Source organism: Ictalurus punctatus, chromosome 11, assembly GCF_001660625.3.
Source record: "Ictalurus punctatus breed USDA103 chromosome 11, Coco_2.0, whole genome shotgun sequence".
NCBI lineage: Eukaryota > Metazoa > Chordata > Actinopteri > Siluriformes > Ictaluridae > Ictalurus > Ictalurus punctatus.
Genome location: NC_030426.2, coordinates 18,999,454 through 19,143,632, shown reverse-complemented (window position 1 = coordinate 19,143,632; position 144,179 = coordinate 18,999,454). Strand labels below are relative to the sequence as shown.

The window sequence follows — 144,179 nt, the reverse complement described above, 5'->3', positions numbered from 1 at the left end:
CTTTTATATGACTCGGGAATAACATGTTGTCTCCGAGTGCGATTTGTTCATTTTGTCTTGGCCATACATATGCAAAAATCCTTTTGTTCATTTATAATGTGAAAACGTGATCATGTAAACGTATAGGCTCTGTACAGGAAGTACAAATGATTAGTTCACCCCTTGAGTCATTCCTTCTTTTGTTATATGACAGTGGCATAGGTTATGCACAGGAAACAGAAATGATTAGTTCACCTCCTGAGCTCCTACTCAAGCTAACATGAAGTGTCTAAAAATGACAAATTTCATGAGTCATACGATTATTTACACATGAAGTTCATTTGACTCTTCTGTTAGAGTGTAAATGCAAGCTATTTATTAGCAATCCTAACTGAGAGGCAAATCGATGTCAAATAGGCAATAGTCTACACTTATATAGTGCTTTTATCCAAAGTGCTTTACACTGTGTCTCATTCACCCATTCACACACACACTCATACACCAATGGTAGCAGAGGTGCCATGCAAGACGCTAACTTGCCATCACATGAAGTGAAAGAATGTCTGGTGTGTGTATATATATATATATATATATATATATATATATATATATATATATATATATATATATAAAAAAGAAAATGAATGAGTTGTAATGAGTAACAGGTGAGTCATTCAATATGCAGGAAATTGGGAATGTGCCAATGTCAGAACTGGTTTGGATTGTTGATTCCAGGATTACTGCTGCATTTGGAAATGGGGAAATGGCACATTGCTGTTAGAGAGCTGTTAGATTTGTCGCACTATCTGGTATTGCCCAGAAGATCACGGGCCCCCTTCATGAGAGTCTAGTTCCTCTCAAGATTTCTTTTTTATATTGTCTTGGCAAGTTTTTTCTTATCACCTAGATTTACAACCAGAGCTTGGAAAAGCTGCTCTGTGATGCAACCTGACCGTGCTATCTGGATGGTATTTACCCCCTGCTTGTTGATCTGAAAAATACTGGCCAATAAAGAGTGTCTGTGAGATCATGCATATAAAAGAGGGCAGACAGTGCTTCTCTCTAAGAGTGTTCAGGGAATGTGTGTACTGTCTGATCCGTTTTCATGGCTGTTCCAAGAAACATTGAATTTTACAAATCTGTGAGTTCAGGGTTCTTTTACTATGACTGACACTGATATATTGAAATCGTCTCTGTAAAGGCAAAAAACAAAACAAAAAAAACATCCATTTAGAATTGCATTTAAAGTTGTGGAACCTCAGGGAATTTTTTAAATTGTCATCAATAACATTTAGAGCACTTGTACCCTGACTAAACAGATTTGAGAATTCAACAGTGCTATTGTGTGGTATAAAAATATTTATAATGTCACATTTCCAGAACTTCGTCAGGAACTTGTGTACAACAAGCCCCATGTGTTCTGTGTCTTTCTGTTCCTAGGGAGTAGATGATATCAGTGGAGAGCCACTGATTCAACATGAAGATGATAAACCAGAGGCTCTGGTTGCCAGATTGAGGCATTACAAAGATGTGGCAAAGCCTGTTATAGATTTATACAGGTAAGTTTATTGAGGTGTGCACTCTGTGGCAAAAGCTTATAGTTTGTGCAAACTTTCTTTGCACAAGTTATAAATTGACACCGATCATTTACAGAATCAGACCGAGGATAGGCTCTTCTCTTTTTATTAATGTGACGAGGGAGAGAACAGAGAGGCGGACGCACTTGCAGAATTTCTTTATTGAAGACAACACAGGGGACAGGCTCAAGGAAACGGACTTACGGAATAAAACACGAGGAGTAAACACACTAGGAACCAGGATTATCTGAACTAAGTAAACTAGAATGTAAACACTAAAAAAAAGCTAAATAATCAAAAACATAGTGCAAATAACAAACATAAGAAAACCAGAAACTCAAATATAACCTGACATGAGTTAATACTCCAGCAATTAAGGAAGAAACACAGGGAACTTAAATAGAGTACCAACCAATCAGGGAAACAAGTAACATAAGGTTACACAGAAAATGGAGGGGGACAACAGAGGAAGAAGTTCTACACGGGGAACAGGGGTGCCCTCTAGTGATCCGAGGTGGAATTGCCCCCAGGGGGTCATGACAATTAATGAGCAACACAAGCTTGATCAGTGTTAGAGTCACTGGTTCTTAGAGAGACTGTACATGACCAAAGGTGTGACACGATACAATAGCTGTGTTCGCTCTCCTAAGTAATTAACTAATTAATTTTTTAAATCAATTTAATTAATTAATCAATTAATTACTTTGTAATTTGAGTTACAGATCAGAAGGTTGTGTTCAAACCTCAGCACTGCCAAGCTGCCCCAGTTGGGTGCTTGAGCAAGACTCAAAATGTTCATTTGTATCCTGCCTCAATTGTAAGTCACATAATAACTATAGTGTAGTGGGTTTTATTTTATTTTATTTTATTGTATAGTGTCATTCTATACTATTTCCTGCCAGTAAATTACTGTAGAATCATCTGGAATATAGATGATTATAAAAATGTTTACATTACTATAAACATAATTACAGTAACAAATACTATAAATAGTAATTACCTGAAAATATATTACACTATATATGTTTTTCAATTACTTACTGTAAATTTACAGTACTTTCCTGGCAACTGCAGGTAAATTACTATAGTTCTTTTAAAAGTGAAAACACAAGCAACATAAAACATGGAAGTGTTAGTGAAATACTAAGACAGTAATTCAGACATTTCATTAAAAGCTGTAGCTATTTGTTGCTGTTAATATTTCCTGCTACCCCCAAAGCTGTTTTGCACGTTGTTTAAATGTCAATGAGAAATAAATTTTCTCTTCTGTGCCAATTAAAGCATTCCAGCCAAATGTGATTAAGTCTCAAGAAACCATTAAAGAAACAGTATGAGTCAGTTCAACAGTGGTTCCAGTCAGTCGAGTTTGAATGGCTAGAGCGTTTCAGGTCACGTGAGGTTTGCTAGTGAAACCAAATGGAAAGATGTGTTACATTCTAGAGAGGTGTGTGACCTGGATTTAGGCACTACAGAATACTGCTTGTTGGGGCTGAGTTAAGCTTTGTGTAATAATAATGCAACAGCAGTGTAATGAATGCAGAGTGTTGTCAGCAAGTACCAATACAGTGATACAGTGCAGCTGACATGGATTAATGGACAGAACACTAAAAATGAAAATGGTTGTCGAATGACATTTAACGAGAAGTTGCTGCTTTGTTTCAATGCTGGTGTATTTTTATTTTTATTTTTTAACTTCTGGGGTTAAATTCATGCATTTTTAGATGATGTCACTAGTATGTCACACTGAAAAATCTGCACTGTTGCACAGTTTAACTGTTGCACAGTTTCTCTCTCTCACATACACACACACACATACATATATATATATATATATATATATATATATATATATATATATATATATATATATATATATATATGTTGTGGAACATTTGCAGAACAAGTTATTCCTTATGTAATAGTAGCTATAAACAGGCGTTCCCTCATCAGCCTCTCTTTTAACTCCCTCAAATCTAATATGACAAAAAAATGCAGCTTGTCATGTTACAGAGAAACTGGTCCTTCAACGTAAAGACGATTCTGTACCAGGAAACTTAAATTTACAGCTCTTTCATAAGGCTGACACTGGAGACTCCTTCCAAAAAATATTAAATAATTCAATCTCCTCAAAATAAAACCTCAGCATACCAACATTTACACATTTCTTTAATAAATCTATATTGCACATTTACCATACAAGTACCTGTGCAAGTTGTTACTATAGAAAAGATAATATATTGGAACCAGTGCATTAATATAAATCTGTGATTTGCTGCTGTTATAGAAAAGTAACACCTTCTGACCAATCAGAATTGAGCATTCAACAGCACTCATTATAACATGTCAATCATCAGACTGCAACTGCTGCGCCCTTGAGCAAGGTCATTAACCCTAAACGTAAATCCCTCTGGATAGGGGCATCTGCCAAATGCCATAAATTTAAGTGTATACGACTGAAAAATCGAATATTTTACGTATATGCTGAGACTGATATTTAAACCTTATAAATACAAGGCAGATATTCTGAGCCACTAGTTATACACTGTATTTCTTGTTGCTGTGGTAACATCAACACTAAATGCTGCTCATCTCACGCATAGATCACATGTTATCTGAATGTAATGGAAAGAGTTGCATATAAACAGTTTATCTGAAATTCATTGATTAAAATGGTGGAAAATGTTTGCATGTAAATAGAGCATTTGTGATGATTGTGCTTAAAGTTCATTAAAGTTGTAATATGCATTTATAGGGCCAAAGGCATCCTGCACATGTTTTCGGACACAGAGACGGACCGGATCTGGCCTTACGTCAGCTCACTTCTGAGTGCTAAGATCCCGACAGACCTAGCAGACGCTCAAAGGGCCACAACCCACTAAAGAAACGGTTAACATTTGTAATGGTTAATTCTACACATTGGTATGGCAGTCATCGCTTAGAGTTTCATTACATAGTTCATTCTTTAAAAAGGCGTTAGTCAATCCTCACTTTCTTTCAAATGCAGTGAGTGTATCAAGAATGAATCATCTTACTTTTTAAGTATTATTTTAGATGCATCAAGAAACACACCAAAGCCTCTGTCTGCTTTTATCGATCATTAGCTAAATGTAAAACACCCGCTGACTAACCTGGTTATTTGTTTTTAGTGTTTGTAAGGAAACACAGCCATATATATGTACTTTAACTAGATATAAAAGTAGAATCTTCACAAATCAGTTTGGATAGACGGATGAAATGTTTGCATGTGTAATAAGTTAGTAATAATGAATATATATGGGTTTTTGGGAAGGGAAAGTTGTTATTCCAGTATTCCTGTGACTTATGTGATTAAGTCATTTCTGTAATTTTTCTGATACACTACTCAGTCTTAGTGTAACATGTGGCTATGTATTATGCTGCCTTTCTCTCTGGAATGTTCTCTCATCAATGTTCCTATATGACTAACTGTTACTGAGTGCCTGTACAGACTTAAATAATGCAGTGCTTGCAGTTTTTTCAGGCAGTTGCAATGTGTGTGTGCGCGTGTGCGTGCGTGTGTGTGTGCGTATGTGTGCGTGTGTGTGTGCGCGTGTGTGCAAGCTGGAATTTTCAAGGATAGGGACGCTGAGAAAATGTTACATGTACAGTATATCACATGTGCCATATACACTGAGAACACTGGCATGTCCATTATCAAACCCTTTCGGTAATCTAATTGGAATTTTTGCCAGCAGCAATTTACAATTAATGATGTAGTTTTGTATGAGAATACTTTTTTCTTTTCTTTTTAAGGATGGTGCTTTTTTCCAAAGCTACAAATCACCCGTCTTGATAAAAGACTGAGATAAGCTTGTGAACCAGAGTATCTGAGCTTCAGGCAGATAGAGCTGAGGAAAAATATCCTCAATATGCAAATCTAAATGATAAATAAATACTTTACCTCTGAACTACTTAACCTTTTCGCAGCATTACAATTTTCTATATCTGTTTCTCGTTCATTAGACACAATACTGTAAATGCAAGCCAAAGGTTATAAAACAAACCCCCTCACGCTCTTGTGCAATATCACACACACTGCATCCGGTTCTGAATTTGTCAATTCTAAAACAAATAAACCTTTTCGCTGGTTTCTAAAAATCAGTAGTGTGGCAGTGATTTATTTGTACCCGTTCACTGACAACATAAATAAATATATAAGTATTTGACCTTGCCATTCTCAAAGAATGTTTACAAAATAAAACTAATACTACATAAACAATACCAAGTGATAGGCCATACTGCGAATCAGAGTTACTGTTACCACGGAGAAGCTGATTTTTCCCTCTAATAGCATGTTCCAAAGTTTTTATTCCTCTTAAACTACAGCAATTTACCAACAATTAAAACCTATAACTTATTAATGAACAACACATCACACATTTAATGTTGTGGAACATCAGTGAGACAAGTTCGTTCTTGTTAATACTTAGGTATAGCAGTATAAACAGGTATAGCAGTATAAACACTACAGTATAAACAGTTTTTCCCTCATCAGTCTCTCTCTCTCTCTCTCTCTCTCTCTCTCTTTTTACTCTAACTTGAAGTTAATAAAACTTCAAATGCAGCGTATCATGTTACTGACAAACAAGAATATACAAACTACAAATTTTCCAGTATCAGAAAAGTAACTGACTGAGACTCCTTCCATAAATACTTTAAATGTCTCCTTACAGAAAACATCATCAAATCACTGATTAATCTGTTTTTTATTTGTGGAGTCCCTGTGTTACTATTTATAGTTGTTACTATAAAAATGATAGCATATTAGAATGAGCAGCTTTACACAAACATGTGATTTGCACTACTGCCAGAGCTGCCATTACAGTAAATGAATGAACACTGTCTGACCAGTTACAATAGAGAATTCCACAGTGCTGTGGTATAAGTAAAGAATAGAACACTACAATATAAACAGCATAAACAATAAAACATGCTGCTGTAGGAAAATAATCCACAACAGGGTGGCGTGAAGTTGTCAGACACAACGTGGAATTCTGTTATCAGTATATGTTCTGATAACAGCAGGTCCTGAAGTGTTTCGTTGCTCTTATACTGCCGCAATTTGTCGACGATTAATGTTTGAAAATCTGAACTGTTGATTTTACCTAAAACAGACAAATAAACAGAACAAATGATCAAATAAATAGCTAGCTAGTGAAATAAATACATTTAAATAAATAAATACATACCTACATCTTTCTATCAGAAACATGCCCAACACTAATGAGACCAATGAATGTAGATTACAGAGAACTAAATAAACCTTATAGATAGAGATACTGTAGACAGACAGACAGACAGATAGATAGATAGACAGACAGACAGATAGACTGATTAATGTTTCTATTAAGAAATGTGCCCAAAGCTAACTGACTAATGAGAGTACAGTGTAGATTACAGAGAACTAACTAAATATGATAGCTAGCTAGCTAGCTAGATATTTCTATTAAAATGTGCCCATGGCTAATGATAGTAATGAGTGTACATTAAAGAGAACTAGACAGACAGACAGACAGACAGACGGATAGATAGATAGATAGATAGATAGATAGATAGATAGATAGATGTATGAGTGCTGTTAACCGGCTGTGACATCACAGCAGCGCGCGGCATGAGAGCGGCATGCGCGTGATTCAGTGATGCAACTCCGCATCCAATCCGGTATCATGTAAAAGCGTGCATTAGACCCGGAATAAGCGTCTTGCATCCGTCCTTCACCCCAAACGCCGTGCTTTCTCGCGTCCTCTCCTCCAGCGCGGCTCCATACGTCAGGAAGCAGTGATCATCTGACCTTTGGTGATCAGCGAATGACAAATCAAAGGTCAGCGTTTGTGGCATCAGCTGGACCCGCGGCCGACTGGAGAATGCACGCGCTGAAAGGTAAAGCTGCAGTGACATTATTTATATTTACATTAAAAAAAAAAAGCACATCGGATTCTGCTGTGCAGCGTGCATAGCCAGTGTCGCGCGTTTTCACTGGAGTTAGTACTGTTACATAACGCGTCGTGCGCTCTGTGGACATGATTTGAGTCGCTGCACATGATGTAGTCTACATTATAATACGGCCAAAATAACCTCCATATGCAATCAGCATGCAATATGGCTCCATGCATTTAATGCACTGACTCGATCTGAATGGTGGAATAGCACTAACCCATGAGCAATGTTTTTGTTTTGATGCTAGGGACTTATCCCTGAGCTGAGTTCACCTCTTCACTGTAGAAACGGTTTAGCTGAAATTAACACACGGCTTAGACATAAACAGATGGTAGATCATTCATGCATTTCCTAAAAGGACAAAATGGTGACGTTATAGTGCAAAATGTGTTCTGCCTACAGACATGTAAGACATGTCTGTGAGTTCAAGAGCAAGATCATTTGAAGCTCTAGTCCGTGCAGTATTTCATCGTTTATTTTTCATTCACACGTCACTGACTGTACTGTATGATACATTGTGGCCCGAGCGGCGCGAGCTCCTCGCAAGAGGAAGTGTTAGGTACCGAATCTGTTGACGTCATCGAATCCGGAATTCCAAATCGCTCCTGACGCACTTTAAAGGTGCACTACATACGGTACGTGATGATGAGACTGGAGGACACCGTATGTAGTGTACTAGAGCCAGGATTGTGGTTCAGCCTGTGTTTCACTGAAGCTGGAATGCGGGACGCAAGATGTGAGCTTATTTTTTTTGAGAGAAAACAGTGTACATGTATAAAATAGTGTTTGCCACAACAATACGTAATTTACATATTTTCATGACGAAAAAAGCGTAGGAAAAGCTTTTAGATTGTCAATTTAGTAGAGCACCCAAAAGTATAGTATAGTAGGTTATAGTGTAGTATAGTACAGTATAGTGTAGTATAGTATAGTATAGTACAGTATAGTGTAGTGTAGTATAGTGTAGTGTAGTATAGTACAGTATAGTGTAGTATAGTACAGTGTAGTGTAGTGTAGTATAGTATAGTGTAATATAGTAGGCCAGTGGTTTTCAAAGTGGGGGCCGCCACGGGAGGGCCTCAACAATTTGGTGTGCCCATCCCTCCCACTAGTATGTTTTCTCTTTCTCACTCTCAGACAACCACACACACACACACACACACACACACACACACACAATCAATTACTAATGTAATGTAATGTAAAGATGTAAGATATAATTATTAATAAAAAAAAAAGGGGGATATATTCAGAATCTGTATTTTTAAGGTGTTTTAAAGACATCTTGCAAAAGGGGGGCCTCAGTCAAATGTTAATGCCATTTGGGGGGTCTTGCCCTGGAAAAGTTTGGGAACCCCTGTAGTAGGCTATAGTATAGTGTAGTATAGTATAGTAGGCTATAGTATGGTATAGTATAGTAGGCTATAGTATAGTATAGTGTAGTATAGTGTAGTGTAGTATAGTATAGTGTAGTATAGTAGGCTATAGTATAGTGTAGTATAGCATAGTAGGCTATAGTATAGTATAGTATAGTATAGTATAGTAGGCTATAGTATAGTATAGTACAATATAGTAGGCTATAGTATAGTATAGTATAGTAGGCTATAGTATAGTAGGCTATAGTATAGTATATTAGTATATATTGTAGTATACAATTGTACTGCTTTGACATACTGTTCTTGTTCGCAGTTTATAATAGTTATAAGTAAAAGCCTGTTTCCACAGAGATGACATCACTTTTGTCCATACAGACACTATCCCCATACGACAGAAGTTGTCTTTCCTATCCCTCTCGAGTCTTCCTAAGCATTGGTTTTCTGAGCATGCGCACGTCACCTTTGACCGCACAATTCTTAGTTTTCTGCATATATTTAAATGCTGAAGGGATTTTCTGATTGTAAGATCAGAAATAAATTATGCTGCATATAGATTCATGCTTGAAGCAGCTACAGATAAAGTCACAGTAATAATGTAAAGAAAGTAGATCATAATGCTTGTGGTAGCTATTGTTTTATAAAGACCTGTAAATGTATGCTTCTGTATTGTGGGACAGTTTGATAAGTCAGAACATATTGTCAGATGTGTTTAGTTATTTGTCCGCTTGTATTTGGGCCAAGGAATATTAGAAATGAAATATACACTAATTGCCAACTCTTTACGGGGTTACAAAATGTCGCTAGAAGTCACTAGAAGACATCATATATTTATTTACATATTCATTGACTATGTTTACATGCACATCATATTCCGTTTAAGGTCTATATGTGGGTTGCAGTCACATTCCGAATACATTGTTTATATGTGTACAGGCATCTGAACATTCTTGTATACATGTTGTAAGTTTGCCTGAGTTGCCATTCCTTAATACCTAGCCGACAGCTAAGCATCTGTTAGCACCCACAATTCCTTGTAGACTGAACATGTGCATATATCTCCTTTCAGTGGATTTTCTGAATAAGGTGTTTACAAATTTCTGATTTAAACAGTCATATTCAAGGGGTGGGAATCGGTATTTGGGGAATCTGAGTATTACCTTGATTAGAATTGGGCAATCTGATTGTGGTGTTTACATGACTCAATACTAATTAGAAATACTGCCAAATATTATTGGAATATTGATGTGCATGTAAACCTAGTTACTGATTTGTCATTGAGAAACATTGCTGATCAGTGATTGGCCATTGGTAACCAGCACATGTGAGGTGAGCGGGAGGACCGTATCAGAATATAGACAGTCACTAGTGCCTGCATAAATGCGCTGTTTTTCACCAGACACTTAAAAAAATCACTTTAAAAAGTAAAAAAACAAAACAAACAAACAAACAAACAAAGTCACTCGTCACAGTGGAAATACGTATTGATATAAATCTAGCAATTTTATATCATTAATAAAAGAACCGCCAACACAATAAAAATTGGCCCTCTAATGTAGCTCTCTATCTTTTTTAGTCTTTAAGCACATCATATTTAACCATTGGTTGGTTGATCACGTATTATCTCTAAAACCCAATTATACAACAAATTCACTAAGAACGAAAACAGAAAAAAATAGTACTATTAATTAAATTAGTAGTCTTTTTTAATCTCATATAGAAGTCCCACATGTTCATTCTATCAAATTACAAACAATAGAAACAAGCTTAGTCTTTTATACTTTAAATTCACTCAGTTAATGATTCTTGTAATGAGAGGAAATACAGAAAATCTTTTTTTCATCCATATGCACTGACAGGTTGTCCTACTTTACTCATAACTTGAGGCAGTTATAGAGAATCAGAGATCAGCATTTGCGAACTTTGATCAACAAAATTTACTGTACTATCCTTTCATGACTATCCAAGAGGTTACAAGACATTTATAAGTTAATACTATTGTAAAAGATCACAAGACCTGTGTTAAACAGCTACTTCATAGTATTATATTAACCCACACCCCAGCTGTTTTCACCCAAGTGCATGAGTGTGATAGAAGAGAAACCCAAGAACGACGATGTTTGGTTTTTACACAGCAAACCAAAGTGCAAAATTAAAAGCTTTATCACGTTTCCTACAATGCAGGAAAGGGTCAATGTTAAATTCACAACTTATGTGCAGACAGCAGCACGACTCTTTCATATACACTAAGTTCCCGGTGTCTCCGCTCTCAGTTTCCTAGACACAGTTAGTCTTAAGAGAAAGCATGCAGGCCTGGTAGCTGCCAAGTAATGCGTCCAAAGACGGAAGCTTGCAACACCAACAAGCTGACAACAAACTAAATTATTCTTCAGGAGAGACATTGCCTTGGGCTGGAGAGACTAAATTCACAAAGCCCTAAATGTTTTATCTATGTTGACTAAAAGGTTATTTTCATAATCAGTTTCTCTCTCTCTCTCTCTCTCTCTCTCTCTCTCATACACACACACACACATGGCATTAAGCAGTCTATCAGTTTTGTGAAGATGTCATGCTTGTAATAATAATAATAATAATAATAATAATAATAATAATAATAATATGTATAATGCTGGAATTTCAGCATTACAGACCTTCTCTCATTGTAATCTGGACAACCATACAGCCATATGTGAGATATTTTATTATAAAGACATCCGTCCATAGCCAGTCTTATTGCTTGAGGCACAGGTGCTTCTGACAACCTTCACATCATTTTGTTGTTTCCTTATTTAACTGAAACTAATTTGGTGCTGTAAATATTAAGTCCTCAATTAAAATGTGTTATACTGATTATAGGCTGAAGTGGAGAAACATCGCAGTCACGGTCGTGTCTTGTTGTTCCCACTCACAGTAGGTTTTCTAGCATGAAACAAGCTTTTATTAGCCCGGCACTAAATTCTTGGTCCTGGGCATACGAACAGGGACGTCTCTACAGCTAAAACAGTGGAACTGAATATCCAAGGACCCTAGATGGAGAGGGACTCAAGAGTCCTGGACGAAAACAACTACATTATTATTTATAAAAAGGTCTATTTCATTAAGAGATGACAGATTCAGAATGCTAATAAACGGCTGAATGTATCGTCTTGCACGTTAAAGGGCGTGGGGCTTGTTTTACAGCCTTTGGCTTTATTGTGTCTATTGAAAGAAAGAGGGTTTTAAAGCTGTTAAAAGGTTAAACGAATGATGAAGATGATGATGATAATAATAATAAAATAGATATTAGCTTAAGCCAAAACCAATTCTAAAACATCAACCTTTCACTATTATTATTATTATTATTATTATTATTATTATTATTATTATTATTATTATTAAACCAAAAAACAACACCCTGGGCTGTCAATAAACAAATAAAACTACCAAAAAAGTAAACAACAACAACAACAACAACAACAACAACAACAACCACTACTACTAATATAATAATAATAATAATAATAATAATAATATTTATTGTTGTTTTTATAAAATAGATAATAGCTTAAACCAAGGTCAATTCCATAACATCAACCTTTCATTATTATTATTATTATTATTATTATTATTATTATTATTATTATTATTATTATAAAATCATAAACATCGACAATACTACTACTACTCCTAATAATAATAATAATAATTTTGGTAGGATCTTTTACTCTTGTTTGTTGTTGTTTTCCTAATGGCTGTGGACGTTTAAAAGCTGAATCTATGTGCGGGGCAGACTGAACCATTTCCTCCTCTGAGAGGGGTGAGATAAAGACTTAGGAAGGTCTCAAATACTATTTACGAAGCGAAACTTCGGTCTCTCCGTCTTTTTATTCCGTATATATTTGCTTTTATTTCTGATTCTAATTATTTAGAAACCTAAAACTGCGGACCAAATTCAAAACCCTATTATTTGAATTTATGGGCTCCCCTCCTGCCAAAGGGTCATTGGGTATCCAGTTCCACAAACCCCCTCCACACTCATCTCCGGCGCTCCTGCGGCCGAGCAGCGAACTACCGGCGGTGTAAATAGTGCTGTTGGATGAAGGAGGATGGAGAAGCCGCAGTAAATGCGGCTCATGATGCCAAAACGTTCCTCCTCCGTTATTCAGGGTAGAGAGAGAGAGAGAGAGAGAGAGAGAGAGAGAGAGAGAGAGAGAGAGAGAGAGAGACGCTGCATTTTGGCATAACGGGAATGTGATGCATTAGTCGCTTCCCTTCCATCCTTCTCCTCCTCCTTTGCTGCTCCACCGCGAGGAGCCTGAAGATGCGCACACCACCACCTTGAAGCGACCTCGTTTGTACGCGATTGACGATTTGTGCTCATGAGCCTGCTCGGAGGCTACAAGAAGAGGAGCGGTTATGATGGCTATGAATCTTTGCAGCTGGTCGATAGCGGAGGAGGCGGCGGAGACTTCAGCGGCGGAGTAGGAGGAGGAGGTGGGGGAAGAGGAGGAGGAGGACTGGCGGCAGTGACCCTCGGCTCCAAGGCGCGACCGGACCACTGCAGCATCATGGATGGCTCAGGTAAGGCTTTTTACACTCGAGTACAGTACTATTTATCACTGGGCAGTGGTCGCTCAGTCGTTAAGACATTAGTTTAATGCTCAGAAGGTCATGAGTTCAAACCCCAGTGCTGCCAAGCTGCCATTGTTGGGCCCTTGGGCAAGGCCCTTAACTGCTCAGATGTATAAATGAGATAAATGTATCCTACGGTATGTCGCTCTGGAAAAGCGTGTCTGCCAAATGCCATAAATGTAATCGGTTGGTACCTTCAAGGGTACATCTTTACTGTGTGTCGATTATGTGTATGTAGTTTACCTTTAAAATAATTTCAGCTACCAAAGCCTATATAATGGACCTGAAGCACAATGCTTATACCTTTGATTCGTTTTTAGAGTAAAGGTATATTAAATCCACCTTCTGCTGCTGTTTAGACGTACTGTACACTGTGTAGCCAAAAGTAGGTGGACACGTGACCATCACACCCATATTCGCAAAACTGTTGCCACAAAGTTGGAAGCACACAATTGTATAGGATGTCTTTGTATATGCTGTGGCATTAAGATTTCCCTTCACTGGAACTAAGAGGCCCAAACGTGTTTCAGCATGACAATGCCCTTGTGTACAAAGCGAGCGCTATGAAGACGTGGTTTGGACCGGAAGAACTCGAGTGTCCTGCAGAGAGCTCTGAACACCTCAACATCACTGAACACCTTTGGGATGAACTGGAACACTGAACGCACCCCAGACCTCCTCACCAGACATCGGTGCCTGATTTCACTAATGCTCTTGTGGCTGAATGAGAACAAATCCCCACAGCCACGCTCCAAAATCTAGTGGAAAGCCTGCCCAGAAGAGTGGAGGTTATTATAACAGCATTATAAGGGGACTAAATCTGGAACGGGATGTTCGAAAAGCACATATAGGTGTGATGATCAGGTGTCCACAAACTTTTGGTCATATAGTGTATTATAGAGATGAAATTTGGGAAATGGCCCAGTCTCCTTGAGGCAGAATGATCCCGTTGCACATTGCTCACACTTGCAAACCATCCAAGGATCAGCCATATTCTCCCATATTCTCCGGATTCCTGTATTTTGTCTCATTTCCCCCATTTGAAATGTTTTCTTCTTTATCCAACACTACTAGAAGATAGCACTTTTTAATCAGTGTTAAAGTCAGCCCACTACTAGCTGACTGAGCTATTAACTAAGCTCTGCTGTTATATGCTGCCTAGACTTGGTCACTCCTCTTACCCCAAGTGTGCTTTTTATTTTATTAATTTAAAAAAAAAAAAAAAAAGATTTATGACTTTGGTGACACTTTACTCAACATGTAATATTGCTACCTCACAGCTCCTCGGTTCAATCCTAAACCCAGGTTAATGTTGGTGTGGTTTGGCATGTCCTCCCCGTGTCTGCATGGGTTTCCTCTGGGTTCTCCAGTTTCCTCCTACATCCCAAAAACATGCCAGTTTATCGGCTATACGAAATAGCCCCTAGGTGCGAATGAGTGTGGGAATGTGTACGTGTGAAAGACTGGTGTACCATCCATGGTGTGTTCCCACCTCACTCCCAGTGTTCCGGTTATAAGCAAAGGATCCATCGTGACCAGGATAAAGTGCTTACTGAAGATGTCTGAATGAATGATTTGTGATTTGCATACATAAAACTCACTAGAAGACAATACTCAAAATCTGTGAGATATTTATCAAGGACCTTCATATACATGTGCAAAATCTCCCTATTTCAAGTTTGGCAACCGTGACAAGGATCTATTTTATGTCCATAATTGTTTTTACCAGATGCATACAGTATGTGCATAAAAGTTAGCAGCAAATGGAGACCATCCTGCACAAATGCACGATACGGTGTCATGAGTCCTTCTCTTATCTGGTAGGATTTTTACAGACTACATATGGTGTGAAAGATTATTATGGATTAGACTAAAGATACAGAGCAGGGTTCTTACGGACCCTTTAAAGAAATATGGTTGATATTTGGACTAAACATTTAATAGAAATCTTATAATACTTTTGCAAGTTGTCACATTTGCATCATGTACAGTATATTGTGTGTGTGCTGAACCTGCTGTCTAGATAAGTTCTCTTGATAAAACTAAGCATAATGGTAACAGTTAGCCATTTTAATCTGGTATTAGCCCTGGATGTGAAGCATGATAACAGGTGGCAGGTTGCCGACACTGAGTATCAAATGTTTACTGCTTGCTAACATTACGCTATTTTGCCTGAATGCCAGTTCAACCCAGGTTATGTAGAAAATGAAAGTTACAGGCTGCAGGGTTACAGCGGGGATCAAAGTCATGTGAGAATGAAACTAATATCCTGACATTTATAATTAGTGCCACATAACTTTCACATTTTAGTGCTGAAACAAAATAATTACAAAACAGACAGCTAGCATAACGTTAGATAACTATCTACCTGACGTATCAGAATATTCAGGAAGTAAAGTCAGTAAACTCTTCCTATTTACTGCATTATCTTAAACTTTCCTGTTTATGAATTAGGCAGAATTTATAAGTACTAAAATAAAGAAACCAACATCTTGACATTTATCATTAGTACCAACCTGTTACAATACACAGTTAATATAGTGATATTTGGCTAGCACCAGTTTGCTACCTGGGTACAGTAATAACAAAATTGACAATTAGCATAATGTTGGCTAACTATTTAGTAGCTTATTAGCTTCCTCAGGAAGTCTTTTTATTAGTTACTGCATTTTCATTTGGTTTAAATTCTCCTGTATACAGATTCGGTACAATAGATAGTCCTGCAAGAAAGAAACCAAAATCTTAAATAAAAAAATGACACTTTTCAAATTACTTACACACAGCTAGTGTAATGTCAGCTAACTATTTAGCAGCGTATTAGCATCTTCAGGAAGTAAACTCAGTCAGCTCTTTGTGGTTACTGCATTTTTATTTTCTTTAAACTCCCCTGATTACAGATTTGGCACAATACATAGTATTGCAAGAAATAAACTAACATATTGTCATGTATAAATACACTTTTCAAATTACTTACATTCACAGCTAGCGTAATGTTAGCTAACTAACTAGCAGCCTATTAGCATCTTCAGGAAACAAAGTCACTCAACATTTTCCAGTTGCTGCATTTTTCCTCAACTCTCCCGTTTACACGTTTGGCAGAATGTTTGAATGCATAATGAAGAAACTTTTAGCAGAATGTTAAATAAACTTGGAAAATACTAGCTAAGAATCCTTCTTTTATTACATAGTCTCAAACATCATCAAATGCTCCACAACACAGCTAACCAGCCATTTTATATCGCTGTAATTGAACCGATATTTGGAGCAGATAGACTTAAATAATTATGGTGTCACTGGAAAGCCTACAGTCTTATCTTTGTAATGACAAAACAAATGTATATTTGGTGTGCACGAGTGATTTCTGACAGCAGATTGATGATTATTATAGATATCATCAAGCCTCTTGCCTCATATAACTGATCATTCTGTCAAAATTGATCAATTACAAACACCACTTCATTTATTACATTGTCCTCTCTCTCTCTCTTTCACGCACAATCTCAGTTACATGATTAGTTACACTAACATGTAGACACACACACACACACACACACACACACACACACACACACACAGAAAGCTTACACAACCTCATACACGGTCACTCAAGCATACAGACAATCCATACACAGTAAATGTGAAAAATCTTGAATTTTACATTGCTTACTATTGAAATTACACTAAAGTATGTAACACAGTTATTCAGCCAGTTACAGGAGGTTTTTTTTTCTTCCATTAAACGGAAAATAGCTTTTCTTTCACATATAATACAAACATGTTTTTCAAATGTATATAATTTTGAATAAATATAACATAGCTCTTTAGTCACATTAGAGTCTAAATGCAAAATGATGTTACACAGACACTTAAAATATGAACGAGAAGCTTGCGATTTCATGTAATAAAATCCCAAATCCAGCCAATTATACAGGTTTAGCTACAATTAGCGATATTGCAGTGTTTAATACATTGAGGAAGGCAGAAATTGTCATTACAATTAAGATATTATTAATAGGGTAGTGTTATATGTTTACATATAGTTCACAAGACACAATAATAAATGAATTTACACTAGGGATGTGACGGTGAGGAAATTTTCCCACTGGTTAAGCGACGTGTGACAAGACTGGTAATACTGGTATTACTCCGGTAATACTGGTTATTTTCACTTAGATTAAGGCACTGGTACCGTGGCTTTGTTTGGGTCACGCTCTGCCATTACCATCAAACTAACCATCAATCTCACTGTTTGCAGTTTGCCACAGTGAAGTTTAAATTTAGCACCCTAAGGTGTGTTTCGCTTGTTCTTCTGGGAGAACCCTAAAGTTTTTATGTTTAACCCTACAACCGAGGATCTCTCTCTGAGAAAATGTTTAATTTAGAATCCTTAACCATCCAAACAACCAGGAAAAGGAACCCTTTACCTTAGACAAATCAAATTGACATCCCATAGATTCACATTTTAATTTGCAATAAACTTTTTGAATTAGGAATTAAGATGAGGTGAGTCTATTTCAGTCAGATATACCATCCAATCTCCAACATTCTCACTCACTCACATTCTCTCTCTCTCTCTCTCTCTCTCTCTCTCTCTCTCTCTCTCTCTCTCTCTCTCTCTCTCTCTCACACATACACACAAAACACGCACTGTGTGTTTTACAGATGAAGTGCACTCTCAGCCTGAAATGCACACTTTCATTCCTCAACCCTGCAGTATCAATCCCATGTGGCAACGCTGCCTTTCTGCCTAGGCCTAGGGTTAAATTTGCACGCTTCTGCATGTTAGGAAGGATTACAACATCATATACAGTTGCAGTCGCAAGTTTACATAAGCCTTGCAGATCATAAAAAATAAAAATTGCATTTTTATTTATTTATTTACTACTGCCCCAAATAAGCTATTATTGTTATTTCTTTAAATATATATATTTTTCATTTAGTCCTGCCCTTCAGAAGCTACATAAGATATTTACATGTTTCCCAGAAGACAAAATAATAACAATTTACACCGATCATCCTGTTCATAAGTTTATATATCTTCGTGTTAATGTATCGTGTTTCCTTCTTGATTCATTTACATGTGATTAATTTTCATGTGATTCATTTACATGTGATTCATTTACGTATGATTCATTTACATGTGATTCATTTTCATGTGATTCATATTCAAGTAATTCATTTTCATGTGATTAATTTGCTTCTCCTTAAATCCAGTTTTAGACTGTGATATTACAAAGGTCCTTCCAGATTATTACTTGCTACACTGTATGAGATAACCCCAGTAAAATTGCCTGAATTCTATAATATAATTTGTTCACCATGTTAGGTTTAAATCCTCTAAAATCAGATTTGCAATTAAATAACATTACTCTGTACCAATTCACATCCTTCAGAGCACTGGCATGTTCTGCCTACTCTCACAATCCACCAAACTCCCACACCCAAAGTCTCCATAAACAAAGCAGTGTATCCTACAAAAACCGAACGTTGTCCACAATGTGAAAACAACTCGGAGTGTAAGCTGAACTAACCAACAAAATTACCAAGACAAAAAGTTCCAGTAAGAGAAAAAGCCCCTACCGACTTCAAGTCTGATAAACAGTCTGTGCGTAATAGCAAATATAATGTCCTTAACTTTTAAAGACTTGTAACAAATAATATAACAGTGTAGCACGTAAAGCCGAGGAGATAACACTAATAAAATTAAATAAACAGAAACTCTAACCCGGTCAGAGCATCAAAACAGAGAAGCACATTAATACAGAAGTAAATTTTAAGAGGAGTGAGTCCACAAAATCTAGGCAAAGTAATGCAACGACAATATCTTCAATAAAAATCCGAATTCTTTAGAGCTGGAAGGCCGAGTGCAAGAAAATAAAAATAAAAGAAGTGTTTCCTTCTTGAGCATCAGTGAATGTTTACACCTTATGTAATAGTTGTGTACGAGTCCCTCCGTTGTCCCCAGTGTGAAAAGATGGATCTCAACATCATATAGCCGCTGTTGGAAAGGGATCAAATATGCAGAAGGTGCTGGAAAATCAAAGAATGTGCAGGACCTGGAGGATTTGTCTGAAGAACAGTGGGCAGTTTAACTGCTCAGGACAAACAAGGGACTCATGAACAACTATCACAAAACATACAAACATTCGTTGATCATCCAGGTAACGACACACGGTATTAAGAACTAAGGGTATGTAAACTTTTGAACTGGTACATTTGTGTAAATTTAGTTATGATTGTGTCTTGTGGACTAGATGAAAACATCTGTTATGGGAAACAGCTTCTTCAGGACAGTACTAAATAAAACAAAATGCATTTTTTTATGACCCCTCTTTAAAAAAAAAATTATTAACATTTTGCAGATTCTGCCAGGGGTATGTAAATTTATGAGCACAACCGTAACATGACAAAACACTTGGAGGAAAGTGCTATCTGCTCACTTCAGCATGCATGAGCTCACAGAATGACTAGGGCTGCTGTGATTGGTAGGAGAGAGTATGCCATTGTTTTATTCCTCTTATACCACAGCAATTTGCCAACAATGTAGATAGGCAATATTTGTGCCTGCCCAAAAGGTGATCTATTGGTCAAATAGTGCTCTTGGTATATTCCACAGCATCACTATGTTATATGGTGAATAATTAGCATTATTCTACGACGCTGTTGGATTCTCGATTCTGATTGGCTGGAAGGTGTGTGTTAAAACCGTTTATACCACCGCGCTGTTGAATTCTCGATTCTGATTGGCTGACAGATGTTCTGAGATGTGCAATTATTTTTCAGTAAATGCACAGCTAAAGCAGTTCCAGGCAGGTCTTGACTGCATTACAGTTCCATATCACTTCACCAAGTGAACTGAAATAACGGAAAAGTTAGCCTACTGTCCTCCACCACAGCGCACACATCTAACAATAAACAAAATGACAGAAAATTGAGATTTTCCAGAAATAAGTAAGTAATAATTGATGACAGGTTGAATTATTTGAAAAATTATGTGTACCTGAGATGGTAATGCGGCCACGAGGCGAAGCGGAGGCTTGAGCCGTTGATATGCAGTTAATGGAGAGAGAGAGAGAGAGAGAGAGAGAGAGAGAGAGAGAGAGAGAGAGAGAGAGAGAAAGAAAGAAAGAGCACAAGCGAGCATGTGTGATTGTATCAATATTTATTTATTTATTCACTGTATTTTCTGCAGTAATAAAAAAACGAAAAACCCTGTGAACAAGTAGACCTCTTGATATTTATTTGTTCTATTTTTATATTATCAGCATGAAACGGAAATCTCTCTCTCTCTCTCTCTCTCTGCATATCAATGGTTCAAGCCTCCGTTACTAGGTCTATAATGACGTTTTGGAATTAGCAACGGAGGCTTGAGATGGAATGCGCAATTCCACACACACACACAAGAGCGGTTTAAGGACAGAAACCTGACCAATGTCTTGAAATAAAACATCTGCACAATGCCCCGAGGTGTGGTAACTGTAGTATAAGCAGAACAATTGACTCCGGTCCTTGAATTATTAGAAAATAACACACACCGAGGTGTACCCACCGCCGTCATTTATTCCTTGTGTGTGTCAGAGAGAGAGAGAGATTCTCTCTCTCTCTCTCTGACACACACACACACACACACATACTGTAAATATCAGTGTATCAGCGACAAGATCCTATTGCTACCTTAGAGTTGAATATTTTCCTAGAACAGCTCAACGCGTAGTCTTTTATTCCTCTTATACCACAGCAATTCGCCAATGATTACAAATTTTTTATTTCTCCAAGAATGACACTTCATACTTTTGAGCTGTTAATAGTTACATTTCATGTTGTGGAGGCTCCAGAAAACAGGCTCTGCTGTACAAGTCCCTGTGAATAAGCTTTTACTATAGAAATGATAACATGTTTAGATGAATGCATTAATATAAACCCGTGAGTTGCCTAGTGTCCGGCGCTACGGTCAGAGCTGCTGTTATAGAAAATGAATCAGCACCTTCTGACCAATCAGAATTGAGAATTCAGTTGTTTTTCCATCCAAGCAGTCAATATTAGAGTGTTTCCTTGGTTCCTCGGTGTTGTCTCTGAATAATGTGGTAGCTTGGTGCCTGCCTGAACATGATCTATAATTGAAGAGCTAAAGCTGGATTCAATGACAGGACTCACACACACACACACACACACACACCGACCAGCTCACACAGAGGAATTCCATGTCATCGAGAGCAGATCTAACCTGCTAGACAGTGAGAATAAAAGAAACAAGTGAGAGGCAGGCAGAGCGTTAAATAGAGAATGTGCGAGTGAGAGAGCGACACCTTTATATCTCCATCTTCACTGATATTTCCTCCCAATATGGAGCAGCCCTCCTGGGTCCTGTCTCTCTTTCTGTTTCTCTCTCCCCTCTTTTCTTTTCTCTCCTGTCTCACAAAGATGACCCCTCGCAGGATGAAAGGGACTTTAGTAGGAGTTCAGAGCTCCTGTGTTCCCTGAAAGAACAGCCCCGGACTTTGAAGTCAGCTGGGTGTCTCGGTCCGCTCCAAATAGAGCCTTTCTGTGTTTTTATGGCCAGTCAGACTGGAAGTCCACTACGTTTCATGTCCAGCCATCCTGCTTTTTACTGGCGCTGAAAGGCAAAAGGGTCAACTGAAAAAGAAAATGGGGACTGAGTGACATTTTAATTCGGCATTTTATAAAGACATCCCCAAAATTTTGTGCATGGATGAACTTGTTTGAAGGTACAGAGTATCTTTAAATAAGGAAGAAAACATGACGGGGTGTGTTGTTATAGGAAAGTAATCAATTACAGGGTAACCTTACTACCCCAACATTGATTATTTCCCAATAATGGCATGCCTTGAAGTGTTTTATTACTCGTAAACAGCAGCAGCAATTACACTGACAGTTTTATAATTTATTAACGGACATCTTGTATTTTTAATCGATTCTTAATCTTTATGCTTACAGTTTTTGTTGTAGCACAAGTTCTTGTTATCACTCACGTTATAAGAGATACGAACAGTTCCCTCACCAGCGTCTGTTTTTTTCTCTCTCATCGAATATAACGAGACAGAAAAAAAACAAAAACACAGCTTAGTATGTTAATGAAAAACCAGAATTTGCAAACTCCTCAGCCCTGAAGAACCTCATGGAGGAAAACTTTCTGAGCGTAACAGAAACGCTGATGCTGGAGACTCCTTCCATAACTGTTAAAAGTCTCCTTATAGAGACCTTAACAATTTCAGTGATTATACATTTTCTATATGAATGTTTTCTACGCTTTCTATTCTGTTTTTTCTCTGTTTCCATGTCTGTGCTATGTTTTCTTCATTAAATAACAACACTATTTTATTATTAGCGTTAGATTATGTGGAGAGTAAACCGTACATGTCCTTGTGAACTGCTATAGAAAAGATAACGTACTGTATATGAGCACAGCAATATCAACTTGGGATTCGAATTATATTCGACATTATATTCAAATATTTAAACATTCAAGATCTATCATTTGTAGATATTCACTCTGCTAGGCCTGTCACGATAATTACTGTACGTCATTGACTTATCGTACGATATACGGACATGACCTCCATCATTTTTGCCGGCCTCGATATCGCCCGTTGTTTACGTCCGTGTTTGTTTACATAAGAATGAACGTCACGAACACTTTTGCCGTTCGTGCCGCTTGTGTCCTCTCGTCTGCTCTAGGGCTGTCAAATAAGGCTTTCAATTCTTCATTAAATTACAGATAAAAACGTACAGTCGAATGCAAAACACTGTGCATTTAAGCTGTGTAGCAAGCGAACTATATTTGCACAGATTTTAATTAAAAGATACTGTTGAAAAAATGACACGCAAGATATTAACAATGCACTAATTCAATTCAATTTTCTTTGTATAGCGCTTTTAACAGTGGACATTGTCTCAAAGCAGCTTCACAGAAACATTTAAACACAGGATACAGATTTTAAGTGTGTGAATTTATCCCTATTGAGCGAGCCGGTGGCGACGGTGGCGAGGAAAAACTCCCTAAGATGATATGAGGAAGAAACTTTGAGAGAAACCAGATTCAGAAGGGAACCCGTCCTCATCTGGGTAACAACGGATAGAAAGTTCATTATGATGACTAACAATGTTTTTTGAAGAAGATAAATCTAGAAACAAAAGTTCCAGTGTTTGAAGTAATGTCGGGGATTGGGCCGCTTAAGCTGCGTGAGATGAAGCTCAAAAGGGAATGAACAGCGCTTTACTAACGGGTTAATATCTCACCCAAACACATCCTATACACATATATGAGATTAATCAGACATTTATACAACATAAGCCTAATATTACAACTCGCTTCTGCACAGAAATGACACGAATGGACAAGTGAACTTGAACCTAAGTAAGGCGCTAGGTAGAACAATAAGTCACGCTGTTTACGGTCTTTCTGTAACGACGTACTAAAACACAGACGATAAAGAACTAAAGCATAAAGAATCCGCAATATTGTATTACAATGTCTGAATATGCTTAAGAATTAAAAGTTCTTTGCGCTTTGAAAGGGTGTACTTGCATTATTATGCTGTTCTGTTATCACTATATAAGTGGTATCAAATGGTATTAAAATGACACTAATATCGTTTATGGCTGTTATTTCTGGCACAATATATTGTCCAACAAAAACAGTTATTGTGACAGGCTTATAGTCTGCAAACACTGTTGGGGAACTGTAGCTATCGCACACATGGCCTTGTAACTAGGTAACTGTCAGGCCTTCCTTATTAAATAGGTAGACTCATTGTGCAGATCAGAAACATCAGTATCTCTGTAAAGGATTTATAAATATTAATGAAATGTCCGTCTGCTCTGCTACTGTCTGCTCCAGTTTGGGAGGTTTCTCTATTTTAGACCTTTTGCTACAATGCCGAATAAAATCTCCATATTTGTCACCAGTATTTGCATGTCTGTTATAGTTACCATGACTGTTCATCAAAACTACAGCTGCACAGGCAATTCATTCATTCATTCTTTCATCTCCAGTAAGCACTTTATCTTGGTCAGGGTTGCCTGTCTCACAACACTGAGCACATAACGGGATTACACCAGGGATGGGACGCCAGTCCACCACAGGACATTACACCGAGGGACAATAGCAGCTAAATTCCACCAACTCAACTCACATGAAAGCACTGAGAATCATGAAAATGATCTTGATCTGTAGCTTACTGTACGGTATAACCACTATGCATGTATAAATGTGCTAGCAGTCTTTCAAAAATACAAAGACATCAATACACAGCTTCATTTTTGCCATCCACATCAGATTATTTGCTGTTAACAAATTTTGTCTTTGGATTTTTGTGGAATGGAGAACAACAGCACCACCAATGGTCATAAAATGATATGAACTAAGGCACGAGGCTGGAGCTGATTTCTTTCTAGTGCGTACTGTAGTGTCACGTTTCCCACGTAATAAATAGAGAGAGGCAGACAACTCCAAAACATAAGACAATAGCGGGGTCGCAAAAACAGGTAATGGGTCAGGCGATCTACAAACAGGCATTAACTAGGCAGGGCAAGAAACGAGAGAGTAACAAGAAACTAGATCAATGAACATGAATCAAAACGAGGAACAAGTTACAAACACTTTGTATGGTAATAACACTCAATACTTCGCAAAGCTATTGTGTACAAACAGCCTCTTTCCACTGTGGTGTGATTGTGTGTGAGATTGGATGCAGGTGTGCGTGATTAGAATGAATGAGTGTTCTGGGAATTGCAGTCCATGGCAGCCATGTTTGTAGGCCGCAGTGCAGGATGGGAAATGTAGTCACTGGTTTGCTGTGACATGACATGTAGATTCATACAGATTTATCGGTTGTGTTGAGCGATTACAGAGAATGACATACCCCTTAGATTTCGTGTGCATTTGGGTTGATACATGGTGCTAACACATCATCAGCAGCGAATGAGAAAGCGCATATTAAATACAGTTGCAGACGTAATGATTGCGAACGAGGTGGATTATTTATTTTGTAGGCCTTTTTTTTTTCCTTCAAAAATGCCTTTGGAGGAGAAACTAAAAGTAAGTAAGCACATATTGTCTAATCAAAGTACAATGAGATGAGAAGTGTGAGTTTAGTGTTTTGGGTTTGAATGAAAGGGTTACAGCTTGGGATTTTAGAGGAGACATAGCATGACGCCAGTAGAGCATTACAGACTTGATTGTGTGAGTGTGTGTGTAAAAAATAGTTTGCCCCACATCATTTTTATTATGCCACTGACATTGTGATATAATGCATTGCTCAGCTTTAATAGTTTTCTTGTCAAGCTAGCCCTCCCATCTCATTTTGCAAGGAGCCATCACTGACTAAGCATAAGTATACATCAAGGTCAGATTATGATTTCTTGCAGATTTTTCAAGAAAGAATAATGATGCATCTAAGAATCAGTTATGTTTCAGCATATACTGTATAATGTGTGATTTACAGCTCTTGTTTTGAATGTTTACACAGAAGAGTGGGGAATTTAATCATTGTGATGGAAGGACAGCCAGACGATCATGGCATTAATAGTGGCCTTGCTTTTATTCTGGATTTCATGCAACTAAGAAGTGGGTTGAACCCCCCCCCCCCAAAAAAAAACACCTCGATGTTCATCTTTTGTTAGCAACAAACTAACTAGCTAGATTTAGTGACGTATTTACCTCCTAAAGACAACTAAATGTGTAGTCAGTGACTACGTTTACATGGACAGCAGTAATCTAATTATTGACCTTATTCTGAATAAGACAATATTGTGATTAAGGTGTTTACATGAGTCGCTTTCAGAATATTCCTGTTCCTATACATATTCATGTTCCTGTTTTACATGTTATAGAACATAGAGCGATTAACGCCACACGTCATCATTTCATGCAATCGCAGTTCCGCCTATTCAGGTAGTTTTCCCGCAAAAAAAAAAAAGCACAAAAAAAAAACGGCCGCAGCAAAATCAAGCATTTTTGGTCGCAGCAATCACAAAAAAACTTTGCGAAATCCTGTTTGGAACGTCTATGGACTTGCCGTATGATTGCGCATACATCTACAAAGGTGAAGAAATCAGTGGAACGTCGGCTTATATCTGTCTAATAGCAACTCGGTCACTCAAAAGACATACTTAGGACTTTTACGGAATTTCAGATGTATGGAGTTGTGAAAGAAATATTTACGAAGCTATGCACCTACGGATGAGTTTGAGTCCATAAAATTGAGGTAGGATCATCCAAAGAACATGAATTTGTTCTCTTTAGAAGTGTTTTATAATTGTTTTTTTTTTTTTAGGAGAGGGGGGCATCCTCCTTTGGTATGTAGACTGTAGTATTTATTTTTTACACAGAAAAAGAATAGGCACGCTCAGTCTTGGTTACTCCTCACAGGACCAGCTGTAACACTGGAATATGTTACAGACTTGTAGCTTTGTGACAGAGCTGCATCCCACTCGAGTTCTCTGATACACTCTGACTCAGAATGCTCTTCACCTTTGCTGTGTCACTCTCTGTACAGCTCACCCAGTGACAGACTGTGTGTGTGTGTGTGGGGGTGTGTGTGTGTGTGTGGGTGTGTGGGTGTGTGGGTATGTGTGTGTGGTGTAGGCTGAATTTAACAGATCTGCAGATCTAAGTGGGTGGTGGATGCTGAGGCAGACTAATAGCTTGGGAGTGGTCCAGGAATGGAGGATGGACATATACACACGCATGTGTGCACACACACACACACACACACACACACACACACACACACAAGCACTTAAATCTACAGCGAAACATCTTAGTGTGTTTGGAGTACCTAGCACTGATAATGAACGAGCAGTTTGCACAGATATAATAATGATGTGTAAATGGCAGGTTGAAACGACTCAGCTGTAACTCTCATTCAGAGCCAGTTTAGGACCTTCGACCTCTGACCTGTGACACTCCATTGCAGTTCAATTTGATCAGGACGTGCAAGCATAATCTTTGTGGCTTCTCATTGTTGACATACTGTATCTGTGCACATGTTCATGAATTACTCCAACTGTATAGTTAGGTGTGTTAGCATCTAGCACATGTACAGTACAGCAGTTAAAATTGAGTATAGCCAGAATTAGTTATTACATTTACCATACTGTCACACTCATTTATAGACAAATTACCTGCATTTGTCTCAGTATTTTAAATCAAGATTTAAAATGCATTTATTGCATTTGGCAGACACCCTTATCCAGAACTTATATTCATTTCATTTATACAACTGAGCAATTGAGGGTTGAGGGCCTTGCTCAAGGGCCGAACAGCGGTAGCTTGGCAGTGCTGGGGCTTGAACTCCTGATCATTAACCCAGTGCCTTTAACCACTGAGCCACCACTGCCCCAATAAACCTTTTTATTAATTGAGGCACACATACTTATCACTGCCTCATACTGTATTTGTGTATTATTCACCTATTAATGTATGGCACAAATTTTATATACAGTTTAATAATGTTGGATAGTTTATTCTGTCAATATGGTGCAGTCAGTGTGTGACTGCGCTGTAATATTGAGATTCCATGTTAAATTATATGTCTGGGAAATGAGTATGGTAGCATTGTAGATTGCAGAAAACGTTCTGTATGTTTGTGTCGTATTGCTGTTGATGCATGTTTGAATGTTTTATTGGAAAAACAGCCTCAACTCGATGTAACATCACTGCCTACCAAGGCTACAGCATCTGAAAGTCTATTCATCAGCAAATCTGGGTCAAAGCACAGGAAAGTAACGTCAAAGAAGGATGAAATATCAAAGTCAAAAAACATACAAGAATCAAAAAACAGAGTGTCCAGGGAAACGAGAAAACGGTGATGTAAAGTTACTAAGGGCGTTTTCACAACTGGCTCGTTTGGAGCGTTTGTTTCGGAACCTGGTGGGTTTTCTCCCTTGGTTCGGTTCGTTTAGACATATATGAGCACGGCAATCGTGCTCGGATCCGCACCACACTCGTTCAGGTGGTCTCGGGCCGATTGGAAACGAACACTGGAGCAGCTCACTTTTAGTGAGAAAGCAACCTGACCCAACGGACCGATGAACAAACCTATATAGCAATGCATGATGGGAACTGTGTTTAACTTGGACCAAAGACGAGGTAAAATGCCTCCTTGAAATTTGGTCCGACCAACATATTTTTGAACAACTTTCAAAAATGAATAAAAACACCAAGGTTTACATGGTGTTTAGCGAGCACCTCAAGGGGTTGGTCTTTAATCGCTCCGTGAAACATTGGTTCCCACTCAAACTGATATTAACTACAGCTAAAAAGAAAGCCAAAATAAGCTGCTCCACTGCTGTCTATCCATCGTCATGGATAGCCACTACATAAACAGGCACACTCTGACCAATGAGAGGACAGTTCACTCACATGTGACTTGCATGAACATATTTTCGTACAGCCAAGGAGAAAATATTACATTGTAAGAATTTAAGTCCCCATTTCGGAACAAAGCACAGATCTACAGGTCTGAAAACCCCCTAAATGAATGATAAGTCTTTGCAGTGTTACTTTGACAAAACAAGATATACATAGACAAACTAATCAAGGACTGACACAGAATAGGTGAACACAATTGGATAATAAACCAATGAGACGGGCAGAGACAGGACTAGTGCCCAAAAAACAGCAACGGGGGGGGGGGGGGGGGGACACTTGTATGCGGTACAAGCTGAAGGTTGTTACTTAAAAAACAACACACAACTACTGTCAAAGAACAATTTCTAATTACTAATAGTAGCTAGTAATATTACCTAATACTAGCAAGTTATTTACAGTTCAATTCAATTAAATTTTATTTGTATAGCGCTTTTTACAATAGACATTTTCTCAAAGCAGCTTTACAGAAACATAAACACAGGATACAGATATTAAGTGTGTGAATTTATCCCTATTGAGCGAGCCGGTGGCGACGGTGGCGAGGAAAAACTCCCTAAAAAGATACGAGTAAGAAACCTTGAGAGGAACCAGACTCAGAAGGGAACCCGTCCTCATCTAGGTAACAACGGATAGTGTGAAATTAAAAGAAAGTTCATTATGGTTTTAACATGAAGTCTTTGTTGAACTAGTCCACTGTTCACTAAATGAGACCCGAGTGTGAAACTGCATGTGGTAATTGCAGTCCCAAGGCCATAGCAGCAACCGTAGTCCCAGCCACCACAGCGAGAACGTCCATGTGGAATTGAGGTCCAAAACCATTTCCATAGTACTTCAAGCAGTACCATCCTCAGCAATCTCCAAGCTGTAGCCTATGGTTGATGAGAGCTACATCCAGAAGTAGGGCATCAGGATGGATCAGGCAGGTCCAGAGAGCAGAAAGGGTCAGGATCACGGGCATCTCCATAAAATCATGGTGCTCCTTACAATTCAGTGCTTTGTAGGTCAATAGTAGTATTTTATAATCAATGCGAAATTTTACTGGGATTTTTTTTGTACAGATCCTACACCATCATGTGTAGTATTGTTGTTACAGCTTACAAACTTCCAGTACACACCCTATTACCTTTGTACAGAACACCAAGTGTATTTCTGCATGCTGCATTACTTTCCTTTCGCATTCATGTAACTGCATGTTAAGATGGTTGTAGCTTGATCAAGGGCATATATTTTTAGTGGTGTCCCACTAACCGTGTGTGTGTGTGTGTGTGTGTGTGTGTGTGTGTGTGTGTGTATTCACACATATTTAGTCCTTTGTGGGGACCAAAAAGAGCTACAGTTTCTCAAATATTTTCTTCTGGTTACTGAAGTTAAAGTCAGAGTTAGAGGTATGTTTAGGAATAAAATGAATACACTACAGTTTTATGAAACAGACAAAGGTAGACAGTGTGCCAAATCCATATAATATCATTCTATTATCATCGACTGCTAATTTAAAAACTTCATATTTCCAGATATGGATGGGAACTATGCGGGTGGACTGCTGGACATGGTTAAAGGAGGTGCTGGAAAGTTCTTCAGTAACTTCAAGGACAACCTGAAGGACACCATCAAGGACACTTCCACGAAGGTTATGAATCAAGTGGCCACGTAAGTCCTTACTGTGTGTGATTGGTGATTGATGACATCATAAATTCTGCTATGTTTTAGGATATTTTAGCTTAAATATCTACCAGGGGGTTAGATATAGGCAAAGATAGAGGTTTCAGTAAGAACATTATACAAAAAAACATCCAAATCGATACGAAAAGGGCTACAGAAACAAAATCAGTGTTTTGCCATGTATTTGACCCAGTTGTCTAAATGAAAAAGGTGAAAGATAAACCTAAAAAGATGAGGCATATATGGGTATCAATCCTGTTATTTTTTCCAGGGGTGGCTTCAGCAAATATTACTTGGAAGGTTGCAATCATTTTGAAATCATAAACAAAACTATAGAGTTCTTGTATGCGTAAGCTTAAGGTGTCATTTATTGCATGTGTGTGTGTGTGTGTATATATATATATATATATATATATATATATATATATATATATATATATATATATATCTCATTTAATAAAGGGTGGCAGTAATTCTGGAGGGTGCTGTAGGTATAAAAGAAAAAAAAAAAAAAAGACTGTATATTTACTATATGACTAAAGATTTTCTTTCAACTGGGGTGACCCTGTTTCCCTTAATATTTCATTGCACCACTTTGAACTTTGATTACAGCACGCATTCATTGTAGCATTGTTTCAAAAATCTTACGCAATGTGACAACATTCATTTCCATCCAGAGTTGCATTAATCTTTGTCCGAGATCTTGTATTGAGGACGGGTGAGTCGAATCACTCCGTAAAGGCTTTCAATTGGATTAAGTTCAGGACTGTGGTGGCCAATTCATGTGTGAAAATGAGTCCTTATGTGCCCTGAATCACGCTTTCACAATTTGAGCCTGATGAATCTTGGCATGGTCATCCTTGGATATGCCTGTTCCATCAGGGAAGAAAAAAAAAAATCCATTGAAGGGATAACCTGGTCTTTCAGTACATTCTTCAAGCTGACTTCATTTCATTGCCAGATTACGTCGCTGAGCCTAGACCTGACCAATTGATGCAACCCCAGATCATAACAGAGGCTTGTACAGTAGGCACTATGCATAACGGTTGCATCACTTTATGCACTTCCCTTCTTACCCTGACACACCCATCGCATTGGAATAGGGTAAATCTGGACTCATCAGAGCACATGATCTTTTTCCATTGCTCCACATTCCAATCTTTATGCACCCTAGCAAACTGAAGTCGTTTTTATCCGATTAGCCTCACACTGATTAGTCCACACAGCTGTTTAGTTCCAATATTATAAGTTATATATATATATATATATATATATATATATATATATATATATATATATATATATATATATATATATATATATATATAGTCATGTCCAATAAATTTAAGTTCATTAACCAGCTTTTTTAGCTGACTATACCAAGGGTGCCAATAATTTTGGAAATGACCGTATGAATGACCCCTTGATGTATAGAAAGGAGTTTCTTAATTCTAATCGTTGCCATATTTGATTATAAAGACAACATCAGACCCCAAATCAATGTAATTTAAGTAGAGCGAGGAAAGAAAACTCCCAGTGAAAAAGGATGAGGAGTCAGGCATTATTTCTGTCATTTTGATACCGAAAACAGAAAGGTGCATTAGTGTGGTTCTTCTTCCTCCACAGTGCTGTCTTTCCTGCTTCCTTCACAGTGGAGTCCTCTTTGCTCAAATAAGCCCCGCAAATTCCTTGTTGCTAAATCAGCACCGTAGCAACACTGGAAACGAACAGCATAACACAAAAGCCCTGTCTGACACACTAAAGTAGGCCAGTCGTGTCTCGTGTTTGTCATTTGGGTGGCAGCCCAAAACTGTCCCATGAATGGAGTGATAGTTTTCCAAATTTCATTTATTATTTGAATTTGTTTGTTTCTTTTAAACTTATCTTACAGCCATATTGATCATGAGATACAGCCGTGTTGATCATGAGATAAAGGCAAGATAAAAAAATCAGGTTTTCCGTATTATTATAGCCCAGTCCAGGGTAAGGCTCTGATAGAAGGAACAAGAAAGACCTGTACCTTAATGGTTTCCAGAACTGCACAATCGAACAACTTTTCCACAACAGTAATGTTGAAAACTTTCAAATAAAACAAATCAGGAAGTATACTGAAGGAAAACAATCTAATGTTGGAGAATTTTGCTTCTCAGTGCTATCTGTTTTAATGACTGTTTTTATATGCTCATTCTCATTAGTTGCTAAAGGTTATAGGGAACCACCTTCTGAAGCTTAAGAAGATGTAGAGACCTGTATACACACTTTCTGTACAGTTATGAATATTCATTATTTTGTAACATAAGAGAAACTGTTCTACTGTTTACACCTCACTATAAAAGCGCTACAGCTCCTCTGATCAGGGGCTCAGTTGGTTGTGTTGTATAGATGAAATGATAACGTCCTGCTGCTGTATTGCTGAGGTGTGCTGTCCCTGCAGAGGAGGAACAAACTTCTCTCCTTTTGATTTATAAGGTTGTCTGTTGGTTATATTTTTGGAGTATGGAAAATCCTAATCTAAACTAATACAAAATGAAAGAAAATGGTCTTTCCTAGCTTGCTAACTAAAAAAAAACATAACAAAAAGACATAATAAAGTAGATAAAAGTTCTGCATGATAGTTATCTACACCTGACGCCAATCTTACAAGTTTACTTTCATAACCACTGACTCATATGTATTTCTGTGAAATTTATCATCCAACATACCGTATATTAGAGTAGCACGACAACATTAAAACCACCTTTGTAATATTGTGTAGGTCACTATTGTCCAAAACAGCTCTGACCCGTTGACTCCACAAGACCTCTGAAGTCTTGCTGTGGTGTCTGGCACCAAGACGCCACCAGCAAATCCTTTACCAGCAAATCTCTGGGGAATTTGGAGGCCAAGTCAACGCCTTGGACTCTTTGTCATGTTCCTCAAACCATTCCTGAACCGTTTTTGCAGTCTGGCAGGGCGCATTATCATGCTGAAAGAGGCCACTGCCATTAGGAAATACCGTGCTATGAAGGGGGTACATGGTCTGCAGCAATGTTTAGGTAGGTGGTACGTGCAAAAGTAACATCCATGTGAATGCCAGGACCCAAGGTTTCTCAGCAGAACATTGCCCAGAGCATCACACTTCCTCCACTGGCTTGCTTTCTTCTCCATGTAAGCGACACACATGCATTCGGCGGTCCACATGATGTAAACAAAAACATAATTCATCAGACCAGGCCACCTTCTAACTTTGCTCCGTGGTCCAGTTTTGATGCTCATGTGCCCCATGTTGGAGCTTTCGGCGGTGGACAGAGGTCAGCGTGGACATGCTGACCGGTCTGCATTTACGCAGCTCCATATGCAGCAAGCTGTGATGCTCTGTGTGTTCTGACGCCTTTCTATCATATCCAGAATGAACTTTTTGACTAATTTGTGCTGCATTAGCTCTTCTGTGGGATCGGACTAGCCGTGCTAGCCTTCGCTCCCCACATGCATCAGTGAGCCTTGGGCGCCCATGACCAGGAACACCCCATAAGACCTGCTTTTTTGTGCATGCTCTGACCCAGTCATCACAATTTGGCCAGCACAATTTAACCCTTGTCAAAGTCACTCAGATCCTTATGCTACCCCATTCCTGCTTCCAACTGACTGTTCACTTGCTACATAATACATCCCACCCCTTGACAGGTGCCATTGTAACAAGATGATCAATATTATTCACATCACCTTTCAGTGATTGCTATGTTATGGCTGTTCGGTGTAGATGCCTGTAATCTGCAAGGAAGCTCTCTATCAAACCGTTTTTATTGGGATCCAGGCTATTGATTTGATCCACACAAAATTCAGTCGCAGTGTGAAAAAATAAAACTGCCATATGCCATATTGTGCAGCTCTAACACATATTTGTTAGACCGCTCTGAGTTTTATATCCTTATTTAACCCCCAACATGCTTTGAGACTTGCTGGTCATGTGACTGTGTTTGACCCAGGAATAGCTTTGGTACATGCATAACTAAAGAGCTTAAAATGGGGGAAAAAATGCTGTTGTAGTTATCATATTTACAGTGTTGTCTTTATGTGTGTTTTTTATTTTTATTAAGTTTCAGTCTCTGTATTTCTATCACCTAACCCTCATGGTAGGTGCTGGTGTGTGTGTGTGCGCGTGTGTGCGTGTGTGTGTGTGTGTGTGTGTGTGTGTGTGTGTGTGTGTGTGTGTGTGTGTGTGCGCACGCTCATTCATATCCTGTTAACACAGAAGCCTAGATCAGCAGACTGTTGATATACTATATTATCTGATTAGAAGGATTGGAGACTTCAGCAGTTTACTCATGTGACTTATCTGCTACATAAGAACAGACCAGCTTCTGTGTAATGAGGCTAGTGGTGCATGTACATCACTTTTATTACACAGATATATGACTTATAGTTTTCAAGAACAACAAAAAAAAATGTTTTTGGGTTAATCTGTATGAGTCATTATCCTATGCTGTAGTTTCTCAAGCCCTGTGTCTGTGTCTGTGCGCCTAGGTATGAATTAGTGTATGAATGTGCCCTGTTGTGGACTGGTGTCCCATCCAGGGTACATTCCCATCTCACTCACTTGTTTCCTGGATACACCCTGACCAGGATAAAGCTTTAAATGAAACCGTAAATTGGATGAATGTGATTGCTAAAGGCTTTCAGAAATTTCTGGTAGCTGGGAGGCAGGGACGAATCATAATTGCATTATCTAGGCAAGTGAAAGTGCCATTGTTCTTGTCCAGTCGCATTTTTTTGGTCACCCAGAAACTATAGTTATTATCATACTTCAATGTATCAGACATGACAGTATGAAGTTATCATTTATTTCCTGTACTAATAAAAGGTTAGAGAGTGAAGGTTCATTCTAACTATATTTTATTAGCTGGATAAGTAAGAAATAAACCACTTTGGGACATGCCGTTATAACAAAATAAGCTAATTTTCGGGTGGTAAGAGTAACTCTTGGAAACTACCCCATCGTTGAATATTTTCCTATACCAGCATGCGCTGAAGGTTTTTTTTAAAACTTATCCAGCTCATAAAAATAACTTGAATGCATCATGTCGTGGCACAGAGAAGTATATGAACTAATTGTAGCAGACTGCATTAAAGATTACTGTTGAATTCTCAAACTTGAAGTTGTGCGGTACGGTACGTTATTGTTCCACATGATCTAAGCCTAATAATAAATGGATTAAGAAAACGTGTCAAAGAAAAACATTGTTGTTTCCATCATTGAGGTAAAGCATTGTGTAAGTTGTCCTTTATTTAACATTATACCATGGTCTGTCTGAAGACTTGACTCTGATTGGCTGGAAGGTGAGCGTTCAAATCGTATAATGCACAGGTAGTTCCAGTCAGTTTAATCACCGTTCTAAATGAATGTGCTGCCTTTAACATATAGTTACAGTTGCATACAATAGCAAATGTAGAAAATGTACTGACTGTTACAAGGCACTGACATTGGAGACTATGTCAATAAAGTAAGGGATTGCAGGATTTTAATGCACAACTAGCCATGGATTATCTCTCACTTTATTGAAGGAGTCTCCAGTGTCAGTGCCTTGTAACAGTCAGTACATTTTCTACATTACATTTTTTAAGTCTTCAGCATAGACGACTTTGCTTTTTCTTGTTTCTTAGACAAGCATGGTGTCATAACAAGCGTTGTTTTTTGCCATATTACTTTTAAGAGACAGGAAAAAACAGAGGCTGGTGAGGGATGAACAGTTTAAAACTCCTGTAAAATAAGTGATAAGTGGAACTTACTTGTTTTGCAGACATTCCATAACATTAAATGTAACTGTAAATGGTCAAAAATTAGAAAGTGTCATTCAGTGATAATTAAGGGCCAAGCAGCAAAGGTGCGTAGGCACCTATTGTATCCATTACTTTTCTTCTTCTTCTTCTTCTTCCCCAATGGGAGTCTATGGCAGCCCTATGAACCATAAGTAAGAAAACGATGAAGTTTGGCACACTCATACATATGACCTTGAATAGTATCTAGACTAATTATGGGGTCTCTAGGGCCAACGCTATAGCGCCACCACTAGTTCAAATATTCACTTTTCAGATGGTTATAATTCAACACTTTGTCCTATAGAAAAGAAGTTTAGTTCATCAGATTACTCTCCTCATGCTTATCACAATCCATATCTTACATTAAGACTCCACCCATTACAGTAGTCACCATTTTGAAATGCACAGCATTACGTTTTTTCACTACTCCTCGTACAAATTTGGCCCAATTCGTACCAAAGTTGGCTCAGATGATCAGTGGACAGAGCCACACAAAAATCACTGAACAGAAGTTTGATATTCTTATTCTAACTAATGTGTTTTTGAGCTTCACCTTGGAAGCTCTCCTCAGCATCAACACAAACATGTGTTCTCTGTGTGGTGCACTGTGATAAATGACAAGCTTCAGTTCTAGAGGTCCTGGGGTCGATTCCTGGCTGTTGCCAGTTCTTAAAAATGGCTGTAATCCAGTGTCATTTGGTTCCTTTCTTCTGTGGCTCAGCATTGCACTAACCTTTTAACCTCTTGGCATGCAAATAAATGCCTCTGTTCTGTTAATTTCCTGTTCAATCTTATTCTCAGCTGTGCTTCTAAACCCATCTTTTATTCATTCATGTACATTCTATTACTCTTAGTGTTCTTCATTGCTCTTGCTGCGCCTTTGGTGCTTGGCCCCTTTAATCGCTGCTTGCAGCTGTATTTAAAAATTGAAATTGTTGGCAAATTGCTGTGGTTTAACAGGAAGAAAACAGTTTTGGGATGTGCTGTTATAAGAAACTAATCGACTTTGGTGTGTTAACAGTATCTCAGCTGTGCTTTGGGGTTCATCACACCACCTCGTTTTTTATTATTTTCCTCGAAAAAACAGCATGTCTCGAAGTGTTTTATTCCTTAAATATGAAACGGAAAATATCTTTTGGAGAGCGAAAGCCATTAGAAACAATGTCTCTTTGAAAGAGAAATGCTGGAGACAGCCACAACAGCTGCCCACTCGGCAATAAAGAATTTTTTATTTTTTTTAAATGATAGCCTGCCCTGGACACGTAATCTATTTGGACACCCCTGGTTAAGCACTTGTTTTATTTCATCATTACTGCCCCAGCATGTGTATGAATAATGCTTTTGGCGATTTTTTTTTTCATCTTCTTTGCTGGTGTGTACCGTCTGACTTGACAAGTCATGTTAATTAGGAAGCAGTATGGACACAGTATGCAGCACTGTAAGTAAATGCTAAAAGTGTAAGACTCAATGTGTGTCTGTTTGCTGTTTGTGTACTAGCTACACCAAAGGAGAGCTGGACATTGCCTACATCACATCACGTATCATAGGTGAGGATTTAAACACATCTAAACAGCTATTTCATAAAGCATTTCCATCTCTCTCTCTTTTTTCCTTTCTGTTTCTGTCTGCCATGTCAGTGGGCGAGAGGTCACTCAGAAGCTTCATGTGATAGTGCTGTGTTTGCTCTCTCTACACATTTTGCTTCATTCTTTCAGACTTATTCGCCCGACAAACAGTAGTAGACCTCATTTCACTCCTCACTTCTATAAATAAATTATTTGTGACCTGCCCTGAATGGAATCTTTGGGTCATTTTAAAAAACCATTATGGCCTCAGATGTGTTAGATCCGAATGCACACAATAACCTGATCCGATCTCAAAGCTTAACACTGTTGATGATCGCGGCAGCTAATAAATTCAGTGCTTGGAGTTAAAGCAGATTATGACCTCATCTTCTGACTGTACTTATCCCTTTTCATGCTCTATCAGTGATGTCATATCCTGCGGAGGCTGTGGAATTGGGCTACAGGAACCACGTGGAGGATATCCGCTCTTTTCTGGACTCGCGTCATGCCGATCATTACACTGTTTTCAACCTGTCCCAGAGGAACTACCGTGGAGCCAAGTTTTCCAACAGGGTGAGACGACTCATCTGAAATGTTCACAGTCCAAGCCTTGAGGAACTTTCTCTGTTCTGACTTAACTAACAGAGGTGCTGAGAAAGTCTCTGTGGGGTTGTACAAACAAAGGTTGAGTAATGGAAGACTTTAGAAAGCGTTTCCTTTTTTAAAATGATTCTATGATAGCGCAATGAGTCATTCCTAAGCCTGATTTCTTTACAGTGGCTCAATGAGATGCGGCAGCAAATAAGAGGAGGTAATATTGATATTGCGAGAAGCCAACAGGCTTTCCTCAGAATTTTCACCACTTTACTGTTAAAATAGCAAAACACTGACCTGAGGTTAAACTCCATTTCTGTAGAAATCATTACATTCCTTCTTGACTTTCTCATTTCTAACCAAGCCCACTGCCCCTGTTGAAAGATTAGATATGCCTCATACTGTACCTCCTGCATTTCATTTAATGAAAAGAGGAAGTTAAACAGCTTTATTCTTGCTGAGGGTGGGGCTAATTTCTTGGCAAGGATGAACAAATTAGTAGCCAAGGCTCCCGAGACAAGCAGACAAGCAGGGTTGAGTTTCCCAAAAGCACCGCAGTACAAAGATCATGGTTGCATGGTAGAATGAGTATCACATTGAACACTCTCCCTACCAGTAAACCTTTACTTTGCAATGCTTTTGGGAAACTCAGCCCAGATTATTTTTCTCTCGATGTTTCCAGGAGGACAAGGAATGTTCAGTGGGCTGTTTATATAACAGGCAACAGTGTTTTTTTTCACTACAGTGGTCCAACACTCAGAGAAAGAAAAACTCGACTTTCGCAAAAAAGAAACCTTTTCATTGAATAGATTTGTTTATACATAACATACCCCAATTGGTTCATATATTTCTCAGTGGTCCACAGCACCTTGATCTTCTGCTCTATGCACACTCACTGAGGATGTGGTCTGGATGTTGTTAGGAAGTACTTTTACTAAGTGTATTATTATGCTTGAATGGACACTAGACAATGTTTCTAGATTCAGGATATTGAACCAGTGACTATTGAACTGAGCAAAATACAATACATGTATAGAAGAAGCCTTTATTTTGTCACATATATATTACAGCACAGTGAAATTCTTTTCTTCGTATATTCCAGCTTGTTAGGAAGCTGGGGTCAGAGATGATATGGCACCCCTGGAGCAGAGAGGGTTAAGGGCCTTGCTCAAGGGCCCAATAGTGGCAGCTTGGCCGCTGCTTCTGATCAGTAATACAGAACCTTAACCATTGAGCCAGCACATATATACAGCACAATACAAGTATAGCACACAACCAGTGTTGTAACTCTAGCACTATACGGCATCATCTCCAATGTTAAAGTGCACCTATTATGGTTTTTCAAATATTACCTTTCATGTAGTGTGTTATAGAGCTGTTTGTGAATGTAAAAACATCTGCAAAGTTTAAAAACATCAAAGCGCACGACAAACGAAGTTATTGACTCCTAAAAGAAGGAACCGATTCTGAACAGCTGAATCGAGTCATTAGTGATTCCAGACTTACTTCCTCTACCAACCTACGTAGATTTGTAACAAAAAGCCCCGCCTCCGGTCTTCATCGGCTGCTCGCCTACAGAGGGGGCTGATATTAGATATGGTATGGATATGGGTATGGGCGTTTCCTTTTCGACACACGCTGACAGCGGTAGTATGCTCTCTGAAAGGAGGAGTTTAGAAGGAATCATTGAACGAGTCGTTCGTGACACTGGGGAAAAAAAAGTAATGCTGCAATTTAAATTATGAGCATGTTAAAGTGTTTTTTGACTTCAGATGCATGCAAATCTATTTAAAACAATTAGGCACGTTTCTAGACCATAATAGGTGCGCTTTAAGTAAAAAACATCTTTAAAAATGGCAAGAGAACACCACAGCTCATAGCCAAAGACTATGACCTTTTTGTTGAGGGCACATATACAATTCACCATGTTTGCTTCATCAGCGTTGACTCTTTTTAGAGTAGTTAATTGGGCTGATGGGTAAGCATAATATACGACTGGGCAAGCACTTTGGAGCTTTACCTTGCTTCATGAATTTATGACCCTGTCCACCCCTAAACTAACACCCCACTAACTAAAAATGACAAAGAAGTGAAGAATGTTTTAAATCCCAGGTTTTCTAAGATATCTTTAAAATGACTTTCAGATATGGCGACTTATGTCGGTGACTTATGACCAAAGATTATGTCAGTATTTATGTGGGGAATGTTACGTCTATTCAGAGATGGCCTAAGCACCTGCTGACGTCAGTTTCTGAACTGCCATATTTAACAACAGGGCTTCAACAGTCATTTCAGAAGCTTATAAGATAGCATTTGATGCAGCACATCCTGTTATCATTTAAGTTTTTTTTATTGTGCGATGACAGTTACTCAGATGCACCACTTAATGAACCCACAAGATACTGAATCAAGGTCATGAAATCATACGACGCAAGCTATTTTATCAAACTTTTGATTGGATATTTTGAATTAGTTTGATGTGCTGTTCCGTAAAGAAAACATGCCCATGGTTTTAAGAATAATCAGTCCTCAAGATTAAGAGGACAATGTCTCAGATTAAGATTGTGTCTTCTCGATACAATAAAAAAAAAAATAAATAAATAAATAAAAAAACACCTTTCTGTTGCCTTTACAGAGATGATAGTATTAATTAATTAATGGTGTCATATTATGAATCTAATATTGGCCTCAAGTAGCCTTCTATAGTTTTTTGAGTGTATTGAGTGTACAAACAAATTTCCACATGGCATATTGTGTTTCTGAAGTCAGAATACCCATGTATGTAATTTATAAACATTTGAACACCTATTAAAAGCTACACTGTTAATTTGTTAAATTTGAAATCAATGAATGTAGCATGGTTAATGTAGCATGGGTTTGGTGACACCTTGTTTGCAAGCCTAAGTGTTATTTATATCATGCATTGGGAAAATGCCTTCTATTATCCTGATATTCTTTCCATATCACCTACCCGCTACTATAAATACACTCCTAATGAGTTCACTATAAATAGCATCTCATGATGTTTGTCGTGATGGCTTTGTCAATAGACTTTTAAATATAGTCATGCAGTGAATTCTGCATAGGCTCATTTCTGTGCACTGATTAAATAATGCACAGATTAACTGCACACACGTCTCGTTTGATACGATTGCATCAATAAAACAGTGTATTTACAGATAGACTTCATATGTTTCTCGTTTGCTCAGTGACGGTTACTTCAGGATTACAGTGTGAGCTGTTAGCTCTTTCTACCCTGTTACTGAATTACTCAAGCATTTTCTGCTTCACATCATCGTCTCTCAATTCTCTCTTCAGGTGTCTGAATGCAATTGGCCATCCAGACAAGCCCCGAGCCTTCACAACCTGTTTGCTGTGTGTAAGAACATGCACAACTGGCTCAAGCAGAACCCCAAGAACGTGTGTGTGATCACTTGCTCGGTAAGAGAAGAAACAACACATCTGATTGCACCGTCAGGTTTATACTCATTTCCACCTTAGTTCTTCTCATCCTGCTGAACATTTCGATTTACATCACAGCTTTTCAGCTCAAAACTCTTTAAATCCTCCTTTTGAGAGTTTATGTCTCCTTAAGTTTATCTTTCAGTGTATTTATGTGGTGTATATTTAATCATTTTCAGTTACTGTTGGGATTTTCTGGAAGACGGCGTTTATTCAGTCATATTTCTGCACAAACATCTGTTTATAGAGGACAATAATAGAAATCACTCAAAGCAGCATGGTGGTCAACAGTAGAAGTTTTTGTTTTATTGATGTGACTGAAAATCTGATATTGTTGATTTCATTACTGAATCAGAGCAAGCCAGAAGACAAAAGTAAATGTAGTTGTTTAAGCATGGCAACCAATAAAAATAGAGAGGAGGGGCTTAACTGTGCTTTCAAATTATTAAAATAGTAAAAAGCTGTGTGCTTATAGATGAATGGGGGGGGGATCTCAAGGCAGGATAATGATCAGGCATAAACTAATGAAGTATAAATCAATAAACATGAAGCAGGCCCTAATGCAATGCTAATCACCACATACACAGGCCAATTATACCGTACCATACCGTACCGTACCATACCGTACCGTACCGTACCATACCGTACCATACCATACCGTACCATACCATTGCGCAAGACTTCAGGCAGTAACACCATTCCGGCTTATTTAAAGGGAGCAGTGTGATTGAAAACAGGTGAGTCTCATTAGTAATCACTGGGCACAGGCGCTTGAATGGAGGTCATGTAATGAGGTTATGGGCTGATACGGGAAATGTAGCCTGACACTTATATTTCTATTTATACAAACTTTCAAGACGAGATTTAACAGCACAACTGTATTATCAGTACAGTATATTAAGTTTTTAGATTGGTACGTTTAGTAAAAAAATAAACACATTTTCTTACAGAAACCTGTGTAAACCATATTTTGAATTTGAATTTGTCATAATAGTGTGTCTCTGTGTCTCTCAGGATGGCAGGGGTCCTTCTGGTGTTCTGGTCTGTGCCATGTTCTGCTTCTGCCACCTTTTCACTAACCCGGTACCTGCCATGCAACTGCTCAGCGCCAAGAAACCCGGATCAGGCCTGTGGCCCTCACACAGGAGGTAGAAATACTTCAAAACTAGGAAGCAGCAGTCCGAATACTCAAAACATAATTACAATTAAAATACCTCTTATTTCCTGTTTTACTTATGTGCCATTAAATAACTTGCAAAATAAAATGACTTTTTTTTTTTTTTTTTGCTAATGCCTAATAATTAGTGCTAGCTTGCAAAATAATAAGCTATAATATTGTATTAAATCTTTTCTAATTACAGAGACAATCAGTGATCAGCTCATGGTTAGGGTTTTTCTAGTTGAAAGCTAGCTTGCATAGGTCACAGTTTTGTTCTTTGGTTTGTTTGTTAATTTTACAGAAAAAAAAAATCACAATTTTTTGGATTTTTAATTGGAGTAACATATTCTTAGCATTTTTAAAGGTTTTTGTGGCTAAAAGGTGTTTGAGAAGCATGGCTAATAATTGTTGAATCAGATACTGGTAAGCTTATATCTAACACTTTAGATTTTATTTATTTATTAAAGAAATGTTACAACCCCAATTCCAAAAAAGTTAGGATACTGAGTAAAACGTCAGTTAAAACAGAATGTAATAATTTGCAAATCTCATAAACCCATATGTTATTCACAATAGAACACATATCATATAAAATGTTTAAACTGAGTAAATGTACCATTTTAAGAAAGAAAAAAAAACAAAGGTGATTTTGTTGATGATTATGGCCGCAATACGTCTAAAAAAAAAAAAAAAAAGTTGGGACGTAGACAATAAAATGCTGGAAAAGTAAGTGTTAATAAAAAGAAACAGCTGGAGGAGCATTTTGAAACTAATTAGGTTAATTGGCAACAGGTCAGTAACATGATTGGGTATAAAAAGAGTATCTTAGAGAGGCAGAATCTTTTAGAAGGAATTATGGGAGGGAATCTGGTTGGAAGCATATGTTGACAGGTATACTTTTGTGTGTGTTTGATCAGGTACGTAGGCTACATGTGTAGCATGGTTTCAGAGAAGCCCACATTGCCCCACTCCAAACCGCTGGTAATCAAAGCTGTCACAATGAATCCCATACCTTGCTTCAACAAACAGCGGAGTGGCTGTCGACCTTTTTGCGATGTCCTGCTCGGCGAGACAAAGATCTTCTCCACAGCTCAGGAGTATGAGAGGATGAGGTACACCAGACAACACACTAGCTCCATGTGAAACCATTTTCCACACAAGGTGTATGGAGGAAATCAGGTTTTACTAACATACTAACTGTTCTGTGAACATAGCAGTTAAAATCTGAGGAAGAACATAAGGAAATGGAGAAATGAAAATGTATGACTTCAAGGAGTTGTATATTTTTGGGAGAAAGTACACTGTGTTCAGAAGGTTACTTCCATGTTTGGATTCAGGCCGGATAGGCAAGGGCAAGAGGATGTAAGAAGCATCTTTAGTCTTGCACATGTTGTTAGAAATGTATTGTTTCTGTGATTATGGGCATTTAAAGTATAATGATCATAATTACACCTGGACTATCATACATATACATATCCCACTGACAAATTAGGTCTTCTGATTCTCTTTCAAAACAAGTGTGTCCCTAGGACATGGTATTTATATTGCTTAATTCCATACCTTTTATAAATTAGTCATGTGTGTAAAAAAATTTTTTTTTTTTTTTTGGTTACACATTCTGATAATTTAAAGAATGTGATGTTCTGTTCATTATAATATTCCTATTTTGTGATTCACAATGGTGGTTTAAATAACAGGGGTGCACAGGGGCTTAGTGGTTAGCGCATTCGCCTCACGCCTCCAGGGTTGGGGATTTGATTCCTTCTGCTGCCCTGTGCTGCAGGGGGTTTTCCTACGGGTACTCCGGTCTCCTCCTTCAGTCCAAAGACATACATGGTAGGCTGATTGGCATGTCCAAAGTCTGTAGTGTGTGAATGGGTGTGTTAATGTATGTGATTGTGCCCTACGATGGATTGGCACCCCATCCAGTGTGTACCCCGCCTTGTGCCCCATGCTCCCTGGGATAGGCTCCAGGTTCCTGAAGGGTAAGCGGTATAGAAAATGGATGGATAATATAATATACTATTAAAAGTATGGTGAGACTGATGATACCTTTTGAGCTTTGCCTAAAATAAAAAAAAAAAAAAACACTTTTCACCTCGCCTCTGTGCTAAACAGGGTCCCAGCAGGCGATAAATGTAACCTATCCACCCACATCGGTGGAAATGCATTTATTTCTGATCACTGAAAGAGAAACTGAGCTAAAACAGGAACCATTTACTTTACACCCAAACGAATGAACCATGCTCTGGTGTAAACCACCAAATTAGGTCTGTGGCTGCATTAACATGGAGCCTGTAATATTTCGCGTAGTAGTATTCCGTGAATATTTCGAGTAGTCAGTATCACATGAATGATCCTGATGTTCTCTTCCATCCAGGGAGTACAGGGTGCACGAGGGAAAGGTGGTCTTCAACCTGGGAGTGAGTGTCCAAGGCGATGTCGTGATCTCAGCCTACCACATGCGCTCCCATGCCCTACAAGCCAAGGTGAGGACAGGACATCAAAGAAGAATTGCGTTTTCTCCTGTCTTTTCAGATGGAAATAAAGTACAACAGAGACACTGTCAAGTTCGATTTTCAAGGATAGTTTCTCTGCATTAATCAACACCACCTGACCAATCCGAATCAAGATTTCAACATTGCTGTGGTATAAAGTGGATTAATAACATTAGTAACATTAGTAACGCTAATGCTCTGGTTATTACAGTATGTTTGATTTAAATGCTTGCTTTGTTGCAGGTGACCAACACACAGATATTCCAGATTCAGTTCCATACAGGCTTCATTGCCCCCGGGACAACAGACTTAAAGTTTATGAAGTAAGCTTTAACAGTTCTCTGTCTGCTTTTTAATCGAAGATACACTAATGAAGCTAAAATGTGTCTCAATCAATGCTTGTGCTTTATTCGGGCACCATTTACATGTATTCATTTTGCTGACACTTTTATCTCAAATGACTTGCATTTAATAAAAGACACAATATGCTGGGCCAATCATTTGCTGAGAACCTGAGCCACCACTCTTGAATACTTTGCTGTGGCTTTATCTAAAACATACTTCATACTTTCTCTGCTTTATCTAATAAATACTCACATGTGTGTTCAGGTCTGAGTTGGATGCGTGCGATTCTCCAGACAAGTATCCTCAGCTTTTCCAAGTGCTGCTGGAGATTGAGGTGGAGAATACTGACAAGCAGAAGGATCTCACGCCACCCTGGGAACAGTTCCCCACCAAAGACCTGAGCCCAAACTTGCTGTTCACCTGCCACCAGGAACACAAGGATGCTCTCGCTCTTGCAGGTGACGTACAGTAACAAAATTGGAACTCCATGGCTACAACAAACTGTAGAGTCAATAAATATACTTACTCAAACACAAGTCTATCTCTAGCACAGTATTGGGTCTGTTAAACAATCCTCAAGCTTTAAAATCTCTGGAGATAAACCCCTGATTTTAGAGCCTTCTAGATATTTCTGACTCCTAATTAAGTCTGAAATTTATTGGCTTATTGTGTGTTTAGATCCAGCACTGGCTCAAGGGGCCCAGGGGGGCCGTGTGGGCCCGAATGAGGAGAGTGAGCCCTCAGATGATGACATGCTCTCACTCTCTAGCCAGCAGAGCGGCGGCAGTGGCGAGAAAGCCAAAGGAGCCAGTAGAGCTGAGGCTCAGCCTGCTGCTCCTCCTCCGCCTGCTGAGGACGTTGACCTCTTGGGCCTGGACGGAGGTGGTGTTCAGCCTCCTCCAACTTCCCCACAGCCTCATACCACCACTAACACCACCACAGACCTGCTGGGAGATCTGTTTGGAGCTCCAGCCTCTCAGTTATCCAGTGGCCCCACCTCTGCCCAGTCTACTCCTAAAAGGACCACCTCCTCAAGTTCACCTTGCCCCTCACCTAGACCTACAGACAGTGAGCATGCTTTCTAGATCCTTTTTAAACTCTGTGTAGCCTTTTACTGGAGTATGATCATTATAGTGAGTAAAAGGCAACAGGAAAATGGATGATGTCAATTGAATACACAGAACATCTGTTTTAGAGAATTCTTTGGTCAGTTGAAATAATTTGGAAATAATTTGTACCTACATGCAAGTTTGCTTCTTTGGCTTTGCAGTAAAGTGGCAAAGTTAATGTAGCTACTTTAGCAAGTAATGTCTACCTCTCCCAAAACTCTGTAAGCACTGGACCTCATTTAGCAGCCATGTAGTAAAATGGCCTATTTTTTTTTTTTGAAAGCCAAACTAACCATTCCCACCAGTTTGTGTAATCATGGTTTTCTAAGTATTCATATGAGCATGTTGATAAATGTCAACCACTCGTAAATTACCACCTGCGTTCACAGCACAACTCATTTAGTTATTGAGGCCCACAGAACACCATGAAAGGCAAAGTTCAGATAGAGCTGGAAACAACAAAACGATGACCATGTTGTAGATGCAGCCATTTTGGACAATCGGGATCATTTGGTGATTTATGTAGCTTTATGGTGTGGTTGAGAAGCAAACACTGAACACCAAAAATGTTTTGGCTGGGTGACCTACATTTGGAAAACCGTGCCATTTTGATTCATCAAAAAATCTTACTCTATGGCATCAACCAGAATTGGATATGGTTTCTGTTAAGCTGCCTTATTGCCTATTGTTAAAATAAATGAAACTTACCCCAGCAGGTTGTCCAGAACACCAACATCCTGCTAAAAACTGAGTCTGAGGTTGATATGACAGTTTGTTACTTTTGCAGGTTTTGACCCGTTCGGGTCGGCTCCATCTGCCGCAAAGCCTCAAGACTTTATGGGGGCCTTCCTGGGACCAGGTAATGTGGGGCAGCCAGAGCCCTTCCTGCATGCCGCACGCTCTCCATCTCCCACTATGCAGAACATGGGCTTGGGTAAGGCATGCACCTATGCCAATGTTTCAGTAGTGTGTGTTTGTCAGGCAGCTTGTTTCCATCATATGCTCACTGATTGTAGTTCAGTCTTGTGGCTGCATTGTGCTAGTTTGGTGAACAGCGTTAGATGTGTTACTAGTCCTTGTGTCTGCTTTTTGGCTTGTCCTGGATGAGATGTTCATGTCGTAGGCAGTATGTGATTTCTTGAAGGTTAATATATGCATTTGAGTCTCTTACCATTAGTTTGACATGACCTAAAGAATCACTCACATTTATTTCTATAGCACATTTAAAAACAAAAGTTGGCCAGTGTGCTTTACATGCCAAAACCTAACAAATTCATACAACCTAAAAGCATGAGACCAAATCCAGAACTAAATTAAATACAGTCGAATGCAAGTGAGAATAAATGAGTCTAAATGAGATTTAAAAACCTCAAGAGAGATACAGGATCTAATATGGAGAGATGGGCTCATAGTCGAGGAGCTGCAACTGAGAGCCCTTTTGATTTTAGACAAGACTTGGGAATAGTTAACTGAAACGCCTGTGAAGATCTTAATGGTCTAGAGGACATATGTTGCTCATCTTCTTCTTCTAATAGCCATTTATACCTTTTAAAAACAAATGGTAAAATTCTAAACTTCACTGGAAGCCAATAGAGGGATGTTAATACAGGTGACGTACTTGCATATTCCCTAGTCCCAGTCAAAAGCCTAGCAGCAGAATTCTGAATGAATACAGTGAATTACAGTAGTCTAGTCTGGATGTAATAAAAGCATGCATAACAATTTCCAAATCATTAAAAGACACAGGTTTCAATTTCACAATACTCCTTAATTGGAAGAATCCACCTCGAACCAGAGTTTATATGCTTATCAAACTTTAACTCTGCATCAAAAATAACCTCAAGACTCCTTTCCTGATTGTGTACCTTTTTAGATTTAATAAGTCCTAAATTATTAATTATGTTTAGTTGAACTTGGAGGGCCAAATACTACCACTTCAGTGTTTGCTTCATTCAGGTGGAGAAAATTGGCTGGCATCTATTCCGTAACCTTATTAAAGCAATCAAAAGGTGATTTCAAGGCTAAATTATGCCCCACATTTAGAGTGAGATAAAGCTGAGTGTTGTCAGCATAAAGGTGATTTATGTTTCTGACGGATATTGGCCAGAGGAATCATAGAAATAGAAAATAAAACTGGACCCGATATAGATCCTTGTGGAACCCCACATTTCATTAAAGTGGAAGAGGAAGAAATATTCAGCAAAGTTCTCCTGGAAAGACTTTAATCTTTCAAAACGTCATAAGACACCTGCAACTTATCTTCTTTCCACTGCCTCTCTACCTTTCTCCACACTTGGCAGAGACTTTGAGTATCATTATTAAGAAAATGTATTGCCCCATTTTCCAGGGTTTGCATTACACTTAAGCAATAAATCAACACTGAACAACTTGTATATTAAGCTATATAATTAATATCGTAATTGTAGTTTATTAAGTGGCATCTAATATGTATTTTGTAATACATTTGAGTTGTGTGTTTTTTTTTTGTTTGTTTTTATTTATTTATTTATTTTTTATTCTTTTGATCAGCATGTTTGTACGTTTTCACTTCATATTTGTACTGGTTACCGGTATCCTGCATTACCCACAATACTGTTTGGCTAACTGATGATAGTGGTGCCAGAACCCTTGTTTAATCTCTACCCAAACTGATGGACAAGTTGCAGCAGCACTTTAGTCTGTCCTGCTTTATGTACAAACTTTCTGTCTGGAATTTGCTGGTGAAGTTTTCCTTTAATAGTTAGTCATTTTTAAAAATATCTACACATTTACTTGGCAGTTGTCATGTTAAATGCAAACCCAACTCAAAGCAAACTGCCAGAGACCATTTTGTTAGCTAAGTATAAAAAGGCTGGAGCTGAATGAGGTCTAACTTGTGCCAATCCCTGCCAGGCCGCAGCTCGCCCGTGCCCCCCACTACACCCACTGTAAACATCCAGCAGCAAAGCACTGTGGGAGGAGGATGGGACTGGAACAGAGCAACTGCCCCTGGCAAGTGAAATTCAACACCACAAAGACCAGAGCAGGACATCTGCTGGAGAATTTAGGAGTTACACCTAGATTTAAGCTTTTGTACATCACCTGCTTCATCATTTTGAGTTCTTTCAAAGTCTATGCTGGTAGATGAGATGCCATTAACTAACTAATGATGGATTTCATAACATGCAGTGCTGTGCAAAAGTTTTAGGCACATGCAAAGAAATGATGTGGAGCAACGATTCCTTCAAAAATAATGCAATTAAATGTTTCTACATTAAAAGAAATACTATAACGGGCAGTAAACAGTAGTAAATGAAACAAAGGCAATATTTGGTGTGACTTTTTCTTTTAAAAAAAAAAAAAAGTAGTCTTGGGTTGAATTAGTGCAGTTTTATAAGGAAATGAGCTATGTTTTATTGAGCATCTTGCAGAACCAGCCACAGTCCTTCTGGAGACTTTGACTGTCGCACTTCGTTGGGTTTTTAGTCTGAAAAATGTCTTACCACTTAATAACCTGCTTTCTTTACTGACAAACATTTTTCTGTAACTTTTAATATTGTACTGGAAAACTAATGTTTGGGGATCTAAAATGTTTTTTTGTACTGACTTGATGTAGGAGTTATAAAATAAAATTCTATAACAAAGTTTGTACTAAAAAAAAAAATAAGGTGCCTAACACAGTACTGTATGATAGCTGAATTAGTGTTCGCTAGATTTCTAGCCCTTTATTCAATTGGCTGCATTCTTAACCTAACATTAGCTAGTTGTGTTAGCAAATCTGGCCAGCTTCTAGTTGGATATCTACAGTACTACTGAAGGGATAGCATTAGCAAGACTGCTTATTTGGCTAATTTTAGGTGTCTTAGCTAATGTTGCTAAATCATGGCTACACAATGGTTTTCAACTGGACTCTGATATATTTTCAGACAAATTTATTAACTTTGCACATTATGCTACGTTTGAGAGCTGCAAATTTTCACACTGTGGGAATTTCACAAGCACATAGACAGGTTTTGACTATAAAACTGAGTTCATACAATAACTCAAATTCACAGAAAGCAAAGATCCACTAAAATGAATATTCCTTGTTTGTATTATATATTTATGCACATTGAATGTGCAGATGTTTTACGTAAATGATACTTGGTATTTGCTGCGTGTGTGGAGGAAAGACAATATAAATAAAATTGAGGCTATAACGTGTATCGGATGACTGTGTTTGCAGGTGGTGGTTTCAGTGTAGGCAGTAAATCCGCTGGTACGAGTCCTACTGGCTCTGTACACAACACTCCTACTCACCAGGCCAAACCGAACACCCTGGACCCTTTTGCTGACCTCGGCAACCTGGGAACCAGTCTGGGAGGTAAAGTGGAATAATGTGTAATTATTAAACTTGGGGGTGTGAAAACAGGTATGGAAAAATGAAGATTCTCTATTGGAATAAATCATCACATCTCAAAACATTCTATTTTGTGCAATTTTTTTTTTTTTTTAAATACATTTTCTTAAACTATTGAACTCCTTTCACTACGGCTATCAAGATAGTTGTACTCATAAATTTACACACCCCTTGCAGAATATGCTAGATGTTAATAATTAAAAAAAAAAAAACAGGGATCATAAACATTTTTTTATTTAGTACTGAATAAGCTATTTCACATAACAGATGTTTACATATCATCCACAATACACATTATTAGCTGAATTTACACCAATGATCTAGTTCAAAAGTTTACATATGCTTGATTATTAATACTGTGTGGTGTTACCTGGATGATCAGCAACTTTTTTTTTTTTTTTTAAACTTGTTTTTGTTTTGTGATGGTTGTTCATGAGTCTCTTGTTTGTCCTGAGCAGTTAAACTGGCCGCTGTTTTTCAGAAAAATGCACATGATTTGGTTTTCCAGAATCTTCTGCATATTTGACCCATCTTTTTGAGCCATCTTTTGGGACTCGTATACAACTACCGTATTACAAAAGGTGCAAACCTTCACTGATGGTCAAGAAGGTAACACAATACATTAAGAGCTGGGGGGGGTTAAACTTTTGAACAGGATGATCAGTGTAAATTGTTTTGTTTTGTGGGAAACATGTCAATCTTATGTAGCTTCTGAAGGGCAGAACCTAAGGAGAAAAAAGATCTTTAACAAAATACTAACAATTTACACCAACCATACTGTTCAAAAGTTTACACCCCCTGGTTCTTAATGTACTATGTTGCTGCCTTGAGCATCAGTGAATGTTTGCACCTTTTGTAATACAGAGGTCATTGTACGAGTCCCTCAGTTGTCCTAAGTGTGAAAAGACTGATCTCCATGTCATATAGCGACTGTTGGAAAGGGGTCAAATAGGTAGAAAATGCTGGAAAAACAAATCCTGTGCAAGACCTGGAGGTTGAAAGAATCAAGTGTATGTAAACTTTTGAACTGGTTCATTTGTGTAAATTCAGTTATTATTGTGTCTTATGGACTAGATGTAAACATATGTTATGTGAAAGTTTATTCAGGGTAGTACTAAATAAAAAACAAATTCAATTTTTATGATCCCTCATTTTATTTTTATTTATTTATATAACATTTAGCATATTCTGCAAGGGTATGTAAATTTATGAGCACAACTGGAACATTATGTTGCAGTTGTATTACCATTAACATTTTGACATTGTTTTGTTCTGAATCTTTTCCTGTTGCACTTTCCCTACAGGTGGATCGGGATTCTCCAGTAAGCCCGCTACTCCAACTGGAACAGGAGGAGGACTTCCTCCAATGAGTTCCCCCCAGAGACCCACTGCCTCTCCCCAACACACCACAGCAGGCTGGCAGTCCAGCACGGCTTTCCCCTCATGGCCACATGGAGGTGCGGGTCAGTGGCAGCCACCGACCCAGGCCAAAGCCCCAGGACCATCCATGACACACAGCTCTCCTCAGAACAGGCCCAACTACAACGTCAGCTTCTCTGCAGTGGGTGGAGCTGCGCCAGGGGGAAAAGCACAACCCAATATGGGTCAGTGACACCAGGTGTCCTTTAGACACTGATGTGCTTAAATTCCATGTGCCGTTCACCTTTTTTGAATAGTAATGCACTTGTATATTATTGTTTCTATAGTATAGCTAATTCACTAGGACTTGTATGGCAAACAATCCACATTATTATTATTATTATTATTATTATTATTATTAAACGGATAGAAAAATGTAGACGCTTTCTCTAAGGAGACTTTTATTTAACATTTACGGAAGGGGTCTCGAGTGTTAGTTCTTTGTAGTGGTCAGTAAAGAGACCTTTCAGGAAATTTGCCTTCTGTCTTTTTCTGTAAGATGAAAAGCTGCTTTTTCTGGCTTATTAACTTTAAGACGTGGGGGGAGAGACAGAGAGGCTAGTCAGGGAAGTGATAACAGGAACTAACTTTTCTCGTGCACATTCCACAACATTGCATGTAACTACATGTTGCTGTGGTATAAGAGGAATAAAACGCTGTAGGACATGCTGTAATAGGAAAAGAACTTGGTTTCTTTTTGTTTCTCTTAACAGCACACCCTGTTGTGTTTTATTGCTCATATATCCAATATGATGCGTCTTTATATCGATTATTAGAATTGCAGACAAAAATGATAACTAGACACACAGTGCCTTCACATGCCTGAAATACTCTTGTTCCTCTTAATGTGTGGGAGTGTTGATCATTTAGCTTTGTATTTCCCAATACTAGACCATGGTATGGACATTTTAGTAAAAATGTTTACATGGATAAAATTAAGGGTTAAGAGTTCTCAATCATAACTGTAAAGCATGTGCAACACAACTGTACATTCTCCATGTATTTTATTGACCATATGAACTTCAGTAGCGCAAGAATATATTTTTCATCATTGGAGAAAATACAATATAGGTTACTTCTGTGTAGAGATTCTCTTTGAACCCCTTAAGTTCCTTCAGCTTATTGTTCATTTATTCATCTGCAACAAATTATTCTATGACAATGAAACTGTCTGACACTTATGAAAGTGAGGACGGTAAGCCGGGGCCCACTGATGGTGCCTGGATGAGTTATTGTACATAGTGTAACGTAGCATTTCTGCCGGTTTCCTCAGGTACCAAACCGAAGGCTACTACTATTAATTTTGATGACCTGCTGTCTGGCCAAGGCTTTACGGGCAATAAGGAAAAGAGAGGCCCAAAGACTATAGCAGAGATGAGAAAAGAAGAGATGGCAAAAGAGATGGACCCAGAAAAACTCAAGGTGAGAAACAATGATTGCAGGACAACAGGGAATAATTAGCTTGCATACAGGATCATTATCAATAGCGCCTGGCATTATACCATTACACATCACAAAACCCTGTAATCCTGTAATCCCCAAACAAATGTTAGGCATACAAGTCTGTTTGTGTCAGTATTTCTTGTTAACGATTTTATTTTAAATCAAGGATTAGTCATAATTACTAACCCGACTGTAACTTTAACACGTAAGCGCAGGAGTTTAATCAAAGTAGAGTTTGCCCACCCAATAGCTCTTGTGTGTTTGCTGCAGATCCTGGACTGGATCGAGGGGAAGGAGCGTAACATCCGTGCTCTGCTCTCCACAATGCACACAGTGCTGTGGGAGGGAGAGAGCCGATGGAAACCTATAGGCATGGCTGACCTTGTCACACCTGAACAGGTGAAGAAGGTCTACCGCAAGGCCGTGCTGGTCGTCCACCCTGACAAGGTGAGCGGGTCTTTTATTTGTGGCCTACGAGGGCTTGAAGAGCGATTTGTATAAAAGTCAATATATAAAATATACACTCTGGCCGAAAATGTGGACACCTGACTATCACACCCATACTGTATGTGCTTGTTGAACATCCCATTCAGTCCCTCTTCGCTGTTATAATAACCTCCACTATTCGGGCAAGGCTTTCCACTAGATTTTGGAGTGTGGCTGTGGGGATTTGTGATCATTCAGCCACAAGAGCATGAGTGAGATCAGGCACTGATGTTAGGTGAGGAGCTTTGGGGTGCAGTCAGTGTTCCAGTTCATCCCAAAAGTGTTCAGTGGGGTTGAAGTCAGGGCTCTGTGCAGGACACTCAAGTTCTTTCACACCAACTTTGGTAAATCTTGTCTTAATGGAGCTCGCTTTGTGCACAGGGCAAATTGAATGCTACAGCATATAATGAAAGTCTAGACAATTCTTTGCTTCCAACGTTGTACCAACAGATTTTGGAGGAACCACATATAGATGTGATGGTCAGGTGTCCACATACTTTTGGCCCTATAGTGTATTCATGTGCAATGAGTACTTCATATGTGATCAGGTTCTAAGCTAAAATATCTTGGGAATTCATGATCACAAAAACCCGGATCATCTTCCATACAACTTGTTATGGAGCTGGTGTTGATTTTTAAAATCTTGATAGATTTTAAAAATCTATCATGTTGATCTATCTTTTCATGTTGATATTTCTGTAAAGCTGCTTTGAGACAATGTCTATTGTAAAAAGCGCTATACAAATAAAATTGAATTGATAGATAAAATCTTTTTTTTTTTTTGTCATTTGTAAGTCGCTTTGGATAAAAGCGTCGGCTAAGTGAGTAAATGTAAATGATAGTCCAAACATTCAACTAAACAGTGCTAAACTAAATTCAAGTAAACTAGGATCTTTGGCCTCCTTGCTTACCTCAGCATCATTCTAACAGCATGTCCATGTGTGCAATTCCTAGCTATTTTTTTTGGGAACCATTTTGTTGGTCTTGATTGTGCTTAATGATCTTTATGTATTTATATATTGTTTTTTGCAATTCAATGATTTTTTTTTTCAGTTTTTTTTTGTTTTGTTGCAAGAACCTCTTTGGTTTTTTTGACATGGTGATGGCAGACATAAGAATTTTTCACGTACCCAACCCCATTTGTGATGCATTCAATGTAACTCAGGAGTCAGAACTCAAAATTACAGCATTTTAAACCTTTGTGCGTTTGAGCAACAAACATGGACGCCTCTACATTTGACTTATGTTAGCAAAAATCTAGCCAGCTAATGTTAGTGCGAGTGTGTGTACCTCTGCAGAACAGCAAATTTTATAGTTAATGTTGGAGTTAATGGTTAGCACGTTTACCTCGCACCTCCAGGGTTTGGGAGGTGCGAGGCCTATCTCCGCCCTGTGTGCATGGAGTTTGCGGGTTCTCTGTGTTTCGGGGTTTCCTCCCTCAGTGCGAAGACATGTGTTGTAGGCTGATTAGCATCTCTAAAAAATTGTCTGTAGTGAGTTTGTGTGTGATTTGTGGAGACTGGAAGAAATTCTCAAAATAATCTTTTACAGAGATGGCAACTTGGTATTCAATAACTGACTTTTTGTTTTTTTTTTAATGCTGTTTTAAAAGATTGGTTTATGTGAGAAAAGGCAAGTTTTCAGTTGAATGGAAATATCTGGGCATTTTATACAATAACTTTTTTCCCATTCTTTTGAAAAGTACCAATAATGTGTATATATAATTTGTTCTCTCTCCAGGCAACTGGACAGCCCTATGAACAATACGCCAAGATGATTTTTATGGAATTAAACGATGCATGGTCAGAGTTTGAAAGCCAAGGACCGAAAGCTCTTTACTGAGACTTCCTGCACCAAGTGACCATAGGAAAACCCCACCCTGCTGCTGTTTACAACATAATTGGTCAACCACTCCTACTCAGAACAGCATGAGATGATGACCATGTTCATCAGAACCCCCTTCGCTGTTCTCCTCCCTCTCCTACATCCTGTTCTGTACACTGTACACACTAGAGCATTCGTCTGCATAGTGTGACTGTGTGAGTGTCAGTCTGTAATGACTTGCGGAACTGGCCTCTGATAAATCAGCTGATGAGCGAGCTACTATCTGAGCTTAGACATAGTGATGTGTTCTCCACAGTGCTAGAACTTGCATATCTTTCTTTCTATCAAACATAGTATTTCTTCCTTTTTTCTTTTTCTTTTTTTTTTGTGTGTAGTTGGGTAGTTCAGTACCTAAACATCTTGCCACACATTAAACTGGTCTATGTTTATAATGGTGCAAGTGATGTAGACCACGTGCAGGTCGAGATGACACTGGAGTATGTCCTTATTGATACTTAGCACTAATGGTTGACCGATTTTGCATTTTACCGATAACTAGGTTTGGCGGTACCTGCTGATGACTGACTAATCAACCACTAGTCTGAAAACAGTTTAAAAAAAATAAAAATAATAAAAAAAAATTGAATAAAAAAGTTAAATATACTTTATTACAAAAATACTGCGCCGGCTACACCATGAAAATATACTTTACTCTTTGTAAATTAAATAAATATGAATATATTAACTGTTACAAATAACTACAAATAAAAATGGACATCCAAAATTAATTAAGAAAAACACTTCAAATAACCCAACAAAATCTGTCGGTGATCATTTTTGTTTTGCAGCTAGAGGCTGCTCTCGGACTCCATGATGACAGTGGTCACTTCTCAACAGACAAAACTGGGGTAAACTGTCAGTGTGTTTTTCTGATTAATCAGCAAAACCGATCAACCTGTCTTAGAACCAAGGGTTAAGGTCAAAGGTTAGCATGAGGAAAGGATGTCAGCATACAATAAAAATAAAATTTCCTTCTGCTCTACCCATCTACACTGTGTGGAGTGATGAGACTGTTGAAATCCAAGTGCAGGAATAAAAAGCACAGAAACAATGAAAGACTAGACGAGTCTTGTACATGCAGCTAGATATATTGATATATTTATCAAATGACTAGGCGTTGAATTATTCCACTGACTACTGGTATATCTGTGTGTATGAAATGTGCTACACTCTTTTACATTGTTTTGTTTACAAAAGTAGTCTTAAGAGAAATGGTTTATTCACAGCAGAGTGTCTACAACAAAAAAAAACAAGTAACTACTAATATTCTTACTGAAATAATGTATCGTATTGGGGCGTGCACTTAATTCATTGTGGCAGGTGACTACTACAATCTTAACACTGGAAAAATTACAGTGATCATGAGTAATGGGATAATAGTTAGGGCGCTTGAAGGAAAATCATTTTGACATTACAAAACAATTCTTGAAAATGTAATAGATTTCTTTTTGGAATGAGAATGAATTGTGAAATATATAATCAAAGGATGTTTTGACTTTTGGTGCCTTTCACTATTCACTGACCCATTTTAACTCATTCTAATTGGCCTTATTACTGAATAAAAATAATGTTTCAAATAGGCATGAAAGTGTATACACTCATATGGTTCGATTAAAAAAAACAAGGGTTTCAATATTAGTCGACACCCATTTGATGTGTTGGCTTTATTCAAGTCTGCACTTTTTTTTATGCAGATGTTTCTCTATCCTCTGGAATAATATCGAATATCTAATTATGTCCTATTGTGATAATCATGAAACAGGATTATGTCACCTCTGTCAAGATACACTGGCTTAACACAATTTTCTGACTGAATTAAGATGTATATTTGGCCTGAATATGTGCGAGTGTGTATGTGTGTGTATAAGTGTGTATTGATGTCTATAATTCTCCCAGTTTATTGACAGGGCTGACTTACTAACTCTCTTGTGTTAGGGAATGTGAATGACCGAAACTGCATTGCTTTTTTTGCCGTCGAGATCTTTCAGTTTTATTTCACATACCATGAAAAGAAGACCACAATATCACCATCTTCACTGAACATCAAGTCAACTTCTGCAATATTTGGATAAAGTGATACATGGACCAGATGTAATGACTCGTAGTGTTGGGCAGCCACAAAACTCATCTGCCCTTTCTCTATTGGTATATTTGCACTGGAATGGCACTCTTTTAACTATGATATACAATAGAAATGTGCATTAACATGCAGTACCTACAAACCCATTGCTCATCATTTCTATGCCTGTGTGGAAAAACTGGAACATTTAGGGTTCTTCTGGATCTTTCAGTCGACTGCCTCTCCCTCTCTGCAAAAGACTTACCTGAATGTCTTCTTAAAATATCAAGCAGCGATAAATGGCTGGACTCCTGCATATGGAGTCATACATTCTTCTCCCCTCACCTGTTATGAACTGAATTATCGTCCACCTTGAGGCTGTCCTGTTGTTCTGAAGCTAATCTCTGTATACAGTAGTGAATGTGTGGTGTTACCAATAGTACTGTACTATGTAAGAAGGTGGTTTGGATACAGTTCTGTGTTTGCCTGTCTGCTGTATCACCATTACTGAAATGTGAACTTCTTTTACGTGTTCCTTCTCTCAGTTTCACCCGTAAAAAAAAAAAAAAAAGCAAGCTGCACAAATAAATGGGCAAGAGAGTACACAATCTGTAAAATGGTGTCTGGTTAGTCTTTTTTTGTTTTGTTTTTTTAAATGTCGAATCAACAATTAAGACACTTTTGTTAAGGTTGGGTTCAAAAAGATGAAAACAACACGATGATTCACGATGATTTTTTACTGTTTGTTAATTGATAAATAAACAAGCATAAAATATTTATTTTTAAATATCTTAAACAATAAAGAGTCCTAATTAAAAGTAGACTAACACAAGCATGATCCATATTAGGAAAAAGAAGGCTAATAGCCCAGGTAATTTCTCAGTTTATTATAATATCTCTTTTAAATGATTTATTTATAACTAAGCACATTTTCTGTCTTTACATTTTATTATTTGTTTATCAGTTGATCAGATCGGTTTCCCCAGTACAGTGTTGCCATGTCTGCTGATAATATTGCGTTTTTTGGGGATTAAAACAAAACATGGAAACTGGAGTTGACTTTTCTATTGATATTATTAATAATTTACTGGCAGCCGACGCCATTTTGCGTGCTCAATAAAAGAAGGCAGTTTGTGAGATCGGCAAGTTGAGAGAAGCAGATGATGTACAGTGTTACTCGTCATAATGGTTTCTTTGCAGTATTTACACACTTGGTCGGTTGACTGAGGTGATGAAAAGCAGTGTAAAAGTAGCTGTTGCGTGGTAGCTGATGCATTTTGGAGTTGAACCCACAACTCTGGAGCCGTGAGGCGAACATGCTCAGTTGAGACTAGATACAATTGAGCATTTGAGGCTTAACGGCCTTGCTCAAGGATCCAACAGTGGCAGCTTAGTGGTTCCAGGTTTTAAATTCACATTCAGTTCCATTCAGTATCCCTATGCCTTAAACACTGATCTACCAATGCTTGGAACCATGACACTAACTGGTTGTGTTTTGGAACAATAAATGACCAGGAAAAATATGGCCTACTGGAAAGGTGTATGAAATACCACAGACACCAGTCACCAGCGTGAAGAAGTCTCTCTGAGGAAGTCCCACAAGTCTTCAGGTACCATTTAGGAGATGGCCTTCTGAAAAAGTTTATATGAAAACAGTTTATTAGTGTTCTTCAGTAACCATATTAAACAAAGAGAAAAATTATTGTTTGTGCACGGAGTTTGCATGTTCTCCCTGTGCTTTCCTCCGCTACGATTTCCTCCCCCAGCTCAAAGACATGCGTTGTAGGTTGATTGGCATTTCCAAATTGTATGTAGTGTGTGAATGGGTGTGTGAATGTGTGTGATGGGTTGGCACCCTGTACAGGGTTCCCTGGGATAGGCTCCAGGCTCTCCGCGACCCTGTGTAGGATACGCGGCATGGAAAGATGGATGGATTGTTTGTGTATCTTTAATTGACTTAAATCAGTTCAATTCCATGTAATTTGTGTAGTGTTGTGAACAACAGACATTCTCACTAAGCAGCTGTTCAGAAATGTAAGAAAGGCAACAGTAGCAAGGAAATGAGGAAGAAACCTTGAGTGAAACCGTTAACTAGTGGGTGTGTATTAATTGATCAGTAAATCATTTAAGGGTGTCGGGGTTAAGGGAGTGCTTGAGGAAATCCTATTGTGTGGTACAGCTTGAAAATGTGATTTAAGTTATTTCACACAAGATGGCAGCAACAAGTGATATTGTGTGTTTGGGTATGGGAACAAAATCACAGAAACTCATAGGAAAGTATAGCTGAAGATATTTTCTCTTAAACTATGATTTTTAGCTTTTCTATAATAATTGTAGCCATTATGCTTCTTCAGAAAGCTGGGAAGAGAATAGCTTAGTCTAATTTCACACACCCATGTACCAGAACATTGAGGATACCATTTTTATGTATTATGAAACTGTTACTTCTTCCTTGTTTTCGGAAATGATGTGAAATTATCTGTAATAATTTCAGAAGAACTTTGCTCGCAGGTTTAACATCTGTGTGTGTGGTGTGTGTGTGTGTGTGTGTGTGTGTGTGAGTGGTTAGAGGGATGGATGTGCTGTGTTAAATGAGCTAAATCCACCAAAATAGACACAAACAGGTCTACATTATCTATACACTTCCAAGTACTTTTTGTAGCCGTATGAGATGTTAATATTTATGCATGCATATATAATTGTGTTGTTTTCTAATTATCTCAAGCCAACCAAGACAGCCAGGAACCTTGGGGTGATTCTCGATGACAGCTTGACCTTTATAGACCACATCTCAACAACTGCACGGTCCTGTAGGTTCATCCTGTACAACCTCAAGAAAATCAGACCTTACCGAACAGGCTACACAGATACTAGTCCAGGCTCTTGTTATCTCAAAACTGGACTACTGCAACTCACTACTCTCGGGCCTCCCGGCCAGCTCCATCAAACCCCTTCAAATGATTCAGAATGCAGCAGCACGCCTCGTCTTCAACCAGCCCAAGAGAACCCATGTCACATCCCTCTTCATCTCCCTCCACTGGCTTCCTGTAGCCAGATTCAGAATGCAGCAGCACGCCTCATCTTCAACCAGCCCAAGAGAACCCATGTCACATCCCTCTTCATCTCCCTCCACTGGCTTCCTGTAGCCGCCCGCATCAAATTCAAAGCCTTGATGCTCACCTACAAGACCTTGTCTGGAACAGCACCCTCCTATCTCAACTGTCTCCTGAAGGCTTACGTTCCCTCGCGCAATCTGCGATCAATCAACGACTGACGCTTAGCAGTGCCTACTCAGCGTGGCTCAAGGTCCTTTTCAAGGACCTTCAAACTAACTGTCCCTCAGTGGTGGAATGAACTTCCAACCTCAATCCGGACCTCAGAATCTCTCACCATCTTCAAAAAAACAGCTAAAGACCACCTCTTCCGTGAACACCTAACCAAAAATAAAAAAAAATTTGGCAGAGGTGTAAGTACTCTGGCACTTACACCTCTACTCTGCTCACTTTGCTTCTTCTGGAACTCAATTAACGGATCTTGTATTGTAGCACTACTTGTATTGTTCTCTGCTTGATATATCGCTTTGCTTGTATTTTTTCATTTGTAAGTCGCTTTGGATAAAAGCATCTGCTAAATGAATAAATGTAAAGGTAAATTATGAATGCTATTATATTAATGAACAAATCCTCCCTCGTGCCCTACAAGGATTTCCCACACACACTATCAGAGCTAAGTCTTCTCATACTGACATCTTGTTATCCACACGTGCAATTCTCATTATCTGCATTTCAGACACTGCTGAGGCACGATCCCTAAAGGCTCTCTATCTCCGTAAGAGCATCTATAATATGTGTGTGCGTACGTGTGTGTGTGGGTGTGTGCGTGTGTGTGCTGTGTGACTCATCCAATGGTCATCCATCACGTAAGTAACCTAAGTGAGGCCTGCTGCTATGTATAATGTGATTAAACATCTTAAGGCTCGCACTCATGCCGCTGGACAGCTTCTATCATGGGTATATTTGGAAACGCTGAATTTTATCAATTTGTATTATATTCCAGTGACAAAATGCTGTTACTATTTACATTATGTTGTATGTAGTTCATTAAAAAAATGTTCTCAGTTATGTTTAGTACTGATTCAATTTCTATAACAGCAGCTCTGACGGTAGTTTTGGCTGCAGAGTGCATGTTCTTATACGTTATCATTTCTATAACAACTAATTCATAGGGGCTAGTATGGTGGACGTTCATCATGTGATTATGAATGAAGGTAGTGGTAGTTCAGTCATTAAGGTTCTGAGCTAGTGGTTGGATTGTTGGAAGTTGTCAGGCCCTCAGGCTGCATCTGGTCAAACTTATGCTTGGATTGTATTTTGTCTCACTTGTAAATTGCTTTGATAAAAATGTCTGCCAAATGAATAAATACAACTGTAAACATTAAAGGGGCGGTTCAGTGGCTCATTTAGGGAGTCCTTGGATTTAACCCTTCTGGTCATTACTAGCACAATCTATAATGGCTCTTCCACCACTTCATTGTAAAAATTTGTACTTAGCTTTGCTTGTACAGTTCATCATTGTACTTTTTTTATTGTCTTTTTTTTTTTTTTTTTTTTTTTAACTCTTGGAGTTCTCAAAGTGGAAAGTTTACACACCTCAGTTCACTGCAGCATCCCCTTCACCAGCTTCCTGCATTTGATTTCAAATCATGATGCTTGCCTACAAAGTCGAATAATGGACCTGCCTTCTACTTTGATGATGGCAAAGTATTAGAGATATAACCAAATACAAGTGCATTATTCAGAAGGAACAGTTCTGGCCACACCCACACCTGAATACAGATATTTGAAGCACTAAACAGATACCGATACAGATTGTGGCATCGTGTTACACCCATAAGTATGAAGACTTTTCTCTGTACTGAAATCCAAGTGGTAGAATGAAGATCCTTTGGATATCTGACCAGCTGAGTCCCCTTACAGTCTTTAAGTGATGACTTTTTACTTTAGGTGCAATCAGTTTATTAACATACTTATTTTTCAGCCCTGGCTCCAGGGCTGATACATAAGCACTAGCTAAAGGTTAGTTAGGTTAGATTGTTAGTATCTTTAATATTTCAATACACTGTGATCATTTTAGTTAGACAAATGTGTAAATGTACTTTTCAAGTCCACAGATTGTTGAACTTCTTTCTGATCCTGTGATGCTGACTGAAAAGGGATGGTTTAGCTGGTTCCTATCACAGGAGCATCGGGCACAAGGTGGGGTACACAAGGTGTCCCATACACATTCACACACCCATTCTTACTCTATGAACACTTTGGACATGCCAACCATGCTTACAATCCAGTGGTTGGACTGGGGAGGAAACCCCCACAGCACGGGGAGAACATGCAAACTCCACCCACACAGGAAAGTGGCAGGAATCGAACCCCCAACCATATAGGTGTGAGTCGGACGTGCTAACCACTAAGCCCCCGTGCACCTGTTTCACCAAAGCATGAAGTAAAGGTCACTGATCTTGTTTATCCTGTCAGCAAACTGTAGGGGGTTGAGTGGAGGACAAGCCACAAACAGGACAGAATCAGACCTACAATATAAGTGTTTTCATTAGGTTAGATGTGAGTAAAACGGATCTATTGGCAGGTGAGCGAGGTCGTTTTGTCCTTTTTCAGGAACAGTGACAGTAACAGAAGATTTGTAGCAGTCAGGGGCAGTACACAAGGTCCGGAATTGATTGAAAGTGTCTGGCTGATTAGTAGAGAATTTGGATGTTGTGATGATGGTGGGATTTCAGGAAAGTAGTAATGGGGAAATTGATGAATCCTCTGTGATGACCAGTTAAAGGGTTGTACTACTATTTGTACTACATTTATGGCATTTAGCAGGCGCCTTTATCTAAAGTGACTTACATTTATACATCTGAGGGTTAAGAACCTTGAATTCATGACCTTCCTTCCTATAAGTAGTCCATTGTCTTAATCACTGAGCTTCTACTGCTTCCACTGGGTTGTATATACTGTAGTTGTGTCTCATGAAAACTGCATTTTCCTTGAGGTTCCTTATTACAAGCTGAACATAACTGGTTTTAGTTATTATGCATCCTAGGACATTTTATAAATGTTTATGCTCACTCCTGTTATGTTTGCTTGTTTATTAATACTTTTGATGAATTTTAATTAGTTTGTGAACTTTTTTGTTTTATATTATTACATATTTGTTTTTATTTTTTACAAATATTTTGTACGCTTTTTTTGTTTTTACTACTTTGGTGTACAATTGTGTTATGAATATTATTTAATTTCTATTTTAATAATCAACTCATTTGTACTATTTTCGACCAACGTTCACTTACTTGTGTCTGCACAAGTAATGAAACCTTGATATACGGTATACTTTACAGATGGGTGCCAAATTAAAGAAAAACTTGGTGTTATGTTGTGTGGGACATTTAATTATTTTGCCAGTGTGGTTTATCTGCAATTTTCTCCTTAGAGGGAAGCATCACAACAAATCAGTACAAAGATCTTCTGACTGATCAACTTCATCCTATGATGAAACATTTGACCCCGCCCCCCATCTGCAGGGCTCACTGTATTGTTTGACAATTTTGAAAATTATGTAAATCATATGCAGTGGCATTCACACTCACCAGATCTCAACCCGGTTGAACACCTTATGTATGGGCGATTTTAGAGTGATGTGTTAAACAGCTCTCTCCATCACCATTATCAAAACACCAATTGAGGGAATTTCTTTTGGAAGAAATGTATTCATTCTCCCAGTACTGTAGAATCTGTACCAAGAGGCACTGAAGCTCTTCTGGTAACTCATATCGGCCCAACACCTTATGAAGATACATTGTTTCTCCCTGAATATAAATCACATATACTTAAATATGTATACATTATTAATTGCATTACATATAATGCATAAAATGTTGTTTTATATTATTCTTTTCAAGCAAAGCACTCTGAACTCTTTTAAAGATACTGTAAAACATTACATTATTACTATTTTTATTGCTGTTGTTGTTGCTGCTGTATTTACATATACTTTGATTCATATAAATGCCTTTTAAATTTTTTTTTTAATTTAAACATGATATTATGGCTCCATTGTAATTATAAACACATTTCATAACACCTTTCATTGTACATTATCAACATCTCTGTTAAAATCAGACAAACAGAGAAGGTATTTTATTATGTACATTAAAGTTATATTAATGGTGCAAGCACTTTTTATATATTATAATATTTATTATATTATATGTTATAAATATTCGAATATTAATGGTGTGTGTGTGTGTGTGTGTGTGTGTGTGTGTGTGTGTGTGAGAAAGTTTTATCTAGATGATGATGATCTCACATCAGTCTATTTTGTGGGTGAAACTTTACAAGGCCGGAGATGAATCGCATTTGAAAATTTCTTGCAAGACTGTGAACTGCATCATGCTTTACACAAAGAGAGTGCTGATTTCAATCTAGCGGAGCACAGCGGAGGACACATGTTCAAGTGTCTGCAGTTCAAGTGCAGACAGATCGACCACAAAACAGAGCTGAAACCCTGAACTCTGTGCTCTAACAGCCTACAACAGTACAATGTACTTGTGTATGTGCAGCCATACATACTGAACATCTATCTATCTATAACAATGATAATGAGTCTTTATTGGTCACATATACATTACTGCACAGTGAAAAACTTTTTTCACATACCCCAGCATGTTGGGAAGTTGGGGTCAGAGCACAGGGTCAGGCATGATGCAGCGCCCCTGGAGCAGAGAGGGTTAAGGGCCGTGCTCAAGGGCCCAGCAATGGCAGATTGGCAGTGCTGGGGCTTGAACCCCCAACCTTCCAATCAGTAACCCAGAGCCTTAACTGCCAAGCAATCAATAACATTGATTAATCTCATTACAATGTACATAAACAGCACGTAAACAGTCAGTTTTCAACATTGATGTGTTGGAAGCAGGAAAAATGGGCAAGCATAAGGTTCTGAGCGACTTTGACCAGGGCCAATTTGTAACAGCTGGATGACTGGGTCAGAACATCTCCAAAACAGCAGGTCTTGTAGGATGTTCCCAGTATGCAGTGCTTAGTACCTACCAAAAGCGGTCCAAGGGAGCGAAGGCTAGCCCGTCTGCTCTGATCCCATAGAAGAGCTACTGTAGCACAAATATATACACACATATACACATACACACTCAAACAAGGTCATATATCATATAATCTTCTAGTAACTCCTTGTAAACATAGTTGTTTACATCCTTGTTTGAGTGTAATATAGGCTACCGCATTTTAAAACAGGTACAGCAAATATATCAGGTGAAACTGTGGTATAAATATTTTGATGAAACCTGTTAACCAATAAACTTCTTAACAACAATCTTTTTAATACTTGCACTGCTGCTACCTTGTTATACCCCTTGAAAATTCAACTTTGTAGGCATATATTAGGCGTATATCTCTTATCATGCTATTAAATTCTTATACCAGTCTTATACCATGTCCCTATCAACTGACAGACTTTACCTTATTTGACAGTGTAATTAAAACTTCTTTGAATGGAACTGATTCAAATCCTGTTTTTATAAGTAATGCTTCAAGGTCCCTGCTGCTCCATGTCAGAATTTTAAACATGATTTAAACATGCTTCAAGGTCTGTTGGAAAAAAGTAATCTATTTGACAAAAATAATAAACAAAGGCAGTTTTGTTCTGTTGTTTTTGAAAACTGTATTCAAAGTTTTTCAGGAACTTTGATGAATATATTTCAATTTGTGGGATTGGCAGATAGGCAAAGCTGGATCCTTAAGCAAAAATCTCTATTTCTCAGCTGAATTGTTGGTAGCTGCTTAAAAAAAATTACACCTGACCACCACTGCCAAATGTGCTTTCTGAACATCCCTGTCCAAAACCATGAGTATCAATATGAAGCAGGACCACCTTTTACTATTATTATAACCTTTACTCTTCTAGGAGCATTTTCCTCTAGGGTTTGGAGCGTGGCTGTGGGGATTTGTGTCCATTCAGCCACAGGAGCGTTAGTGAGGTCAGGCAATAATGTTGGCGAATGGTCCTGGCATACAGTCTGCATTCCAGTTCATCCCAGAGGTGTTCGGTGGGGTTGAGGTCAGGGCTCTGTGCAGGACACTCAGATTCTTCCACTCCAACATCAGCAAACCATGTCTTCATGGAGCATGCTTTCTGCACAGCAGCACTGTCATGCTTGAACATGTTTGGGAACTTGCTTGAACATCCAGAGAAGGGAAATCTTAAATTACAAAGTGCATGAGGAACATAATAATTACCCAGGAGGTGGTTTATGCCATCAACCCAGATGCTGGTTAATATTGATTTTTAGAGATTATACCCATGCAATTGTTAGAGTATATCATCCTCTCAGTTTTACTGACATCAGTGGAAAGAATGTTATCTGCCTGTCAGCTCTCTCGATTGGCCATTATATTGACCAAATGTGAGTGAGACATTTTGTCGCTGACATGACACTGACATCATATTCAGAGGCTGTGAATTTGCTCTGAGAAGTTAAGAGTCTCTCACTTTGGGAAAAAAAATTCTATTTTTAAAATGAATCTTCAGTAACCTTTTTATCGTGGATAAAGTGGTGGTGGATCTGGAACCTATGCTGGGAACACTAGGGGTGAGGTAGTAGTACACACTGGATAAGAAGCCAGATTGTTGCAAGGCAGCATACATGCACATCCACAAACTCATTCATGACTATGTGCACAGGAGATGGGAACAAGCCAGAAAAACAAGAAGAAACCCACAAAGACACAAAAAGAACATGTAAAAGTTGTGTTGTAACATGCTGATGTCGTATATCTGCTCTTTTTAGGGTGGTTTTCACAGCAAACTGATTTTTTTTTTTCTGACCCAGTGTTCATTCGAAATGGTCTGATGAGGCCTAGCTGCAGATTCTACTGTATACCAACCTACAAATACTGATCCTGCACATCTCATGGAGCTTCTTTGTGGAAAAAGCCACCTGTTAATGCCATCCAGGCAGGCTAAAGATAGGTCTCTTTAAACCCGCACTTACTGTTAAAATGCAGCGGCCACTGTGAGAAACAATTCTAGCGGAATGTATAATATATAAATATATTGATAGAAGTTTACAGGCCTTGTAAATGCTGATATGTAATCCGATCTGAACAGGTGTTAGCAACAGTGTTTGAAGGTTTCTAAAAATGTTCTGACTTAGATCGGTGAATTCTGTACAGTGAATTTATAGATTAGTATCTAGAGGGAAGGTCTTAAGTTAGGAGTTGCGGGTTATGTCGCAATAAGTTTGAATTCTGTCCTGTTTGGACACTCGTTCTTTATCTTCTGCAGGTAAATTTGGAATGAAGGTTCATACAACCACTTTATGTCCTGGCTTAGGTTTACAAAAGTATGTTATTGTATTTATCGATTTTTTTTTTTTTTTTTTTTGCCAAAACATTGTTTCAAAGTTATTTGCACCCCACACAATGAATAAGCAGTGAAGTGACTTCTGGAGAGAAAAACAGCTTCGAGTTTCTTCCCATGATGTTTAACAATATTAGAGATGCTTGAAGAGGTGTGGTATTTCAGGCTTGTCTGAACCATAGACCACCATGCCGCTTCAGAGGATAACAAAAACTTTGCAAGCAATATCATGTAACATTTTTATGGACTATTAAAGCCACTCTAAAGAAAGGGAGAAAAACAACAACAACTAAATAAAAATATTTATGACCAAGATTTAAATACTGTAATGTCCTGGAAGATGCAACCAAGATCTGGGCTAAAATAGCTTGTTACTTGGAATATTTTGGGATATTAAACGTGACATTAAAACAGTCCCATCAACACACCTGCACCAACACTCAATGCTAACCAGCAAAGTCTGTGGAATTTCGTAAGGAAGTTGCCCACAAAGATTATTGTTGTTTTCAGGAAATTAGATCAGTGACTGAATGACTGTATTTGTAAAAATATTTCCTACATGCAATTAGGGAGGCACACAACTACACACACACACACACACACACACACACACACACACACACCCTTTTAATTACTGGAATTCAATATGTGGTAGCGCATTGGCAAAAACATTGGCTTTTGGCCATCCACATATAGATACACACACACACACACACACACACACACACACACACACACACACACACACACACACACACACACACTGTAACAACTGGAATTCAATATCTGGTACTGTTACCATGTCAAGAACTATGAGAACTATGACTTATTGCCAAAAGCAGATACCCTCTATCTCTTTTTTTAAACACACACACACACACACACACACACACACACACACACACACACACACACACACACACACACACACATACTAAAGTTGATTAACGATTGGTGTGTATTTCTGGCCTTTGCTCTCTCTCTGCCTGGAGACCAGAGGGAAACACAGAGTCCGGGTCTACATAATCACAGGATCTGAACAAATTGCCTGAACTTCTCACAACGTTGAACATGCTGCTGTTCAGCCACTCTTCACACTTCCGAACACGAATAACCTGAAGAAGGTGAGTCTTTCCCATTATTAGAACAAACAGCAATAACACTTTAACCCCTCAAGCTTTTTTTCCACCTGCCTACATCAAAGAAATGTCAGAGTTTAAAAGTGTTAAGTGATGAGTATGAAGACTGTCACACAATTCTTTCTCTCACGATGTGTAGGAGTAGCAATGGAAAAAAAACCACAACACATATCATCAAACATCATATCAAATCCAGAGATTATGTTAGAAATGCTCAAAAGGAAAGTGAGAAAGCATTTCATAAGTATTTTAATAAGCATCTCTGGGTAATGTGATGCTAAATACATGTATGCAAAAGTGACTGTGTAATTGAATTAATACAACTTGGGTTAACAATGGGTTACTCAAGACAGCAGAGTATGAGCTATTGCCATTCTGGTGCCTTCATTTACCACTGTGGGTGCATACTGATAAAATAAATACGTGTCTACTTAGTATTTTGTCAGTATTAGGTACTTTTTGGGGGAATAAAATGCTGCATTCAAACTAAATTTGCCAAAAATACACATACATAGGAATGCCAGTTAAATGCTACCACTGGCTTATTATTGAGTTATACTGTGCATTTGAAAGTTCATTATAGTAGAATTACTGTCATGCAGTGAAACTAAAAGAAAAAGCAATGTGTGAATAATGTAATGAATTGATGTGTTTAAAGCCTAAACAATAGACATTGTCCCAAAGCAGCTTTACAGATATCTGGATGCAGATTTATATTTAGATCCCTAAAGAACAAGCCAGAGGGACAAGGAAAAAGTCCCTGAGAGGAACCAGGTTCAAAACTAGAACCATTCTCTCCTGGGTGGCAAAGAGTAGTGGGATTATAGATCTTTACTTTTCCATAAGTGTATACTATAAAGTCAAACAGTGCTGAGTATGTTGAAAGGATGTTCAGTATGAGCAGTAATTTCTTGATGATTACAGCAGCAGCTTTTAGAGTAAGAGTGAGAGTTGGGAACGATGTATTTTTGGGAAGTGCGGGTTTCGTCTGAAATAAATACTGAGTGAGACACCTTGTCTTTGTTGTATTGCAAGGAAGCCGGCAATAAGACCAATATTATCAGCAAGGTTTTGGTAGTCAACACATCATGCACATGCTTACTGAGTAGCTAAGCCATAATCCATTTTGGACCAGCATGGAATATAGTCTGATCTAAACAGTTTTCTTTAGCAGAGAAATGCATTTATTTGAGTTACCACTTCTATTTCATACATGGGCATTATTGACTTATGAAGGAAGAGGAAACTTCAGATTAAAACCGTGGTTCTCAATTGGTTCTTCTTTGGACTGTAAAGTATAGCCAGAAGGCCCTTTTGTTTTGTTCAGTAGTTTGTTCTTTTGTTCTCTGTTGTCCTGTTTAAACGCAAATGCTGACAAGACTGTGTTGTTAAATTTTTTTGTTTTGTGTGTGTATGTGTGTGTGTGTGTGTGTGTGTGTGTGTGTGTGTGTGTGTGTGTGTGTGTGTGTGTGTGTCTGAGAGAGAAATTTTGTGTTGAAATTGACAGGTTCTACGTTATTGCTGCTTCATCTTGAACCCAGGTTTTATATTATATAAACAGAACAGATAGACTTTCAAGGAGAGGTGTGACTTACAGTTCTCCATGTAGTCTGAGATTCAGGATTTTCCCTTCATTTTAATCAGATCTGAAGTAACTAGTAACTTGCTATTTGAGTAGTCTTCTCATTGGATACTTTATTAGTCTTACTCAAGTCATTATTAACATGATTACTTTTACTGTTACTTGAGTAATTATTTTTTATAAGTAATTTTAAATTGTACTTGAGTACAATTTGTGGCTACTCTACCCACCTCTGGCTGGTGTGATAATTGCGGGAATGGGCAGGGGTACCGGTGTTCCTATTAAAGTGGCCAGTGTAAATTAAAAATAAAAATGCATCATAAGTTCACTAACTAATTATACACCAGAAATAAGAGAATGCAACAAAATAATACGGTGCTCACCACTTACATATGTGCCACTGATTTAAAAATCACAAGGTTACCATTGGAATAGGTTATGCCAGATTACAATTCTAATTGTAAGACGTAAGCTCTAGTACGACACATATGTTTAAAAATGAATTACCTCTCAGTCAGCCAGTGGGAGTTTACAGGCACTTTTAAAGTAAGAATGAAAATGCACAAAAAACAACAAATGTAATGTCAAGCCTAATTAATTTGTCCCTGCCTAGATTGACTCTCAATTTGAATTTGATGTGTGTCAGCAATGACAGATGTCCCCAGAGGAGACAAGGACTTGATGATCTGCAAACCCATCTCCCCACCATATTTCCCTATTTTCCGGAACAAAAACTAATTTCTATTCTTTCTATTCTCATTAGGCTGAACTTAAACCCATGTTTTTTAAGGTCTGACACAAAACACTTGTTTTTCCCCCCATGTTTGTGTTCTCCTGTGATTTCTCAGAGTGCGTGTATTTTGCAATCCAGTAATGAGACAGAGTGCCGAGGCAGACGACACCGCAAATGTTCCTTCTCGGCTAACATTCTAGCACTTCTAAATGGCTTGGACAGGATGTTCATAATTTGCTTTTATTACAAGGCTGTCAAAAGCAGATCAGGCAATTTATCTGTACATGCTGGCAAACAAGTACATGGTTTCAGTGTGCTGAGGTTAATTTGTAGATCCTGATGTTGTTACATAAGCTAATGTCATTGCATTGTCGTGATCAGTGCTGTACAAACAACACAAATGGTATGAATATACAGTGAAAATAGCATTAAGTCTGAAAGTTAACCGGATTTTCAACATAAACGCTAATAAAGACATCATTATTGGTAGGACAATGTGATGTCCAAATGAGATTATAATATTTTAGCACTGCATTACTATACTTAGAAATTAAACATTATTGTTGTTCAAGCATCTGTGGCAACAAGTGTTTTATTATACTATACAGTGGGGAGAAATATGTATTGGACACGTCAACATTTCTTTCAGTAAATATGTTTCCTATGAGGCTATTCACATGATATTTTCACCAGACATCAGTATTAACTCAAGAAATCCGGAAATATAAAGAATTCAGAACGCTGAAGTCCATAAATGAAGTTATGTGTAATAAAGTGGAAGGACACAGGAAAAAAGTATTGAACACGCTAACTGAAATGTATTTGATACTTAGTGGAGAAGCCTTTGTTTGTAATGACAGCTTCAAGACGCTTCCTGTATGAAGAAATTAATGAGCCGCAGTATTCAGGTGTGATTTTGGTCCATTCTTCTAAAAAATTGTCTTTAAATATTGTTCACTTGGAAGTCAGGTGATTGACTGGGCCATTCTAACACCTTGATTTTTTTTTCTCTGAAACCAGTTTCCTTTGCTGTATGCTTTGGATCATTGTCCTGCTGGAAGGTCCACCCATGTCTCATCTTCATCATCCTGGTGGATAGCAGCAGATTCTTCTCAAAAATATTCCGGTAAAGGGCTCCATTCAACGTTCCTTCAATTAGATGAAATCTGACAGTACCATGTGATGAAAAACAGCCCCACACCATGATGCTTCCACCTCCAAACTTCACTGTTGGTATAGTGTTTTTAGGGTGATGTGCAGTGCCATTTCTTCTCCAAACATGGTGTGTAGTATTACAGCCAAACAGTTCAGTTTTGCTCTCGTCTGACCAGACTACACTCTCCCAGTATTTCATAGTCTTGTGCAAATGAGTTGTAGAAAACTTTAAATGAGCTTCGACATGCCTTTTCTTTAGTAATGGAGTCTTGCGGGGTGAGCGTGAGCAGTGGAGTGCATTGCCTATTGTTTTCTCTCTATCGATGGCACCTGCTGCCTCCATGTGTTTCTGGAGCTCTTTCTGAGCGGTCCTTGGTTCATGGGCTACTCTTCTGACTATTCTTTTGACTCCCTGGTCAGAAATCTTGAGAGGAGCTCCTGTATGTGGCCGGTTGATGATGGAGTGATGTTGTTCCACTTGTGGATATTTCCCCCAACGGTGATTATTGGAGGATTCAGAAGTTTTTAAATATGTCCGTATCCGATTCCACCAACGTTTTGCAACAATAAGGTTGCGAAGGTCTTGGGAGAGCTCTTTTTTACCCATCATGACATGTTTCTTGTGTGACACCTTGGTAACGAAAAGCCTTTTTATAGACCATCAATTTACTAACCCAGCTGATATTACTTTGCACAGATAGGGGGTATAATTACTTATGGATTTCAGCTGGTTCCTTGCCTTAGAGAACTGCTTTTTCTTAGCGTGTTCAATACTTTTTTCCTGTGTCATTCCACTTTATTACATATAACTTTATTTGTAAAGTATATGGACTTTAATGTTGTGAATTCTTTATATTTTGGGATTTCTTGAGTTAATACTGATGTCTGGTAAAAATTTCATGTGAATAGCCTGATGGGAAATATATTTACTGAAAAAAATGTTGACACGTTCAATACTTATTTCACCCACTGTAATAATAGTGTAACTTCTGAATCTGGTAAATGGCTAAGACAAAAAAGTTTTTAAAAAGTTTTTTTTTGGTGGCTAATGATTTGAAACACCTTGTAAGACAACCATTACACAACCGTTGCTGTGACTTAGCAACCCATGGCCAGTGAAATGATACAAACATTTGTATCTGGTGAACAAACAGTTATCAGATATAACAGCACGGTGAGAATGCTTTTAAATTACATAGTCAAATCTAACTGTTCTACATTGTCAATGGTACCTTTCCTTGTTTCTGGGGCAGTACTTCTATCTTTTTTATTTATTTAATATGTATATTTCTCCTGGAAATGTTGAAAAAGTGTTATAGTATTTTTTTAACGGCTTAAGTTATGTGCATAAACAGTGTAAAGCTTTAAAACAACCCAATATGCACCTTTCTAGGTAAAAGATACAGTCTACCTTGTAACTTCTTGTTACGCCACGGCCAGCAGAGGGCACTGCGGCACGGCTTCTGTCTGGTCACGTGACTCTTTTGTTTTCGTTTGCTTCCCGCTTGGACATTGAGTTAAGTTTGACCATGTCTCTGATTTGCCCCAGGTGTCCATGTTTTGGATTGAGTATGTTTGCTATTTAAACCCCTCATGTGACTGCACACTTCGCGCAGTATTATAGTTGGTATAGTTTGTACCAAACGTCTGATGCGGTTCCCTTTTATGGTTGATTACGATAGTGAGTGCGTTAGCATGTTAAGCGGTCTGGTTTCATGCCCTACTCTAGTTTCAAGCCACGATACCAGTTTCTTGTTTTCCTGGTGAAGACCGCATTTCCTGTGTTTGTTTGTCTACTGTTAATAAAGACTTTGACCTGCACCTGCATCCGCCTCCAGTCTACGTTTCGTAACAGAATACTGCGCCCATGGTGCGGAAGCAGCAGGTAGCCATGAGCGCCACCGAAGAGGCCAGGATTTGGGCGCTTTACCGTTCGTCCCTGGAGATGAGCAAACAGCTCGAAGAGGAAATTGCTCAGTGCAAAGCCGAGCTGCGCGCCGCGTCATCCCTCGTGCAATTTACCCCGTCCCCGCTGCCGAAGAGCGACGCTGTGCAACGCAGCCAGCTAAGTGACCTGACCATCTGGGTCTTCCCACTGCAGTGGAGGTGCACCATGCTACGCAGTCCAGAGGTGAAGGCTGGCCCAGAAATTTTTTTGGGGGGGAATGAGGACAGCAGAGCTCCAGCCTGAGGCCTACGGGGAGGTCTCAGCTGTGGAGCTCCCACCTGAGGTCAACATGGCGACCTCAGAGCGACAGCTTGAGGCAGCTGAGGAGGCCGTCCCGCTGCCCTGCCCGGCTGAGGAGGCCGTCCTGCTGTCCAGCCCGGCCGAGGAGGCTGTCCCGCTGCCCTGCACAGCCAAGGAAGCCGTCCTGCTGTCCAGCCCGGCCGAGGAGGTCGTCATGCTGCCCTGCACAGCTGAGGAAGCTGAACTGCTGTCCAGCCCAGCCGTGGAGGTCGTCATGCTGCCCTGCACGGCCGAGGAAGCTGTCCTGCTGTCCAGTCCAACAGAGGAGGCCGTCCCGCTGCCCTGCATGGCCGAGGAAGCTGTCCTGCTGCCCTGCCCAGCTAAGGAGGCTGTCCCGCTGTCCAGTCCCGCTGGGGACACCGCCCAGCCCTCCAGTCCCGCCCAGCGTTCCAGTGCCGCCGAGGGCGGCACCCTGAATTCCAGAGCCGGCGCCCAGAATTCCAGAGCCGGGGGCGGCGCTCTGCATTCCACTTCCAGTGCCGCCGGGGGCGGTGTTCCGACTTTCAACTCCGGTGGGGGTGCTGCTCCGCCCCTCTGCTGCCCGACGGAGGCTGCCTCACTTTCTATGGCAGCGAGAGACAGCTCGCACAGGGGCCCGGGACCCCCGTTGGAGGGGGGGTTCTTGGTGCTCTGGGAGGAGCACCCTTTGGATGGGGGTTCTGTTACGCCACGGCCAGCAGAGGGCACTGTGGCACAGCTTCTGACTGGTCACGTGACTCTTGTTTTCGTTCGCTTCCCGCTTGGACATTGAATTAAGTTTGACCATGTCTCTGATTTGCCCCAGGTGTCCATGTTTAGGATTGAGTATGTTTGCTATTTAAACCCCTCATGTGACTGCGCACTTTGCGCAGTATTATAGTTTGTACCAAACGTCTGATGCGGTTCCCTTTTATGGTTGATTACGATAGTGAATGCGTTAGCATGTTAAGCGGTCTGGTTTCATGCCCTACTCTAGTTTCAAGCCACGATACCAGTTTCTTGTTTTCCTGGTGAAGACCGCGTTTCCTGTGTTTTTGTTTGTCTACTGTTAATAAAGACTTTGACCTGCACCTGCATCCGCCTCCAGTCTACGTTTCGTAACACTTCTCTTCAAAGGTATCCATTTGATGGTATCAACCGATTGACAAATAAAAGATATTGGTTTAGTACCCACATTTCTGAGCATATATAAACTTATGCTTAAACATATAGAAAGCTTTATTCCAAAAGGGATCAGTTCACATATGGTAAAGATGCCAATGTAATGTCGGGGTGTAATAACACTTGAGTCATGTGACATAGTTCTTTGTTTATATAAGGTTATGTTATTCCATTTGCAGGGCTGGTTTACATTAGAACAGCATGACAATAGACTTTGTATCTTAGTTTGATACAAATTGATCTGATGGAGTAACATAATGTTGATGTGAAACATCAAACGTTCACTGAATTGAGCAGTTAAGTAGTTCCAGGAAGACTGGCCAATTTGCATTAGTGCAATCAGGCAATGTTCTTTTAAGCCAGTTGTCACTACAGTGTGAGACTGCTGTCATATACAGGAGATCCAGAAGACGTTGCATAGCACAAGCATAAAACGTACACAAAATACTCAGATGCACTGGTTAATATTGACAGAAAATAGGGACAATGATTCTGTAAATATGCAGAATTTGAACTTGGGACTAGTAACATGGAAGCTGCAGGTATGGCAGGTTAAAGGGAAAAAGCAACAGCTTCTGAATCTCTGAAACAGAGCTGAAACACCAGAGGTAAAATACACAATGTTGATTTTAATGTATTTTCCTCATGGTTAGATGACCATGCGTTCTCTTGTCTAGGTTTACTCTCCAGTTAAATATACCTGATTTAGATAATCAAAGACTTCAGCACAAGTGGCCATGTTTAAATTAGAGCTTGAACAAACACTCCAGAAGAAAAGCTGGGCTAACTTTGATCTGTAGTTATTGCTAGATGTAAAGGCTAATATGGGGTTAAATGCAACATTTTCTGGACAACACTGCAGAAACTAATCTAATCCCTCCATTTAAGCATCGGCTTAATAGATTTAACCTTATACCTGTATTCTTATGGTGGGATAAAATTGTCTTTAGGACATTTCTGCTTCTTAATTTTTTTTCCACCTCATTTTTCTCCCCAATTTGGTCACCTCCTGCCAATTCCCATCCATCATCCTGCTCTTCCCTATCATATGACTGCTACTAACTACTAACCAGGGATGATTAAGGTTGAACAATCTCAGAAACAGCTGAAGCTAGCCAAATGACAAGTTTTCAAACTTCCGCTCATCCTGTGTCACAGGGCAGCATAACACTACAGTACCTAACTCTACAGTATCTAAGACTCTTCTACATACATGAGCTCATATCTACAGTAAGAGGTAATTAGCTTTTTGCTGAATTGTACTGCATTTTCAATTCCCCAAGGCTATAAAGGTCCCACGGATGGACTTCCAATTTCAAAGTCCTCCATTAATGTTCAGTGGTGTTCAAGTCAGGAGGCCTTTACTGTATATGTGAAATGGTTAAACATCTATTTTAGTTAGTGTCTGGGAGAATATATGATTCATTCATTCATTCATTTATTAATTATAAAGCAACCACTTTGTCCTGGTCAAGGTCAGAGCAGATCCAGAGTCTATCCAGGGAACACTGGGCACAGGACAGGAATACACCCTGGATTGGACACCTGTTCATCACAGGCCACCATGCACACACATTCACAAACTCATTCACACCTAGGGGCAATTTAGAGTCATTAGTCTATCTACAGGCAAATGCATAGTGCAATGTTGCCAGTCTTATTTTCCACTGAGTTTTATTCATTCATTATTTAATTTTCAGTAAGCACTTTAGCCAGGTGAGGGTTGCAGTGGATCCAGAGTCTATTCAGATTTAGGGTAGCCAATCTAACATGCAAATCTTTTTGGAAGGTGGGAGGAAACCAGAGAACCCAGCGGAAACCCAAATGGACATACGTTGAACATGTAAAAGAAAAAAAAAATCCCATACAGACAGCAACCTGAGCTCAGGATCGAAGCAGGGACGCTGGACACTACCTGCTGTGCCACCCTGCCACCCTAGAAGATTTATACGTAAACATCTATGCTGTCAGGTTCTTGATTAGTCTCATCCCTTTCGATAGCACACAGGGAAGGTTATAAGCCACCATCTAGTCCCGCAGCGTGATGATCTATACCGGTCATAGCCAAGCTCTTGATGAGAGTTATCACCTGTACAGCTGCTTCTTATCCCCGTCAACTGAATGCGTCAAAGATCACTAATGAATCATTCACAATAAGCTGTCAAGAGCTCAGGGAACTTTTAAGCCTGCAATCCCACTTCATGCAAATATGCTCAAGACTTTAATTATTTTGGATTTATGCTGATGCACTACAGTAAACCAGAGGGAGAGTTTTGATCTGAAGATGGGATTTAAATATTTCATCCTCTTTACATCTTCTCTTCCTGTTTTTTGGACATCCTTCACTGTTTTATTAACACCCACACTTTTTTTTCTTAGCTGAATGAATTCATTTAGGGTCTTGATATAATTCTGCTTTCTGTCATTGATTTTCTGTTTCTTTTGAAGATAAAAAGAGCAGTGAAGAGCTCAGAACCAACATTTATCACAGTCACACAAGCAGTGTTTTATCGAATTCCTCTAATTACTGTACAGTTTCATTTCACTGCGTGTGTGTGTGTGTGCGTGTGTGTGTGTGTGTGCATGTATTTGGCATGTATTTATCGCTTGATATGCATGTAAGCATTTGATAAGTTTGATAAGCATTTGCCATGTATTTATCGCTTGTGAGTCAAATTTGAAATATCTAAAGGTTTCCAAATCCTGATTATCACGGCCTCTGGTGCAGAGCTGTTGGTGACAGAAGGGCTGTTTGTGAGTCAAGCCTGTTTGCTTTTTTGTCTTTGCCAAGAGTCTCTTTTGTCATTACCTTAACGGTTCCTCACTGCTGTAACAATGCAATAAAACGGAATGACGCAGTATGCCTGGTGTTTATGTGTTCGTGTGTGTCTGGAGGGGGCTGTTGGATTGCACAGAGATTTCTTCAGCAACATCAGGGAGATGACTCAAGGCCCTCTGGGCAGGGCAAATAAATGCAGATCAATGTATGCCTCATTGATCAACAAAAGAGGCAAATTTCAGACTTACCCGTCCATGAAAATGTGTTTGTATACAGTATTACTGAGAGCATAGTGTACGATTCTTCAGTCTCACCTTATATGAAGTGCCTCTGTGAAGTGCCTCTAAACTGTGCAGTTACATGTAAAGTAACAACTGCAGATGTGATACACATGTGTCAAGGTGACATTACAAGTTGATACACTACCCAGTGTGCCACTATAGTTGCGTCATAATATGCTAATCGAACATAATCAGTGGATTAACACCACTCTGAAATGTACATATTAACTACACAGGGCATGCAGATTTACAGTATTTTAAAGTGCGACTTCTTTATAATGTGTAAGTACACAGTTTTTAGAGATCCCCCCCCCCCGCCCAAATTCATCGCCAACTCTTTTCTAACAAATGCAACCTGGCTCACAAAGTGCTGTGTACTCACCATCTCTGGAGGCAACTATGTAGTAGAAGAAAAGGAAAAAGAGAAAGTTTCATAGAGAGGCATGAGTTTCATTCTGAATCACTGTGTAAAAAAACAACAACAGTTTTTTTTTTCACGTATCCATAGAGTAACTCGTTTAACATTTAACAAAAAAAATGATAAAGTGACAAAATCTACAAAAAGGTCAAACTTGTCCTTTAGTGTATGATTTTTCATTAATTCATTCATTCATTCATCTTCAGTAACTGCTTTATCCTGGTCAGGCTTACAGTTGGATGTGGAGCCTGTCTCAGGTCCTCTGGCCACGTTTCCAGCGCAGAGCACCATGAACTTCAACAACATCATTCACGCCAACTTACAGTCACCATTCCACCCATTGGCATGTCTTTGGGAGGTGGGAGGAAACCGGAGAACCCGGAGGAAACCCACGAGGAAAACACCGTAACACCACACAGACAGTAACCTGAGCAATTGTTTATTTATTTCTGAAGCATTAATACCGAAAATAGTTTCTTTCCCCTCATACATATTTTTAAGCACGCAAAGTAAATTGAAGCTCATCAACACAAATGACAAACTGCAATTAAAATTTAGGTAGGTATTTTTAAGATGACATTACTTTATTTTCATTTGCTTAGAGGAAAATTACACAGTTTAGATCACATTACTCAGGTAATTACCTACATTTAATATTCCCGATCATGCCAGACGTGTGCAAACGAAATTTAATATCAGATAAAACCAGAACAAATGGAATATAATTAATCAGAGCAGAAGTATTATTTTATGTAATAATTAATTAATGATCCTATTACATTTAATTAGAAAAGTCCCTCACATGATGATGATGAATGAGATCTGTATTTGTGTATACAGCATGTTGGTTCTTAAACCTACAATAAGTTGTTGTATCTGTATGCCGTGATATTCATTATATTACAGTGTGAGAGATGATTAATAAACAGTAAATGTAGCTTTTACTAACATCTGCCTTACTGGATATTCTTCCTGGTTTCCTTTCTACTTCGGCAAAATAATTATGAAGGTAGTCGTTGTTACGTGTATAACTGGTTAAGTTCTTAGACACAGGTCCATTCATCTAGTAATAGCAAACCAACTAGCAAAAAAACCTTTCATAAACACACAAAGAAGCTTTTCATTTGATGGTTTCTGGAAAGAATTTGTGTGTGTATATATTTGCAAATGTGATTAAATAGGGGTCAGTAGCAACACTAACATTCAGAACAAGTTACAGTGGTGAAACTCCCTCTGCACATGCTCAGTAGTGTCCTCTGCCTGTCTGCAAAAGAACAACCTAATCACAGCTATGAGAAAATTTATCATCAAAAGTCATATTTTGATGCATGAAAGTATCTTTCCTTATCTATTTTGAATGGTGTTCATTTTATATCCAAAGAAATCAAAATAGGCAATTTTGTTCACTGTCTAGTTGACTATAATTCAGGGGTGGCACAACTACTTCAAAAGTGGTGGGGCAAAAAAATTTGTCTGAGAGAAGAGGTACATCTGTCATTTGTCTATTAAAACATACAGGCTAAAAATGTATTTTGCTTTTAGTGCTATATGGAGCCAGGGTCTGATTAATATAGAGTAACAGGGCACAACACACATTTTAATGAGTGTCAGAGTCATTTATTTTGATCTCACATGCTTCATTTTGTAATTTACTCCTCAGGCAGACAATAACAGCAAAAAAATTAGTTCACAGTTAGAGATCAATAATTCTAAAATATATTTTAAAAATCGAAGACATGTTCATGTTCTGAAGTAACTCTGTTTCGTTAGAACATATTTTTAGCAAGACTTACTTTTTTTTTTTTTTGGAAGAATGTCATTTGAGGAATATTCCTATTGTATAATCGATTCAGAATACAGACTATGTGCATATATCACTTAAAATATTGAAACAACGTTAAAACCATAATGAACTTTCTTTTACTTTCACACTATCTGTTGTTACCCAGATGAGGACGGGTTCCCTTCTGAGTCTGGTTCCTCTCAAGGTTTCTTCCTCATATCATCATAGGGAGTTTTTCCTCAACAATGGCTCGCTCATTAGAGATAAATTCACACACTTAAAATCTGTATCCTGTGTTTATATGTTTCTGTAAAGCTGCTTTGAGAGAATGTCCATTTTTAAAAGCGCTATACAAATAAAATCGAATAGAATTGAAATGTTGGTGATATTGATTCAACACATGATTACTAAGCACCAGTGAGTGCCAAAGCATGGTTAACATTTTACTGCTCAGAGGAGATCCCCTTTAGGAGAAATGTCCCACCACTCTGCTGAACTGGAAGTTCAGGCCTGTCTGTTATAGCCTGAAGTGCTGGGTCACCACCCCAGTAGTTTGAAAAGTGCTGGGTCAAATGCCAGTGCACCCCTGTTTCTCCGGCAGTCCTGCTATAAATTAGCATGATCAATAGTTGACAATGCTAAGCTGCTTAGATAGTGTATCAAATTTCTTGATGGCTGAAACTGAGTTAGAGGATCAGTTGTATGGGTTTATTTAACGGTGTTTAGTCTATTTACTGTATATTTAACACAACACATAAGAGATCCCACTTACTAGAAAAATGGTTTCCTTCCTGAAACACTTTGTGGCACAAGGGTCCCAGAGGATTCAATTCCGTTTTATTTGTATAGCGTTTTTAACAATGGATTTCTTCACCAAGAAACTTTACAGAAATATATCAATTCTGGGTATAAATTTTACATTTATAAAGGAGCAAGCCAGAAACAGTGGCAAGGTAAAACTCCCTGAGACAGCATGAGGAAAAACCTCGAGAGGAACCAGAATCAAAAGGGAACCCATCCTCATCTGGGTGACACCAGATAGTGGCATTATACATAACTTTCCTTATATAACTGTATACTATAGAGTCAGAATGTGCAATTGTGTAAACAGGAACTTATGAGCAACTTATGAGTATGATCAGAATAATTTCGGAATTCATTTTAGTTTTAACTTAAAGTCTATTGTGTTGAAGTTATCAACTGTTCAGTTACCGAGACTTGAGTGCAAAGCTTTTCTAAGGCCCTGTTTACACTAGTGTGTTTTACGTTTTAAAAGGCATAACTTTTGCTATGGTTACATCTGTCGTCTACATTACTCTGGCGTTTTCGACCCTCGAAAACGGAGAGTTTTGGAAACGTCGAAAACCCCGTTTTAGTTTGAAAACTCCAGGCTCGTGTTTCAGTGTAAACAGATCAAAACGAAGACTTTGGAAAAAGAAGGCGTGGCTTCACCCACATTCGCTCCCTGATTGGGTCTTCTGGATCACTGTGTATCCTTCCCTGATTCGTCAAGCCCCTGCCATATGACCATTATGCTACCTTGAGCGTACACACAACAACACAGAGACTGAACCGCAAAGCTTTGCTGGTTTTGTTGTCATTCTTAGCAGCCATTGTTATATTCTGTATTTTATAATACTGCAGCTGCCTACGTGCGCAAGAGGCAAGTTATGATTAGAGCAATCGACAACAAATCACATTTCGAGCAGCGTAAGCCCTACATGGACCGCCGGTTTGTTTTGCTTGCAGGTGACTAGCAAACAACTTCCTGTTTACACTTGTATTTGCATCCCCAGTGTGCATGAATGGTCTTGTGACATGCGTATTCGGTCGTATAGTGTGGATGGAGATCGTTTCTGAAACACAGCGGAAAAGCCAGTGTGGACGAGGATCGTTTTCATTTTAAAACGCCGTTTTATAAGGAAAACGCACTAGTGTGAACAGGGCCTAAGGTGGTGGATCCCAGTCCAGATACACACCTAGTATCTGATATCCTCTTATTAGTATCTGTATTTGTATTTGTTTAGAAAACATTATGTTCTCCTTTTGAATAATGTATTTGCCTTTGGTTACATCCCTAAAATGTACCTATTATGTGACAAAAACCTGGAGCTTTAGAATAAAAAAAGTGACAATGGTTACAACTGAACCCACTCTTCTATATAAAAGTGTTGAAATTGGTGAAAGTGGCGACCATTGGTAGTAGTCTTTGGTTAAACACATTTGCATGTTATAAATGATATTTACAGTGTATCTAGACCGACACAACACTTTTTATTAGGTGCATGTCTAGCCTGTTTTGAGCCTGCATGTTTGTATGTTTTAGTAAGTGTAGTAAGTACTCTATCATAACTACCAAATCATAAGTTTTATCAAACTGCATCATCAGACACTAAATACTTTAAATCGTATTTACGGAAAAATATTCCAGTTTAGAGTGTTTAGAGTCTGTTGATGCAGAGTGGAAAGTGGGAAATCCTGTGAAATGCAAATGAAAAAATCACAACATGTAAATTCCACTGGTTTTACTCATTTCTGTCCAGTTTGCATTCAGTCTCTATGGCAACAACATGTGGGCCTGCAGTGATTCGCGCTGTTTTCGCCTCGAGACAGAATGGCCAAGGGGGTTAATTGGAAAGTTGTCTTTATTAGACTTCTAAGTGTCAGAGTTCTAGCTGTAGGCTATAGCGTTATTTCCAAAATTAAGGGACTAAATCTATTTCTTGACCTTTTCAAAGCTGGGACGTTGATGACAGGAGACGCTGTTCTCAGAGAAGTCAGAATGGTTTAAAAGAGATATCAAAATGGAATCTAGGCAATGTAAGAAATTCCTAGAAAGCTACAATGCTGTTATTATGGTGCACTGACACAGTTATACTGTATTCCTGCATCTACATCTTGAGATGTTACCTAAGATATTAGACTGTTTTCTTGTAACATCGGTATCCTATTAGAATATTAGATTCTGATGTGAATAATTACATACTGCATATGGTATATTCTTTACCAATTTGCTTTGGTTTTGTGCTTTGGGTTGCAACGCTACTGCAGCCACTGGTCAAAAGAAAATGATGTGTAGCAACCCTTTATATTAACAAGTCCTTTCTTTTAGCAGCCTCTTTGGTGCGGTTATTTACCTCTGGGTAAGTTTACTCCCCCTACAACAACGACAGTTCCGGTGAATGCTTTTATTTAAAATGAAGACTGGCACGCACAAACAAATCCAAAACACAATCTTAAGCCAGAGAATCCAAAGTTGAACTTGAACTTGTGAACTGGGAGTTGGAGTCCGTGGTGGCCATGTTTGTAGTCAGTGTTCCGTTCTGGGAAATGGAATTGGATGCCGAATTCGGCATTGACATGACACAAAGAAACTGAAAATATTAGAGCAAGTAAAATTGACTTAGTTTACTTAGTAGAGGCAAATGAACTGCAACGGTAGTGACTAGAAATGGTTCGCTATCTGATTGAAGCTAATCTTTCAAACTGTCCAGCCAAACTGGCAGTGTTTCCTCTCAAATTTCTCAAGTTTCTGTCACTCTTCTTTCCTCCTCATCGACTGCTAACATCTCACTCTTACTGCCACCTTGCTGCCAACTACATTTATCACTGAACAAAAAAAAACAATCATCATTCTCACTAAGAGTGCTTGATTGACTAGAGATACAGCTAGGTAACGTTAGCAAAAGTAATAAGATGCATCAGTGTTAAGACTGACTATCTTTCAAATATCCACAATTTTATCAGGTGTAAAGTGTTTAATGTAAATGAACTGAAATGTGCTAAATATGAAGTAATACAAACAATACATACGTTAATATCAATTAACTACATATGCCAGTATTTCTGTAGTAAATTTTAAGCTGTAAGGCTTCTCAGAAATCATTTGACCTTTTACATACTTTACATACTTCCAGTTTTCTGTGAAAAGAGCCCAATGTCTAATACTAGATTCAAGAGTCAAGTAGCTTAACTGGCATGGTAAAATCGTTTACATTTCCAGCGCATTGGTGCCATTCAATTACATACATAGGCCTACACATTTACATACATTCACACACAATGTAAAATAATTTTAAAAAGTTATAAAATAATTACAATAAAAGAAGGAGAAGAAGATACACAATGATTTGTCTGACCATTGTATGCATCCGTAGAATAAGTTTCTCCTTCAAGCAAGAATAAATGCTTCTTAAGAAGATGGTGAATCTGCAATCTCTCGGACTGCCAGGAAACTTGCTTGTAAAACCTTGAATCTATTTTTTTTCTCTGCATCCTGGAAAAAAAAACACTTTTTTTTTTTTTGATTTCACTAGAAATAATAAATCCTAGACAAGGACCATTTTGTTTTATAAGGTAATTAAAGTCCGGCTTCACTGATGACTCATAGATCACATGGTTAACGGTGTTGCTTTTCAATACAAGTCTCTCTTTATTCAGAAATACTGTACAGTCCTAAGGTCTAGCGGTAGTTGTCTGAATAGTTCATCAGCAAAGCCCTACTGCTTTCCCTTAAGGCCATGACATACTCAGGGAATGATGTCACCTTTAACCTGGTGCTGATATTGCAAAGCGACGTCATCTGCTAGCTGCTGAATGAAGAGTTGCACTGCCTTCTGCAAGTTTTTCACCTCTCTTTCTCGCTCTACTTCTCAGTTCAGTCAGTTCAGTGCTACAAATTACATTACTTGCACATTAGCTATCACAAGCACATACAGAACCTATTAATCTGTTATGCTTCACTCTTTCGCTTCTTTTTTTATCTCCTAAAACGCCTGAAACTCAATCCACTGTATCTTTTGAATCTGTTGTGAATCCTTTTTAATAGATCAAACTGATTAAAGGTGATTCACTCTACTCAGTGGTTTCCAGAGATAGAATCACATGATCTACATTGAACTATGAGTGTTCAGTTTTGGCAGCTGAGGCATTGCTGGCATTTACACAGAATCTCTGTTAGACTAAAAGACACTTTAACACATGGGTGAATGCACACTGGAGACTAATGTACATGAGCAACAGATGTAGTTTCCAACAAAGTCAACAAAGCCGAACCTAGGGTGACTATAGTCTGGTTTACAAAAAGAGGTGGGGATGAGGAGTTTATATCTTAATCCATTAGTTGAATTAGTTGAAGATGGGGCTTATTGGTTAGCATGTTTGCCTCACACCGGCAGGGTTGGGGGTTCGATTCCTGTCGCTGCCCTGTGTGTGTGGAGTTTGCATGTTCTCCCGGTGCTGCGAGGGTTTCCTCCAGGTACTCCAGTTTCCTCCCCCAGTCCAAAGACATGCGTGGTTGGCATGCCCCAAGTGTCCATAGTGTATGAATGGGTGTGTAAATGTCTATGTGATTGTGCCATGTGATAGATTGGCACCCTGTCCAGGGTATACCCCGCCTTGTGCCCCATCCCTCCTGGAACAGGCTCCGGGATCCTCGAGACCCTGAAGGATAAGAAGGAATGGAATGGATGGAATGGATGGATAGATTAGTTGAAGATGAATAACTGAATAATAAGCTCCACCCTGAAATGCATTAAACTTCTCTTTTTACTCACCATTATTCAATGTTATATTAATATCCAACCTAAAAGTAGTAATAGACCACAAATATGATGCCGTTGACTTACGATGAGTGACGGCAGAGACTTGGCTCAGCTAGTTAGCAATTTATGAGATGAAAAGCATGATGGTGTTTTTTTTAGCATGAAAGCACTGGAATCTGATCTTTTTGAGCAGAGTATACAGATGAGGAGGTGAAAGACCTGGACAGATGAAAGCAGTGGTCACCAATCCTGTTCTTGGAGTTCTACTTTCATGCAGGTTTTATCACCAACCAAAATCTAACGCCGGTGTTTTAGTTGATCAAGATCTTCTTAAGGCAAAGATTAAATGGTCAGGTGGGCAACGATTATAGTTGGAGCTAAAGTCTTCAGGAAGGTAGATCTTAGATCTCCAGGACCACTGTTGGAGATGTCTTTCAGAAGAGATAAAGCAAGGGTTGCATCCCACTGGCACCACAATCAGCAGGATGGTGATGGTATATGTTGGTGTTCCACACTATTTGGTTGCTCTGCTGCTTAAAGAGGCTGGTGCACCACAAAGAGCAGATATTTTAATGAAGCTGCAGGAATGTGTCTTCATGTAACCGAAATAAATAAATACACAGCATAAGCTCCTAAGTCATCTTGCCATTTCTGTTTTTATTGACAGTAAATACAACTAAGATGTGTAAATAATGTTCACATCTTACATCATCCACACTAAAGTGCTGTACAGGCTTCGGTATATTGTTTATGTAGTCGGATAACGGAAAGGCACCTCTGAGGTTTGGTGACTCATTGGACATATATAATCCTACACCCTCTCAACAAGCACACTATGGTAGTCATGAGCAATCTCAGCAATCACATTACCCCAGGGAAGGGTAGAACACTGTGAAAGAGAGAACATCAAGGGGAAGGAAGGGGAAGGGGGACAGAAGACAGAATTATTATATAATTCTGCATTCAGCAATAAGTTCTCCACCCTACAATAACTTTCTCTCTCTCTCGCACGCACAGACGCACACACACACACACACACACACACACACACACACACACACACACACAGGGCAGAACATCTAAGCCCATCCTGGCTTTGTTATCAAGTTCCCTAACACCACTGAGACTGTATTTGTGGTTATTGTTGCTAAAAGTACACCAGACGTGGAAGAATATTCGGCCCACCTCACCCATCTTGGGAATTTTACTACTAGCGCATTTCTAGTCCATGTGTTCTTTTAATAATTAATGCATATACCTCCCTGTCTTATTTTGCTGTGTTTGTTTATCAAACTTTTTGGTTGACATAGGGGGAGGATGAGGAGGCTGAAGCCCTTAACACTTTGATCTCAGCTAAGCAGTTTTGAAACAGTTTCTATGGCAATAGAATTTAATGGCTATGAAAAACATGAGGTGCATGCTAAATATGCCCCAGTGGTATTGCCCAGTGCTCTGCTCTGTTCAGGAGACACACTGTGGTCAGATCTAGTTATGAGATTGTTTGTACATGTCATGAATTTAAATGCTGACCGTGTGCTTTGGCTGTGATACCACTGCTGTCTGTGAATCTGTTAAAGGCTGATAAACGTTAGGCCGCAATATTTCTGTGGTTGTCACTGTCAGCAGCACCAGGGTTGTTCCAAGGGTTGTTAGACTTCCAGGAAATCAAAACAATAGTGGATCTGGGCTTAAAAAAAGAATCATTTATGGACATTGGGTATCCTGTGGAGTGATATGCCTTCAGGATTATGTAATCTTATTACAATAATCAAGCTCTTGTAATTGGCGTAGGATACTTTTTGTATCTTTTTATTGACTATAATTTTTATTGCAGGCAGATTGTATAAAAATATGTACAGTATGTGCATCTCCAGTCAAAACCAATTATGGACAATAGTTATGTAGCTGAAGTGAATGAACTGTCAGAACCAGAATTTACACACCATGTGGACAGTGCTGGCATAATTGATATAAAACAACAACAACAACAACCTGAAAACCCCTTCTGGTTTAGGCCATGCCCAGTTCAAGTTTAAATCTGAATACAGATATAGGTATGGATATATGGCACAGTCAACAGATACAGATAGTAGCATTGTGTTACATTACTAGTGTAAGAAATGACTATTAATGCGACCTCTTGAGCACATGTATGTGCTGTGTCTGCTTGTGTGTGCAACTATAGGATGAGCATTTCATGGAAACACTCTGTAAGACTGTAAGCATGTAGAGACACTCCTTTTACTGGGCATGTTAATGCAGAAAGTAATAATGTCTTGTGCAGATGCTGTCAAGGCCAATTCGATGTCAGTTTGATTGTGTTACCATGGACCTGCAAGTTGTTAAAACACACTTAGAAATTTTTTAAAAATTTACTTTGTTGAAAAATGTGCAAATAAGTGCTCAAGGCCTTTGTGTTTGCTCATATCCTACATTCAAGCACTGCTTAAAGCCCTTAGAGACCTGCACAACACCATGGGGTGTTTCCTCACAGTCAGGTCATGAGATGATATCATCATGCTGACATCAGATGGATGATGCAATGCTCCTCGGTAACCTTTCTATTTTTGCTCTCTGTTTTCTAGTGAGTTAAAGTTTGCTTGCATAAAAACACACACATAAATTATTTAACCAAATAATCTTAAAATTGATTAAAAAAATTACAGTGATGTTAATTCTACAGCACAACCACTACCTACATTTACTTATAGCTTTTGATAATAATAATAATAATAATAAAAAACATATTTTCATTGTCATATTAATCTTAGATTATGTAGAATGTCCTACGTACAAATCCCTCTGAATTGGATTTTACTATAGAAATGGTAATATATTAGAGCAAGCACAACTCTTTTTCAACCAGCCCAAAAGGACCCATGTCACACCCGTCTTTGTGCCCCTCAACTGGCTTCCTGTAGTCGCCCACATCAAATTCAAGGCCTTGATGCTTGTGTACAAGACCTTGTATGGAACAGCATCCCCCCTACCTCAACACATTCCTTGAGGTTTATGTTCCCTCTCGCAACCTGCGATCAGTTAACCTGGTAGTGCCTTCTCAGCGAGGTATGAGGTCCCTTTCTAGAACCTTCCAACTGAGTGGTGGAATAAGCTTCCTATCTCAATCCGGTCAGCAGAATCTGTCACTAACTTCAAAAAACTGCTAAAGACCCACTCCTTCTGTGTGCACTTAACTAACCCCTAACTTCCCACTCAAAAAAAAATAAATCTGCACGTACCCTGGCTCTTACACCTCTACTCTTAACACTTTGCTCCTCTAGCACTCAATTAAAAATCTTGTAAGTACTTGTATTGTTCCCTGCTTGACATATTGCTTTGGTTTTATTTCCTAATTTGTAAGTCACTTTGGATAAAAGCATCTTCTAAATGAATAAATGTAAATGTAAATCAATAGCACATCAATAGACTACAGTATAAATCCGTGGTTTGATTTCCAGTCGCCGCTATTATAAAAAGAATTTTTTTTAGAAAACTAATTAACCCTTTTTGCTAATTAGAACTGAGAATTTAACAGCCCAGTGCTAAAATAATATAATATATTATATTATGCTATAATAATTCACTGAACTATTTACTGTATATTGTGTACTGTAAACAGTACAGTGCATCTGTTTTGTATGTTTTTCTGTATTATTTTCTTTCAACTTAAGAATTTCACTCATACATTTATTATTATTATTTTTTTTATCCCTGCACACACTCTATATAAACTGTGATTTGGATAGTACTAAGATTATACAGTACATTTATTCGATTCTATTGAAGATGAGCTGAGTGGGTGGGGCGTACAGGGTCAGGGCGGGACTTTCATAGCAAATGAATTATTAGGAGAGTCGTTTGAAACTGAACCGACTCACAGGCGAATCGTGCATCGTTCCCGACAGTGATCCGGTGAAAGAGTCGATGTGCGGGACGTTGGGGCTGCGCTGAGGAAACGCGGGGTTCAGCACAAAAACAGCGCGTTTGCTTTTTATTGTCTGTACGCGAGATGAACGGTCTTGTAGGGAGGAATAAGTAGAGACCTCTTGTTTTATTTCCTCGTGTTGTTTTCGGACTGGAAACAAAAGGAAGTGGATCTCCAAGTGTTGTCTGTCTCGTCCCAACTTCGGTTAAGAAGAATTCTTCGAGGAGGTGTGACATTCAGAGAGAGAGAGAGAGGGAGGGAGAGAGAGGGAGAGAGAGACTGAGACTGAGTGAGAGAGAGAGTGAGAGAGGTAAGTTTGTGGAAATTTAACATCCAATTTCAACTGTTTATTGGTTATTTGTGCTCCCTTGACTCTTTAAACTTTCTTTCTTTCTATCTATCTATCTATCTATCTATCTATCTATCTATATAATGTATGTATGTGTGTGTGTATATGTGTATATGTGTGTATATATATATATATATATATATATATATATATATATATATATATATATATATATATATATATATATTCCACTTGTGATCCTGCTACTGATAAGAACTGCAGCAGTTGTAAGCTATTCTTTGACTCTTCACTCAGACAGAGACAGCCTTGTTCCCCCTAAGTGTGTCTATAGTTTGCAGATGGAAATAGTGGGGAATTCGGGTCTTTCAGTCTCCATGTTGCACATTAACAGCAGCAGTGTTGGGAGTGATGAGTCACCTGCTCCTCCACTGAATAGATCAATTCCCCAATATTATTCAGACTGGATCACTTTCCCCATAAGCAAATGCTCATACTGGTCCCAATTTCCCAGGAATACTCAGAGGGAAATCTCAATTATGCACTCAGACTGGGGGAAATCCCCATTAACATTAATGAAATGCTCAGACTGGGATCCTGTCCTGGAAAATCAGAAACTCAGACTGGCCCAATCAGGCGCTTTCTCTGGAATTTCAAATACTTAGAGTACTCCATTAATATTCAAACTAGGTCTTTTCCAAGAATATTAAATACACAGACTGATCATTCTCAAACCAGAAAATCGAGTACTCGGATTACCTCAGTAATACCCAAACCAGGTATTTTCCTTGGAAAACAAATACTCAGAACACCCAAATAATATTCAAACCAGGTCCTTTAAAAGAAAATTTAACACACAAAATTTAATACACTAATCTTACTCAACACAGGTCAATTCCTGTTAAATCAAATACTCAGACTGTCCAAAAAATACTCAAACCAGGTCATTTCTCACGAAATGAATTTGTAAGTGCTGGGGCTTGAACCCCTAACCTTCTAATCAGGAACCCAGAGCCTTAATAGTGGGCCAGTTACTCAGTAATACTGAGAATGGGTCACTTCCATTGTAATATTCACATTGGCTCAAATGCAGAGTATTTAAACACACAGACTGGCCCAATTCCACAATAAAATTATTCCCCAACTAAACACCTGAACTTTTAAGTAATAATTGTACTGGACATTTACACCAAAAAAGTTTTTTTTTTTTTTTTTTTTTTTTTTTTTTTTTTTTTAAATAATGAATAACTGAGTAGTCCACAGAGTTGGTCAGTTCCCCTAAAATTGAATGCTAATACTGGGCCACTTTTCAAACACTAATGAGACAGGGTCATTTTTCCTTAAATGTTATTAAATTATACATCTTGAAGCATGTAATTACAAATATTACAGTATTACAGTTACAAAAAGAAATAGATAGAATAAATACAAGAATAAAAGCCTGGAGCTGCTGACAGGTCTTGGAAGTTCAAGGGGTTACTACCTCCTTTGAAAGAAATATACAGCAACAAGAGCTGGAAAAGCACTGAACTGTGCTGGTTTAGTGATTATGGCTCATATCACATGACCTCACCAAAGACCGATGTTATTTTTCTGCATATTCTAAACGATGAAGCCAAACGTTTACTCCCCTGAATAACAAAATGTTCACACGTGGAACAATGTACTGGCCATGATATTGTTTTGCACATCAAGTAAGCTTGATTAACATTCATAAAGAGTATTAAGCAACAGGTTTTATGTCATTAAAATAGGGCTTCACCCTTGTTTTGACGTGTAATAGACATGAATATTGACAATGAGCATGTTGTTGTGTTCTAATGGAGTGTTTGGCCACTTACTTGTCATTCGTAATGTTCATATTAATGGTTTAATGTCACGCTGCTCTTGAGAGAACATGGCAGATGGAGAGCGGTTCACTACACATTAGTATTTTAATTTGTACTAAGAAATGTATTCATATATAAACAGGATGTACTCTTTTGTGGAATTTCGCCTCTTAGTCATTTGTGTGGTTTACGTTTGCATTGCAGCAGTACATGTCAGAAATTAAGCCACAACAGGTTTCACCTTGTACAGCCGTGCGTAGGATGAAATGGAAGGAAGCGAGTTTGCTGTTCATTTGCAAATCTGTCTGAGGGCATGTCAAAGCGAACAAAACGCACTGTAAATGTAAATAAGAAGCAAAAAGTATTGCACGAGAATTGAAAATAAAAAGATGAATGGATGTCTTTTGAGTATATCCCCACTTACTTAGAATCAATCTATTAAGGCTTGACAGCTGTTTACAGTATGTCCTTCAAAACATTTTTTTGTTTTGTTCTTATCACAAATAAAATACCAAAATACATTGTTCATTTCAAGGAGTTCACAGAAACGAGCTTCATCATTCAGTGAATTAAACTCATTCATCCATTTCTCCTCTTGCCTCAGAGAATGCACTACTGAATTTTCTTTCTGCCTTTCTCCTGCAGATATACTCCATCCACTGTAGACAGAAGCGATGCTGGTCTGAGAGCGACATCATGTACGTATGCAGTATAATTAAATCGACTTGGTCCACAGATTCCAGTGTGTCTATTGTAAAAAGCATTATTAGCAGGTTATGGCCGTTCTCCGCAAACACAAACGTGAAAGTGTCTCTTCCAGCCTTCATGTCTTTAACCTCCAAACCAAGTATGAGAGTGCAGATCAATAAAATACTAACCAACATTGATTAAATAGCCTTTAAAATAAATAAATAAATAAAACACTTCTTAGAGCCACTAACTAGCCTATAAAGAAAAGGAAAGAATGGGGGGAAAAACCACAAAAAGTGTAATCATGGATTTTTACAAATGTACACTCGGTCCACACATAACACTTTTACCAAGAGAAAATGTTTTTGGCGTGGTTGGTGATATGTGAAGAAGAAAAAACTGTTTACTTCACTGATTCAATGACACTTCCTGCAGGTAACTGATCAATGTCAGTGAGAGAAAGAAAGCGGGAAAATGAAAGTGGCACACATGCACAGGCACAGAATCCTGAACAAAGGGACTACTGTACATAACAGGATGTATGGATGTAACTGTAACAAATACATTTATTTTATTCATTCTTGAATGAAGTGTCTTCTGTAAGTGTTCACCCCACTTGACCTTTTCAAATTTTGTAGTGTTACAACCTAAAATTGAAATGGACATAATTGGTATTTTTACTATTTGATTTTTATAATATGTATAACGTTTGAAGGTACAAAAAAACAAGGATTTTTTTGGTTGCATGCGTATTCACCCACCTAGTTTAGTATTTGGTAGAACCAAATACTAAACTAGTATTGTATTGTACTAATGTATAAACTACTATACATTAGACAGTATAGAGATACAGATTCTCAATCAGATTGAGGTCAGGGCTTTTGCTGGGCAATGCTAACACCTTCAGATTCTTGTTTTTGAATGACTTGAGTACAGCTTTGGTAGTATGCTGTTGTCCTGTTGGAAGGTAAACCTCTGCCCCATTTCAAATCTTGCAGACTAGAACAGGTTTTCTTCTAGGATTTCTCAGTACTGGCTGGACAGCCTCCTGTAGGTAGAGTCACAGCTGTGCCATAATTGCCATTTTTTGATTAATGGGTTTAATGTTGCTTTCAAGTTGCCTTGATTGATACTTGTCCAAAACTTTTTCCCCCCAGACTTGTCTTGATAACTCATTGGTTGTTTATGGTCTCCTAGGTTATGATGCTGTTTATTTAGGTATGCTCTCTGACAAACTTTAATTGCACACAGGTCAATTCCATTCAGCTAATTATTGGACCTCTGATGGCAACCGGTTGCACTAGACCTAATTTAAGGGATTCACAAACATTCAGGGGGGTTGTTTACTTATGCAATGCCTCACAGAGGCAAAGTCACTTATAAATCCCCGATCAAAAAGTGCTGAAACTTCAACACAAATGCTATGGGGTGGGTTCTGACCTTACTGTACAAAGTCTATAATAAACATGGGTAATAATAATAAGCATACTAGTCATGTACCAATACTACATTTTCATATCAAGATAGTTGCCTAACTTAGACTTCTGACGTTGTATCGTGTTTGTTGAAACACTACATATTTACCAGTCGTTGCCTCATTTGGACAGTTTCCCCAAAAAACAACCTTGGCATGCATCAATATGCTAATTCTCACAATCTGTGTATGTGATATTTGATGCTTTTTACAGCTTGGATAAAACACTGTTAAGGTTAACTCTTGTACTGATGTGTGAGCTACGTAGATGTCAAGTGGCGTTATCTAGCTAAATGTATCTATGGGATTGACATTCATGCACACCTTACAGTATGGACAGCATATATATATATAGCAGGGGCTTAATGAAGAACCTCTCTCAAATAAAAAGAGAGCATTACCTTGCAACAACCACTCACCAACTGCCACTAATGGAAACAATATGACCATTAGGTAGACCCAGATCTCACTGTTAAACCACTGAACAACAACCAGGAAAACCTGTATTTATATAAGTTTGCAAAACAGTCAATGCTAATGGTGCTGAGCACCCATTCCTAATTATCACAATTTTTCTCAATAAAAGTAGATTCCTAGCTAAATCTGACTTGACTACCATTGCAGCATTCCAAAAGATTTGATTTCTGTTTGAATGGACACTTGCTAACATGCCAGGCTAGTTAGTTCACGTGGTTTCTGAGTCTGATTCAGAAATAATTACACTTAATTTTAACAACCCTTAACTAAGAAATCAATTATTGAACTAGAAAATAAAAAAAATGAATATTTTTCTCACAAATAAAAGGGTTGCATTAGTTAATAATTTCTGTCTAGCATTAGTCATAACTGTGCGATTTGACCGATAGGGTGCTATAACATTACAGTTCATTTGATTCACTAAATGCTTATAAATGAATCATGTTTGAGCGAACTTGATATAATTAAGAATGCACACTGAGCAAAGATGATGTAGTTGGATTTTGTTTGCCTTCATGGAAAATTTAATTTGCAAGTAAAAGTATAAAGCCCTGTCAAGTGAAGTCAAGACAAAGTTTATTTATCACTGGCACAGCATGTCAGCATTATAAGGCTTGTGGTGGTACCCAGGTAAATTACTAACATTTAACATCACAAGACCCAAAGTATACAAAACAAACACACCTACACACCCACACAGCAAATTACATTTCTATGTAATGTTGTGGAACATCCATGAGACAAGCCCCTGTTATCACTTGCATTATAATAGCTATTAACTGTCATTTCCTCACTGGCCTTTCCTTTTTCTCTGTTGAAGTTAATAACACAAAAAAGCAGTTTGTCAGGTTACTCAGAAACCAGATAGCCTATGTCCTGAAGACTCTTGAATGTCCTGAAAACTAAGTCCTGAAAGCTTAGTGACTGTTACACAGCACTGACACTGAAGACTGTTTCCATACATGTTAAATAAACATTCCCTTATGCACAAATTTGATATTTGCATAAAGGAGTGTAACGATGCATCCCGATGCAAAGATTTGACTGTGTGCATTGTGGGAGTGTGTGATTCACATTACGGGAATCAGCATTCTATAAATTATGCATCTAATGCAGTTACACTGTTTGACCTCCAGAGGTCTTATGTTATCTGCCCAAAACATAAAGTTAAGTATATAGATCGCTCCAGATCACAACGACTGACACACATTATTGCTTATATTGCTTATATGTACACAACCACATAATAATCATTAAAAAGAGCTCTTCAATAGCTTTTAAACAACCAGCCCTACACCTCTGTGATCTATGGTGCCCAAGAAAGTAATCGCGGAAGTCTGGCATTTTAGCAGCTTTGGAGCTCATTGTTTCAATCTATAATTTTCCCCAGGTCAAAGACTTTGTTAATTGAATCAAATTTCTGGAAGACTTTATACAGTTATTTATTTATTTTTAAGACCTGGAGAACCTTTAGTACATTTCATTTACAACATTAGACCTCTGTTCATCCAATTTTGGATTTATTTACAGACAGAAATGCACAGATTTGAATCGTTGTAAGATTCAGAAATAAAAACAAAGGAGTTTTTTTTTTTTTCAGTCATCACTTTTCTTCATTCAAATTTTGTTCAGAATATTCCGAGAATCAACCTAAATCAAACGGTCAAGCCAGTCTCGTGAATCGAATCAAATTGTGACTGGAGTGCATCATTACATCCCTATTTACATATCATATTTGTAAAATAGCAATGTTTTTATTCATTTATCATTAGGATTAGAGTGTGTCGATTGTCCATCGTACAAGTCACTGCTACCATAGAAACGATAACATATTAGACCTTCTGACCAATCAGATTCAACTGTGCTGTGTATAAGTGGAAACATGTCAAAGTATTGTAATGTTCTAAAATAGAGTGTACAGGAAAGTGACTATAGACGTACAATGGACGTTGTAAAAACACAACCCGAGCCTTAATCTTTCTAACTGTTCATACAAATTGAGTCAAGGGAAGTTATTACAAATGTATGAGTGTGAGATGTTGGTTTTATTAAAAAGTATGCTTTTAATATGTGTGAACTAAGGAGTTTAGTCCAATTTCCTTGCATGGAGATGAAAGTTGTGTCGCTGTTAATTGCTTTCAGAGACATGTTAATGCAGCATCATGCCATCACGGTTCATCTGTGCATCTGGAAGATTGCAGTTTGACTTTGCAGTAGGCAATGGCTTATGGGCTTGAACACTGCTGAGGCTGTAGCAGGATTAATGGACCATTTGAACTTTGCAGCCCTGTGAGTGACTAAAGCAATGACAGAACCCAGTCATAATGTGCGTACCCCAGTGCTTTATCCCCCCACCACGAAAAAGGTTGACTCATGCCTTTAGTCGTTTAACAGATGCTTACTCCTTTCCAGGTTTTTCTTCATAAGGCTATTTGTCATCGTGAACGTCTTCACCGCTTTACATGGTGAGTGTTTGGCCTGTGTCCAAGTTTTACTCACATAGCACAAACATTTAGTCATCGACATTCTGCCTGTTCTACCATAAACGTAGATGAGGCGGTACATTCTTGTTAGGAAAATGATCATATCATGAAGCTAGAAGATATCACTATGATACACGGTCATAGAAATGCATCCCAATAGAACTGCCAGCGAAACAGTAGTGTTGCATGAAAAAAAAAAAAACAGAGGCTAAACCGAGTTTAACATCTATTAAAATGATTTATTCAACACCGATTTATTTTTGAAAGATTCAGCACAACATTTTAACATCATGCCAGCCGCATTTCCGTCAGTTTGTAACTGTTATTCATAAATTAAATTAAAAAATGCTATTTATCACAATATTGAAATTAATATTTCGTATTGTCTAGGCTTGCGGGTTGTTGTGCTTTCTCTTCTTTCCTGTGTTGTGGTGATGCAGGCATAAAAAAAACAGCAGTCCATTCGCAGCTATATCAGCTATTCGCTGATGTCGAATGGAGAGAGAAAGAGAGAATAGGACCTGCTTGTACACACTGCTTAAACATAGTTTAACAGTAGATATGTATTAAGAAATCTAAGAAAAGTCGCAGGCATTTCTATTAATGTTTTTTGAAGACTTCATTTAGGAAAGTATAACCATGATATTGTTTTTGTATTTTTAAGATATACTTTTTTTATTATTATTATTTACTAACAATGTTTAGCCGTGTGAGTTTTGAAAAAAAAAAAAAAAACAGGTTACAGTGGGCACAGGCTCACTGAAATTGGACCGTTGATGATTGGAAAAAGACCAGGCAATGTTTTTCCCGAGGTTCAACTCGCAATAGGTGAGCCTCTGCCCACTATAGCCTGTGCCACAGCGTTTGGTAAGTATGTTGTGTATTTTTCTCACCACGGATGTACAGAGTGGTTATTTGAGTTACTGTAGCCTTCACATCAGGCTGAACCAGTCCTCTCTCACGAATGAGGCGTTTTCCACCCATAGAACTGCTGCTCACTGGATGTTTTTTATTTTTTGCACCATTCTGTGGAAACTCTAGAGACTGTTGTGTATGAAAATCAATGGAGATCAGCCATTTTTGAAATACCCAAACCAGCTTGTCTGGCACCAGCAACCAGAGATTATGATTTTTTTCCCCCATTCTGATGTTTGACCATTCTGAGCATTATCTGAAGGTCATGAACTGTATCTCCATGATTGTCTGACTGGATAATTGCATGAATTCAGGTGTGTATCCGGATCTGCAGTGGAGAGCTCAGCTGTGCTGTGCACTGACTTCCAATGGGAACGCCAGTGAGGCAGGCGCTAGCTCCAGCGTTCACAAACAGAGTCTCAGTCACGTCAACAGCCTTCACAAGTATCGGTGCCACATCCAAAACTCCACAAATACCACGGAGGATTCCAGTGTATCTCAAGATGTCTCTGGTAGTCTTCACTTACTGCATGTTTATCTGTAAAGGTTTTTTTATTTTATTTTTTAGGCCAATTAAAAATTTAAGGCTGTTGGATGTTTAACGGCTCATCAGTTCAACAGCCTCACAACAGTTGGTTTAATGAACTCTCTAAGCCAAGTCCAGACTCCTTAACTTTTACTGCTTAGATGTACTACTACTGCAGTATATATTACATTGGAACTGGTATTTTATGTTAGTGTAGTTGTAGAAAACAGTTTCAGAAATGTGGAAATCACAAAATGACCTAGGTAGCAATGCAATCTTTAATCCTGACATAACAGTTATGTCATTTTTAACCATGGGGGTGGTCATCACCTGGTAGTTCAAGCTGGTCTTGAAGCTCTTATTTGTTCGGATGATGCTTCTCTCAGCCACCTGTCCGAGATACCAAGCTGGCGGACATGAAAGCAGTGAATTATTAGGTTTAATCATCAAATCAATAGTTATGATCATCAATTCTCATTACTTCCCCACTCAGTTCTAGACTTGTAAGACAGCTGCATTATAAAACTATTATATGAGTGAGTAGATTTATGGACTGTCTTTATAAGACAGAGCTCTGCATGTACAATGATGTAATAAGAAAACTGAATCTCTGTAATAGTTAGTAGCTCAATTTTTTTTTTTAAACAACATGCACAGAATAAGCAGTGCACATTTGAAATAATTGAATTACATTAGGAAAAAATGTGAGGTTCTGAGCAGAATATTAAGTGTAAAAGAATATTTTCTCGATTCCCGTTTAGCCTGTATGTGTACGCACTGTAATGAAGCTTTGTTTAAACTAACTTGATTAAAAAGGTCTTGCTGAGCGTGTGACTAACTGGCTTGAGCTGTCTTAACAAATGACAGCATTAAAGAGATAAACATTGACCGAATCTCATTCCAGAAAACATCCGTCTGGACATCCGTTGCTGGCTGGAAGACAATCAAGCAAATGTAATTTGTTATCTAAAACCCCAAAGACCAACAGCAACGGACACCGGTCAGCTGATTATTAGCCTGCGGTGAGTAGCGTGAGTCTTCTGTTTGTCTACATTTCCTCTAAGTCTTTAACCTGTAGGCTGAAATAATAATGTAATTGTGTTTGCAAGATATAGCTCAGAGGTGGAACACATCAATGAACCTACTTCATAAGCATACACGGATTGGTGACCGACAATGTTCATAGTTTGGCTTTTTTTTTTTTTTTTTTATTTTAAATTTAGACACTCTTATTTTTCAGTGCTAAAAACATAGGTCCATATTTCTCACCCCCGCATGGCAGTTTAGTGAAATTGGGGTATAAATCACATATCAAATGTAGGCATTTGTAGGAAAGTAGTCTCCTGTGATGTACAGTACTTGTGAGGAATGAGAATTTGATAAAAGGCAGTTAATAAAAATAGTCATTAGTTATTAAATTTCACACATCCAGGTGATACTGGTTTTCTGCTTTTCTGTGTCAGACTGGACTCGGATACGCTGTCAGATGAAACGAACATCACTACTCGGGTGCAGTGTCCTGGCGAAGATGAGATCACATGCTCCTTTGGCCTTCATACCAACGATGTCTCGTTCTCATTGTCTGTTCGTGGAGTTCTCAGTGGCCGTCCTTTACTGACACCCGAGATGCACATCAGCACTGACCTGCTGCGTAAGTTTCACATAAACGTTTTTCCATATAATCCCTGTTAATTGACTGTACTAAACTTCACCTTGGATTCTTTGCTAATCGTTTCACAATATATCATATAAAACCAAATGAAAGTAATAAACACAGCGACATTGTCAGAAATTCCTCTTTCGCAGTGTGTGTTTGTTTTTGTATTTCTTTAAAATCTTTACGTCTGATCAGCATTTTCTTTTTCCTGTTTCCATGTTCTGGGTTTTTTTATTTTTTTATTTATTTATTTTTTACTCTTGCCTGTTTTGACCTTGTTTATTAAAAATCGTACTTTACTGCTGCCTTCCTGTGTAGTGAGGCATGGTATGTGATATGATTTTGATTTACGTATGCACCCTGATAAAACATGCTGAGCGCCTGTACTTGCATCCTGCCTCATTCGCCTCATGGTACAGATACATTGTGAGGAACACTGAAGTACACTGGGCATGAATGTATGAGAGTGAGCTAAGACTATAGTACGATAATTTGATGGAAATGCAATCTTTGCTACCAAACAATTCCTAGACACCTACATGCTAATTAATCTAAAGCTCCTAAGCGTTCCTCTTTTAACATTCCTGGCTTTCTGGGGATAAATGTATATAAATATGATTTCTCTCCTGTTAATTATATTTATCCCTTATAAGAATTTAGGAGAAGGAGGTTTCTATTCTAAGCTTTTATGTCTTTGATGCACTTCTTTGTTTTGAAGAGTTGTCCTGCTAAATCTGGCCGAACTGAAATACTCGAGTAAAAGTGAAAAACAAGTGTAATGTGTGATGTGATGCATGATAAGATGCTACAAAGTAACAGCAGGGTATACTCACTGTGCGTTCAAGTCCTCCTGGATGTTCGGATTTACGAGTTGGGAAGTCGCAATTACGACGTCAGGTGCGTTCAAGTCACTTCGGTCGGAGCACGATGGCGGTATTAGTTCTCTTAATTAAGTGCAAAAACATACAGCAAGGGTTTTTAACTCTACTTCTAGAAAATGAAGAACAAAGAATGTGCATCAGGTGTGTTTTGCTTTTTAAAAAAAAAAAAAAATGTTTTTAATCAATTTGTGAAGCCACTGTAACCTTTATTGTTATATATTATATCGTAATTGTACAATGCTGTCGTATTTTGTGCAGGCAATTAACTTGTTTTATTGTAAATGAAAAAGCAAACACATCATAACTGAAATCAGCTTCTTCGACGAGTAAACATTCAATTTCAACAAATTTACCAATGCTACATCCATTGATTCCACCATGTTTTCTTACTGACCCGCCCCCAACTCGGAAACTCGCGCACAAAGAAAATCCACCTGTAATTATGACTTTGTGGTGGCTTTCATGTGCGCTCAACTTGTAAATGCGATCTTTCCGACATGACTTGAACACACCATCAGACATACTAATCAAGGAATAACACAGCACTGGCGAACACAATCAGGTAACAAAAACACCGACAGGACAGGATCAGAGACACATGGCGTTGGTCACCATGGGAACCACTAGGCCAGGGTGAAAACTGTGTCCTGTAGTAGCTGGATATATAAAAAAAAAAAAAAACAGGAGTGTGCCTTAACCAGATCCTAAAGGGACACAATACTGCAATTTTTATTTTCTGAAGTATCTCCATTAACAGACAAGAACTTTTCTAAACTGACTATTTTATTAAAATATATTTCATGTTCACTAATGTGATACTGATATTACACACACTATTAAGTATGCTGCTCCCTGTAGCATTCTCAGAGGCTAGTGTTCACATCTGCATCAACAGGAAAAAATATTTAATTTTTTTTTGATAAAGCTTTGCCTGTAAGAAGCTGTGACTCCTGCCCAGGTCGTTTTGACAGTTACGCGGTTAGAAAAATGCCTGATGTTCTTGTTTGTGACATTTTAAACAATCTTCGTTAGTTATCAGCGGCTTTTGATCTCATTAAGTAATTTGGGGTTGTAATATGACACTAATTTGATCGCTGTTTGATTTTGCTCCCTATTCTTATTCAATAAATGAATGATGATGCACAACATCATCTTTCCTAAAGCTGCACTTTAGGGCATTTTGAGATAACAACAGGAAAAATATTGACTTTTATCTGTAAATCTGAATAACTAAATTGTTGAGAGAATATGCTATGTTGGCTCGCAATCACTTTTTATGGATCGCAGACATTATGAACTTATTGTACTTGGGCAGATTTGAGGTGCTGGAGGTATTTAGGGTTGCTTGTGAAACCATGATAACCATGTAGATTTCTACTGATAGGAAAAACATTTGTATGCAAAGGGTGTGTGCTCAAATCAGTGCTCTTTACACTGCAGCCTGATGACAAATGTACAGACAGCCATTTTCCACTCAAACAGTTTACTGCAAAGTGAGACTGATAAGACGAGGTGGATGGAGGTGATTAACCGTAACCAACCACACGTGATGGTCTGAAGCCTGTAAAGACCACGCAGTATGCAGAATTAAACCAATCTACGCAGCTGTGGACTTAGACACTTCCTCCAACACAAGAGTTTTCAGACAAAGACATATCATCTTGTCACATAATAAAAGGTTATAGTAATAATAATTAGTCTGAAATACAGAGTTGACCGGGATAAAGTCGAGTGTGAGTGTGCTAATGTTCGTGTTTCTAAGTTGTAAGATATACTGTAGGTATCAAGTTACCATCTGCTCAAATTAGGCACACAAAAGCACAAAGGTGGACTCGTGTTGTTATAATATTTCCTGAGTGACCTCTCTTCACAGGGAAGCCAGACACACCACTTCATCTGCGGTATAATGTAACTACTGAGGGTGAGGTGATGATCGCCTGGAATGACTCACGAAATAATAAACACCCACTTCACTACGAGCTCCGCTACTCACCTAACACTTCTCTCACACACTGGGAGGTGAGTCAAATCAGCAACAATAGCAATAACATTGTTGTATTCATGACTTTTCTTCAGATTTTCTGCTTCTGATTTTTGTTCTTTATTGTGATGCACTTGTAGAGAATTAGTTCTAAAATTTCACACACTGATTTTAAATACTGAAACCTGTGTTGTGCGTTTCATTGTGTGTGTGTGTGTGTGTCTGTGTTAGGTGCTTAATGTCCAGCATCCTTGGGTGTCTTTGAACGAGCTCACTTCTGGAGTCAGATATACAGTTCAGGTGCGGTGTAAGACCCTCCATCACCTTCATTACCGGAGTGAGTGGAGTGACTGGAGCCAGCCGTTCTACCTCACACTTGATGGTATGGATGCTGTGACACAGTAGCCTCGCAGTTGCCACCCTTTCTAAAACTCATGAGTTCTTTTCCTTTTCCTAGCTTACAATTTATTCAAGAGTATTCCTGCTCAAATATTATTGCATTCATTATAACATTCAACCTTTTAGACTGAGGCTTCTCCCCGAGCTTTGGGGGTTTCCTCCAGGTACTCTGGTTTCCTCCCCAGTCCAAAGACATGCATTGTATGCTGATTGGCGTTTCCAAATTGTCCGTAATGTGTGAATGTGTGTGTGATTATGCTCTGTGAGGGGTTGCGATCCCGTCCAGGGTGTCCCCCACATTGTGCCCCAAGTCCCTGGGGATAGGCTCCACACTCCCCACAACCCTGTGTAGGATAAGCAGTACATAAAATGGATGGATGGCTGGATGGATGGATAATATGTTCAAGGTTAGCCATTATTCTACAACGATGCCTAATTTTGCTATCCTAGCTAATCCTGCCTCTATATGTCCACCCTGTTAGGTTCCACCTTATTCTTCTTAACAAAGTGAAATAAACACAAAATGCTTGCATTGTAAAGGCCTTAACAAGATTTAGAAAACCCTTGAGATTCAAAAGGCAATGCATACAAGACATGGCACAAGTAATAACAATATAATATCTATTGGTAATAGTAATGTAATGTATGTATTTATGACTGGAGCGCCATGAAAAATTAAAATAGTATACCTTTTTTTCTTCTTCTTCTTCTTCTTTTTTTGCAGTGTTCTGAGCATTGAGGCTCTGAAATGTACTCTTGTCCATTAGTTAATTTAGTTGGAAAAGAGTAGTTCTGTACCATTGTACTACTTATCCATCAAGTCCATTAAGTTGTTGTTGTTATTATTATTATTATAATTCTATTGGGCTTTTTGGCTGTGTTCTGTAAGTGATGGAGTGCTCTTTATGCATGTTTTACTTCAATAGCCCATATTGTATCTGAGCACTGAATCTTGCTTTAGCTATTTAACAGACCATATATGGTGTTTGTTGTGCTGTAGTCCTTCATTATACTGACTTGCTAGAAATAGCAGTTGTTTGTCTGATGTGGTCACTTTTGGGTTCACCAATCCAGTTTTTTTTTTTGTGAAAGAGCTTTTACATTTTGTGAAAAAACCTCTTATTAAAAGTCTCTATGAATTTAACATTGAACATTGCCTTGCAAAATCTCACAGGATTCACAGGTCTACCAAGTCTAACCATTGGGACCAGATGAGTCAGCTGTATGCCCAATAAGAGTGCTAGCTCTAAGTGTGTGTGTGTGTGTGTGTGTGTGTGTGTGTGTGTGTGTGTGTGTGTGTGTGTGTGTGTGTGTGTGTGTGTGTGTGTGTGTGTGTGTGTGTGTGTGTGTGTGTGTGTGTGTGTGTGTGTGTGTGTGTGTGTGTGTGTGCTCATTTAGCTTTCTTTATAGATTTTCAGCTTTGTTTCAGATGGCTTGTAGCAATTGTTGGTGTTTATAGACACCAACAATATATTGTTTATAGAGATACAACATGACTTAATGTTCTCATAAGTAGAGGGAGTGCTTAGCACAAACAGTGACTCAATTTACTTGTGATAGAGTTTCTTCATTAACTGCAAACTTGAGTAAAGCAATGTGAGTTAAGATATCTGGCTAGGAATAAAACAATTATCTGTTATACATGCTTTATTATAGTATATTTTTGTACACAGGTAAAAGGATGTGTAATTTACGACCCTGAAGGATGATAAGCGTTATAGAAAATGGATGGATGGATGGGTGTGTCTTTGTGTCTCCTGCCTTAGGCCAATCACCAGACAACACTGTTGTAAATAATTCTAAAAACTTTTTGATGTGCTGCCCATAGACTACAGTGTAGGACAGAAATAAATAATTGTGGGGAATTTTTGGATTAGTAGTCCAGCATATTGTATGTGAAATGAAGCAATAAGTATTTAATGTACAGAATGTCAACTTTAGTTTGAGGTGTATCGAAATTGGATAAGCCATTCAGCTGTGTCTAAATTGGATATGCCAGACAGGTGTATCTATATTGGATAAGCCATACAGGTGTATCTATATTGGATAAGCCATACAGGTGTATCTAAATTGGATAAGCCATGCAGGTGTATCTAAATTGGATATGCCATATAGGTGAGAGGATAAGCCATACATTCAAGATATACAGACAAGTTATAAAGGCAGAATAGGTTATTAGCACAAAAATAAAACTATAGTGACACTCCACTGCTGTCATGTAAAGTAGCAGGGTAGGTAATGCACAAACTTGTGTTTTTTCAAATGTAGTGTGTAGTTTTGAAATGGAGAGGTAATAGAATTGACGTCTTAGTAGCAATGCAATGGGGATATACAGCTATTACTACCACAGAAACTTATCATTGCTGGTGTTTGTCAGTGCACTGAGTCACAAGATTTAATGTTTTGTGTGTATGGATGCGGTTACAGCGGATGCAGTTCCAGTGGGTTGGTCTGTTTCATTAAGATGATGGCCCTTGGGACAAAGCTGTTTTTCTGTGCACGAGTAGATGTTCCTGTACTGCTTCTGGATGGCAGGAGGGTAAACAAATGGTGGCAGAGTTAAGTGGGATTTCTGGAGATGTTTGTTGCTTTGTGTAGCAACATGATTCATAGATGGACTCCAAGGCTGGGAGATGATGACTTTGAGTGCTGCACTGTAAAACCAGAGAAGTTCATTTAACTCCAAAAATTTGCAGAAACTAATTACCTCAAACATTTTAAGTTGATAAATCAATTTCTTTAAGCCAAATACACTTAAATATAACAAAAATGTAACTAAAACTTGTTATATTTAAGTGTATTTGGCTTAAAGAAATTGATTTATCAACTTAAAATTTTTGAGGTAATTAGTTTCCTCAAATTTTTTGGAGTTAAATGAACTTCTCCGGTTTTACAGTGAGTGTGTGCTCGCCATGTTTCCTGTTAAAGTCCATCGCAACTTTGCAACAGCTTCCATTATTTAAATACTTTTTCTTCTTTTTTCAAAGGAATTCTTAAAGGCTATCTGGAAAAAAAAACCTATAATATAAACTAAGTATTAAAAATATTGGAAGACATATTGCTAAAAAGTGTTTGTGGACACCCTGTACAAAAACATTGGATTGATCTGCCTACTTCTTGACTCCAATACCTATCCATCCCTATGTCCATCTCCAAGAATTGATAGTGGTTGGTGTGTTCACCAAAGTTAGTTCAGGATCTAGCTAGCTATATTTCCATCATCTTATTGTGTGAGTACTTATGACAGATTGTTACACATGCAAAATATTGATGCAGTTATTGATCTAGACCGTTTATCCATTTATAACACAAATCAATGCGCATTACCCATCCAGGAAAAAAACAAATTTCGTGGCCAACCTCATCCACTTCATGGTCAGCAAGTTTTGCTGGAAAAGCAGCTCCAAATTTACATTTCTTTCATTTTGTTTCATTCATTCATTCATTCATTTATTTATTGAGATCGTGTAATTTTTTTCCCTATAGCAATACTACCTGCCAATGCTGGCCATTAAACACCATGTCTGTATTACTGAGTAGTAAAGATAAAGGCTACAGCTTGACTGACAGTAGACACTCAGTATGTGCATTAAAATGTGTTCAATACATATATTTTAAATGCACTGTTTCAATAATTATGTCTAATTGTTTGCCCCAGGTAGTTTAATTTTATATGTAATAATAAGACCATTGATATGACACATTAAGATGCTTCTGTACAATTCTGAAATCATCGTCCTGTTGCTCTTTCCACTCAAATCATCAGGAAAAGATTGATGAGCGTTTCACTTCCACTGAAGCCATAAATACTCATGGCAGCGAGGACAGGATGTGTTGGTGTGCTTTAAATCATGCACTTTCCATCAGGTGATTTAAAAAACAATCTCATCTGTAGTCTCATCTCATCAAAATCTCTAGAAGACTAGAAGCCTTACAAAACAAGATTTTAGTGAAAAAAAAATAAGTAAATAATACAAAATCAGTCGAGCAGATCAAAGGGAACAGTCCAGAGAGCTGTGGAGCAAATGACATCAGCATAAGTACACGGCTCATAAATTCGGTCAATGAATGGGAGAAAAACACAGGATATAAAAGGAAGGATGGTGAGGAGTGACAAAAGACGTGACATCCGCATGCTCTTTATAGACCTTTTTAGCTTTTTCCTTTTTTGAGTGTAACATGGTTTGCTTGCGGATTCTATCATGTAGTAAACCCTCAGGTTGATCTATTCTTCTCTTTATGGTCTTTTTACAAGCTCACTTTCCTGATAAAAAATTTTCTTCTGCTTGGTGCATTGTTCACCTGAGACAGAAGTGTCTGACAAATTGCATGCTGAACTCCTTGCCTGTCAGTCATGCTCCTGCCTTTCTCAGAAATACAAACATTATAGAGTCCCCTGTTAAATGACCAACTTTGCCAGATACTATTATTGTAGAGGAAAAATAATGCAATTTATATCTGCTACAAAAAATGGTAAGGAAATTAAAGAAGTAAATCTGTGACCTGCTTTTCCAAGAGGGACAACTTGACATCTGATCTGTTTCTGGCTTCTCAAACAAGTAGATAAGAAAAAAATAAAATCATTGGCTTACTTATTCATGGGACCCTGAAATGAGGATACAGCATGTAATTGCATGCCGTTATAGTTTAATATAGCAAATTGCATGAAAGGGGTCTAAAATCTATAAAAAAAAATAATAAATAAATGTAAATAAATGACAGCTTTATCTTTACACGCATTGAGCATTTAGTGCACTCACAGATTAATACACAGGCTACACAAGAAAGCAACAAATCGAGATGCCAACGTAGTCGTGCTTTCAAGTGCCATCGTAGGTTTGTACTTTATTGATCTTCAATAAACAACTCCTATCATTCCACCAAAAGAGGTAATCCATGGGGGAAAAATGCAGGCTTGTTTTGCAGTGTTTTGTTTAGTTCTTTCACCGAGTATTTGTCTTGCATCATGTGGGCAGGATTATTGTGCATTTGGGAAACACTTGTTAGGCTTAGTCACCATAGTAACCTACATGGAAAGGTTCAGTGCGCTCACGTAGATGAGGACGGAGATTGAAGATGGAGGATCAGATGATGAAAGGAAACTTCTACCTGCCTTAACAGCTTTAATTCAGTGGCTCAACTCGATCTTGTTGCTGTTTTGTGAACTTATTTCCTATAAATGTTTGGTTATGGTTGAGGTACTTGCTTTGCATAACCTCCAAACAAACCAATGGTAGCAAACAGCATTCTGTACTTCAGAAAAGCATGTTTGTTGACATTAACTGGTGTGTAGGATCACAGATTATAAAATGGATAATCCCAGAGAACTCAGGGCATGAGGTGGGGGGCATCCTGGATGGGGTGCCAACCCATCACTGGGCACAATTGCACACACACTCACATACCCATTCACACACTACGGACAATTAAAAGATGGCAAACAGCCTACAGAACATGTCTTTGGACTGGGGGTGGAAACCAGAGTACCCAGAGGAAACCTTTGAAGCACGGGGAGAACATGCAAACTCCTCTGATGCAGGGTGAAGGCAGGAATTAAACCCCAACCCCGGAGGTGTGAGGCAAACGTGCTAATGTTGTGGAAAATTTGTGAAACAAGTTCGTTCCTGGTATCATTGGATTTATAACAGCAGTAAACATTTGTTTCCTTACCAGCCTCTAACTCTGTTAATTTTAAGTTAATTTTACTAAAACAGTCACGTTACTGAGAAACCTCAAAGCTGAATCCCTCCATCTTGAAGACTTTGCTCTGTTGGAAAACTTAGTTACTAAGTTAAGTTATAGCTTTACCTCAGACTGTTACAAATTACTGTAAAAAACTGGAGACTCCTTAAAAAATGTTAAATAAACATCTCATACAAAACTTCACCATATCAACAATTACACGCTTAAAAAAATCTGTTTATATAGAGCGTCTGCGATATAGTAAGTCCCTATGTAAGTTGCTACTATAGAAATGTTGGCATATTGCTTTAATATAAACCTTGTAGCCAGAACTACTGTCAGAGCTGCTGTTATAGAAAAATAATCAGTACCTTCTGACTGATCAGAATTGAGCATTCAACAGTGCTGTGGCAATAAATAAGAGTAAGCATTTGATGTTTAACGTTGACACCCTGTCAAAAGAATACGTTGTGAATAAGATGAGTTGGAGTGTAGCATTTACAGAAGAGAGTAAAACTTTCCAGAACATTCCCTGCTCTGTACATAGACTAGCTGTATGAAAAATCTTGTCACTTTGTTTACAAAAAAATTTCTTCTTTATACTTGTTAAACTCTCTGTTTTTTGTTTCAACCCTCAACAGTGAGCTACATCCCTGCTGAAGTGTTCTCCAGGCCTGGTGCAGAAGTAACAGTGTACGGTGTGTTTCACAACCACAGCTGGACTGCCAGTAAAGCTGTGTGGATGCTGAATGGCCAAATGCTTCCAGAAAGCCAATACCGAATGATCAATGAAAGAGTCAGCGCAGTCACTATCAGGTCAAAAGAGCCCGGCTTTGATACACTGATGTGCTGTTACCCAATGGGAGAGAGATATAAGTGCAGCATTGCCTACACCAAGGTTTACGTAGAAGGTGAGACAAATCCTGTCCGTATCTCAGATTCTTGTCTCACTGACACAAACAGCATGGAAATATTTATTCTTGTATCTATATATCTTTCCTGTTTTGTTTGAGTGTATTTACTAAATAATCATGAAAACATCTTAAAGCTTAGAAATTCAAGGAGTTAATCAGCAAGATTTCCACCAATGATGATAAATCTGCATAAGTGTAATATCAATACAAATTTTTATGGCCAACCCATATATTAGTCAGTCTCCAGTCATCTTTTATACGTAATGAATCAGAAGGAATGTGCATTACTTTCATATTGATAATTTTGCAGTTATTTATAATGTCTTCATTTTCAGGATTCTTTAATGCAAATATAACCTGTCAAACTGATCAGCGTTCGAGAGTTGATTTAATGACCTGTAAATGGAATAAGAGCGTGTGGGCTGTGATACGCTTCCTGTACAGGTATGCAGATCCACACCCTTTATTTTTTTTTTCTTAAAATTAAAGCTTCTCTGACACCAGTGTAGAAAAAGTGTTGGCTGGAGCATCAGTTGTGCTGATATGAAAATCATACGAGTCCTACGGTCTAACTAGCTGGTATAGCTATCTAGATTATATGTATTATTATTAACAATAAATCATTCATTCATTCATTCATTCATTCATTCATCTACAATCTGGGTTGCAGTGAATCCAGAGCATATCCCCAAACATCCTAGATGGGATGTGAGTCTACAGCAGGGCAACATACACACATTCACTCCTAAGGGCAACTTAAGAGTAGCCAGTCCATCTACAAGCATGTTTTTGGGAGGTGGAGGAAACCAGAGAACCTAGAGGAAACCATGGAGAACGTGGGAAACTTCATACAGACTGTAACCCAAGCTCAAGATAGAACCAGGGACTCCGAAGCTGTGAGGCAGTTATGTTACCCACTGCACAACTTTGCCCCTCATTAATAATAAAGATTAGATTTATTTTTAGACATTTAGACAAATATGGCCTTCTCGAAATGGTAAATGGGCTGCACTTATATAGCACCTTTTAACCTTAGCGGTTACAAAGTTTTAACCTTTACTACAAAGTGCTTTACACTGTTTCTCATTCACCCATTATCTCACACACACACACACACACACACACACACACACACACACACACACACACACACACACTCTCCCTCACTTAGCTTGCCATCAGGAGCAACTTGGGGTTCAGTGTCTTGCCCGAGGACGCTTTGACAAGTAAAGAGGCCAGGGATCGACCTGCCAACCTGCTCTACCCCCTGAGCCACAGCTGCCGCTGGTTATCTTTGGCTAGTCCGAAAATCAAGGAGATTGCTTCTGTAACCAGGCAGCATTTATTAGGATTCTCTATGCAGCTGCAGTTGGCATTCAATGATTTCAGATAAAGATTGGTTGAGTGATAAAATAGTCCTTGACCTCACTCAAAAGTTAAGGATGGAATGGAAACAAGAATTGGTAGCATTTAATATATACAGATTGAAAGATATAAGACTGCATTCCATAGGATGGCAGGTAAACCATGTGCTGTTGATATCAAAAAGCTTGTAGTGTCGTGACAGCCTTATTGTGTTCTCTCTGTCCTCTCTTGTTTTTTTTTTTCTGGGTGTTTTTTTAGAAGTTCTAGGCGAATGTGTGAAGAGATATCACATGAGGAAGGTAACATGACACAAACACATGGAGAAACCATGGCTGGGGTGGAGGAGTGCCCAGATGGAGCTGGAGATTATCGTGAATGCACCCTGCGAGACCTAAGCCTGTTGTCCTGCTATAAGCTGTGGCTAGTGGTGGAAGGCGGATATAATAAAGTGAGGTCACTTCCTGTCTTTGTCTCACCTATAGACCATGGTGAGTGTTTGAGGTTATTGTTGTGATATTGCATTACTTATCCGGTTTCGTATTAAGTGTAACAGTTATTTTGGGGGAATCATGTTCTAGTACATCCTTCTGTGATGAGGGGAATGACAATAACGATACACAGCCATACTTATGTTCTCCAGTGAAACCGGCCCCATCTTCAGACCTGGAAGCAGTCAGTTTACCCAACAAAACACTAAGCGTGAGCTGGAAGCGTCCTCACCTGCCTGCGTATGATCTGCAATATGAGCTACGCTATGTACCTATGCATGTGATGGCAGATTTACAGTGGAAGGTAAGGAAAGATTTCAGTTGTACCATGATCATGTAACGTGCGGTTATAGACAAGTGTATACTCAGGGTGTGTTTTATTACGGACAATCGAAAAATCATAGTCGATATCCATAGCTGGAGACGGTAAGCGGGTAGTGTAATGATCGGTTATGATGATGTCATGTGGGGTCAAGGGGTGTGGTCGCCACCCTGTTCTCCCTCACTGTGACCTACACATCGTGGTTCTGACACGCTGTCTCATGTTAATGTACCATCTTCGGGATGTTTACTCGGTTAATCCTCTTCTAATGACCGACCTGTAACCATGCGTTACCTGCAGTGTAATAAACGAAGAACATCACTTTCACTTCGTGTCTGGCTGAGTTATATCAACTTTCCTGAGAAACCCGTGGGGATCTAGCCGAATCCTTACAATTGGAAATTGCTGTTCTTCGTTTATTACACTACAGGATACCATAGGCTTACGCATGGTTACAGGTCGGTCATTAGAAGAGGATTAACCGAGTAAACATCCCGAAGATGGTACATTAACGTGAGACAGCGTGTCAGAACCACGATGCGTAGGTCACAGAGAGGGAGAACAGGGCAGCGACCACACCCCTTGACCCCACATGACATCATCATAGCTGTTCATTACAGTAGGCGACATAAACACAGAACAGGTGCACATATTTGGTAAACAAACCAACAATGGGGCAGAGGCAGGACTAACCCAAAGCAAAGGCGTACAGCCATAACATAACATTTAACAAAAGCTCAAATTCTCAAAACAAAATGGCACGACAAGTGTGCAGCATGAGAGAGGGAATTTGACAGATCATAATATTTTGGAGGACGACCAGAGATGGCATGTGGTAAAGCAGTTTATGTTTACAAGAATTTATATAGATGCATAATTGAGATGCTTTGAGAGTGCAAGCTATTGATGGGGCCACTTCCACTTGGTTCAAGTGGCTAGGAAGTACGTTGGAGGTTGTGTATGAGTTTGAATACTAGCAATGACACAAGCATTGTGTCTGGGAGTACACTTACTCTTATTAGTTTGAAGGTCCTCTTCCCCTGTCAGTCTGATGCTACTCAACTGTGCATGTCTGCTTATTTGATTATACAGAGCTGAGACAGTTAGTCCATGGTATTGAGTGGGGTTATATTGAGAACCAAATATTTTATGAATAGTTTTTTTTTGTTCTACAGCAGTTACAGATTCATAGTTATGTCCTTCACAGGTGTTTGGCCCTCTGTTTGAGTCATGGGCAACAATTCTGGTACAGGACCCTTGCATACAGTACAAGGTTGAGGTGCGCTGCCGAAGACTTCACGGCCCAGGTTACTGGAGTGACTGGAGCCAGGCTCGTACATCCTCAGTTTATAGTATTAAAGGTGAAACTCTTATATAACCTTATTTACTGCATTAGCTACCATTAACAAAGCATAACTGTTACTAAGTAACAAAGTTAGTCAACACCTGGTAATGGATGTTTAAGTGTTATTGACATTCACCTGCACTGACAAATGTTTATTCAATCCATGACTACAAATAAGTCCACATAACATGAGAGCATGTTCCTAAATATTGATAACATACTGAAATCTGGTCTCCAGGTTTAAATATTGAAGTTTGCTACAGCCTCAGTTCTGAATTTTGCCACTAAACAACTGTAACCATGTTCTTTATGGTGTTGTCCATGTTGGCCTTTGTGGGCTTCATTTTACTCATTGGTGGTATGAAGACAGGTGTTGATTATTTTGCTTATAGAGTGTATTATTAATTAAAATTAAATTCACTGTTACTTACGGTGTATTAATGCGACATATAATTGTTTAATGCAACATTTTATCTGAAGCATTGCCAAATAAGCTTCAAAAGGAAGAGTGATATATTTCTTTGAAGTGATTATTATGATAAGTGTTTTCCAACACAGTTCATAGTCGAGCTGAACAATACTGAAGAAAAGTTATATTTTATTATCATAATTTTTATGAATATTTGAAAAAAGAAGAAAGGAGTAAAATTGTACTCAGATAAACTAATAAGCTAGCTAATGGAAACGATGCATTTAGACAGGGAATGAAAACAGCAGTTCAGTAAACTGGTTGACTTGTAACATTCCCAATTAAGCACCGACTCACCATCCAGAGACATCTATGGATGGCCATTATTGCACCAATAATATATTGTCGTTGGACTATTCTTTTATTCGTCCTAGTTAGGCATTCATTGGCAATTATATTTATATTGATTCACTAGACAGCCGCATTTATTCAAAGTAACTTATAATTGAACTGAGTCCCTGAATATTTGTCTGTTCCTTCAGGCCTAATCCACAGGGCTCCTTACAGTAGATGGTCCACATTTTTACTCTTTTCAACACACTTGAACCATATAGTTAGTGTACTTCATTTCTTAGGCCTTGTATGAAAGCAAAAAACCTGAGTGACATGTGAGCTGGGTTGGGAAACACTGCTTTATATTGGAAGCCTGACAGAAACATGTATTTGGTTTGATACGTCATGACCTCACTACTTTTTAAATGAAGACAGTGTAGTTGCTGATGCTGGTTGTTAACGCACTCTGCTTGTTTGATTTCAGCACCAGAGATGGGGCCAGACTTCTGGCGAATTATACAAGAGACTCCTTCAAGTTACTCTAATGTAACTCTGCTCTTTAAGGTAATACAGACTTAATTTATAGGTTTATGCATTCTATATCAAATGTGGCATCAATAACAGTGAAACGGAGTGAACTGATGCATTTTGTATAATCGCTTGTTTAAATTTTTTTACCTATCCATTTTTGCATTTTTTTCTTTTTCGTTTATGCTTACTTTTTTAAAAAAAAGTTATTTTAATGGGTAAAGTCATGTTGGGCTTATTTTTAATTCCAGAAGTTGCATCAATATGCATGAGGTTTAAAACATTCTGACAATTAATGGCATTAATGGCCATTTCAGAGGGAAAAAATGAATGATGTGATTGCATCCATTGAAGAAGCACTTAACGTCCAAGAATCAAGGCAGCATGATGTGCATGGTCTATCCACTGCATCGCTGACACATAGCCAGTGGGTCAGCGATTATATTAAATGGTCTGCACTTATATAGCACTTTTTTCCAAGCACTTTACACTGTGTCTCATTCACCCATTCACACACTCACATACCAATGGTAGCAGAGCTGCCATGCAAGGCGCTAGGTTGCCACTGAACTTGGGGTTCAGTGTCTTGCCCAAGGACACTTTGGCATGTGGAGTCACGTGGGCCGGGAATCGAACCGCCAACCCTACGATTAGCGGACAACCCGCTCTACCACCTGAACCACAGCCTCCTACATTAATGTTGCTGTTAATGTAGTTTTAGTCAGGAGGAGTATAATTTAGTCTATTAGTCTGTTAAATTGTGTAGTTCATAGATTAAGTGAATGTAGATTTATAATCTGTCATGCTAATGTGTTTATTATAGTTGTTTACTTGCTAATAGCCTACAAAGCTCAATAGCCTAAGCAAGTATAATAAGGTCAACTTGATTCCAACTGTTGTTAATATGATACACAAGTGTAACACTTTAACATAGTGTAACTTGTTTGGGCTATGTATGTATGTGGAAAGTCCGGGAATAAAAAGCTTCAATGACTTGAATATGTAAATATGTTGGATCATGTTTGCCTATTATGCCTAACCTTGAAGTAGATGGATTATATTTAAAAAACAAAACAAAACAACAATCTATAGTTTAATCATAAAGAGTATGATGAAACCTCTTTAAATAGTTGCAACACTTGCATAAGTTATCAAATATCATTTCTGAGCAATAGGAGAAGCTACTATGGGCATTATGTTACAATATGTGACAGGTGACAAAATGTATTTTAAATATTTGCATATGTGCACCATATTTATAACCCTACTCTCCTTACCGGAAAGCCCACTCCATCCACTCTTCACAATTCTCCATCTTTATTCCATGCTGTCTACGAAGAACCTGGTTGCAACCAGGGATGCATCAATACCGATACTGGTCCATTACCATGCACATTTACTAGTACTTGTAAAAAATGCTTTAATACTAATTCAGCGTTCGACTTACATCAGAAGTCAGAGCTCAGTATTATGTCAGTTCTGTTCTCTGTGCATTTGAGTGACAAAGAGGGGAAAAAAACATGGAAGCTCCATGTTTGTCTTGTGTAAGCAACAAAGTGGCTAGCTAACTGTGTTGAGCGATGTATATGTTTCTCCTCAAAACAATGAACCTTATAGTCAATATTATAAATTAAACAAGTTAATATGTCTGTATGTTTAAAAAAAAAACCTAAAACAAACGTAAATATATACAGTATAATGTGTTGAAGGAGCGACTTTCTTTACTGTTGATGTTGTGAGTGTCAACAGTGACAGTGCATAATAAAATGTTCTATAATAAGAGTCCACATGACTCCACATACCAAAGTGTCCTTGTGCAAGACACTGAACCCCAAGTTGCTCCTGATGGCAAGTTAGCACCTTGCATGGCAGCTCTGCTACCACTGATGTGTGAGTGTGTGTGAATGGTGAATGAGACACAGTGTAAAGCGCTTTGGATAAAAGCGCTATATAAGTGCAGACCATTTACCATTCTGTGATGTCTCTGTGTGAGTAATACTATGTCGGTTACTAATTCCACTATCAGTATTGGTAGCAACATGTCTTGAAAAAAAAGGGTATCACTGCATCCATAGTTGCAACAGATTATGATTCTGCAAATTTGTAATTATTACGCAGTTCTGTACGAAAAAGAATAATTTCTCATTAGTTTTATTTCTGTTGTCTTGCAGCCACTTCCAGCAGAGGAACCAGCCAGCTGTGTGCAGGGACTTGTAGTCGTGCACCAGACTTCAGGGGGCATAGTGTGGTCAGATGACATAGCCCCAAGCTCATTTTACACATTCCAGTGGAGAGAGGACGTGCATAGTATCACTGTCATGTCTCGTAATTCTTTAGGCTCCTCAGCCAAGAATAGTAACATGACTCTGGTGCGTCAACCTAAACGTGAGTCAACAAGTCCTGGTCATAACACTGCATACTGACACTGACTGGTGAACTTTAGAGCAGATCGCCTTCTACAGTGCATGTCAGCATTTTGAAAAGATCATGCTGTTGAGCTCTTGCTTATCATCATGTCCTGTTCTTCTATTTTAGCTCGCTTATTATGTATTTTTCCCGCAGCTAATTGCTTTGATAAGAGCTGCTTGTTATTTAGACACAGAACCCAGTCTCTATTTGCTTATAGAACATGCTGCTGTTCCTGTAATGGGAAAGACAGCCGGCTTTTCTCACAGTTATTAGATGTATTTTTTTGTAAACATCTCATCCATAATGCGCTACACATAGAGTACTTACATTATTACAATGGGCAGCAATGTAGTGAGAGCCTCATGCTGCCTCACATACAGAAAAGTGATCGTTCTTACTAGAACTGACTCTGAATCATTATGCTCCGATGTGGATGAAAGTCGCTTTATGCATTTTGATTAACGGCATTAAGGAATGCTTAATACAAAATATTCTAAATACAAATCCATAATTTTATCTCTCTTCATATATGCATGGGAGTCAGCTCCCAATGACCACTTAAAAGAATCAACTCAAAGAGTCGACTCATTGACAAACAACACTCCAGTGTTTGAGTACATGGGTCTTTTATTTCCCATCTTCAGGACAGTGTGTGCGTTGGTTCCACGTAGCAGCCAATGCATCGTGCGTGTTTCTCTCCTGGAGCCTGGTGTGTGAGCAGCCATTGCTCCTTTCCTTCGTCCTTGAGTGGCTGGAGCTGAGTGGTGATTCCAGCCAGGGCAGGACTTCAGTGGGGAGAGTAGAGTGGCTCAGAGTTGCCTCAACCGCCAGGGATCTTCAGCTGTGCCGTAAGTTTGTAACTTTTACATTTGTGCTGAAATATTTTGTGGCAGAAATAACTTACAATAAGTGTGTTACCTGTCTACTGATGCGCTTCTGTGGAGATTATGTCTTAGAGGCTCACACATTCTCTAAGACATAGTGTTTACAGTATATTGGCTATTTCTTTGTCTTTGTGATGGAAGTGAATTTGCAGAGTGGGATTTAATTTGTTTTCTTTGGCAAACTATTGATTCTGGTAAAATATGATGTTCCATTCGTATCCAGCATATACAGTACAGTACCCTGTGTCAACTGTTTTATTAAGAATTGCTAGCCATAACTGAGTTGCTTGTTCTTATTTGTTACAAATAAAGTACAGTGCCCTCCAGTAATATTGGCACCCTTGGTAAATATGAAGACTGTGAAAATTTGTCTTTATTGTTTAACCTTTTGCTCTTTTGTTTAAAAAAAAAAATCACAAAAATACTCTGCTCTCATGGATATCAAACAATTGCAAATGCAACACAGGTTTATCCCCCCAAAAAAATATCCAACCACGGTCCATTTTAAGCTTTCTTGGCAGAGGAAGTCAGGTTTTCATTTAATATCTGTTGATATTTGATAGAGTCCATGATGCCATGTATCCTAACAAACTGTCCAGGTCTTCTTGACTGGAACTTCTTAATTATTGCCCTGATGGTGGAAATGGGCATTTTCAATGCTTTTGCTATTTTCTTATAGCCACTTCCCATTTTGTGAAGCTCAACAACCTTTTGCTGCACATCACAGCTATATTCCTTGGTCTTACACATTGTTATGAATGACTAAGGAAATTTGGCCTATGTGTTACCTCCTATTTATACCCCTGGGAAACAGGAAGTCATGGTTGAACAATTTCTTGTTTCTAGTCACCCAGGTGTACTAAAAATGTAAAATATCATTGGGAATATACTTCAAATATATTTTTCTCTTATGAATTCATAGGGGTGTTAATACTTGCACACCTATATTTAATAAAGATATATTTTTTCATAAACCTGTGTTGTGTTTGCAATAGTTTGATATCCATGAGAGCATAGTGTGCTTGTGAATTTTTTTAACAAAAGGTTAAACAATAAAGACAATTTTTCACAGTCTTCTTTGCTCATATTTACCAACGGTGCCAATATTAGTGGAGGGCACTTTAAGTCAGTCATCTGTATGTAATTAGTATTATGGTGAAGTGGATGTACACTTTAAGAGAATTGGGTTGAAATGGCTCAGGACTTGAGGCCAGGGGAAAACGAAGAGGGTCTTGCCACATGTGACTGAATTTCGCTGTCTGAAATGAAAGGTCATTAAGAAACCTCTGGGTGAGCTTTGATGTGAGAGGTCAGAGTACATGAAAATAAGATGTTTTGGACATGTTTGTGTATATATCATATTAATACATTGCATTTCACACAGGGCCTTTTTATGGCACAGAGGAGTTTAAACTGTACCCTGTGTTTGTGGATGGTGAGGGGGAGCCAGTGAGATGCACAGGTAACACAGTGCTAAATCATAGTTTTATTGTATGAGAAATATTCAGAGGTGCCAGCTTTGCTAACCAAAACATTTTACCAGAAAAAAACAGCATATGTCCATAGATCAGATGGCTACTTTTTTCCCAATATGCAAGAGTAAGAAAACAGTGAGGCAATAATCCGGTGTGAGCACTACTTAATTAGAAAAAGGCTTGTAAATTCTCAGGTCATAGTAATCATTATTAGAAGCAAATAAATGTCTTTCACGTCTCCTGTCCTTTCCCCTTCAATGAATTGTGCTTTTCTGCCAGGTGAATTTTATTCAAGGGGTCAAAATTGTAAAAAAGCTATGGCTAAACTGTAGATGTTGGCACATTTGAAAATTGTATAACAAAGTACTAGGTTAAACCGAACAATTGGCAAGAATTTAATTTTAAAACTTGGACAACTTCCACTGTTTTAATTATAGTGGAAATTTGAACCATCCAAGCACCTCTGCAGCTGTTAAATAATACATCATTCTTCTGCTGATGACGACAAAGTATGATATAGACCTACCAGATATCTGTGCACTAGCTGAATGTAATATAATATAAAATAATATAGATGGGTAACATTTCTCCTGCTGCGATGTGTATGTATGACCTGGGAAATTTATTCTACACATCTCTAGGTGTCTGAGGTAAATCTCCGCATGTCCTTTAATCCCTCTCGGAACTGTGCTGTTGTTTTGCAGCTGTGCGAAGTGACCCTGCAGCCTACATTCTTCTCATGATCATCGTCTTCCTCTTTGTCGTCCTGTTTGTCACTTTGATCATCTCACAAAACCAGTAAGTCATCGTCTGGCTCTTGTTCTTGTCATTTTCAGGGAAAATTGTACCAGAGCTAAACAAAATTGGACAGAACAAACAAAGAGTGAGCAAAAAAACATTTTTATTGGTTTGAGCATGGTATAATTGTTATTGATTCTGTCTGCACTTATGTACCGACTGGCAGAATGAAACATGACAGTGACAGGACTGCAGAAACCTTTACGGTTCAATGACCATGATTGCAGAGGACAGATTAGAGCTGAACGAGAGAGAGTTTTCTGGAGTACATAATGCACAGCATGGCAGCTCAGTGCTATGTTCAAGGGCACACTGGTTATAAAAATCCACCTGCTCTCTGCAAATGCATTTGATTACTGGGTTCATTATCCCTATCAGATTGGATGATCAGGCACCTTTTAAGATAATTCTATGCATCATCTGTTCTTATGTAGAGTTACAAATGATGATCATCCTGTTTACTCAGTGACATTCAGCTCACTAATATGCAAGAGCAGTGAGTATGGCCAGTAATGAAGAAAACAAAGTCTACTCCATCAAATAAATATGGATGTGTGGCTCTGATTATGCAGAGTGGGCTGTTGGTCATTCATTTGTAATAATGGTTAGAATCAATAGATTTACATACAGCTTGTGTGAGTTTTCATATATATTCCAGTCATGTGAAAAAATAACTACACTCCATGGAAATTGTTGGCTTTTTTGAGATATTTGGACAAGCAAACATTCGATCATCTTTGAAACAGTGCCTATTAATAAAGGTGATGTACTTGGGGGGGAAAAAAAACACAAGGAAAATTAGCTTTTTCAATTATTTATTCAGTAGAAATATGAATTGATGTGATATTCTTCTGTGGAAAAAGTAAGTACACCACTAGCCTCAGAAGCTAGTATTACCCCCTTTAGAAGAAATAACTTCTTTTAGATGTTTTGCATAATTGTCCACCAGTCTCTGACATCAGCTTGCTGGAATTTTTGACCACTCTGCCATGCGATATTCTTTCAGTTTCAAGATGTTTCAGGGTTTTCTTGCATGTTCTGCTTGTTTCAAATCCCCCAACCACATTTCAATGGGATTCAAATCCGGGCTTTGACTAGGCCATTCCATAACCCTCCATTTCTTCTCTTTGAGCCATACCTTGGTGGATTTGCCAGTGTGTTTAGGTCATTATACTGTTGAAAGGTCTACTTTGGGTTCAACTTCAACTTTCAGACAGATGGCCTCACATTATCTTCAAGCACTTTTTGATATGATGTGGAGTTCATAGTTGAATCAATGAATGCAAGCTGTCCAGTCCCTGAGTCAATGAAGCAACCCTAAACCATAACATTTCCACCACCTTGCTTCACAATTGGTGTGAGGTGCTTCTCCTGAAAAGCTGTCTTTGGTCTGCGCCAAATATGTCTGCTGTTACTGTGGCCAAAACAACTCTATCTTTGATTCGTCTGTCCAGAGCACATTATTCCAAAAGACCTGGTCTTTGCCTATATGCTCATTGGCAAACTGTAGTCTTGCACAGGCTTTTTCCTGACACGCCTCCCATCCATCCATCCATTTTTTATACTGCTTATCCTGCAGGGTCACAGGGAACCTGGAGCCTATCTCGGGGAGCATGGGGCACAGGGCGGGGTACACCTTGGACAGGGTGCCAGTCCATCGCAGGGCACAATCACGTACACATTGCTACACTACTATTCCTCCACCACTTTGCACATGCCAGTCAGCCTACCATGCATGTCTTTGGACTGGGGGAGGAACCCGAAGTACCCGGAGGAAACCCCCGCAACAAGGGGAGAGCATGGGAACTCCACACACAGGGTGGCGGCGAGAATCGAATGGAGGGGTGAGGCGAACGTGCTAACTACTAAGCCACCGTAAGCCTGGCACACCTCCCATGCAGGTCAAATTCGTGAAATCTCGTTCTTTTTTCTGATTGTAGAAGCATGCACTTTGACACCAACAGTTGCAAGACTTACGAGCAGATCCTGTGATGAAATTTTGGGGTTCTCGGAGACTTCTTTTTGTATCAGACGGTCTGCCCTTTGACTGAATTTTCTCGGACGGCCAGTCCTGGACAAATTGGTAGTCGTTTGAAATCTGCTCCATTTGTAGATTGTCCTTACAGTGGAATGATGTATTTCAAATAATTTGGAGATCTTTTTAAATATTTATTTTTTCATTCAGTGGTTTTTTTCTTTTTTTAGAAATTGTTTTATTGGGGCTATCTGTGCACTTGACATTGATGTTAAGGGCAGGGAAAAACATAAAACATCACCTCTGTTATGCTGCATGGGACATTTTATTTTTGTTATGATCTGAGCCCACTTGTCTTCAGTTCTTCTGACTGAGCTCCGTTATCCTGTGACGGAGCATTTCTGTCCTGAGGGAAGTGGTCTCTTCCAGGATGATCCAACCTCCATTGAAAGGGCATTAGGGTTCACTAAATGGTTTGATGTGGATGAAAATGACATAAATTATATGCTATAGCCTTCTTGGTCATCAGATCTCAGCCCAGTTGAACACCTATGGGATATTTTGGAGTGACATAATAGATGAATTTCTACCACCAACATCAAAACATTGCATCTTTTGGAAATATAATTTTCATTATAGTTCTAGTGACACTACAGTTCCCAATGGTAGTAGAATGTATGCAGAGGCATAATGATGCTGTTCTGTGTGTGTGTGTGTGTGTGTGTGTGTGTGTGTGTGTGTATACATATATATCAATGATTCCATTGATCCTACTGACATACAGCAGTGGCTTAGTCACACTATTTAAACATCCCTACAGGTTGTAAATTAGTTTGGGCATGTGGATGTGATGTGTTTTTTTTTTCTATGTCCTAAAATTCAAATTCCATTTTCTCTTCAGATTGAAGAAGCTCATGTGGAAGGATGTCCCAAATCCGAACAACTGCTCTTGGGCCAAGGGGATAGATTTCAAAAAGGTCAGACTTTAAATGTGTTTTGTTTTGAAATCGTTTGTTCTCAGAAATGCTGCTGACCGAGGCATACAGTTGACATATAGTCACTGGCTAAATGAAAAGTGTGCTTCTATTTTACAGTTTGTCTACACCAGGTTCATTAATTGAAGTGACACTCAGGATGGCGGGCAGGAAACGAGCACTTGGTAGTCAGGTTTAAGAGAGAGAAAGAGGCTGAATACTTTAATTCCTTTTTTGTGCTCCATACGTTTCAGCCCAGTTCATAATTCTATAAAAGACTTCACTCAAAACTGAAATAACTGTTAGTCTGATTTATGAAGTGCTTGGGGTGCCAGCTATCTCTCTCATAGAAAAAGGTTCTTATAAATAGGTTTTCATTAACCACACACAGGTTCTCTGGGTAGGAGTTATATTCTCAGTCTGTGCTTGACCATACCTCCAGTGCCACAATTGTTTTTTCCCCACTAAAAACCTGTTGCAATGGGGCCTGAAAATTTCAGCAGTTGGGAAAAGTCCAGTCTGAAACACATTCAATATATTTGACAATATATTGAAATGCTTATGATGTGCGATTCTAGTGCCAGTTTGTTGGCTGGTGCGGTGTGTTCTGAGTTGGTGGTTGGGTGCCACAAGCTGACATTGATATTGCACTTACAATGCTATTTACTAGGAGAAAAAGGTTTTTTTACAAAATCGAACATGTGTAGATTTCACTGTAGCTCCCAAAACAAGCTGAGAAATCCAATGCAGATGTAGTGGAGACAGCAAATACTGTACTCAAAGTCCCAGAATCCAATGCAGCTCTATAATGCAACTGTGCTCAGGCAGAGATACAGGGCAGAGACTTGCCTAGGCTGTGTAGAGATTTCTGAGATGATGAGCGAGATGGCATTGACAGCAGTATTATCATGAAAGTGGAAACTTCGGACCCTTACTTGTTTGAGCAGAAAAAAACAGACCCCATAACATGTCCTAATCATGCTTACCTGTGTCTCGTTAGCACGGCTATTTATGTTCTAGTGTTTGAACACCTCATTCACAAGCTTCCGTTGTTTGTGTTTTGTCATTTATGTCACAGACTCCTTCTTTTTTTTGCGTGTTTTGCCAAGTTTATGTTTGTGATTCTTGTTTTCAATGTTTTGTTGTTTGTTTCGCACGTCACTTGTTTAGCAAATCTGCTGCCTTTTCTTTTACGTGACACTCAAGTAACGTTCTACTGGCAAAACTGGTGAATGGTATAAAAAGAGATCACCGTGTTCAGGGATGCCATTACCAACAGTGACAGCTGTCGTTTAGAAATGGAAGAAATATGACCAAAGAGTGGAAATACAGTTGGAGAAAAAAAAAAAAATAATAATAATAATACACAAGCAGGAGGAGATCTTATATGCAAATACATCCATGGGTATAATTTTGATTGATTTACTATTCATATAGTTATGTATAACTTTTTGTTACTTGTGATGATGAAGGAGAATATGTAAAAGCCAACTTGCATCCTGAGGGTATGCACTTAATTTTACTGTAAAACATAACCGGATATGTTAATGATAGCATAACATTTAGCATACAGTTGACTTCTTCAATGTCAGTGGGTTTTAGATTACATACTCTGTAAATAATATTCATCTAAATATTTGTGTAATAAAACAAAGTTAAAAGACAACACTGTGTGAACCGAAATCAATGAGAGGGAAAGTAAAAGCATGGACTAGGAGTACAAAAAAACGCTTTATTTAACATGAATAACATGAATTAATAAATGCTGAAGATTTGTTCTCTATCTCTGTGCAGTTGGATGGCAACCTGTTTGGTCATCAGGAGGGCCTTACTGCTTGTCCACTTCTACCGATGTCTGAAAATATGTGTGAGGTGGAGATTGTTGAGAAACTTTTTGCTCTGGAAGAAGACCAAGAAGAGAAGGCACTCCTTCACCATTCAGTCGATACAGAAGGCCAAAGCAACAATCTCTCATCCATAGAAGGATCTTTAGATCCTCTTTCTCTCGATACATACACTGTAGCTGCAACCCCTGAAACGTCAGGTCAGTCGTCTGTAACGTACTCCACAGTCCTGGTGTTTGATCAGCCTGTCCTCCAAAGGAAGCAGCAGGAGAGTCTGAGCAGCTCCAGTGACGAGGGCAACTTCTCTGCCAATAACTCCGACATCTCCGGCTCCTTCCCTGGAGGCCTCTGCGAGCTGGAGAGTCATTCCTCTTCTGATGGCGCCAATCCCCGAAACTCTTGCTCCTACAACTCGGTGGAGGAGTTTTCTGAAACGTCAGAACAAGAGGATGAAGCTTCGGAGAACACACAAGTCTCCAAAGAACTCTACTACATGGGAATGAACGAAGAAGAAGAAGACGATGAGCTTGAGGAGGAGTTTAAGGAGGAAGATGGAACAGAGGAGCAGATTCCAGATTTCAGTCCAGAGCTGGAATGCAAGAATTCGAAAGCCAGTGATTCAAACGTCCCTCTCTATGTGCCACAATTCCGGACTTCAGCCATTAAACTCCTGAGAGAGACAGTGAGCGACAGCGCCATCCAGCTGTGATCTGAAATATGGGCTCTACCTTCTAGAAATGGTGGCACTATGTTTTAAATCCTTTATAATTCCCTGCTTCTTCTATGATCTCATTCCTGACAAGGAAAATCTGATCTGGGCATGACGAGTTGGACTAATAAAGGATTTTAAGCAGAAAGGTTGGTGTATCACTTTTCTGTGATTAGCTCGTCTTATTTCTTTTTTCCCTTAACAATAAGAGAAACTATGAAAGAAACCAGCCAAAGTTTCTTTAACTTGAAACATTTCCTGTGAATGTCAGCTGACGGGTTAAATGTCATCCTGTTATTATTACAACTTGCTGCTTAACATCCTCGTCACGCGGAAATCAAATTTTGAAGTACTGACTGATATGAAATGCTGGAAGAGGCAGTATATGTATGTTTCTGTGTGGGAAACCCTTCACTTTGACCAGTTTTGACATTTTCTATTATATATAGTTTTGGAAACTACAGGTTTCTCTGAACTGAATTGTTTTGCATGTATAACAAGTTCTATCATTTTCAATGAAGTGAAAAGGGAGAAAATGGCATTCATCTCCATTAACTCCATCCCATCTCTACTGGAAGATGCCTTGCCTACCTCTATATGGGAAAATAACTGCAACACAACAACATAAATTGGAAAAGTAAGTGATAAGTATACAGCGAGAAATGAGCCACTGATTTATCAGCATCATCCGTCAGTGTCTGTCTCATTACCCGAGTTAAAAATCACTCATAGCATTTAAACTGAAGCACAAGGTAAAGGTCATTCATGGCATTTAAGAGCGTTGTCTGCTCTCATCTGTACAGAGTGCCTAAGTGCTCTTCTCTGTTTTGATGGCGATGTGACACGTACATTCAGAAAGCCAGTATCCGTTTACAAACTGAATTGATCAGGCTTATGTCGGTTACACGACGGCACATTTTTATCCAACAACCTGATCAAATCTTGAGAAAAGCACATTTAGGTATCAAGGTTTTCTATATATTTAGGCAGACTGACTGCATTTACAGCTGCATTGTTTAAATATGGTTCTTTATCCAACATGATCTTTGCAGGCAGATAGCCAAAGCAAGGCTATAAAGTAAATAAAAACATCATTTTAGTCAAAATATATTTATGGTTTCTTAAAATAGAGAGGTAAAAGTATATTACTATCCAAAACTTAATTTTGGTCAAAACAGTGGTCGCTCAGTGGTTAAAGGCTCTGGGTTACTGATCAGAAGGTCAGGAGTTCAAACCCCAGCACTGCCAAGCTACCACTGTTGGGCCCTTGAGCACGGCCCTTAACCCTCAATTGCTCAGCTGTATAAATGAGATAAATGTAAGTCGTTCTGGATAAGGGTGTCTGCCAAATGCCATAAATGTAAAACCCAATACTTTGTCATGTGACAGGATTTCCCAGACCACCACACACGTACTGTAGCAGGAAAAACAAAGGACGTTAGTTCCTCAGGCATCAAGAACCCAAGTCGCCATTGTGGTTTAGTGGAATTTAAGATGCTTTGTTAAAGCAAGCGCAAGCAGTGCCATTTAAATCTGTTCAAGATTTAAGCTGCATAGATGAGTCGACTGAAACTGTAACAACGTGACAAAATATTGTTATATTTCATTGATGTTTGATTGTGAATGTCTGTTTTATCATCTGTGTTTACGTTCTTTGAAATCTCAAGCATCAAATGTGAAATGTTCCGTCTATGTTGTTATTTTGTATCAGAACCAGTGTATGATGACCACTGGATGTTACTGACCGTGATGGAATTGGATTCAAATGTTAATGTTTCTAAAGAATGTGTGTACAGTATATAAATATTTGATGTCTATTTTTCTGGTCTGAATAAACTATTTATTGCAAGCACTGTCAGTTGTTATCTTGATTAGTTGATGTCTGTCCTTATTAGTTAAAATCAGAACTCGGCTGGAGGTGTATTTCCTGTCACGTAAGTATGAAGCCATTTGTGCTGTATTATGCGTTGTGTGTTTGTCTGTCTGTGCAAAAAATAGTGTTGCCCACCCATGCAGATGTCTTTTGTCTAATGAAAGAGTGCAGTGACTCAGTGTTGTAGTGATGTGCTAACCTTTCGGAATACAAAAGAGAGAGACTGAAAAGAAAAGAAAATAAAAACACCTCCACTTCACCTTCACAATTATCAACTGAAGAAAGAGGATTGGAGGACATCTGGCTTCTGAAGAACTGCAAGAAGAAACCTCTGCATCTACTACATATCCTTATAAACGCTGACCTTTTACCATTCATGAGTTTGTCACCTCCACTCAATGTCAAAAATATTATAACTTCAACTCCAATTCCCGGAACATAGCGCGGCCTACAAACATGGCTATCACGGACAGCCATCATGGACACTCTCACGTTCACATTCACCCGACTACTACTTGCACTCACCTGGACTCAATTACTGTACACACATTTTAAGCACCCTCACAGTAAAGGTGCTTAAATGAAGCCTCATGAGGCACTGAGGCTTTCCCCTGACTGTTCTGGGAATAGATTCAAAACTTTGAGAGTGTTGAAAACAGCGCCATCTGGTGGTTAATGCCCCTGTATAGTATCTGGGACACTATACTTAAAAAAAAAAAATATCGTTTTCCGGATGAGACGTCCTGACTCTTCGTGGTCATTAAAAATCCCAGGACACTTATTGTAAATTGTAAATTGTAAAGAATTGGCTACATCACGCTACTCTCCTCTCCACTAATATCTGGTGTGTGGTGGGTGTTCTGGTACACTATGGCTTCCATCACATCATCCAGGTGGATGCCACATAATAGTGGTAGTTGAGGAGCTACCCCCCCCATCCCACCCTACCCATACTATGCAAAGCACTTTGAGTGTCTATACAAGCGCACATAACTGTAACTAAAGCAATCTGAGGACTAATAATGAAATAATAATGAGTAATATTAGGTATGAATATATATAGATATAAATAAGAATCAGTGCCACACAGACATCTGTGCTGTATTACTGTCACCTACAGATGGCACTATTGAACAACACTGTCTGAAGAAATGGAGTACAACTACATCAGCTTCACATGGTCTCTACATTCATATTGATTTAAATCTTTATTCTCCATGAGAACAGAGATGTAATGAACGCATTTTTGCACTGAACGTTGTAACGTTCGCTCCCTAAAAATCCGGCATGTAAAAATATATTGCAGGGTTAGTGAGGAACACGCTTGACCAGGAGGGTCAATGCTTGCTGATGGATTGGCAAACACACCCTTGAAGAGCAGCACAGGATTGTTGATTAGCCACAGAACTGAACTGGCCAGAGAAACCCACCTGATTTCCACTTGATGGTATAACTATAAAACAATTTTTTATATACATATAATACACACAGGCACGGACAAACAAGCAACATATTCCTAAATTAACAGCATCTAAAAAAAAAAAAAAAATCTAATAATACAAAAGTATTTTAAAAATGAAATAACAGGCATAGTGGCTAATGGATATGTAAATGAGCACACATTATGTGAAGCCACAGTATTAATATGAAACTAAAGCACCTCAATTGGTTGACCTGAAACCAGCTTTGTACCATCACTTGTGAATTTTTATACTAGAAGTCATTTCTAATCTGCTCTAGCAGAGTAAACTGCTGCAGGACGAGAGTGCATTAAACACATAAAGTAGGACTGATTTTAATCCTCACAGTGATTCTGCAGGTTGGATCTGTGCCTAGAACTGTGGGGGAAAGTGAAATGCAGATAAGCTGGATATTTCTAATGCTAGTATATTCTGTCCTATTATTATCCTGTTTAGAGCATTCATGTGTAAATCTAAAACAAACGTAACGGTTGTGTGTGGGGGAAAAAGCTGTGGACAACTGATTTCATGCATAATGTAAGAAAACTGCAGGATCTTTCTCCAGTGCTTTCATTTGATTCTTTTTCACCCTACTTCAATCTTTACTGTCTGATATTCTTTTACTAGACCTTATGAAATATATACCATCCCCTGTGGCATCTGATATAGATGTACTGTATCCTCACAAAAGGTCAGTCTGCTCTACAGATTCTGTGTTCTCCAACAGAAATAAAGTGTAAATTATCATTGCCACAAGTCCAAATTTAAAGGCAGATACCCTCCCAGTATGTAGCGAATGAACATTTCTAAATACTTAATTTGTTAAACTGTAATCTTTAGTTATTGCTGGGTGTATATTGTATTATTATTTTCATCTTTTAGGTTATAAGATGTAATGTTTCACATTTATATTTGTCTTTTGGTATATTTGTCTTTTGGTATATTTGTGTTTTGCTAGGTTCCCACTGCAGATAAATTTAAAATGGAGCATTGAAGCAAGCAAAAGAAGAAGAAGAAGGGAAAAAAAGGATGAGTCTGAGAGCACAAACAGCAAATACAGAGTGGCAGTAAACTGCAAAACATAGTAATAGTAATATCTATCTATCTATCTTCCTATCTATCTATCTATCTATCTATCCATCCATCCATCTATGTTAGCAGGGTTATACCTGCAGTGGTCATAATATAAAGAAAAAAATATGCTTGAGGTCATTTTAGGGGAAGTTAAACATAATTTATTGTCATTCATGTCCTTAGAAATGATGCAGACATTGGTTTATCCTGAACATGGTTCAAATAAATAAGGCCATGGTCATTACATCAAAACTATGTAAATTGTCCCATTGTGCAGATTGGATTTATAAATGCGCTGAAGATAAAATGAGATATAATGTAAAGTACACTATCAGATTAAGGGCAGGTTAGTGGCTCTTTAGCTATTGTTCCCTAATTCCATGCTTATGTCCTATCTAAATCCATGAGTAACACTCTCTTATATGGGCCCCTAAGGTTTAGGTATTAAACAGGTATGTGAAAGAAGGACCATCCACACAATCCTTTTTATTGACCAAAAATCCTTCAATTAATAGCAGAGTTAAGACTTTTCTCACAATAGTAATCCTTAATGCTGAGATACAGCTTACAGTAAATGCCTACTTTCCCTGCCATTACACTGGCTCAAACTATTATACATTTACTGTACCCCTAGGGGAAAGCAGCACTGGACATATTCCAGTCTCTTTCTTACATTAATAATTCTCTTCATACATTGATATTTATAGCATTTGACAGATGCCCTTATGCAGATCAACTTACATTTATCTCACTTATACAACTGAGCACTTGAGGGTTAAGGGCTTTGCGCAAGGGCCCAGTGGTGGCATCTTGGCCGTGCTGGGATTTGAACTCATGCCCTTCTGAGCAGTAGTAAAATGTTTTAACCACTAAGTTACTACCGCCTTAATATGTTATTAAATTTATTGTTGAAAGTGTAAATGAAATATGAACATTTATGCGTAAATTCAGTAAAATTATGATGCTAAATAGAAATGCCTTACTGTGTTGATACCTGTTTCACCTTACTTTCTTTACTCTTTGTAAGTGTTTTTATTTACCACTTTGGAAGCCACCAAATTATTTTCTAATAATTCGGTGTAATTCAATGACCAAATTCTTGTCCAATCTTAGCATTCTGTTACATAATTATTAAAATACAACAGGGCATGCTGCTATAGGAAAATAATCAATGTTACCACTCCATAGTTGATTAATTCCCCATATGTTTTATTGCTCATGTACCATATCTTTTATGCCAACAACTGCAATTTTCTATAGATTAAAGAATGAGATTTAATTGGGGTTTTTTTGTTGTATTTTTTTATCCATTTAAAGGTACAGTTAATGGTATGGAATGTCCACTAACAAGTTAGTTCCTGTTGTCATAAATGTTATAACTTGTTTCCTCACCAGCTGGTCATGTTACAGAAAAATCTTGAAGTGTTTCCCAAGCTTTAGCACTGACTGTTACAAAGCACTGACACTGGAGACTCCTTCCAGAAATTTTAAACAAATCTGCTTCCAGAAAACGTCACCATATCAGCAAGTGTATTTAGGATTATTTATTAACTAGCTTTTTATTACTATACTTGGATTATGTAGTGTGTCGTCCATACCAGTCCCTGTGAATTAGGTGAAATTATAGAACAATCGTTTTTTTTTTACAAATACTAATGTATTTGAACGAGAGCATTGATACTGTATAAACCTGTGATTTGCCTCGCAGCTGTAACTACTATCAGAGCTGTTGTTATAGAAAATTAATCAACACTTTCTGACTAATTAGTATTGAACACTTTGTAGCTAAGCCTTGCCCAACATTTGCATGTACTTTATATAAACTGTCTTGGTACTTCATTTTGTTCCCCCAAATAAAAACGGGGTACTTTGAATTTTTTATCATACACATACACTCTATGGCCAAACGTTTGTAGACACCTGACCATCACAACCATGTGTGTGTTTTGAACATCCCTTTCCAGATTTGTTCCACCTCTGCTTTTATAATAACCTCCACTCTTCCGGGAAGGCTTTCCACTAGATTTTGGAGCGTGGCTGTGGGGATTGGGGTTCATTCAGCCACGAGAGTATTACTGAGGTCAGGCGCTGATGTCAGGTGAGAAGGCCTGGTGCTCAGCCGTCATCCCAATTCATCCTAAATGTGTTCAGTGGGATTGAGGTCAGGGCTATAGGATTGAGGTGCAGGCCACTCAAGTTCTTTCACTTCAAACTTGGTAAACCCTGTCTTCATGGACCTCGCCTTTTGTACAGGGGCACTGTCATGCTGGAACAGTTTTGTGCCTCTTAATTCCAGTGAATGGAAATTGTGATGCTACAGCAGACAAAAACATCTTATACAATTGTGTGCTTCCAACTTTATGGCAACAGTTTGGGGAAGACCCACAAGAACGTGTGGGTCAACAAGAAAGTGTTACCAATCCATTAATTAGTATGTGTTGTAGACACTATTCCAAGTGTTTGACTAGTAAGTAGTTTGATGGCAAGATGAAGAAAAGGAGATCATGGCCAGTTCATAGAGATATATCAGAAAGATGAAATGAGATATATCTATATCTATCTATCTATCTATCTATCTATCTATCAATCTATCTATCTATCTATCTATCTATCTATCTATCTATATATATATATATATATATATATATATATATATAGACAGATAGATAGATAGATAGCTAGATATATGAGAGAGAGAGAGCGAGAGATGGGGAGGACATACTGTGATTTTGAAAAGATTTTTGAAATTGGGACATTAGGAGAGAAACAAGACGTGAGAACATGAGGAAACGAAAAGATGAAAGACCAGAGGATGAAAAGAATAAGATAATCAAAAAATTTTACAGGAAAATCCCCAAATCTGCTTTCTGAGAAATGCTCATCATATTATATAAGCTTTTTGGTACGGAAATAAATTTGCCTGCAGCATCACAGAGCTCAGATGCTACAGAGAGTAAGAGAAGGAAATGGGGTGGGCTTGTTAGCAAGTAATGTATTTGTAATGTGTAAACTTGTCCGTCTGTGCTGGGTCACTGTAACCCTTGTCCAATCTGTCTGACAATCAAAAGCTGAAAGTCACTGAATCTTTCCACTGTTACCTTCTGGAGCTCACAACACACTGGCAGGTTTCTACTAAGCAGACATGAGAAATGTTTTCCCCCTATTTATTATGGACTGGGACTGGGAACTGGGACTATAAGGTGGTAATTTTCTCCTTTCTATAGGATGTTCATGTGGATATATGCCCCGTCTTTCTATGTGATTTTGTTGTGTATCATAAATCGTACCTGAGTTATCATTTCAGCTCAAGATGTTTCAGGGTCATTAGGCAATTGGATGAAATGCTACTCATAGATGATTAGTAAGATTAGTATGATGTTTCCAATACATGTAGGGGTTCGGGACCATCTGAGGTTGGGGGTCAGGTCAATACCAGATGTTTTTTAGATAGAACATTTACTCTACACTGTTGTTTTGATAAGCAACTTAAGCTAAGCAATAACGTCAATGAAGATGCAAAAGAACAGGGCAATTCACAATGTTTTGAAATTGCTAAAAGCTATTAAAATATTTTAGCCTCCTTTTTTACAGGGCCCACAGGAAGGTCTGACATGGTCGTCCCCGGATACCAGCGCATTTTTAACCTCCTGGGATTTTTTCCCAGTTGGGAAAAAAAGTTGGGTCCATAAGTATTTAGACAGTGATGCAGTTTTCGTAATTTTGCCTCTGTATACCACCACAATGGATTTGAAATGAAGCAATCAAGATGTGATTGAAGTGTAGACTTTCAGTTTTAATCAAGAAGTTTAACTTTACTGTTTAGGAATTACAGCCTTTTGTTATTACAAAGTCCCTCCACTCTATTACTATCTTATAACTAATATATAAAAGATTATAACTAGATATATAAGATAATATTAGAAACAGCGGGTGACACTATGGCACAGTGAGTAGTGTTGTCACTTCACAGCTTCATGGTCCCTGGTTCAATCCTGTGCTTAGGTTAGAGATTCCTCTGAGTTCTCAGGCTACTCTAAATTGGCACGTTTTGTGAATGAGTGTGTGAATGTGTATGTGCATGGTACCCTGCAAAGGTCACACCCAGTGTTCCCAAGGGATTCTGGATCCATTGTGACTCTGACCAGGATAAAATGCTTACTGAAGATTACTGGAAAAAAAAGAAGAAGCTATAAATTCAAGAATTGGGAGAAAAATTAGGATAAATTCTGCATTCAGACTATTACATCAGCCCTGACAATGAAAGCCAGTGTTGGAAGATTATCTGAATGGAAAATTTGATTCATTCCATCAACATTTTTTGTACATATTATTTTTGCCCATTTTTTTTAAAGGGTGCTACAATTGACTGCATCTCCTCTTGTGCCATGCATTATGGCTTCATGTTTTTTTTTTTTTTTCTCCATAATTTTTTTTAATGAAAGCTCTTTTTTCAACACATCCATCAAATGATTATGTGCTGCTGCAGGACTGAGTGCTACACCTGTGACCTGTCGAAAAAGCTCAGCTCAGCAGCTAAATGAGTCAGCAACGGAAACCACTAAGTCAGTGATGAGTGTGATGGAAAGATGGAGCGAGCCTGGAGAAAGTTAGAAGTACTGTACAAAGCCAGGATGCATTTGGTACTGACTGTCACTGTGATGGAATGGAAAGGTCCAGAAATCAAAGAGAAAGTAAGGATAAAAGGGTTAGACGTACACTCTCACAAAGGATGTTTAATATCCTACACACTTTTTGTGTTATTATTATTTCAACACATGTTGTGTAAAATGATCCAATAAATGTGTTAAAAAAAGAATTTAAAAAAAATTCACACGACAATGCAACATGTGTTAAATTAAATTATTGCTGATGTCATCATCCTACTCTAAAATCAACTCAAAGTGAACGTTCGTTGCTTTGAGCTTTTCATTGTGACAGCAGAGTCGGAGTCCTGAGGCGTGGAAACCAAATGACCATGGGCAAGTTTAGCGTTCATTACTATTTAGCGTTAATGCTGCTGAAAATGCCTTTGTAATATCTAGGCAGGGAGCTCTCGAAAATGTATTCATTGGAAAACTCAGCAAGTAATAATTAACTTTACCTATCGCTACGCCTTCAAGAGTGAATATCATATACTGCTTCCTCAGTGTTGGCGTTACGCTACTAGTGTCATGTGTTTATGTTGGCTGTGGAATATAGACTGAGGTTATTCTATAATTCTCTGGGTCTGTATGTTATCTGAGGCTCTGAGTAGCTGGATGCTGTCACCAATCACAGTACGGATGAGTGATGCTAACAAAGACGCTACAAGGTAGCGTCTCTGAGGTAATAACATCACTTTAGCAAACAGCTCGCGGTAATCTTAGAAATTCCCGTTACCTTTTTAAGAGTTAACAATAAAGTAGCATTCCATCTATTCACCATGATGTAATACAGAGAGTGGGTTAACGTTAACTACATTTAGCAGGTGTTTTGGACAAGGCAAGCTGTAGTAATTAGCATTAGGAGGATGGATTAGGGCCGTGTTCCATCATGTATTCGGCGAATGTTAATGCTGGTTAACAGGTGCAGACAGTCAGTGGCTAACGGAACTTAGCTAGCTCAGTAATGTGGAGGCCAAAAGTTCTTCACAAGGTTAACGTGACAAAAAGAGAGGACGGGATTTAGGTTGTAATGCTTTCCACTATCCCTGTAATGTTGGTTGACTTAATTAGGTTGTGCAAAAAAATTGGCGGTGAGGTGCTGAAGACTGGGAAATAAAGAGAGTGGAGGTCACATTTCCAAAATTACACAATTTGGGATTCTGTAACATCATTTCTCAGTTGAAGTCCAAAGGCAATTGTCGATGTTTTGTAGTTAACAACTAACCAACACTCTTTTTGCTCTTTCACAGCTTTTCAAATGGAAGGGAGCGGGACTCTTGTCTTCCCACATGGCAGGGAGATTTGTAAAAAGATGCAGAAGCTCCAATTCTTACATCTGTCAAATGTTTGAATGATTTTAATAAACGTCACCTGAATTTCATGCAACTGTTTGTTGATTTGGTGAGCATGTTAGTAGAATTTTAGCATACAAACAAACTGCATTTTAGGATAATTGTAGGGGAAAACGCATAAACAACACATTGTGTGAAAATGTACTAACACACTGATTGTGTTGAAAGTAACACAAAATGTGTTGTCCTTAACTAGACACAGAGGTGTGTTAACAATGAACACATCTGTTTTAAGAGTGTACACACTTTTGATATAGGAATGGAAAATAAGCAGTAGCCCTAATGTTAAAGAAGGCTTTGATTTTATGGAATAAATTGCAAAAGCTCAGGCTCTCATTCAGTTCATTTACATTTTTTCACATTTTTGTACATTTTCAGATTTAATTAAATGAATATGATCAGTTGAATTGAACTTTATTCAATTGGTCTATGTACTTTTGTAGCTAAATAATGTGTCGGCAGCACTTAACCCTAACCTTAATACCCAGAAAAGTTTATTTCATAATTTTGTTGTTAAAAAAAATTGCTTTAAAAAGCACACTGCAAATGATCCAAATGTCCATACAGTTAAGTATTTTTGACATGTCGAAAGTTAAATAAACACACACACACACACACACACACACACACACACACACACACACACACACACACACACACACACACACACACACACACACACACACTGAGAGGTAACGAATATGGGCCTGGATCCTTCATATGGGAACAGTGGTGCTGGGGTATGACCCACGCTAATAGGAAATTCTGTTTATCAAACTGCATTAATTATGAGATCTGCTCTCTGCTTTTGCCATTTTTTCTCTGCTTTTGCCATTAATTAGATGAAGTACTGAGCTGAGACCTGACACCTCCTGCTCAGGCATGGAAAAACAACCTGCAGTATTTCAATCTGTTTGTATCCCAGATATAACAGCTAACATGTAAAACAGTTTATATGTACATGCATAACAGCTTTATACTGTATACTTTGTATATGTTAAATCACTGTGACATTTAAAAGATGTCTATGAAAACAAAAATGTTTTTTTTTAAAAGGAACGACAAAAATGTCGTTATTTTTTCGGGGTTTTTTTAAAAAGCAAAACATAATATGCATTATTATCTCGATTCATTCATATTATCTGTCCACTCCACATGCTGTAGTGTCCTTGGGCAAGACACTGAACCCCAAGTTGCTCCCTTGCATGGTGTGTGTGTGAGTGTGTGTGTGTGTGTGTGTGGGATGAATGAGAAACAGGGTAAAGCACTTTGTAGAACCACTAAGGTTAAAAGGCGCTATATAAGTGCAGACCATTTACCATTTACTCTGATGTGCTGAAATACACAGAGCTATGAAGTCAGCCATCATGACGTTCAAATGTACGTCAACCCAGAATGCGTTATATATCACAGGTTTATGTCACGTGACTCACGATCAAGATGACTAAAAGTGATAATTATGGCAGCTGATGATAAGGCTTATTGAAAGCTTATGTACATTTATGTCAGTTGCCAGGAATGTAGCCCTATAAGCATAAATACATCCTATGAGCGGAAAAAGTTATAATAAAATATGAAAACAAAAACGTGTTTAAAAAAAAAGCAACAACAAAAATGACTACTATCTTATAGGATGAAATGAAATCTGAAAAATGAGAGAAATGTGTAAAAATAGCTTCAGGAGGAAAAGACAGAAAAAAAAGCAGTGGGCACCATGCCCACACAAACACTTCTTATTTATACAGTATGTAACTAAATATTTTATAGGCATCTCTCATTCTCAATCTTATTTCAAACAAGGCCGTTTGATTACATTTCCTATTGTGAATGTCATCCATTTCTGATTAGGAAACGATTGTAAATTAATCACAGCCAATGTAGGCATTGACATAGACAGTAGGACTACACACTATTATTAGGTAAGTAGATATTATCCATCCATCCATCCATCCATCCATTTTCTGAATCACTTCTCCAACACAGGGTCACAGCGAGTCTGGAGCCTATCACGGGGAACTCTCAACACAAGGCAGGGGACACCCTGGATGGGGTGTAACCCATCACAGCACACACACTTACACACACATTCACACACTATTGAAAATTTGGAAATGCCAATCAGCCTACATTGCAGGTGTTTGGACTGGGGGGGGGGGGTGTGTGTGTGTGTGTGTGGAGCATCCGAGGGAAACCACTGAGGCACAGGAGGTGGGAATCAAACCCACAACCCCAGTGGTGTGACGCAAACTTGCTAACCACTAAGCCACCATGCACACCCTCACCCCCCGTCCTGTCCTGTCCTGCCTATTATATATTAATTCTAATTACATTCTTCCAATTTTATAACATATCAACCTAAATAGTCACAGGTGGAATAACTTCTTAATGCGAGCTGATGTATTATTAGGCAGCTATTTGCTACCGGAAAAATGGAGCATAAAAAAGAGAAGCCTACTTTTCCTTCATGACAACTGACAAAACCTCTATAAATATTCATGCAGGCTTAGCTGGTTGTCATCACATAGTTGACATGACACAAGGGTTTCAACACAACATATATTTTCATCTTGCATAAGATTGTGTTATGACACTTTCCAGTCTGAAATATATTAGAACAAACTGACTTTGTTTTCTTCTGGTATATATCTGATCCACAATTTGATTACGATTTCTTACTATCTATAATGTATAAGATTAAATTGTATATACAGAACGAGGCATGTTTTCTCTGGACCTTAAAGCCAGAGGCATTTCATCCACTTCTTCCTCCACTGTACACATTGATCCCACAGCAGCAAGTACACACAATTACACAGAATTTAAGGACGTATCCCAAACCTCTCAATCCACACCAAGTAGTATACATAAATGATGCTCACTCTCTCCCAGTATAATCAAGAGAAACTCACCAATCACTCTCACTTTTCTGATTGGCTGTAGCTCCTGCTAGACACCGTATAGTGGGATTTCTTTCATTTGGTGCATGATAACATTAAGCGTATCCGAGCTGGCATATGATGTACAGTATGCATACACATTTCTCTGTTCTTCCTTGACACAATAATCAAGTTTTATTTTTGTATTTTTTTTTTTTGAAAGCAAAGCATAATATGCATTATTATCTAGCTTCATTCATTCATATGATATGGCCCCTCCACATGCTGTAGTGTCCTTGGGCAAGACACTGAACCCCAAGTTGCTGCCTTGCATGGTGTGTGTGTGTATGAATGGGATGAATGAGAACCACTAAGGTTAAAAGGCGCTATATAAGTGCAGACCATTTACCATTTACTCTGATGTGCTGAAATACACTGAGCTACGAAGTCAGCCATCATGACGTTCAAATGTACGTCAACCCAGAATGCGTTATATATCACAGGTTTATGTCACGTGACTCAGGAACAAGATGACTAAAAGTGATAATTATGACAGCTGATGATAAGGCTTTATGGAGGCTTATGTACATTTACCAGGAATGTAGCCCTATAAGCATAAATACATCCACAAGCTTTTTCTATGGGGGGAAAAGTTATAATAAAATAAACATATCAGATGAGCTCAAATACTACTCAAATTGGTCGCAATTAACCAAGGATGTGCTTTTTCTCAGCACAGCTGTGTCTGAAGACAGTGAGCATTTTTATGTTTGGCAGGAGTTTGTATCCATTTTGTGCTTATATTTAGCAGCTTGGAAATTGTGTATGGTGATTTATGGGTGCAGGCGGGTGTAAACCACATAAAGCAGCTTATGTTTACCAATGATGCTCTGTTTGCAGCTTACAGATGAATCAGGCTCTTTTGATGGCAGGCAGTGTTTATTATTCTATCTATGGTTGGCCTTTTACCTTCTAAATGCTTCTTTGACTGCCATGCAAGAACATGAAAATAGGCATTGTTAATATACAGCATATGTGTGAAAATACAGTTAAAAACTTCAAAACTTGCTAAACTCAGTGGATTCTTCTCAGTGCTACACAAAAATACTTTCTGGTCACTCTCTCACATGCACAGATATGTAAATGAGGGCAGAATTCAACTGAGGCCTACACATGATGAATCACAGCTGAGGGCTGTGTGAGTGATAGCCTCTGATTCGGTGGGTGGATTTCAGCACACCTCACGAGCTAGATGAGTAATATCCCCGACTCCCAATGACTCTCACTGATGCTGACCAAGAGCACTCCTGCAGATAGGATACACCAATTCATCTGAAACCTTCCACCACCCTGTGAGTCATGGGCATCGTCCTAACCATTGTGGGCCAAAACGGAAACTTCTGTAGACGTCCAAGATGGAGTCAGGGTGCATGTATGACTAGTCTTTCTGAAATTCTTCCAACTGTAACACTTACTGAGCCAGAGATGTAGGAGGTAAATACAGAGCAGAGATCACTGGTAGATATCACAGATATCCATATTTAAGGTCAAACAGACTAAGAATCCAATTTAACTATAGGTCAGAGCTGTTGAGGTTTAATGGAAGGGGTCATCAACTGGTGGCCTGGATGCAGACCTACAAAAATATTTCAGTGGATTGAATCAAGCATGAACAAAACATGAACCATTGCTCCTTCTGTAGCTGATCCTCTGTTGTGGTCAATCACAGGTAACTTACTGAGAAAGGAAAGAGTTCTCATGAACATCCTTAGATTTGTTTTATAACATTTATTGTCTCTGGTTTGATTAGTGAAGCGACAATGAAAATTAGAAGTTTTATAAATGCTTGGACAGAGAAGTGTTTATTCTCTGCTTCAAAATAGCAGTAAGCTAAGTTTGGTGCTAAATTTTAAAAAACAACCACTTTAAATTGATGTGTCTTTTTATAGCCATGAATTCATAATTAATGCTTAAGCATTAAAAGGTGACTGTTGTTTTCAGACATATACAAAGACAAAGACATGTGCTGTAGGCGGATATGCATCTCTAAATTGGACGTAATGTGTGATTGTGCCCTGTGTTGGGTTGGCACCCCGTCCGATGTGTCCCATGCCTTGTGCCCCAAGTCCCCTGGGATAGGATCCAGCTTCCGCTTGACTCTGTAGGAAAAACGGTACAGAAAATAGATGGATGGATGGCTGGATTGTGAGTAGGAGATGGCATATACCAGTTTATAAATCTGATTGTTTGTGCTTAAATGTGAAGTCAATGCAAAGTTTTATAAATGAGGTCCCAGATCTGGGATCTGTGCTTTTCCAAAGATTCTAGTTGTATGTTTTTTCTTTTTTGGCTTGTTTGTTTCTAGCACCAACAGGAATGAATGGTTCTGGGGGTGGGACTAGAAGTAGTGTCCAATGGTGATTGGTTACACAATGTGTAATACCAGGCTGGAGTCATACAAACACAGTAGTAAAAAAAAAAAAACCCATTAACATTACAGAATCTAGTTTGTTTGATTTTTATGGCACAAATGTAGCATGAATGACTAGAAATTTGTTTAGTGATTTATATGGAGTGCAACTTCATGAAGTTGATAACAAGATATCCTTATATCCTTAAGATATTTGCTTCATCATATATGGGGTTGAAATTCAAAATAATTGACATTTCGTTACAGGACGAAAGGAAAAAACAGGCATTCTGTTATGATTTGAGGGAATTTTGCTGGTATAAGTTTGGATCCACTTGACTCCGTAGAGGGACGCGTCACTGCAAATCAATGCAAAATTCTTCGGATTAATTACATTTATCCTAATGGCAGTGGTGTCTTCCAGGACGACCCTGTATCCCAATATCTTTTGGAAGAATAGTCTTCATCCCTCCAGTACAGTTCCAGAGATTGTCAAATCTATGCCAAGGCACTTTG

The 144,179-nt window shown here is 38.5% G+C and overlaps 3 protein-coding genes across 12 annotated transcripts in view; all 3 read left to right on the top strand.

Moving 5' to 3' along the window:
• The window catches only part of ak4 (adenylate kinase 4), a 13,312-nt gene extending 7,640 nt beyond the window's left edge, over positions 1-5,672 (top strand). For both annotated transcript variants that reach the window (XM_017479518.3, XM_017479517.2), the window contains 2 exons: positions 1,420-1,538; positions 4,309-5,672. In XM_017479518.3, coding sequence (XP_017335007.1) covers positions 1,420-1,538; positions 4,309-4,435 — 246 coding nt within the window. In that variant the 3' untranslated portion in view covers positions 4,436-5,672. The remainder of the gene's footprint in view (positions 1-1,419; positions 1,539-4,308) is intronic.
• Positions 5,673-7,175: 1,503 nt separating this feature from the next.
• dnajc6 (DnaJ (Hsp40) homolog, subfamily C, member 6) lies at positions 7,176-57,116 on the top strand. Of its 5 annotated transcripts, none has more exons than XM_017479514.3 (19): positions 7,176-7,454; positions 13,303-13,444; positions 30,401-30,536; positions 37,842-37,891; positions 38,334-38,482; positions 41,822-41,944; positions 42,980-43,113; positions 44,042-44,236; positions 45,505-45,613; positions 45,866-45,945; positions 46,232-46,425; positions 46,646-47,035; positions 47,864-48,010; positions 49,969-50,067; positions 51,281-51,418; positions 52,759-53,058; positions 54,147-54,295; positions 54,587-54,763; positions 56,543-57,116. In XM_017479514.3, exons 2-19 carry the CDS (start codon positions 13,432-13,434, stop codon positions 56,642-56,644), a joined length of 2,685 nt encoding a protein of 894 aa, XP_017335003.1. In that variant the 5' UTR covers positions 7,176-7,454; positions 13,303-13,431; the 3' UTR covers positions 56,645-57,116. The 5 variants fall into 5 exon arrangements, with proteins under 5 accessions (XP_017335003.1, XP_017335004.1, XP_017335002.1 ...); XM_017479515.3 differs by lacking the exon at positions 7,176-7,454 and adding an exon at positions 8,146-8,247; XM_047158460.2 differs by lacking the exon at positions 7,176-7,454 and having other exon boundaries at positions 12,831-13,444; positions 47,864-47,935.
• Positions 57,117-70,159: 13,043 nt separating this feature from the next.
• lepr (leptin receptor) lies at positions 70,160-129,833 on the top strand. 5 transcript variants are annotated; one of them, XM_047158461.2, is made up of 21 exons: positions 70,160-70,300; positions 94,684-94,736; positions 98,822-98,968; positions 99,092-99,144; positions 100,392-100,589; positions 101,508-101,625; positions 102,067-102,254; positions 105,015-105,160; positions 105,354-105,504; positions 111,845-112,114; positions 112,453-112,561; positions 113,741-113,970; positions 114,123-114,274; positions 115,500-115,653; positions 116,864-116,943; positions 119,079-119,292; positions 119,961-120,164; positions 121,585-121,662; positions 122,380-122,473; positions 125,350-125,425; positions 127,217-129,833. In XM_047158461.2, exons 3-21 carry the CDS (start codon positions 98,907-98,909, stop codon positions 127,973-127,975), a joined length of 3,336 nt encoding a protein of 1,111 aa, XP_047014417.1. In that variant the 5' UTR covers positions 70,160-70,300; positions 94,684-94,736; positions 98,822-98,906; the 3' UTR covers positions 127,976-129,833. The 5 variants fall into 5 exon arrangements, with proteins under 5 accessions (XP_047014417.1, XP_017335754.1, XP_017335751.1 ...); XM_017480262.3 differs by lacking the exon at positions 70,160-70,300 and adding an exon at positions 91,807-92,212; XM_017480264.3 differs by lacking the exon at positions 70,160-70,300 and adding an exon at positions 91,807-92,212 and having other exon boundaries at positions 98,822-99,005.
• The last annotated feature ends 14,346 nt before the right edge of the window (positions 129,834-144,179 follow it).

Coding starts and splice junctions, on each gene's coding strand:
- lepr (XM_047158461.2), top strand. CDS start 98,907: ATGGGCTTGAACACTGCTGAGGCTGTAGCAGGATTAATGGACCATTTG. Junction 105,161..105,353: donor CTTCTCTCACACACTGGGAG/GTGAGTCAAATC, acceptor TGTCTGTGTTAG/GTGCTTAATGTCCAGCATCC. Junction 115,654..116,863: donor CTCAGTTTATAGTATTAAAG/GTGAAACTCTTA, acceptor GTTTGATTTCAG/CACCAGAGATGGGGCCAGAC.
- dnajc6 (XM_017479512.3), top strand. CDS start 13,243: ATGAGCCTGCTCGGAGGCTACAAGAAGAGGAGCGGTTATGATGGCTAT. Junction 30,537..37,841: donor GTTATGAATCAAGTGGCCAC/GTAAGTCCTTAC, acceptor TTTGTGTACTAG/CTACACCAAAGGAGAGCTGG. Junction 47,036..47,863: donor CTCACCTAGACCTACAGACA/GTGAGCATGCTT, acceptor TTACTTTTGCAG/GTTTTGACCCGTTCGGGTCG.